The sequence below is a fragment of the Monomorium pharaonis genome, chromosome 8 (assembly GCF_013373865.1).
Source record: "Monomorium pharaonis isolate MP-MQ-018 chromosome 8, ASM1337386v2, whole genome shotgun sequence".
In the NCBI taxonomy this organism is placed as follows: Eukaryota; Metazoa; Arthropoda; class Insecta; order Hymenoptera; family Formicidae; genus Monomorium; species Monomorium pharaonis.
The window spans coordinates 16,811,931-16,956,109 of NC_050474.1; the positions used below are offsets into that span (position 1 = coordinate 16,811,931).

At 32.3% G+C, this 144,179-nt stretch overlaps 5 protein-coding genes and 1 long non-coding RNA gene across 6 annotated transcripts in view; 5 read left to right on the forward strand and 1 right to left on the reverse strand.

Moving 5' to 3' along the window:
• The first annotated feature begins 3,647 nt into the window (after window positions 1–3,647).
• On the forward strand, window positions 3,648–36,570 carry LOC105832056 (synaptotagmin-6). The gene is made up of 8 exons (XM_036291252.1): window positions 3,648–3,882; window positions 8,962–9,114; window positions 15,987–16,168; window positions 18,329–18,519; window positions 25,599–25,706; window positions 28,118–28,238; window positions 33,322–33,665; window positions 35,110–36,570. Exons 2-8 carry the CDS (start codon window positions 8,975–8,977, stop codon window positions 35,410–35,412), a joined length of 1,389 nt encoding a protein of 462 aa, XP_036147145.1. The 5' UTR covers window positions 3,648–3,882; window positions 8,962–8,974; the 3' UTR covers window positions 35,413–36,570.
• Window positions 19,827–22,984, forward strand: LOC118647067. Its single transcript, XR_004964377.1, has 2 exons — window positions 19,827–21,603; window positions 21,712–22,984. It is a non-coding gene; the product is annotated as an uncharacterized LOC118647067 (long non-coding RNA).
• Window positions 36,571–51,705: 15,135 nt separating the features above from the next.
• Window positions 51,706–63,965, reverse strand: LOC105839158 (synaptotagmin-4). Its single transcript, XM_012685259.3, has 6 exons — window positions 63,754–63,965; window positions 59,926–60,240; window positions 56,864–57,234; window positions 56,596–56,754; window positions 55,532–55,849; window positions 51,706–52,718 (listed from the first exon to the last, which is right to left on the reverse strand). The coding sequence occupies exons 1-6, from the start codon at window positions 63,803–63,805 to the stop codon at window positions 52,599–52,601; spliced, it is 1,335 nt and encodes a 444-aa protein (XP_012540713.1). The 5' UTR covers window positions 63,806–63,965; the 3' UTR covers window positions 51,706–52,598.
• A 21,673-nt stretch (window positions 63,966–85,638) lies between these two features.
• On the forward strand, window positions 85,639–93,208 carry LOC118646941. Its single transcript, XM_036290893.1, has 3 exons — window positions 85,639–86,093; window positions 87,073–92,065; window positions 92,582–93,208. The coding sequence occupies exons 1-3, from the start codon at window positions 85,639–85,641 to the stop codon at window positions 93,206–93,208; spliced, it is 6,075 nt and encodes a 2,024-aa protein (XP_036146786.1).
• A 24,528-nt stretch (window positions 93,209–117,736) lies between these two features.
• On the forward strand, window positions 117,737–125,421 carry LOC105833307 (arrestin domain-containing protein 17). Its single transcript, XM_012674950.3, has 7 exons — window positions 117,737–118,021; window positions 118,675–118,830; window positions 119,304–119,515; window positions 120,439–120,621; window positions 122,147–122,358; window positions 122,652–122,848; window positions 125,079–125,421. Exons 1-7 carry the CDS (start codon window positions 117,907–117,909, stop codon window positions 125,210–125,212), a joined length of 1,209 nt encoding a protein of 402 aa, XP_012530404.1. The 5' UTR covers window positions 117,737–117,906; the 3' UTR covers window positions 125,213–125,421.
• Window positions 125,422–132,727: 7,306 nt separating this feature from the next.
• Window positions 132,728–144,179, forward strand: part of LOC105833306 (potassium voltage-gated channel subfamily KQT member 1) — a 41,595-nt gene continuing 30,143 nt past the window's right edge. Inside the window, exon 1 of the mRNA XM_036291263.1 lies at window positions 132,728–133,862. The gene's annotated coding sequence lies outside the window, so the exon portion shown is untranslated. The remainder of the gene's footprint in view (window positions 133,863–144,179) is intronic.

Genomic DNA, 144,179 nt, shown 5'->3' on the forward strand with positions numbered 1-144,179 from the left:
AGGAAATGATAGCAGCGCCCCTGCTAAACTCGTGGGTTTAAAAATCTAAAAAATTCAGGTTGTTTTAACTCATATTGACAAATGTTTTTTTGCAGTTTAAATGGAATCGGTGACTATGGTCCCAGATTTAATATGCGGATTCTATAAAATGACTCATATACATATATATAGATCCAAAAGTGCTAAATATATATGCAGAGTTGGGTGGTAACTTAGTTCAAATTTAAATAATAACTTAATTAATTTTAAATTATTTTATTTTTAATTTGAACTATTCTAGATATTTTTTAAACAAGCATGAATTACTAACTTTCTTTTTATCATAAGTTAAAAATTTATACCTAAGTAAAAAAATTACAAAAAGAGTACATTTCTACATAAAAAACGATTTTTTTGTTATTTCAAATAAATTTATTAATTTATAAACAAAATATTAAATTTGTCTAATGATTCATATTATAATTATTTGGAGTATTCAACTTTAAAAATTTACGAATTTCTAATTTAATATGAATAATATTTGTAAAAATAAACTTTAAATTTAGTTTAAATTAATTCAATCTTTGTATAACTTTTAACTTGTTAGTTTTTTATTCATGTAACTTTTTGTTTGAGATTCGACCGTTAACAATAATGTGTTCTGATAAACATAAATATTTCTTGTTTCCCGTCGTGAGATGTTGTCGGGAATTCATCATCTCATCTCGCCGAGCCGGAGCGTGGACCCGTGGACGTCACCCGTACACGCCGTGATCGCGTGAAGTACCGGGCCGATCAGCTGCTTGCTCTTCCCCGATATTCTCCTCCTAACAACGAATATCGGGGGAGAGTAAGGCGCGTTACCAATTTTCGGCGCGAAGTTGAGTCAGTCTTGCGCCTGCTCTTGCCCGCCAAGCCACTCTCAATTCTCTCTAGGTTTTTTCGCATTTTTCGAAAAACCTAACGTTCACTACTCGGGGTATCCCTCGGCTCAATTATCAAACGACATCGTTCTATTGTACTGTGGAAGTGTCGCGACTCGCGAGTGCGCGGTGTTCATTGCGACTTTGCGGGAACCGACGGTGATCTCGCGTTCGCGATCGAACGTCTGCCTCGCGATCAGTCCTGCGGTCTCGTTCGCGCTCAAGACAAGGCTGCCAGTTTTGATGCTCTGCCACCTAGTCGGTATGACGCAAAGCTGTAGTGGTGGCAACACACACGGAAGAAGCCGTGTACATGTGAGCGCCGAGCAGCACACGTACACAGTTTCTTCCGTGTGTGTTGCCACCACTACAGCTTTGCGTCACACCGACTAGGTGGCAGAGCATCAAAACTGGCAGCCTTGGCTCAAGATATCCGTCCCGTTGGGGCGTCCTGACACGCGCCCGGCAAGATATCCGTCGCGCAATTTAAAGGCAGAAAAGACGACCGTTCGAAACGAAGATTTCCGTTCGTTTGGGATTGGCCCGTCGCTCCCGCATGTTCGCGGTCTCCGTGATTCGCGAGAAATTTATAGTTAAGTGTATTTGAAAAATAAATGGTGCTTATAAGTGTGAAACAGAAAAATCCTGCCTTCTTTCATTTGTGTTTGTGCATCCTCCAGCGAGTCCGCGGATTCGCGCAACACGTTCTCCGCGCTCAATTCTGAGCGGTTCCGGCCTCTAGCGCACACGGTTGCCGTCGGCAAACGATTTCGCGCGCACACTTTTAACGTAACAAAATTAATTTTACAAACTATTAACTTTATAAGTTGTTTTAACTTAAAAAATATATTCTATCCAATTCTGTATATTGTAGATTATGTAAAATTTATATGTATTATATTTATAATAATAATACTTTTATTTTTTAAGGAGAAAGAGAATTTAAAACCAAAAAAACTTAAAATCGACTGTATCTGGTAATTTTTCAATTAAAGAAATCTCAAATACAAATTTATTGCGGTTCATTCATGTGAGTATTAAAAAAAAATAGTCCGCGAACTATTACGCATTTATTATATAAACATAATATATATAATCTAATTATAATACACATTCTTTTGCAGACATCGGAAGATTTATTGTCTTATAATATAGACAAGATAGAATTAAAAAAAATAAAAAAACATACAGCCCTTCTTATTATGCAACATGATTGCCCAAAAGAAAAAGGGAATTTTTTTTATTTAGACGGATGGACACTTAATTTCAGTGAGCGATGATCCCATGATAGCATTTGATATTCTTGTCAAACTTCATTATTATTTTGCATCTGATTTAATTATTTTTTATGATTTTATAACCGGGTGCATTATGAATTTAAATAAACCGCGTGTTTGTTGCACAGCGTCACACACGAGTTTGATTAATATTGATTTTTTAACACCAACGCAATCTGTTGATAGCGACGAGGATATAAGATATTTTATATATAATAACCAATCTAAACTGTACACACATATACACACACACAATACTTGTATATTAAATTAAGATAATTTTTTCAGTTATATACTTCAGTTATATATATCTTTCATAGGAACAGTGACGAAAAAGGCTCGTCATCAGACGATTAAATTAAAAATATATAAAAAGAAATTTAAAGATTCGTATATATATGTTTGTTCTCTTATATATGTTCTTTTATATATTGTTTATGTATCAGTTGAAAATTAAAAAATGTTTAAATGTAAAAAGTTAAAATATATAAAAAATGTTTATTATTTATACTCCATATTATATGTACACAATCATACAATTTAATAAAGTTTATAATAAAAAATTTAACTGCATAACTTTTTTTTCTTCTAAGAAAAATTCATTCCGCACATAATATATAAGGTTGAATAATTGAATAGATAAATGCGTCATTTTTTTACATAAAAATACTGTTTCAATGAAAAATTTATACAAAAAAGTAAAAAAGTGCAAAATTAGATTTAACCACTTTTAGCATTCATGTCTTCAATTATTCACTTCTTTCGAGAGAGTGAACATATTTACTCCTCGTTAGATTGAAAAACAACTCTCAATTGGAGTGATTTTTCACTCTCTGAGAATGAAAATTTCACTCTAATTACGAAGTGAATGCTTCACTCTCTCCTTGGACTGAAAAGTCACTCTTGTTGGACTGGCACAATTTTCACTTTTACTAGGAGTGATATTCTTTAAAGTGACATTTTATTTCAAAGAATTTAGTTAATAAACAAAATTTATTAAGATTGTAATAAATTATTAAAATTTTAACAAAAATAATGGATACTTGTAAAGACAAATCAACATTTTACTGAAGTAGTAATTAAATTTTAATAAAATTGCAATAAAATATTAGATATTTTGTAATTAAACATTTTATTTATCAAAAAATTGTAATAAAACTTTAATATAATTTTAATAAAATTTAAAATAAATTTTAAAGAAATTGTAACGAAAAATTGTAAATACTTTGTAATAAATGAACAACATTTTTAAAAATTAATATTAATGTTTTATAAAATTTTAATTAAGAAATCGATCAAAATAAATATAAAATTTAACAAAATGTCATTCAAATTTTGTCAAAATTTCCTTCAAATTTCTTAATACTTTTTAAATTATTACTTTTTATTTCTAATAATTCAAGGTCGTTCGATGATCCTTTATTATCTTTAACAAGGGTATCTATACGCTGACGCATGCGTATCGGATGTGCTCCTCCAGAGGATGAATGTATGGGGTGGAAAATGTACGCAGGTATGCTGTAGACGGCCGCGAGATAGACGTAACTTTAACATGCTCGTTGACAAATTAGTTGTTTGCTGATTCAACATTCTGTGTTGTGATTTGTTCTTCCGAGAAGCTGAGAAGTAGACCTCGTAGCCCTCGACCGTATCCCAACTAAGCAAGAACATAATGTAATATCGCGCAAATGATAGCAGCAAGCGTAAGTATTTCTCATGTTCTGCCGTATGTCTAACGACATGCGTCTTTCCAGAAAAGCGCATTTCGTGATGCCTCATATTCTAAAGAGTATACTTTAGTATACATGTATATAATAACACCAAAATGCAATTCATTCTTATTGATCTAGTCACACCATCTGGATTCAGTGATTATGAACTTAATAATTAGTTATCCTTTCTCCAATCGTAGCTTTACTTATCTTAAAAGAATGCGCATGTGCACAGAAAGAGAGAGAGAGAGAGAGAAGATAGAGAGAGAGAGAGAGAGAGAGAGAGAGAGAGAGAGAGAGAGAGAGAGAGAGAGAGAGAGGAGAGAGAGAGAGAGAGAGAGAGAGAGAGAGAGAGAGAGAGAGAGAGAGAGAGAGAGAGAGAGAGACGGAGCGAGAGAGAGAGAAGAGAGAGAGAGAGAGCGATAGAGAGAGAGATGCTATCGAGCTCGTCGTTCCTCTGCTCTCTCCATCTCTTACGACTATCTCTGAGAGAGAGAGAGAGAGATGCATATAGATGTATACATACATACTCGTAGGTATATCCGTACATACATACACAGAAAAAAAATGTAATACAGCCAATAACATATGTGATTGCGGGCTGCCAACTACATAAAATACTCAATACAATAATATTTGCTATTAATGCAAGTACAATGTTGATACTGCAATAGCATATATTATTGTATTGAGTATATTTTTAATTGGCAGCCCGCAATAACATATCTTATTGAATATATTGCATTTTTTTTTCAGTGTATGTGTATAGACATTACTGGTCCCGAATTTTTGATTTAATATTTAACTCGTGTTATTCAATTGAAGGTGGCGGTGCTGACGCGCTTACAAGAGTAAAGTACCTTAAAAAATTAATTGTTACATCGATTTTGATATCAAAATAATTGTATATTTATCTGCTTTTAAAATATCCCGATCCCGAATTTTGTTCTTAATATTTAACTTGTGTAACTTAATTGTTAAGGTGGATGTGCGAAAAATTAATTGCTGCATCAACTTTGGTACGAAAATAATCGTCTATTTATCTGTTCTTAAAATATTTTTGTCATGAATTTTTTGTTTAATATTTAACTTGCAACTCAATTGTTAAGTGGGGGGTGCTGATGCGTAAACAAAAAATTTGGGACCAGGATATTTTAAGAGAAAGTAAATAGACAATTATTTTGATATTAAAGTCGATGCAACAATTAATTTTTTTAAGATACTTTACTCTTGTGAGTTCGTCAGCACCACCACGCCGCTACCGCGTCGCTTGATAAACCAATTATATTTATGTACAAATTATATAATTTTTTGCACAAAAAATTTTGTTTTTTTTTCAAAAATTAAAATTTTTTTAAATAAAATTTTAAAACAAACAACTTTTGTTTTAAATATTTTGTATTTACATTTGTTATCAAGAAATTCAATAAAAAGTTTCTTTAAGGGAGTTTCTCTGCTCAGGCCTGGCACAACAAGTGGCACAGGGGTTCAAGTAAAGAAAAATATTCAAATGACTATTTTGTTGCCTTCTTTTTTTTTGCTGTAGATGTCCCAATTACTGCCACCTTAAGGGGATGCTGGAGTTGTCTGTTTTACCAACAAAAAGATAGTAATTTTTGTTTAACAATATCTTTTTATTTCTTTTATAGATTTGGAAATCCTTCTCCAGAATAAAAGAATACGCATTGCTATCAGTCTGTGGAGTGAAATTTCCTCCAAAAACGAGAAAAAATTGTTAATTTGCTGTCACATCATAACAATGTTTTCTTAATATAAAAGATCTACAGTTTGTACCTACGAAATTTGTATTCACAGACTAGTAGACGACGAAAACAAACAGTGTCGAGTTTCGAAAATTAGATTTTAGTGCCTAATTAAGACGAAATTGTTAAACGAAAATTTAGGTTATATACGCGTAAAAAGTCGATAAGTAGAGCAATAAAAAAATATATTTTTTGTCCTCGATATAAAGTCCAATTCACAGATGGATATTAATATGTGTACTTTAATTCTGGAAAAGAATTTCCAAATTTATAAAAGAGATATATACGAAATCTCATTAATGATGTGCATGAATGACTCTACCCACATAGAAATTGGCATCCAGTGGATGTCCAATGGACGTCCATTAAACCTCCATAGATCCATGGGACGTCTATGTCCATGGTGGAAGTCAGATGGACGTCCATTAGAGGTCTAGTAAACTTCCTTAACTCCATTGGAGATTTACCTCCATGGCGGAAGTTAGGTAGACATCCATTAGGGATTCATTAAACATCCATAGCTCCATTGGATGTTTTCTTGCACAGTGGAAGTTAGATGGACGTCTATTATAAGTTGACTCAGAAATCAGACAACACTATAGCATCCTGAATGAGAGATCCGTTTGATATTAAAAAAAATTATCATAAAGATAATGTTTTCAAAAATAACGGTTTGTCTACAATTACTGCGCACAAAAAAATGCACAAAATCTAAATTTATCATGTACTAAATACAAAAACAGAATAATAAATGTACTATTCAATTTTTCTTAGAATATATGATCTATATAGTTAAAATTATCTAATTAACCATTTGAACGCTTCAAAGTATTAATGCTAAATAGATCGCAATTTCCATCAAATTATTAAAGTTATGGAAAAAGATAAATTTGACAATGAAATTAATAAGTAAATAAATTAATGCTATTTATTTTTAATATGTTTTGCAAAATTTAATTGCTTTTATAAAAAATAATATAATTGCGTCAGTTTATAACATATATGTATATGTAGACAATAACAAGTACCCATATCGATGAGTCAAATTGGCATAGCAGATAGAGTACAAGGTTTGTAATCCTAAGGTCCCGGGCTCAAAACCAGAGGCAAGTAAGAATAAACTAAAATAATATAATTTAAATTTAATTAATTAATAAAAATTTGTCCTAAATTTAATATGTACTGTTGATAAAAATAATTTAAAAGAAATAAAATTTTTATTTTAAATTTTTATTTTGTCAAACATTCATCGAGGCTCCGTGAAGCCTCTATTAATGATCCACGAAACGTCCGTAAGTCATCCATCGAGGCTCCGTGAAGCCTCTGTTAATGATCCACACAACGTCTAATAGACCTCTTTGACGACCTCTATTGAAGGTCTAATAGACGTCCACAGTGCGGAACTGTGGATTTCTAATGGCTCTATATTGGACGTCTAATGGACGTCCACTGGAAGTTTAAACTTTCATGGCAGACGTCCATTAGACGTCTACTGGAGGTTTCATTTCTATGTGGGTACATTATCGACCTCGATCAAGTTTGAGAGGCAGTCCAGCATCGCCTTAAGCTTATAGTTGAACTTTATTAAACTATTTTGGGCATTACTGAAGCTAAAAGATGTTTTACTTTTAATCATAATATTACTTACTAACTCTATTATTATAAAAAAAATTATTATGCATTAAATATAAATACTCAATTAATAATAAATAAAAATATACAGAAATCTGCGATGTCCCTATGATTGACAGCCGATTTCGTATTACTGACACCCAATAACTGCCAATCTCTTTGACTGTGACTAGATATACTATAACTGCCAGTCCCTTTCATAGAGTCTCGTAGATATTAGTTATACGTACTTGTAACACATTTCTTGTCCCGAACATTGACGGCAGTTTAATGGACAAACCCAAAAATATTGTCCCTATTGCTGTCAGCATTAATTATAATAATTTGACATAAAATATCACCTATTTCATATATTATTTCATTACAATGATTCTTATATATCTCATTAATTCATTTTACATGTGTGTGTGATCAATGTAGATTATATAATAAAATTATTGCCCTTTTTTTAATATGACTTTTGCATCGCCTCTTACTTACGTAATCACACTTTTGACATAAAACCGAATTAACATTAATTTTTAAATATTAAGTATAAACAAATATGTTTCGTTTGTTTGTTTTTATATAAATTAATTTAATAATAAATTTTTTGTTTAACATGTTTGTTTATAAATTTATTTTTTATCAAGTACGATAAATAAAATGGCAGTTATTGGGACACTGGCAGTAATTGGGACATCTATCTTATATGGTCTAAAGTTAATAATGGTGAATATAAGAAAAAAATTAGCTATAAAGTACTACCTTCATTACTGAAATAATTTTTTTAAAAACTGAGAATAAACATTTTTCACTATTATACCACCCCAGCAAACACAGAACATAGCAGCAACATTGCGGCAATGTTATAACATTGTAGCAACATCACAGCAATATTACAACATTGCCGCAATGTTGCTGCAATGTTCTGTGTTTGCTGGGACCCTTAGATAACTAAATACAACAATTTGAAATTCATGTTATATTACTAGCACACATTTACCACACTTACGTGCTGTATTACTTCGATTATCATAAACTTTTTTTATCTTATCAATTATTTCACTCAAACGAGCAAGTGCATCGTTTCAAAAATTTAACAGTACTTTTCTGGACAGCTAAGATGTATTATTGTAAAATTTCACTAATATCTGTTCATTACTTTTATGTTTAATACGACAATAAAAACTGAAAAAGCTTGAAAATTCGATTTCCATAAGAGCCCATGTTAATAAAATATTTAATATTTAAATAACTAACTAGTTCAGCTTTCTAAAATTTTGAAAGTCAATTTATATCACTAATTTGAATTTCTCTACAAAGTTTCATAAAAATCTGTTCATTTTGATTTAGCAGCGGAAAAAAGTTTTATCCTTTAAAGAAATTTAAAAACCAACAAAGGTGAAAGAATTTGATTTTAGAATGGTAGTTAAAAAACCATGAATTAATTTTAGTCAAAATTCCATTGTTATTAAAAGTTTCAATTTTCTTTTTGAGTCTAATATACTTAGGTAATATTGAAAATTTGGCTATCTTGACTCGTCGTTACTTGAAAACTATCCCTACTCAATTTTTTTTTTAAATTAATGTCATTAGCATTATTTGGCATATATAATTCGGTTTGAATTTTGGTGACCATAAAATGAGCGAAATTTGCACTAACTTTTTGATTGTAATGTAATGAAAATTACAGGTTCCCAATTAAGATGGATGTCCACGGTGCTGGGGTGATCGCAATTCTGGGCACAGTTGGAGCTGCTACCGGGGCACTCTCAGCGGTGATTGTTTATACTATTTGCGCACGTCGTCGACGATTACTTACTTCGATCGGGGGACCACTCAACTGGTATGTATCATCCGTATACTCTTCTTTCTAATAGAATAATATATTTAACAATTTTAGCACAATTGAGATTTTGTCGCCTTTTACGAAAAATTAAGTATCTCACTGAGCAAAAAATAGTAGAGAAGTTTTGAAAAAGTATTTCAAAAAGAAAAGATAGTGTTTTGAATCTACGTATTTTTTAGCAAATTCGGACACTTGTACTAGTGTACACTGAGTGCGAACTTTTCTGGTTCACGTATTCGAATTGTCCCAGTGCAATCAGATTGGTGTGTAATATAGCAAAAGATATATACTGTAATTTATTATAACGTCCCCATTGAAAAGATGAGATGAAATTCCAGATTGTTATCCACATGTATGTGGTTTCCCATGGATTTTAGATGGTTTTGTATGGATTCCATATAGATAACCATATAAAATCATCTAAAATCCATGGGAATCCACATACATATGGATAACCATCTGGATTTCCATCTCATCTTTTCAACGGGGAAACATAACATTTACTACTATTTTGCTCCAGTGCTTTGCTGCACTAACTTAATGTTATACCAAAATTGATCTGGTTTATGCTACATGGAAATAATTCTGCAACGTGTCGGCAGCATTAAAGTAGAGACACTGCAGCATGATGTAAAGAAGATAAGGTGTGCTATTGCGCACGACCAATCATGTATACTTTCAAGATGACGTTATATTGAGGAAACAACCAATTGCATTTATGCGCGAAATTTCGTACATTTAAAAAATAATTTATTATAAATTGGATAAAATACTAAGCAAAAAAAATTTTTTTTAATGAATTTAACTATAAATTTCAAAGAAACAAATAAATTTAATACCAATTTTAAATAAACAAATGAATGTAGTAATTAAAAAATGTTTATAATTGCAAATTATTAAATAATAAGATTTCTTAAGGATAGATTACTTAATGAAATGTACAAGAAATTATTTTTAAACAATTTTTATTTAAAAAAGTATTCTTAAATAATTATATAAAAAAACTAGGTATAAAATTTTTGATTTTTGGCTGACTAGCAGCAATTCTAATTTGCGCATAAGATTGTTTTCTACTTTTATTTAATTCTTTAAGTCTAATATATGTTCTGGTCCTGACAAGACATAATAAAACTTCCCATGGAATTTGACGATCTAAAAGTTTTTCTTTTACTTTAAGAGCTACTTTTGTAAAAATTAACTCTGTATCAGATAAGAAATCTGTATGAAATTCATTAAAAACCTTCTCTAAAATATTTGCTGTGTTTAATAAATTTTCAGAAGGATATATTAATTGGCCGTTAGAAATATGACCAATTCAAGTAGGAAGATCTTGAGGCATATCTTTAGTAGGTGTACCACGGTACTTGGATCGGAATCTCTAGGCGATGTAACCTGTTACGTATATAAGAGCTTCTTCAAAATTTGATCAAAATTTAAGGAGAAAATATCTTTTAAAAGTAAAAAATTCAATTAAATGTTATTATCAGAAAAATTATATATATGTAACTTATTAGAACGGTTTCATTCACAGAGAATTGAAATAAATCAAGTTACAATGTACATACTTGATTTGACATGATAAAAATTGTTTCTTTTCTACTAAGCATAACAAATCAATTGTTATTTAAAATATATTTAGTAATTTTAGTAAAGCATCAATTTATCTAGTTGATAAATATTACGGCTTATACTATCATTCACACTGTCTTCCATAGTTCCATACCAATTTCTATTTCTTGATAATAAAGAGAACCCATAACATTATTCATAACTTTATTAATTGTAGGATAAAAATTTTGTTGCGCATCTTCAGTATCGATTAGAGATGTATCTTCATCATCTCCTACGTTGCAATGATCATGTCTGCTTGCCAAGAATATATCATTTTAATCGATATTTAAATTGCAAGGCGTATGGCTTGTCATGACCTGCTCCCATAACTCTAATATAAGAAAAAAGTCTTCAAGAACGTCCTGATTGAGTCTTCTAGTCATTATAAATAATGTTTCAAAATCTTGGTTGTACTTTTCATTTAAATAATTGTATAACTGCTGAAGAGAGACGTGTTCGTGAGTATAATACCTTTTTGAAAAGGTAATAAAGTGCGATGATTTCCGATTCTTAAGTTTTTCATTAAATTTGTCATTTTATCCAAAACTGAATTCTGATATTGTAAATCAAGACCATAAATGTGGAATTTCTTCGTATGTCCATACTTGCGATTAGTATTTAAAATATCAAATCAGTCATTACCTCTAGCTTTAATAAATCTGTACACTCTTTGTAATTTTCGCATTTATCATTTTCTTTATCCAAATAACCATTTATTCCATAAAATCTAATAGCCTCAGCTGTGGTATTGGAAAAAATTCGAATTGCAAAAAAGACTTTTTGTTACTCTGGTCCTTTAGCATCTAAATGTTTCCGTTCCAACTTATAAGCTATTTTTAAATTTTTCATGTTGATGGCTAGTAGTCTTTCCAATCATTCTTTAAGTAATATGCTTATTATTTATAATAAATTCATTATCAATGAAATTATTTCTTATTAATTTCAGTAAATGAGGAGCATCGGCAAAAGTAAAAATTTTTAAAGATTCGTCTTGTGGATATACAAAGAAACAGTTTTCATAATCTTCTATGCCTACATTAAATGATCTCCATATGCCAGTGTTAGTTGAATCTAAATCAGTCGTTAATGCAACTACAGCATTGTATAGTTAAATACGGTATTTTAAAACTTGAGTACGATGACTTAGCGTTGCTGGTTGCTAGGCATAAGATGCGCGCATGGATCGCATTTGAACGGTCGGACCACTAGCTGAGGAAAAGTTCGATTGGAGATCGAGCTTGGATGAATTAACACATTTTACGATCTCATTATATATAGACCCACACAATTTGCATAATAATTAAATAAATAATAAAAATAAAAATAATATAAATAATAAAATAACAATTACAATAAAAATGTTATAGTCAAAGCCCGTAGTGCGGGCGTTCCTAGGATTGACTGGTCAATGCGCGGAATAACCAAGCGTTTTGGTCAAAGTCCGAAATAGTTTTGTATTTCGGTCTTTGACTGATACGTTTTTTTAGTCCATCCTAGGAGTGACTAACATGGCTGGTCAAAGTTAAAAACTGAAAAAAATCACTTCGGACTTTGACTAGCCAATCCTAGGTGTGGCTTAATTCAGACTTTAAAAAATAAAGCCAATATTTTTAAATAATATTTTTGTTGTTAACATAAGGTAGGTTTTACTTTAGGCTTGTAGTTGTGTAATTTGAAATATAGTATAAAGTAGACAAACCTTTGGTAACTTTGCCCTAGTTTACACCGAGCACTTGGTACGCGTATCAAGTAGTGAATTTAAGCTAATCAGCCAATGATTAAACACATTCACTAGTTATTTATTATTTGATACACGTACCAAGTGCTCGGTGTAAATTAGGTCTTTGATTAGCCATGTTAGTCACTCCCACGATTACGTTTTGCGTAGAAAGTCGCAAACCCATGTGGTGCAGAGATTGCTTCGTACACACACACACACGCACGCACGCACGCACGCACGCACGCACGCACGCACACACGGGGGGGGGGGTGCAAGGAAAGAGGTATCCATGTACATTGTATTGAAAATCTGTAAACACATATGAACTTTATTTTGTTTGCAATGTACAACATGAGTACGGATGCACTTGGACGGATGGGTGCAGGCGGGGGGCCAAAGGCCCTCCTTGCACTCCCTCTGTGTGTGTGTGTGTGTGTGTGTGTGTGTGTGTGTGTGCGTGCGCGCTCGCGCGCGCGAAGCATTCTCTGCACCACATGAGTTTGCGACTTTCCACGTAACTGCTGCTTGCTAGACGTAATAACTTGCAACGCATTCATGCCGTGAATCGCTCACGGATAGCAGACAGATTAAAACACGCACAAGGCGCATAGCTGACTTAAACGGCGTTATTGTAATTACACCTAGGATTGACTGGTCAATGCGCGGAACAACTAAGCGTTTTGGTCAAAGTCCGAAGTAATTTTTTCAGTTTCTAACTTTGACCAGCCATGTTAGTCACTAGGAATCCTAGGAATGCTCGCGCAACGGGGTTTGATCATAACATATGTACCTAATATCTAAAATTTTTCCGTTTTTTTAAAAGAACTAATACTTTTTTCTTCTATAAAATTTTTAATCTTAGGTAATGTTAAATATTGTGTGTTTACTATGCCATCACGTGTGTGTAATTACTGTACCATTACCCCACACAGCACACTTTATCCTAGGGATGTCCCTAGGATGTCATTTTAGGATATCGCAATATCGTTGGATATCCGTGGACCGTCTGTGATATCCGAGGGATATCCAAGGGATGCACAAATGTCCACCGATTTGACATCCTGTAGATATCTCAAACGATATCCAGAGGATGTCCAAGGGATTTCCTGAGATATCGTAATACACCCTAGTGAAAAAATTTGTCAGAATTAAAAAAATTTTTTTCAGGATTTCTGATAAATATTTCGATTTTTTATAATTGAAACGTTTCTCGGAAAAACTTAAAAAATAAAAAATTTTGATTAATTTAAAAATTTTTTGAATATTTCTAAGTATTTTTAAGAGTTTCTAAGAATTGAAAAAAACTTGAACAAAAAATAAAAAATTCTAATTATTTTTACGGCAATTTTGTAAGAGAAAGAAGACTATAATATAACATGTTTTAGCCAAGCCACAGTCGTACCTGTTAAAGCATGTTTAATAGTTTAATATCTCTATACCTGAAAAAACGGTCACCCATCCAAGTGTCAACCCTCGCCGATGTCGCTTGACTTCGAAGACCGTATACGCATTCTAACGCTTCGTGGTGATCCATAAACACTTCTTGTTTATGGATTCATATTTGTTATAGATCATTACAATAGACGTTGTCAGAAGGATAAAACATGTATAGTTAACTTATATTTTTATAAATAAATATAAAGTTTTACAATTTTTTTTACTTTTTTTACTATTTTTATATATGCGCGCAAAATAGTATGTAGACTAATTTATTAAAAAATCTGTTTTTGCTCTGTTTGTATAAAATAAAAAAATTTTTTTAATGTCATTTTTTATAATTTTTTAGTATATGTGGCATATTATTAATATGCCACATTGTTTCCATAAGTGTATTTTCTTTATGTTCTGACGTTTTAATCTACGTTTCTTAAAGATTTAATTTACACTTCTGTCACTCTTTTGTTACATTATAATTAACTTTCCCTTTACACTTGATTTATGCTCCATTAATTGTAGAGATAAAAAAGATATGATGGGATATTATTTGGATGTAATAGGATATCGTAAGATATTAATGAATATCTTACAAAATCTTATAATATTTTAAGATATTTTTTGGGGATATCGAAATATATTAATAAGATATCATATGATATCTTAAGATATTTTACGATATTTTAAGATATTTTTGTAGGATATCCCGGGAGCTACTCATTGAGATATCCGTGTGATCGCCTTCGTCTGTCTGGGATAATTTGGGATATCCTCAGGATAAAGTGTGCTGTGTGGGACACGTGTAATCACATGTGATGGCATAGTGCGACTTTCTATGTGCGCACGTATATCAAAATCACTTTGTGAAGCGAGTATGATGCGTTCGTGCATGCACGGTGTGATAATCACGCCGTGAAGGTAACATGACTCCGCACGAATTGTTATTTGGGTTCATATGACCGGATATCCCTGTCTGCGTGTGTCCAATTGTAACATGTCAACTTCGCGCTGTAGGAAGAAGAACTACGACTGAACACAATTAAACTCTGAACTAAAAAGATGTGCAGTATAGCCAAGGTCCGTAGACGGATGAGAGGGCATTAAATACTTAGGGCCTTCTTATCAATTTTGACACAAACAATAGTCAAACAACAACTGAGCGTTCAAAATGGCTGAAATTTGAATAGCTATCTTTCAAAGCATGTATGTACAAACATAGTACCAGAATAATTTTGATGAGTAACGATCTTCATGTTGAGGCTCAAAACTTTTCAGGCTACCTACGTATATACACTTGATGTAAGGTACCTGTATCCAAAGGAAAAAAAAGATAACACTTGCTGAGAACACATGCCGAAAACATGATTACATATATATTCAAAGTGGCCCAGTTATGTATTTTCCTCTTCTTTGTAAACATTTTTGAAAAAATGCCAAATAAAAAAATCAACATGTTTAATTAAACATTTATTAACATACTTATGGAAAAAATTACACATGTAGTTATTTATTAAATAATGATACTGTGTTTATTTATTACAAAGGGTGTTATCTTAATTTTTACCTGTCAAAAGCGCCAACTTACTAGAGAAAGACAAGAAATATTAATCAAAGGTTAAACACTTTTGTATATTAATAAAATATCTTGTATTTCTAGTAGTGTCCCTCGCCATAATAGTTTTGCAATACAAAAAGTTTTCTTTCACTAATTATAAACAAGACGTTTTAATAAAAATGTAAAGTAAATGTATTGAAAAGCATAAATAAAGAACTATAATAATATGAATTGCAGATATTTATAATTGTTACATGATAGTTATACCAAGCAAAAACTTACCTCTGAAATTTTAGGTTTGGAAGAACACGATTTGAATAAAGTGCGATTACAAGCCATAGAAAGTAGATATTGACCAGTTAACTGATATAAATATATTGTATTGACTTCTTAAGCGATATATTAGCGTTTTCTGTGAAATTTGTTGTGTGACTATTTGAAAATGAGGAGTGAGTCATATTGGGTACATAGCCATATTGGGTACAGGTACCTTACATTAAATTCAAGTGTATCAAAAAATGAATAAAGTACAAATTATTGCTTTTTCAGGTTTGAAAAGGATTTATTGGACAGAGCTGAAGAAGCAGCAAAGTCATCAAAAGACGTTTTGGTCGGTGTCGCGCTTTCGCGTGATAATAAGGGTATCAGACAGAATGACAGTCATTCAGACGATGATGAATGGCAGTCTGATCACGTCTTTGATAGCATCGCCAGTGATTCTCCCAAAAGAGGTAGATACATATATGCTTTAAACATATTATTAATCCGTTAGTACCTAATCAACAAAATGTTAGTAAGATGTCAAAAAACTGACAACAGACTGCTGTTAGCAGATTGAGCTCATCGGAATGCGCCTTTTGTAAATGTTGAACAGAATCTATTTCCAGAGAGCACAGAGAGTTCAAAAAGAACTCAATTGTATGTCACCAATTATGTCACCAATTATGAATTCTTTTTGAATATTTTTTTATAAAAATAATTTTTTTTTCATCTTAAAAAGAATTCATAATTGGTGACATAAAATTGAATTCTTTTTGAATCTCTGTGCTGTCTGGGTTGACATTCTATGACTGCGTTTCTTTTACGAAATACAGTCAACACTTTTGTCACATTTTTTTCGTACGAATTCGAGAATCAGGCCTCAGATTGTATAGTTACAGACCTGTTCCCACAGAAAAGAGACAGAATATATCCACCTCTCTGTCGACTCTCCCCGCGCGTGTCACAACACACCAAGGCCCCTCCATTATATAGTATAAGCTCTATGCTTCTCGTACAACACACACTCACACATATTTCGTGACTCCAAAATGGCGCCCATGTGAAGACCTTCCTTCCCCTTCCGTCGTTCATCCACAGACCTTGGTGTATCAGAAAAATTTAGTAACATATTAAGAAATATGAAATTGAAGCTGAGTTTTTCAGTAAAAATAAATTTCAAAAATATATCAAAGTACAGAAAGATCCTTTACCGACAATGTATAAGAAAAATGTGGTATATGAATTGTAAGGATCGATTATGATGCATCATATGTGAGCCAGACATGCAGACAATTAAAAACGAGAATCAAAGAGCATGAAAAAAATATCAGATAGAATAATGCTATTAGCTCTGTAATTACTGACCACAGGATGCATCACAACCATGAATTTGATTGGGAAGGACTTAAGATTCTGGATACTCTTTTTCTTTCATCTATTTCGTTGAATTAGAGAGAGATTTCTCGTTACGATTTTTCGGCCAGCACATACTTTATTTCCTTTTTCTTTCACGCACACTTCCGATCTCTCCTCTCACATACACTCAGTTCTACCAACTTGACTCCTTGCAATCCTGCCAATCTTATACCAACCTAACGCTCGCATTAGCAACATAACACTCACATATAATTTTTAATAATATTTGGGAGGGAAATTAGAGAACAAAGAAGAAAGAAAATAGTAAAGAAATAGAAGTAGTAGAGAGTAGGAAGAGAGGTTTAATTTGAAGAGATAAGAGATATGATAGAAAAACAGAGCGATAGGTATAAGACTTATGTGATAAGAAAGAAGACTATAAACAGAGAAAAAACGATGATATTAAGAACATTATATGTAGTATGGTTTATAGTGTTTATATTGTACCACTTGTAGTTATTTATATTATTTGTATTAGATACATTTAATGTTAAAATTGTATTATAGATTAGTCTGATGCGTGTATATTAATGCAACGAGCTCGGGAGATTATGTGATAATAAAATAAAAACAGTGTTGAGGCAATAGAATCATCCCTATCCTATTGCTTCAACGCTATTTTTATTCTATTATCACATAATCTCCCTAGCTCATTGCATTAATGTACACACATCAGACTAATCTATAATAAGTTCGCGAATTTTTTGTGGGCAAATAAATAGCTTTATTTTAAAAAAACAAATATAAACCATTTTATTATACACATATTAAATTAATAAAAAAAAATTTTATTTATTTATAATTGTTTAAAATGGCGGCGCCACACTTCCGTAAACACGCATTTTCTAATTTGCATGCAACACTACTTACAATTTTATCTCACTGACTTAAAATGTTAATATAATTTTCTTTTGTACATTACACAACAAAGTACGTAGAATTTCTTTGGTAAATATGCACAATAAGGGCCTATACGAGAAATCAATTAAAAGGTAGTAGATTTTGTGTATTTTTGCTCCCTGAATCCAAAACTATTGTTAGAATTAGGGGGTCGCTTGTATTTTCTAAGATATCGTCATGAAAATAACAAAAAACGGTAAATATTACGTTTAACAAAGTACAACACACACACACACACACACACACACACACACAGGGCTATTTATTAAAGTTTTCTTCTATTATATATATATATCTAAGTGTTTCTTTTACAGTTATACAGCATCTCTCGGAATCAGATGGTACATCTCCATCTCCTGTAAGTCCACTTGCACCACTTATTCCGGAAGGCACACTGATCGCATCTGAGAAACGGATGATAATCGTTAGACCACCACCGCGCAGTATAGATGAGTGTTATTCTAAATTGTGTAGCGTTGAAGTTGAGTCGACTCCACGGCATAAGGTATCTCATATAATACAGAATATTAAATAAACGTTACTGAAAAGATAGCAATGTTGAATGTTAAAATGTATTTTTTTTTATTGGCTCCATTGATATATTAGCTCCATTGGGTTCTATTGATTTTCCTTCATTAATTTATTAATATGTAATTTATATATAGTCAAGAAAAATTAAAAGCCAATGAGAGCCGGCACAGGATATTTTTGTGCAATATGAACTATTTTTATTAATCGATCCGCTTTAAGGCGTTGCAACGCGAACGACATTAAGTACAATAATATAAAGCGCAAACATTTAGTACAATATTATAATTCGCAGACGTTTCAACTTCGTGTTTGAGTCCTCTTCAGTGCTAAAATCTATGTTACTGTCTCTAATTATGATAGTGTCATTTCAGTTAATTTTAGTTGTCATTGTGGTGACAGCAACCTCCTCTCCTTCTCATCTTTCTCATCTCCATTCCGTCCATTCCGGCCTTTCTTTTTACTCCTTTCTCCTCCAACATTTCTATTCTCTCCGTCCCTTCTACTCCTCTTCTACTTTCTTTTAAACTATTCTCATCCATCTCTTCTCCCTCCTCCTTTTTCTCACTCATTACTTGCCTCCTCCTGCCACTCTCTTCTTTGTCGTCAGCTTCCCCTTCTCCTGCCTTTGTTCTCCTTCTGTTCTTCTGCTCGTCCACGCTCTTCCTTCTTTTGTATCCTCTTGCCACCTTTTTCTCTTCCTTGTGTTCTACCTTCCTCTTCCACTTCTTTCTCCTTCACCGCATCACTCTCTTTCCTCGTTCTTCCGTCTCTAGCTTTTCCTCTGCCTCTTTCCTCTTCCAGCTAGCCAGGCCTGTTAAAATCACATATCATGAAAGCTTTACAGCAAGGATTGTTTCAATTTTGACAACAATTTTATGACAAGTAATTGTTTGTTACTTTGTCTTCTAAAAGTTTCGAGCAAATTTAGGGCAAAAGTTTTCATCACACGATGCTGCAAATAACAAAAAAAAACTTGTACATAAATATTACGTAGAAAAATTTGCTCCAACAAGGTTTGCTCCGATAAAATTCAAAATTTAAGCAAATAACAGAGCAAACCTTGCCACACGTCATGACAATAAATTTATGGCAGAAACAGGAAATCTTGTTAAGCACGGAATAACGGCAAATTAGTAGCAAGAACAAAATAAAAACTTGCCGAGCACACTTTTGCAACAAAATTGCGACAAGGTGTGTCTTTGTAAACAGCTTAGTTTTTGTTGGCAAGGCTTGTCGCAAATAGTATGACGCATATTTTATGCAAATAACAGGGTTGCATTATCGGGTTTTAAACTTTATTTCTGGGTGACTTTATTATCCATCTCGAGATGGCGCATTTCTCGTGAAAAAGATTCATCTATTAGATTAATAAAAGGGGCTCATTGAGAACAGAAAACCGAGTACGATTGCACCATTCACATATGATTGAACCATCAGTCCAATATTTTATTTTTGTTGATCTTAATTTCGACAAGATTTGTCCTGTTTTTACCACAAATTTGCTATCATGCTATGTACAACAAGGTTTGCTCTATTCTTGCCACAAATTTGCTACCATATTGTATACAGCAAGGTTTGCCTTGTTCTTGCAAATTTGTTATGCTTTAATAGCAAGTTTTACCCTGTTATTTGCATAAAATATGCGTCATACTATTTACAACAAGCTTTGCCAGCAAAAGCTAAGCTTAATGCGGACACACCTTGTCGTAATTTTACTGCAAAGGTTTGCTCGAATTTGTAGCAAACTTCACGCAAAGTTTGCGTCATTTTGCTAACTGGGTATATTTTCAATTTGAAAACAATAATGTTATTATTTAAAAAAATAAGTTTTAAAATAAAAAATACTTATTTATTTCTAGTGTCCGGACAATGTATTCTATTTCAATTACAAATATTATCATAGTATTATACTACTTGGAATCTGTAATGCTAATTATATGTTTATGTTTGTCGATACTGGAGGTTATGGTCTGCGTAGCGATGGCGGAATATTTAAAGATTCAATAATTGGCTAAAAGTTTAATAATAAGAAGAGAAATGAATTTACCGGATGTAAATCTTTGACAGTAGATGGACCACCTGTACTATATGTATTGGTAGGCGATGAAGCATTTTCACTAACGGAATACTTATTATGACTAATAAGGCTGGTTTAACTTAAGATCGAACAATTTATAATTATCGACTTAGCCGAGCGAGACGACTATTAAAAATATCTTTGGAATTTTGGTTAGTCAATGGCAAATTTTTAAAAGACCTATAATTTGTACTTGATAAAGAGCAATGAAAATTGTTCAAGCTATTACGTCTTCATAAGTGGACTCGACATTTAGAAGAAAATCAGTATATAACCAACAATGTTAGATCAAAATGATCCAGATGGGCTTGTTTTTGATTCTTGGAGACAAGAGATATAAAATAGTGCTGAAAGTTGAAAGATATAACTCGATGTAGTACAAATAATAGTTCTCAACAAGCGGGAAAAATTTGTGAAAAATTTTGCAAATTTTTTAATAACATAGGAGCCATACTTTGGCAATTTGCTCATAGTTAATTATTATTAATTTGAAATTTTTATTTTTAAATAATTACATACTTTAATATATTTTGTAATTTTATAATCTTATATCTTGTAATCTTATAGACACCAAAAATAAAATTGTATTCTTTTCTTAATATAACAATTTTTACAAAACAATAACGCATAATAATTTTTAATATACAGTAATTTTACTGGGGTGTTGGATGTGTGCTGCAGAGGTAGCACCCTTTGCCACAACGGTCGCATCAACAAGAGATGATTGTTGGTAACCGGTCTTCGTAGCGCACCAGCTCTCATTTATGGCTCTTAGTGTTACATCCCGGTGCACTGCATCGGTCTGCAGGTGAAACTAAGTGAGGGTAGCCATATCAAAAATCATAACCTAGAATAGACATCAGCTCAGACCACAATCCACTTGTGTTGGACGTGACGCTGAAGCTGAAAGCGGTTAGGAAAAAGCGTACCAACGGGAAGATTGACACCTCCAAATTACATGATGCCGATGTAAAAGAGAAGGTAAGAAATGACCTCAATGGCATGCTAAAACAGCTACCTAAGGAAGCCAACAATAAAAAATTAATGTCAACACCCTTGGAGTGTGAACTAAAACAGAACACCTTCAAGATTTGTGTGCAGCACCTGGGAGCACCGTTGCGTGCAAGGAAAAAGGCATCGATGACATCCTGATCCTGATGGAGAGACGCTGATTGCTCAAGAACAACAAAGAAGAGTACAGAGAGCTGCAACGCATAATAAAGAGGGAAATCAGGGCAGTAAAACAACGCTGGATGACCGAAAAGTGCGTGGAAATGGAAGATCTCATTTTGAAGCACGATCTGATGAACATTCACAACAAGGTAAAAAAGGTGACCGGCCTTTATAACAATCGAAAGCCCATGGCATTATTAGATGACACAAACAAAATGGTGGAAGAGGCAAAGGCAATGACCGCGTGGCAGGAATACGTGGCTAAGTTATTTGGAGACACCAAAATGAACGTAGAGATTATGGATCGACAGGGTTTCCAACACTGAGGTGCTGGAAAGAGCTCGAGCGCAGCGGGAATTACTAACTACCATCAAATGCAGGAAAATAGACTATCTTGGGCCCATCCTAAGAGGGGAGAAGTATCGACTCTTCCAGTTAATTATGAAGGGGAGAATAGAAGGTCGTCGCGGTATAGGAAGAAAGCAGCTATCATGGATGAGGAACATTAGAACGTGGACAGGTATCGAGGAGCGGAGGAGCTCTTCCGCGCGATGGACAGAGAGGTTGCCGCCAGAGTGATCGCCGACGGGGAACCGGGCATGGCATGTGAAGAAGAAGTAATTTTACTACTACTGACAGTGGGTTAAAATTAGTAGTAGTAGAATTATTAAAAACAAAAAATAGTCATTATATTAATTAGTATTATATATTAATTGAAAGTAGCGTAAATTTAAAGTAAGTTTTAAAGTTTTGACAATGCATCATAAGTTATTTTTAAGAATTGTTGTATTATTTCTCTCAAGTATCGGTAGTTTTTTTAAAATATGTCCTATCCCTTAGAAAGAAATCCATGTCATCCAATTCTGGAGGAAGAGGCAATGTTTTATCTTTGAGTTGACAAATTGCATCAGCAATTCTATTAATTGCTGTATCATTATTAATCCGTTTTCTTTTTCTTCCAGAAAAATCTAAAATTATCATATCAATTTTATTTTGTAATTATTGTTTCATACACATTAATTCTCTAACAATTTTATTAACAATACCTGTTTGAATACAAGATAAATCATCATTGATGTCCATTGAGAAATTAGGAGTGCTACATGAGTCTCTCTCATTTCCTTTCTATGTTTGATACAGTACTATAAGTTATAAATTAATCCATGTAAATTAAATTTTTTAAAAATTATATCTTGTTATTATTACTTATTTTATTATCTACATAATATTAAAATAAAAACTTACTTTTTATATAAACAGGAATCATTAAGATATTGCACTGATTCGTAATGTGACCATTTTTTTATACTATCTTTTCGAGCAGACTCACTCATATGATGTTCGGATTGAATAATTTTTCTGAAGATGTCATACCCTTATGGAAAAAACACTCTAATTTTGAGAGTTTACTCCCAAATTTAGGTATATACGCTCAAATCTTGAGTATTTACACTAAAGATTGAGTGTTTATACTCGAACATTGAGTGTGTACACCCAATGATTGAGTGTTCATACTAAAGTTTGGATTTAAATACTGAATATTTAAAAGGATAATCTCAACATTTGGATATAACACACAATAAATGAGTGTATACTTTCAACATAAAGTGTAAACACTGAAACGTTGGGAGCGTTCCAGATGCGCACAGGAACAAACGAACACCACCAATCAGATTGCTGGGTTGGTTAGGGTTAGGATGAATTTATATAATTTGATTGGTGGTGTCCGTTTGTTACTGTGCGCATCTGGGACTCACTCGAAACGTTGGGGATGTACACTCAATTTCTATCGGTTGAAGGTATACACTTAATATTGAATGTGCACTCTCAAACATTGGATTAGAAAATGTTAAATAAAAACAAAAGAAAAGCAAGTTCAACCGAAATATTCAACTATAGAGTGTTCAGCTGGCTTTGAGTATTAATTTGAGTATTACTTTCAACTTGGATGTTTGCCATCTAATTGAGTGTTAATTTCAGTGTTATTCTTAAATTTAGGATTAACATTGAAATTAACACTCAACTAGATGGCGAACATTCAAGTTGAGAGTAATAACACTCTAATTAAAAGTAAATTAAAAAGCGAACACTCAAGTTGAGTGTTTACACTGAATTGAGTATTTACCCTTTGTCCCAAATTATACTTAACTTGAGTATTTTTTAAGTGTTATTTTTAGTGTTTTTTCCGTAAGAGTAGAGACTTAAATTTTGATTTCAGTACTTCTGTACTAAATTTTCCTATAACAAAAATTATATTTACTAATATCAGTTTTTAATCCGTAGTTTTTAAGAAATGTCTTAATAATTTTTTCTTATTATTAAATATTTGCGCAATTGCTTCCTACAATTGCTTTTTAATTTTTGCATTTCGATCTTTCAATGACAATATAATTCCATAATGCAGGCCTATTTTGTACTTTCAATATCAAAATTTCTTCTTCATCAAAATTTAATTTTGATATGGGTGTTCTTTTTTTAGATGTAGTTGCTAAAATAATTATTTATATGAAATATTTGAATAACCAAAGCAAAAGAACTAAGCAATACATTTTAATAAAACGGTTACATACAGTAATACAAATATATAAATAAAGTTATTTAAAAATATCAAACCAAAATAATTCTAATCACACATTCAAGAACAACCTTAAGAACAAACCAAACATAAATATTGCGGTCCAAAAATTGAAAACTTTGATCAAATGCCGCGTCTATAAAAAAGAGCTCATATAGGCGCTGATTTTTTTACGTATTCTCGGGAACCTCCTAAACAATAAAACATTAAAAATGTTCCATTTTTTTAGTTTTACCCCCTCTCTCTTTAGAATTTTTTGAAAATTTTGAGCTTATGAACGAATAGAATTTCTTCGAGGATTTTGATCGGAGAAAAATGTTTTTTTTTCACATTAATAGTGTTGGAAAGCCCGGTTAATTTGAGCTCAATCAGTTTAAAATATCTTGATTAGGTTCGGAGATATTAAAGGTCAAATTTAGTCGCTGTTTGCGGCTAAACTATATAATATGTCGACATTAACTAAAAACGTGCTGTAGATCTATTCTGTAATTCGTTAAGAGGTGTCGGTATCGTTATACTGTCGTTGCGCAGCTTTTTTACCATATAAAATATCTGCGCAACTGTCGTTATAACACATAACAACGAGATAACGAGTTACAGAATTCCACTACTGGCAGCTTATTTCATGCAGTTTTTAAACATGTATTGCACATTGACGTTAGCATTGTTCTGCGTCTTTGCGGAAAAACAGTTGGAAGAGTACCGCGAACGCGCGAATTTCGTCGCTGCGACTGAAATGGAGGGGAGGGGATAGCCTCGAGTGCGAGGAGCAAAAGTGAATCCGCGCGCTTCAAATTCGCTCGCGCTGCAAAAAAGTAAAATTTTTTTATGCTAATTTTGTTACCCATATACATTTGTTGTAAGAAAATATAAAAAATTATATTTTTTAAATCTTATTAGTTATGTGTTTACAATTAAAAAATCTAATTTGTGTGTATGTGTGTGTATACACATAGATATATATATTTATATTTTGTTGTAACAAAATATAAAAATTTATATTTTTTTGAACGTCATTAGTATGTTTACAATTTAAAAATATATTATAAAATTTAATATAAAATAATACAAATTTAATTTGTGTTAATAAAAGCAATTACATAAAAATAAAAAATTCTTAATAATGTGGATCTTTTTAAACTACAATTACTTTTACATTTTACAATTTTGTTATGTTTTTGATTTGCTGATAATTGTATTACTATATAACTATATTTTTATATTGCAGCTCTCATCCTCCTCCTCGACTTCTTCGTGCGATGAAATCAGAGGTGAATTAAAATTAGGATTGCTATATGATGCTAACGCTGGAATCCTTACTGTGAGACTTATCGAGGTATTATTTATATGATTTTATATGTACACTGTTATACTCAACAAAAAACACTGTGTAATTGTTTCAAAACTAGTTCTTGTTAAAATTTTTTGTGTTAAATTTTTAAGACACTCAGGTGTCATAAATTAATTAAGTTAATTTAATATACATATAATGTGATTATGTTATTTAAATATTGTGTTAAATTGATATTTTACTGTTTTCTTAACATTAAGGTAACAGTTTATAAATAAGTAAATAAATAACGTAAAAATGTTTTAAATTTTAAAATAAATAAAATAGTTTCATAATTTGACAAATTTTGAAGTGTAAATGTTACTGCTATTTTATTTGAATATAACTAATAATACCAAAGCAACTTATTGATGCCATTTATATAATTGAATTATGGAACGAATTATGGAAAGATAATAACAATAAATAGCTTAATGCTTTATTAACTTTACATTACTTTAATTTTGAAAAAATTTATTTTGAGTTTTAAAAAAAATAAAAATTAATAAATGTTCGAATATGAACTTCAACTTTTTATTTTATGTAATAAGATACAAATATAAGAATACACATAAAAAAAATTATTGTCTCTTATGTACCCATACAGCACAAAGCTCCGATTAAGCTCCCAGGGAGTTCATTTTGCTGAGCTCCCGAGAAGCTTACAAAATTTGACAGAACAAGCTCCCAGGGAGTTCATTTTGCTGAGCTCCCGGGGAGCTTACAAAATTCGACAAAACAAGCTCCCAAGGAGTTCATTTTGCTGAGCTCCTGGGAAGCTTACAAAATTCGACAAAACAAGTTCCCAGGGAGTTCGTTTTATTGAGTTTCCGAGAAGCTTACAAAATTCGACAAAACAAGCTCCCAAGGAGTTCATTTTGCTGAGCTCCCGAGAAGCTTACAAAATTTGACAGAACAAGCTCCCAGGGAGTTCATTTTGCTGAGCTCCCGGGGAGCTTACAAAATTCGACAAAACAAGCTCCCAAGAAGTTCATTTTGCTGAGCTCCCGAGAAGCTTACAAAATTTGACAGAACAAGCTCCCAGGGAGTTCATTTTGCTGAGCTCCCGGGGAGCTTACAAAATTCGACAAAACAAGCTCCCAAGGAGTTCATTTTGCTGAGCTCCCGAGAAGCTTACAAAATTTGACAGAACAAGCTCCCAGGGAGTTCGTTTTCCTGAGTTTCCGAGAAGCTTACAAAATTCGACAAAACAAGCTCCCAGGGAGTTTGTTTTGCTGAGTTTCCGAGAACCTTACAAAATTTGACAAAACAAGCTCCCAGGGAGTTTGTTTTGCTGAGTTTTTAAGAAGTTTACAAAATTTGACAAAACAAACTCCCAGAGATTGAACATATCGGGTAAATTAATGTACTGCATGTATAGTCATAAGCCGCGAGTAGTTCGCAAGATCGCCACTAGGCGATGGCACGGCGCTCTTCCTTCTCGTGAGAAAATTTACTCCAAAAGGCTTATAAAAGAAAACCATCACTCACGGCTTACCTAGCAGTTAGTACTTCACTAGCAGCAAAGTGTAATATATATTGTTTTTGTTACACGAAGAGAGTTCGTGGGCCTTCGCAACTCAGAGAGAGCTTCCAAAAATTGAGAAAATATAAAAATAAAATTTTTTCCGGCAGCTCCAATGTCCGCTTTTAAGAACTCCCTGAGAGCTTTATTTAAGCTCGCAGGGAGTTCAGAAATAATGTTTTAAGAACTCCCTGCGAGCTTCAAAATAATTCCCGTGAAGCTTTTATATAAGCTCCCTGATAATTTCATCTAAGCTCTCAGGGAGCTCCCAAAAGCGGACATAAGAGCTTCCGGAAAGCTTATATAGAAATTTCCCGGGAATTACTTTGAAGCTCGCAGGGAACTCTTAAAACATGATTTATAAACTCCCTGCGAGCTCAAGTGAAGCTCTCAAGGAGCTCTCAAAAGCGGACATAGCAGCTGCGTGCGAATCTTTTGGAAGCTTAAATGAAGCTTATGAAAAATTTTGTGAGCTCCTCGGGAGCTCCCCGGGAGCTTCTCGTGCTGTATGGGTACACATGTGTGCGTGCGTGCGTGCATGTGTGTATGCGACATGCGTGCGCGTACGCGCGCGCGCGTGTGTGTGTGTGTGTAATGGACTTTTTTATTAAACGTATTTTATATATTAATGGATATTAAATGCTACATAAATAAAAATATACAATAAAAACACTAACAGTAAATATATTTTATAGCTTTTATCATAAACTTTGTAGTTTTTGTCATTTTTCGTAATTCAAATATTAAGTAATTTAATTATAGAATATTTTCTTTTTTTTATAAGTCTAAAATACTTAAAAAATATAAGAATACTTTTTTCCTAGTAGTTTCAAATCCTGATCGTTACTAAATATAGATCAAGCTAATTCTTTTTTTTTCATATTTTATAAAGGCACATGATCTTCGTGCTCGTGAATTGAGCGACATCGCAGATCCTTATGCCAAGATACGTTTGTTACCTGATCGTAATAATATATGGCAAACTAGAATACACAGGCGCACTTTAAATCCTGGTAAGTATCTATACTTAATACTTTTACAAAATTATTCTAGTGAAGATTTTTCTCAAAATTTATTATTTATTTTTTAAAATTTAGAACACACACACACATGTATACATATATATCAAGCGATGTCCTAAAGCTTTATCTGGAATTTAGCTGTCAAATAGTCAAATTTAATTTTAGTTAAAATATCTCAGAAACAAAAGTCATAATCAAAAATTTAGTGACAATTTTATTATATAATTATTATTTATGCGAGCTTTCGATTGCAACCTGTCGAATTCGGTATAATCTTAAGATATCGAAATCTTTAGAGTGAAAAAGCTCACTTGTCTTATTTCCCACACATCAGACTCATATATACACACACATGCAAAGCCAGTTTGTCATTCAAGGAATTTCACCATAAAGCACAAAGGAATAAACGCAGAAAAAAAGTTATGCAATTGCCAGTAAATAATTAACTCAATAAGCAGAGGATTGTAAGACGACACAACTGGCAGGATGATTTATTAAAATTTAAAACGACGTTTCGATCATCCGGATTGTGGTCCTTCTCAAGTATAATACATAAGTCAGTGAACATACATAGCGTTAATGGAATACCTATTACAAATTACGTCCGTACAAAGCGATGGCTAACAAAACGAAATTTGTGACATGTATTCCACTGACAAATAATTTAATGTGTAATAATTTCTATAACTTATAAGTTGACGCTCAAACTTTTTGACGCTATATATTGTTGCACTTTCCCTCACAGCACAAGCATTCGCGTTTCCGGTCTGGAAAGAAAAGACTTTATTTCTCTTAAGCGTTTATTAATGAACGAATACAACGGAAGCTCTTGAATCATGTCCAAACACAAAGACGTGTGTCAAGAACAACAACAACCCTCGCTGTTCAAATTTCCACGATAACCGACTTTGTTTGTCACAGCTGACCGAGACGATCGATAGTATTAATTTTCTACGACAGCTGATTACAGCTGCCGTATGCAATGAGTGCGAAAACGCGAAGTGCGCTTTTAATGTAAAAATTACATTAAACTTCTAATTTGAAGGATGATTTATCAAAATCAATTGTTTTAAAAAATATTTTTTAATTAGACGGATATTAGGGTCATATTTATGCCGAGTGCGTGGGCTCACGCGGCGTTCCTCACTTGCCGCCACTCTAGGTCACTAACAAAATGACAAGACTTTAAAAAAATTCTAGCTTTTTAAATTATGGTTTTGATTAAAAAACTTATGAACAATGTGAAATTTTTTGCTCTTTCGATTGGCAGCATTCACTTTTTAAAGAAATGTTTAGTTACAAAGTTATTTACCAAAAACCTTAATTTTGCATTTATTTTGTGAAATAAAAAAAGAAGCTTATTATTTAAAGAAGTAGACTTTTTTTACATTTTTGATATATTAAAGAAGAGATTCCCGTTGAGTTTACCCTGTTGCAAATTTTTGTCAGCAGTCAAAGTCTAAGGGCATTCCACTAAGAGTAAAACAAAGTCAACGCTTGTACTGTATACATATATCACATGGGTTTTCGACTTTAGTTTTTTGGAGTAGTTTAAGTAAGCATTAAAATTAATCAGTTAGTTTTTGCAAAATTGAGTGCACTTACAAGGGAACGGACAGCTTGCTAATAATTGAGAATGATGGAACCCATATGTTATTATATATGGGTGGATTCGGCTTTTAATGCTCTTTAATTTTTGTCCTTACAAAATTTTTAAAATGTTGAAAAAAAGGGATGGGGGGTGGGTTAAATTAAAAAATTTGAAATTTTTAAAAAATATAAATATACTGTTGTAAAGAGTATAAAATGCCATAAAACTTTCGTATAGAACATTTTTTCATAAACCTTATATTTTCAAAGATATTCGCAAAAAACGAAAAAATGCGTTATTTTCGAGGGGTGGTTTCAACCCCTAAATGTCGAGATACGCAGATAAAAAAAAATATGGGTCTAATATTTTCTTATGTTCTATAACATATCCGAAGCTCATTAAAATCGGTGAGGGACAGTTCTGTCCGTTCCCTTGTTAGTGTTGTAATTAATAAGTAACAACAATTAATAATGATTTTTTTAATATACATGGACTAGTAAAGATCAAGAAAACTGTTTTTTACAATCAGCATATAACTTTTGATGAGAAGCTCATCTACACGTCAAAGAAAGACGTCATGTTGGGAGATAAGGCCAAAACTTAGTGGGAGAACAGTAACTTACATTAATTGTATTCCCATGTGATTACAACTAACGTGAATCTACAGTCGTTGAAGCAAAAGGAACTAAAGAACGAAACTGTAATAAGCTGACATTCAGAATACATTGTAATTCTCGCAATGAAGATGACCAAATTCCTGCTCGAAACGTATATGTGTACTGTGTACATTAGATAATGTCGATTAATTAGTTTTCATATTAACCTTTTGCGGTCCAGCGGAAGTCCACTACGAATCTTACATCAGTCTTCAACTTATTAAGATATACTGTTATGAAACAGGATGTCAAAAAAGGATTGATTTCTGTACTTTTTTAACCACATTTAACCTAAACGAATTTTAATTTTTTTATTTTATGGATCACATGTATTATAAAAACAGTGCAGTGGTTATAAATGCCCCATACAGCACAAAGCTCCGATTAAGCTCCCAGGGAGTTCATTTTGCTGAGCTCCCGAGGAGCTTACAAAATTCGACAAAACAAGCTCCCAGGGAGTTCGTTTTGCTGAGTTTCCGAGAACCTTACAAAATTCGACAAAACAAGCTCCCAGGGAGTTCGTTTTATTGAGTTTCCGAGAAGCTTACAAAATTCGACAAAACAACCTCCCAAAGAGTTCATTTTGCTGAGCTCCTGGGAAGCTTACAAAATTCGACAAAACAAGTTCCCAGGGAGTTCGTTTTATTGAGTTTCCGAGAAGCTTACAAAATTCGACAAAACAAGCTCCCAGGGAGTTCATTTTGCTGAGCTCCCGAGAAGCTTACAAAATTCGACAAAACAAGTTCCCAGGGAGTTCGTTTTATTGAGTTTCCGAGAAGCTTACAAATTTCGACAAAACAAGCTCCCAGGGAGTTCATTTTGCTGAGCTCCCGAGGAGCTTACAAAATTCGACAAAACTAGCTCCCAGGGAGTTCGTTTTGCTGAGTTTTCAAGAAGTTTACAAAATTTGACAAAACAAACTCCCAGAGATTGAACATATCGGGTAAATTAATGTACTGTATGTATAATCATATAGCCACGAGTAGTTCGCAAGATCGCCACTAGGCGAAGGCACGGCGCTTCTTCTCGTGAGAAAATTTACTCCAAAAGGCTTATAAAAGAAAACCATCACTCACGGCTTACCTAGCAGTTAGTACTTCACTAGCAGCAAAGTGTAGTATATATTGTTTTTGTTACACGAAGAGAGTTCGTGGGCCTTCGCAACTCAGAGAGAGCAAAAGGGGGAAATTATAAAAATAAAATTTTTTACGGCAGCTCCTATGTCCGCTTTTAAGAGCTCCCTGAGAGCTTTATTTAAGCTGGCAGGGAATTCAGAAATAATGTTTTAAGAACTCCCTGCGAGCTTCAAAATAATTCCCGTGAGGCTTCTATATAAGCTCCCCGATAGCTTCATCTAAGCTCTCAGGTAGCTCCCAAAAACGGACATAAAAGCTCCTGGGAAGCTTGTATAGAAATTTCCCGAGAATTATTTTGAAGCTCGCAGGGAGCTCTTAAAACATAATTTCTGAATTCCTTGCGAGCTTAAATGAAACTCTCAGGAAGCTTGTATAAAAGCTTCCCGGGAATTACTTTGAAGCTCGCAGGGAGCTCTTAAAACATGATTTATAAACTCTCTGCGAGCTCAAATGAAGCTCTCAAGGAGCTCTCAAAAGCGGACATAGCAGCTCCCAGGGAGCTCCGTGCGAATTTTTTGGAAGCTTAAATGAAGCTTATGAAAAATTTTGTGAGCTCCTCGGGAGCTCCCCGGGAGCTCCCCTGCTGTGTGGGTGTTCATCATTGTGAAAACAGTTTAGAATCCACTCAGATTTAAAGCAAAGTGGCTCGTATTGAAATAGATATTCTAGTGTGTTGTGTGAAGAACACTGCAGTTCGTCACATCTGCATTAATTTAAGACTCCAAACTGCCTCTTTACGTATATACGAGTGTTTAGGTGTTATTGGGAGAGTCCCATTAGCATACATCCCGATACTATCGGGCCGATAACACACATCTACTTATATTGGCTGATGAACAGAGATTTACTGTTAGATTATCAATTGGAAGATTTCATATTTAATCGGCCAATTGAGTCATTGTGGGCTATCGGATCTCTTTTGGTGTTATCTAGGCTTTATCTCGAAAACTTATCCCGAAAACTAATATTTATTGACCATAAAGAACTTATAAAACCATTTAGTGTACTATATTAGATTTGCCATTTTTAATTTTGAAAATTTTTATCAGATTCGGATTTAGGAAACCAAAAAATCCCTATGCACCAAATTACGACAAAAGCAATAAACTTGAAAATTTTATGATTCGTTATGTTGAATCTGCAATTTTAAATTAAAAAATATTGATGTCAGATTTGTAATCAGTGACTCCAAAAACCTACATATGTGATGTTTGTATTTCATGAATGTATTTGTAAAAATTCTGGCCTCAAAGAGTTAAAATTGTCTTTGCATTAAAAATCGTGCGTGGCTTGTTGGCCCTGTGTTTTTCAAATTCTATTTTAGTTTTATTATTCAGAGGACCTTGTACTATATTTGACTTTTGTTAACATTATGAAGTTTAATTTATGTTTATATTGTTGATTTTTTTATTGGTAACTTTTTAATATATCAGTAATGGCTAAACTCTTTTGAAGGTCACTCAAAAGAGTATCCTTAATAAAATGTATTAAAGTCAAAGTTATCGGAGATGACTCCTTTAAAGTAAATGATTACTTATATATAATTTGATACATTTTTTTTTATAATTTCTGAAGAAAACTTTAAAATTTATCAAATTTATAATATGAAAAGTTCTTGAAAGTGATATAAATAACAATTCTTGCTAAGAACTATGTTCCAAGAATTAAACTATATATATTACTTTTTTCAGTATTCGATGAAGATTTTGTATTTGAAGTAACGCCTACATCATCATTGGCTGAAAGAACATTAGAAATCCTGCTGTATGATTTCGATGCGTTTACAAGACATCGTGGTTTAGGCTATGTACAACTTCCTCTTTCCTCCGTGCCAAATCTCAATACTAACTTGGTCACCATTATAAAACCAATTCTGCGATATGGAACGGAAGGTGGATTTAAGGCGCCACCTCTGGGCGAATTAATGGTCTCTCTTTCATATCAGTTGTCTATCGAGAAACTAACAGTTATTGTTGTTAGAGCAAGAAATTTATCAATTTTCAACGATCCTGCAAACGCTAATCCATACGTGAAGGTACGTATGTATACAAAAAAAAAAAAATTATTTTTATGCAAGAAAAGCACTTATTACAAAATTACTTATTAAAAAAAAATTTTTTAACATTAGATATTTTTGCAAAAAATATGTTTTAAATGAATAGTCTTAAAATACATTTGTTATTAACTTGATACAAGTAAGATTTAAAATAAACTTTTGTAAAATAAACATTTAGTTTAAATAAATATCATTTATTAAAATTATTTTGAAAGAGCATAGCGTGATAAGCATGTAAAAACTGTCCCCGCACGTAACAAGTCTAAATTGGTACAATATATTGACATCTATATAACTAAAAAATTCTGCAAATATCACTCTTACAATTACATTTTTTTAAGAATTGTAGAGGAAGAAAGTAAAATAAAAAAGTCGTTTTTCTTGGAAACGGCTGAACCAATTTGATGAAAAAAATGTTATAAACAGCAATAAGACTATTTATTTAATTTAAAAAGTCTGATAAAAAATACTGATAAAAAATTTTGTAAATTTTTAGAAAAATTTTTTCAAAATTATGTTATACAGTACGCCTCCAATTTTTTTCAAAAAAAAAACCCCTGAAATGCCTACTTCAATATATTGTTACTTGGTCATGAAAAAGTTTAGAAATAAGAGTGAAAAATGAAAAAGAGTAAAAATTTTCATATAAAATTACATGATTGATGCCCTGCAAAATCATTTTTAATACACAAATTTGGTTGAAAAAATTTTCCCCATGGTTTCCCATCTTCTAAACTGTATTTTCGTATTGTATAGGATATTGTATATTGTCTAAGAATCATATAGAACAGGTTTAATCTGTTTGCATTTGGGGCCGAAAATTGGGAGGGCTAGCACACATCCCAATAGCATACATTCACTCATATCGGTCGATGCCTAAAAATTTACTGCTAGACTATCAATTAGAAAATTTTATATTTAATTGGCCAATTGGCATTGTGGGCTTTCTGATTCCTTTTCAAAAATCGACGATTTTTAACATTGTTCTTTATTATATTCAATTCAAAATTAGTCAGAATTTCAAAAAACTTTCAACCATTTCAATAATTCTTTGGTAATATTACAAAAAAGTTATTAATTTTTTTCAATCATTATTAACAATTTTTCTACAAAATTTCAAGTACAAAAATTGTAGACATTTTGCTACTCTAGAGCGATCTCAGAAATGTTGTAAGCATATTTTGTAATTTTTATGAAATATATGTTTCATTTTTCAGTTGAAATCTTTCTAAAATAGCAATAATTTTGGAACATTTCTGCAATATTGTTGAAATATTGTAATACTGCAACATTGATAAAATGTTGCAAAATTACTGCAATACTGAAATGTTGCAATGTTGCTGAAATTACATATTCTATACCGTATATATTATATATAATGAATTCTTCTTAAATTTTCTTACTTAAGATAAAACATGTTTAGGTGTCGCTCATTCAGGATGGTAAAAGTATCAAGAAGAAGAAATCCAGTATACAACGCGAAGCCACCAGTCCCGTATGGAACGATATTCTTACCTTCGATATCAGCAACGATGTATTACCGAATTGTGTCTTACAATTCTCTGTGCTGCGAGCCAATGGCGATCTCTTAGCCAGGTGCGAAGTATCTGGTTCATGTCAAAAAGAGTTGTTTCAGCGCGTATTATCCGGAAAAGGTGCTTCGGCACAATGGTTACCATTGTCAGAACCAGAAGTGCAATATAATAACAGCGAATTAAAAAATTAAGCAACACGGTAATATTTCTTATTTCTTACATTAAATATTCTTATAGCGAATAATATTTTTAATAAAAATTGTTTTAAAGCTTCCGTGTATTTTTATTTTAAGGCGCAACATATTGCTATTGAAAAAAGTTGCCAAATATATTTTGACAAAAGTTACACATAATTGCCATGTATTTATTTTTTCCTGTTTAATGTTATTTATAAATAATTTTAAGATAATATTTCTGGTTTTACTTTTGTGTTACATCGATTAATTTCCATATTCCTACATCAAATTTGTATTTAGCACATTCTTTAAGTTTTCGTCGACAATTGTGTTTTCCGCATATGTTTATTGCAATTAACAGGAAAAGTATAGGTCAATTGAATATATGTTTGTTTTTTTATGTATATCACAATAAACAATTATTTTCGCTACAAATACACATCAAGAAGGAAGAATTCAAAATAAAAAGCATATAATATGTTTTTTGTTTAAATAAGTTTCTATAATTTATAAGGATTATAGATATAAATTTTTGAATTTTTATTAATAATTAAAATAATAAATAAAATACTGCTATATTTTTAATTTTTACGTGACTCATAAACGCTCAACGATTGGCTGTTGCTGTCGTGACGTCATATTGTTACTTATGAGAAAATGGCACCAGAATGCTCACGTCCATCAATTGAATAATTTAAAATACAATGTTCTAATTGGTGGATACAAGAGGAAAACTATAGCAGCAATCACTTGTGAATGGCTATAATCAATCCGAACGTGGCTATTCTGGACGCTCCTCTTATGAGAAAATGAATATATCATTATTTTTATAAATAATTATTTATTAATACAAAATGTGGCGGAAACAGGATTTGCCAAAGCAAATTCAAAAAATTTGCCAAAAATTGACATATTTATAGATAGTGGTTGAATTTATTAATAACTGACGATAGATTTAACACAGCAGAAATAAAACTAGTTAAAGCATCTTTGTAAATACAACATATGTGTATATGTATACTAATAATTTTAAATAATATATATTCTTCTATTTCAATAATCATTGGACATTAAAATTTTAATATAAGTTATCTCAAGAAACCTGCAGCGATACTGCTATAAGTTATGTTTGTTTACGTACAGAATATTCACATTGTACTATTAAAGGAAAAATATATCCAGAATACCAAATAAGAAATAAAAATTATACAGTTTTTGTAATAACAAACGCTAGAAAATGAAATCACTGAAAATGTTACCTGTGAAGATTGTGTAACATCCTTAGGTAAAAATTTCTTATATTAATGTAGAGAATGTTGAAATGAAATATTTTAAAACTTATTATATGATTTATGTAAGAAATTCAATATGTAGTATAAAATTCTAATATAAAATTATTTGAACACTCTCAGATTATAAATAAAAAGAATTTTATAGGTTAGAAAAACCGTATGTTTATTTTATAAGTATAAATTTAAAAAGCAATCAGTACAAAAATTATTTACTTACGTTAAAATGATCTCTACAACAATAATTTGAATTTAATTGTTTGAATAGTTTAAATCATCTGCTCATGTGCTACTTTGAACTATAGCTTACGTCTCTTTTTATTTTCTTAAAGATTTTTTTTTGAATTTTTTATTTGTGTATTTGAATACAGGAGCAGAAAACACCGACGATATAATTTTTTCTCACTCATAATGTTGTTTCTCTTTATACTAAATAATAAACTTCTAATAAATACCTATCTTTCCCGTGTTATTATAAATTAGTTATTAAATTTAGATCTATTTGAAAGTCATAATTTTTAATTTTTTTAGTAAATTTTGCCATAAAGAATCTGAGAAAAAAATTACTTTAAAAAACAGGGAAACTTTCAAATAAAAATATTTTTTAAAAATTGTATTTTTCTCTATTAATTAATATTAAAAACATTACTAATCAATCATTTATATAACGTAAAAGCGACAAAACCAGTGTTGGGCAAAATGTAATCAACATACCGGCGTTCGATAATCTAGATCCTCTAGACCAGCACGAATAGGCACCTCAATGGGCGACACGTGCAACATGGGTAACACTGCCTCCCTTCTTCGAAATTGTCGTCCCGACAACTTAAAGAGGGCTTTTTCGAGAATGACTTTCTGAGCCTGGCACCTCAACGCCTCCTGCTCTATCCCTGCGTCGCTGCAGGTTACTGGTGTCTTCTTTGGTTCCTCCTTTCCGCCAGTCGTACTCCTCATCCACTCTCTACACGGAAGTGGTCAGCTCCCTGACCAATGGACCTGACAGGACCTTGATTTCTTGCGGCGAAGTTTTTCAACGCCCTCCTTCTTTTCTTCTCGCTGCATTTTTTTGAGTCTTGTGCCCTTCTTTCTTGTTCTTCGGACAAGGAAGGTAACTTCCCGTGGACTCCTTTCGCCCTGCAAGGGCACCCTTGTCCCTCTCTCGGCATTTGTCTATAGTCTCACGGAAAACCACAGTTGGAAACAATAAGCGACAGTCTTCGTTTAACATTCTTTTCTTTTCCTTCCACCTCTAATGTCAGTTTCCAGCCTTAACATAATCAAATTAACCGCAACAAACTCTGAAATATTTCAAAACAAACAACAGCAACTTCCTTAAAAAAGAAACAAAATGTATTCCCTCTTTCTAAAATATGAGTTGGTCCCTCCTTGCTGAGATCAATTAAGTTGTGCATTCCCGGGATTTCATATTTATTTTGAAAATTTCCCATCTCCCCGCAGGACCAGCATTTTTTTCCGTTTTTAATTTTTTTTTCATCCCTCTTCCTTCTCTTTTTCCCTTTTATTTTATTTTTTTACGCCCGAACGGCAAGTTTTATTTCCGCCCCCATGTCCCTCCCATTTCCGCGTAAAACTGTTTTCATTAATAAATTTTAAAGTTCTCGCTCGCTCAATTGCTATTCTAAACAAGGATATCCTTTTCATTTGGAGAATCCGTTTTACGAAGCCGTCACTACCAAACAAAAAAACGAAGATTGAAAGAAAAGACTTGAAGAAAAGAGGAAGAAAGCTGAAGAAGAACGTGAAAAAAGGAAAAATTCTGCATAATTTGCAATGAGAAGTATATTGTTTCAACAATGCACCAACAATGTGCATTGGATAATGTGTATTAAATGCTGAAAATTAGCACAAGAGTACTGCATTGATGGCAGTTTTTCAAGCAGTTGCGTTTGTGACATTTGTTTTTTGTGACAAGTAAACTTATTTCTTATGCATGTATTAATTTAATAACGTTCGTAATTACGCCCGTTCATAATTACCCATATCATATAGTAGGGGCACTTCTTATCGGTACTTTGATCTTTTTGTCTTTGATCATGTGGTATTTCGCCATGTTTTTGGACTAATATCCAGTAACGTATTTATCAAATGTTTAAGAAATCTGTATTATATTAGTACGGCAAGAAAATGGACCACAGGGATGTTCGAGAAATGAATGTTCAAACCCAGTGAACACAGTAATATAGTAGCAATGTTACAGCAATGTAACCGAATATAACAGGTTATCTAACCGTCACATTACAGTTACATGCGTTTCGTTTCACGCATGATAAGCATATCCTGTTTCTGAAAATGATAACATAAAGAGACTTCTAAAAGATAACATAATGGTGTCAGAATGTTAACTAATGCGCCGTTTTTTGAGAACAGAAAGATACCATGCATGAAACTCCCAGTGAACACAGTAATATAGTAGCAGTGTAACAGCAATGTAACCAAATATAACAGGTTACGTTACTCTGAAATTACACGTAACTTACATGTAAGTTACAATTTCCGACTCAGCAATATAACAAGTTATAATTACATGTTATCTAACCGTCACACAACAGTTACAAAGAAAAATAAAATAAAATAAAAATTTTATTTTTTTAAAATTATTTTTATCAACAGCACATACTAAATTTAGAATAAATTTTTATTAATTAATTAAATTTAAATTATGTTATTTTTTATTTTATTCTTACTTGCCGCTGCTAGGTTTAAACCCGGGACCTTAGGATGACGAACCTTGTACTCTACTTGCTACACCAATTTGACTCATCGATATGGGTACTTGTTATTGTCTACATATACCTATATGTTATAAACTGACGCAACTATATTATTTTTTATAAAAGCAATTTAATTTTGCAAAACATATTAAAAATAAATAGCATTAATTTATTTACTTAATAATTTCATTGTTAAATTTATCTTTTTCCATAACCTTAATAATTTGTTGGAAATTGCGATCTATTTAGCACTAATCTTTGAAGCGTTCAAATGATTAATTAGATGGTTAACTATATATTCATAATTCTAAGAAAAATTGAATAGTATACATTTATTATTCTGTTTTTGTTCAGCACATGATGAATTTAGATTTTGTACATTTTTTGTGCGCAGTAATTGTAGACAAACCGTTATTTTTGAAAACATTATCTTTATAATAATTTTTTTTATTATCAAATAGATCTGTCATTCAGGATGTTATAATGTTTGATTTCTGAGTCAACTACGACGCATCGTTCCGTAATAACATTGATACGAACGTGTTATGTTACGATTATACAATTTTTGTTGAATAACTGTAACGCCAAAACGATGTATAACAGCTATATCACTTGCGTATAACAAATATTACGTAATAGGTTATTTCCATGTCATATAGCACCTACATATCACAAGAATAACAATGTTAAATTACATGTAACTTCCATGTTACATTGCCGCTATAAAATGTGTTCACTGGGTCATATCTATAATTATATTATATCCATAACAGTAAGATTTCGACCAATCACGTACTTGATTTAGCCGATTATGGCAGGTTACGGTTACGGTCGCACAATCCAACGCGTCGAAACCTTATGTTATGGTTATGTCAATTCGTGTGTGAAGGCCTTAAGGGACTACATACACTTAGAGACGTAAAAAATAGACCTTTTTTTCGATTAATTTGTTTTGAAACGTAATGTATGTAATTAATTCTAGTTTTCTTTATTTTAAAATACATTCTTAAAACATGTTTCAGAATAAATTTGAACTAAAAATATTTAAAAATGGCAGAGATATTGTCCTCGTCGCAAGACTTTGTTGAAAAAAGATGCTCCGCGGTACTAATTGCAACTCGTACAGGACTTATCTAAAACAGACCAGCCTAGAATTTTCTTAAACTGTATGAAATTATCTAGTCTTTATCGTGGCCAATTTTTAAAAGATTGATTTTTGGCAAAATGGCGACCGTTTAAAGAAAAAAAGCGATTTTTTAGGATAAAAATCGGTCGTTTTCTTAACTGTAAAAAATAAAGCTTCTAAAAAAAACCGCCACGATAAAGACTGCCCTTTTTTGTGTAGATTAAGTCTCTCCAAATTTCAAGTAAATCGGTCTAGCCATTTCCGAGATATTTTTGGTACGCATTTTGAAAACATAGTTTCAAGAAAAACGCGTTTAAAGTTTAACATTCGGTTAAAACGTAGATAATTTTTTTTCAAACTTACATGGAGTCATCCACTCCAGGGCCATACAGTGAACCCTTTCCAGATGTAGCGGCATCAAAGGCTTCGATCCTAGCTTGTTGGCGTAATATTCTTGCGTAAACTACCTGCTGCGAAGGCGTACCCATCGCGCCCCAGCGTCGTCGAATGCGCTTAGATCTTTCTCGCTATATCTCCGACAATTTCCAAGGAATTACTTTGAAACTTGCAGGGAATATTCTCAAGACTTTATATTTTACAAATATGCAAAAAACAAAAAATGCATTTTTTCTAAATTTCTAGATATATGTAGCCCCTTAAGTGTCCATATTTCCATCCACCCTCTCTTATATACACACGTACACGCACGTACGCATGCACGTACGCATACACACATAACTGTTTGTCACGTAAACTGTCATTTTTCACTTTCAGCCTCTCAAACTTGATCGGGGTCGATAATGTAGTCATTTGTGCACATCATTAATGAGATTTCGTATACATTTCTTATATAGATTTGGAAATTCTTTTCTAGAATTAAAGTACACATATTAATATCAATCTGTAAATGGATTTTATATTGAGAACGAAACTTTTTTTATATTACTTTACTTATCGACTTTTCTGCACTCACACATACATATAAAATATTCAGATACATTACCCGTAGGAAAAAATTATACAAAAATTACTGCACAAAAAATTGCATATTTTTGTACATGATTTTCTGCAGTTTTTACAGATTTTTATACAAAATTTTTGTCTTCGGAATTTTTCTGTAGAATATTTTACAGAATTTTATGTAATTTTTTCTGAAGACAAAAAACTTTACAAAACATTACATAAAATTTTGCAAAATATTCTGCAAAAAAATTCTGAAGGCGAAAACTTTGTACAAAAATCTGTAAAAACTGCAGAAATTCATGCACAAAAATATGCAATTTTTTGTGCAGTAATTTTTGCATAATTTTTTCCTACGGGTATTTTCTTATACCAAAAGCTTTTAGCTCATTTCTGAAAGCACATTATTATTCTTTCCTGTAATAACAATTGGGTGCATAACAGTTATTTTGTATGTCTCACATAGCACGGAATATTACGATAACATCACAGAAATATTGTTTTCCCGTTACATTACAGTGAAATATAGTATATATAAATATTGCAGAAATATTATAAAAATATTACTACAGTATTAAAATGTCCGCCGAAATGGATCACAGTAATATAATGGTAATATATCACAAATGTATTACTGTGATATTTACATAGTATTTTTGTAATTTTTTTATTTTTTATTTTTTAAAATATATTTTTTTATATACATTGAGCAACAAAATTAACGCAACAAAATTAACGCAACAAAAATTTTCACCAAAATTTCACTCAACTTCAAATAATCGTAACTTTGCGAAACCTTATCGTATTGGAAAGTTCTTTCTTTTATTTTAAAGCTTGAAGAGTCTACTTTAAAGAGCATTTGTCAGATTTTGATCCTCTCCTTTTCCCTTTTCGGCATCTCTTTAAAAGTAAAAATGTGCTTTGTCTTTAAAAATTTTCATACTTTGACGCGCTCCACGGGGTGCAGTAAATTTTCCTGGTAAGTTTTATAAAAATTATCGTAAAATATGAACTTTTCTTTATAAATTGAAAAAAAAATTGAAGTCTGTACGATTTTTTTGGCGGAGTTATTAAGATTTTATAAAAAAATGGTTATTTTGACTTTTATCGCTTTTGTTACTCGTGAACAGATCAACGTACAGCGCTCAGCAAAAAAGCATTGGAAAGCTGAAAGTTTGAAGTTTATTAAATAGAATAAATTAAATTAAGGAATTAGGCAAATTTTAGATTCACCTGTTTAATAAAAACATGGTTTTTTGATTATAATATAAAATTGGTCCTGCTCAATGAAGTTTTTTAAATAGCTGCAGTATCTATGACTGTGCAAAGGTAGCATAATCATTTGTTTTTTAATTGGGAACTGGAATGAAAGGGTTGATGAGATCTATTCTTTCTAAATTTAAAAATTTTAAATTTATTATTAAGTTAAACTTTTGAATGCTATTATTTTTTTCGTAGATTTATTTTTTCTGGCAACAAATTGCGTTCAAAGATTACGTAAAAAATTGCATATTTTACGGTTTTCATTTAGTTCAATGTACTGTCGTCAAGAAAGATCCAATCACATCGCTAAAGCAAAGTTTTATAGTATTTACTCCCCAGTAAAAAAGATTACTCCCCAGTAATAAACACTAACGTTCTTTGATCAATTACTGCTTGTAAACGTTGTCATATGTTTATACACCTCTCAATAATTTCCTGCAACATTTTGTGACAAATTTGCCAAGCTTTTCCTAACTTATCAATTAACATTTAAAAGTGCAAATTTTTAGTTTTTCATTGTTTTTTTGCGGAGCGCTGTACGCTGATCTATTCACGAGTAATAAGCGATAAAAATCAAAATAACCATTTTTTCTTAAAATCTTAATAACTCCGCCAAAAAAAATCGTACAGACTTTAATTTTTTTAAATTTGTTGGCAAAAGTTCATATTTTACGATAATTTTTATAAAATTTACAAGAACAATTTGCTGCATTCCGTGGAGCGCGTCAAAAAATGAAAATTTTTGAAGACAAATCACATTTTTACTTTTGAAGAGATGCCGAAAAGGGAAAGGGAGAAAATCAAAATCTAATAAATGCTCTTTAAAGTAGAGACTTCAAGCTTTAAAATGAAAAAAAAGAACTTTTCAATACGAACTTTCCGATAAATTCTCGCAAAGTTACAATTATTTGAAGTTGAGTGAAATTTTGGTAAAAATTTTTGTTGCGTTAATTTTGTTGCTCAGTGTATTTATAATTCTTTAAAAATATTTTATTACAAATTATAAAATAATACGTATTTATAAAATAATAAAGTAATAACGTCTTAATGTTAATGATTACGTTTACACATTATCCTTAATCGGATTTAGTAATATCAATTGTTAGCCTGGCCATCACCGCCATTTCATTTTTTTGAAAAATGTAATTTGAAATCTAAGCACTATCGATGTCATTAAACCTGATTAAGGCCAGTATTCATAGTCGGATCTTATATTTAAGATTACCTTAAATACTGTCTTAAGATGCCATCAGCCAATCACAGAGTTGTATTAGCATCTTAAGACATTGCTTGAGACGATCTTTAAATAAGATTTCACTATGAATACCAGCTAAAGGTAACGTGTAAACGTACTCATTAATGACATTTTAACATTAAGTTTAAAAATAAGCTTTAAGACGTAAAAAATTAATCAATCATAATCAATTATTTTTCTCATTTTTGTCTGTGATTTATCAGTTTCTTACGGCTTAAAGCATACTAGCACTTATTATAAACCCTTACTTAATTTAATGTAAATGATATCAATTCTAACGTATTGCTATTTAAAAATGTAATATCCATACAATATAACCTAATATTTTAATATTATTTATAATATGTGCATGTAATATGTCAATAATGTTTCTGTAATATTTTACTGTAATATATAATATTGCAATTTTGCTGCGATATTACTATAATATTTCGTGCTATGACCGGTATTCGTAGTCAAATCTTATTTTAAGATCGTCTCAAGCAATGTCTTAATACGGCTTTGTGATTCGTTGATGGCATTTTAAGACAATACTTAAGATGATCTTAAATATAAGACCCGACTATGAATACCGGCCTATGTGGAGTATAGAGTATTTAAAACTTAGATTAAAGCTGCAGATTAAAGTCATTAGACGACTGCACAAAAGTATAATTTCCTAATTTTCTTCGTTTTTCACATAAAATTGTAAAATATTCACCCACCCTTTGTTATTGTCCATACTTTAATTCTGGAGAAGAATTTATAATTCTATGAAATTAATTAAAAGCAAAGTGTATCCAAACATAATTAACGTTCAATTGGTAAAACAGACAACTGTAGCATTCCCTTAAATAAATAAGATTTGATTTTACAAATAACTTTTTTTTACAGCTTGTAATCGTGATTTGACGAATATATTCTTATTCCTCAACCTATTCCGAACTGCGGGATACCGTTTATTTGTACGTATAAGCTTCATAACTTGTATTTTGAAACAAATATTTTTATAAACAACGATAAACAAATGAATCTACGTTATCGATCTTGATCAATTTTGAGAGTGACCTTTACTTGGACACAATGCAGATGGACATGTTGCAAATGAACACAAAATAATGTACACTGTACATTTTTGCACCTTAAAGTTGTACACCGCAAAGTTGTATACACAGTTCATTTCTACACCGTAACCGTGCCTTCCCCCCCACATATATACTGCCGGTAGGTGTGCCCTAAACAAAAGGGTATAGAAATGTACGGTGTACAACTTTACGATGTACAACTTTGCGGTGTACAAAATTTCTGTGTCCAAATAAACCGTGTCTATTTGAACCATGTACATTATTTTGTGTCCATTTGCAACGTGTCCATCTGCACTATGTCCAAATAAGCCACTCTCAATTTTGACGGGCAATTTAGCATCCTCTTAACGGTAATCTTTTTTTTTTTAAACATACTCTTTAACGAACTGCCACGCATCCATACTGAAATTCACATACATGTGGATACAAAATCACCTAAAATCCATGGGAATCCACATACATGTGGATAACCATCTGGATTTTCATCTCATTTTTTCAACGGGGCTGTCAAAATTAAGCTTTACAACTGTTAAAATTCAATCGCATCGACAGCTACTCTCGCAACGAGAAGCAAGGTAAGCAAGAGAACCAATCAGTGTTGCGGAATAGACGCGCGCAAAGCGCGCCCTATTTGACTTTTTGTTTTTTATCTTTTAAAAATAAATTGTAATAATAATTGTAACTATTAAATTGATAGTTTGACAACTGGAAATGACACGAAGTGAAGCAAGTCATAACGCACTTGATAACGAGATAGCGAGACAGCCAATTAGCATTTTGAAAAAGCTACAATAATATCAATAATATCTCCTTTTTACAAAGTGGATGGATACTAGCACGTAGCGCCGGTTTGGCATGCGCCTGTATTGACTATACTGTCAAATTGCAACTCTCGCAATATAAAGTGAGTCAAGCGAGAGAACCAATCAGCATTGCGGAAAAGTGAATACCGTTCGACCACGAGTGAACTTCTCGCATTCCCACGGCCTTTTTTTATTATGGATATAACTTTATGCAGGTAGGAACATAAAATAAGATAGATACATTAAACACAAAAATAATATATTTATATTTATATTTTTATAAATTTTATTTCTTAAAAACATCATTGTGATCGACTTGTGATATACGACTGCATTCTAGATACTGAAATATATTAGATATACTAGAAGCGTTACTGGCATGCATATGTCATAAGCGGAACGCGAGGAAAGAATAGATTGCTGTCGAAAGGATATTTCTCTCTTTTTAACCTTCTGCGCATGCGCACAATAGTCAAAACTACATACTGTACAGTCCTATGATAAAATGTGAATCATTATATGACGTGATTAAATATATCATGCAAAATTTTGAACATTTTTTTAAGCTTTTTAACTTGACTGTACGACAAGGAGAAATGTACCCTTTTGATCGTCTAGTTTTCTTTCACATTTTGACCATCAGCGCTGTTTCCAGTATACCTATATTTCAGTGATCCCATGTAGATCCCACAAAATTGGTAACTTAGATTTAGATAATTTGAAATAGATAATACTTTTTAAATCTAAGATAAAGATGCAAATGATATATGTATATTCTACATAATAATCTAGATAAAGATAAGATAAAGCACTTTTTTCATTTGTATGATTATCTAGATAATTGTATCAAGATAACGGCAAACAGTGGTAATAAGTCTTTTAAGAAGTTACATGCATTATGTTTATTATATGAAAATAATTTGTTTAAAAAATAAACAATTTATATAAAATAATATTATGTTATTGAAAGAAATAGACTATATCTTTGTTTTTTTCTTATTAGTAGCCAGTCTTATTTATATAATGCTCCTTTATAGTCTCTACAATTTAAAATTAAAATTACATGGCAATAATTCAGGTAATATATATTAAGGTAATAAATTACATGGAAAATTTAAAAAAAAAGAAAATATAAACGTGTTATTTTCCTGATGAAAAAAATTTTACTATTTTAAACAGATAATATAAATAATAGAATTATCTCGGTATAATTAAAATTCTTAAAATCTAATTTTAATTTGACATTTATCATGTTTAAAAAATATTTAAGAGACCATTTATTTCTTTTGTGATAAACGTAGAATCGTAGATTCACGAAAGAAATAAAGTGTGGAATTAAGATTGTCTATATTCACACATATTAAATTTGAATTTTCATTCGTATATGTATATTTGGTAAGGATCATAAAAAAATTAATTCAGTTTTTTATATTTTATATTTATAAAAAGAAGCAAAAAAATCAGAACTATACAATAACTATAATGTAATATAATAATAAAATAGTTACATGAATTAATTACATAGAATATGTGTTATGTCTATATTTACATTAAATAAAATAAAATACTTTTTAGATTGGGCAAATTTGCACTGTGGAATGATAAATTGTAGTAACAAAATAAACATTCGTAATAATTATGCGTTGCTGATTATTATTGACTTTTACGTTCGCAAACAAATATCACGCTGTCTTGTGAGATCTTGTTTGATCTACGAGCATCTATTTAGATTATAAACGTAAAGAGATAGACTCAATATTGATTGTGTGGATGTGTGTGTGTGTGTGTGTGTGTGTGTGTGTGTGTGTGTGTGTGTGTGTGTGTGTGTGTGTGTGTGTGTGTGTATACACACTTATAATAAAAAAGTGTTTAATTTACAGGTATTAAAATGTTTTATTTCTGTTTCTCTTTTTAAATATCAAAAAATAGTTAATTTTAGTTTTAAATGACTGTTAAAGACTTCAGTTTTACACAGCACAGAAATTATAAAACATAAATTATAAAATTTAATATCTTAGATAAAATAAAATACTTTTTTTAGTACATATATAATACTAAGTCTATCTTTTTATGTCTACAAATTAGACATTAATCGATCTTACCCACAGTCTTATCACTAGCAAAATAATGAGCATAATACACAGCATGCTGACGGTAGAATAAAAAATCATTTTTAACGTTACGATGTGCAATTAAATTCTATCGAATTGAGAGAAGCGGAAAGTGTATATCCCTCAATCATTCTACTTTTAATATACGAGGTCGACTGTAAAAGCGATAAGATTGATCTTTTGAAGTGCCACATGTCAACATCGAAAACCTTTATAACTATTTCCAATCTTACGATAAAAATACAATCAAATACTCCACATTCTTATATCTTGATTTGCAATATTGATTAGATAAGTTGATATTTTCTAAAATTAAGTTAAAATTAACTTAACAGTATAAAATTAATTGCGTTAAAAATTACGTGGATACAAAACCAACTCAATTAAAATTTGCGTCAATTAATTAACTTTATTAAAATTAAGATTAAATTAAAATTAATTAAAAAAGTGTTATTTATATTAAATTAGAATGTCACAATTTTTTTAAATTAGATTACTCGAAATAGCAGAACAATTACAATATGGATTACTTAAAAAATTTAATATTTCATTTATAAATTAAATTTGTAATAAAATCAAATATATTGTTCCTTTATATAGAAATATAGTTTCTTCTTTACAATATTTTTCAACATAAATAAATTTCTAATTTGGGAAAAACATTAATAAGTTAAAGAAACTTATGTATTTTAAAATAACTAGGAAGTTAAAAATTAATTTATTTGTAATAATTAAATCAAATTAAAAGTTAATTAGTAATTATTATTAACTTTTTACTCTACTACTTAAAATTTTAATTAGTTATTACTACTCCTTATTGATTTGTCAATTAGCGATGCATGTACAGAATAAAAATGTCATTGTGCACGTCATCAATGATACTCTCATTTTGCACGTGTGAAATGGAAAGGATTGGGAAGAAGCATCGAGAATAGGAAATACATTGGACTGTATTTGCAACATTCCAATTAGAAAAGTTAGACTGTGGTTTTAATGCCTGGCTTTGTCACGTTGCATAAAAAAAATCAATCTTATCGTGACAGATATAACATACATTAAATTTTCCCTTACTGATTATGTAAGGGTGAAATAAATTCGCCAGTTCGCGTTTTTCGTCAGTTACATATGTACAATCGCGATGCGGACCGGGACTATTCGTAGTCCAGCTACTCTTAAAAGCAACAAGTTCTTAAGCGGCTTCTAGGCGCTCAATATTTGAAAGTTGTACAATGTTATTGATCGTTTGGAGACTATATTGAGTTTGTTTTAAATTGTCTCGTGAAATATTGTACAATATTATTGATTGTCTAGGGGCCGCTTTACAATTCTTCGTTTATCAATGGTAATCGCGAGAATATAAAGGCGACAGTGAATGAAACAATTTGAGGTTGCTCTCGGTATATTTGCCGATACGATTCGCAATAATGTCGTATTTATTCGATTCTATAATTTTTCAAGTCTTGTGACAGTACGCGCAGTCACTCGTTTATCTTTGCTTCATTGAGACTAGAAAGACGAAAGATGAACGGAATCAAACTTGAAATATATTTGTAGGTCCGTGACGGTATATTATACGCTATGTGAAAGGAAATTTGTGATCAGATAGTAGTATTTAACGCTAGACAGACTTGGCGAAGACACGAGATGTTGAACCTTTGCCGAATCTCTCCAAAATAATGATGTACATTGTACACTCGTTCGCAGTTTCGTATTCAGGAGGTTCTTCAGCCTTTTTACATTATATAAAAGCTTGACTAAATTTTGAAAATAAGTTTATGATTAATATATAAGTGTTCCTAAATTTTTTCAAATTTTTTCGTATAGTTTTCTTTAAACTTACTGTGTAACTTTTCAAAGCAACATTAAATCATAGAAAGGAGAGTTTTTAATAATTTAATTTGGAAAAAAAGAGATTTTGAAAAACTATATTTGTAAGCAAGAAAGGAGTTTAAAAGAATTTTTTTTTAATTAAAAAAATAAAGTTTTAATATAATTTTTATGTATGAGTATAGAATGTTTATGAATTGCACAATTCTCTTTAAATATGACGTCATGCTGTGAAAATGTGAAAATAACTTGTGATTGTGTATTTAAATTATTATTATAAATAATTCTTTTTCATTTTTTCATATCAATATTTTATAATATCATTATTGAAGGAGATATTTTTTAATTATCATTTTTATTGCTCAAATTTTGTTCAGTGTTATTTTGAAAATAATGCCAAAATGTTCTTTGTTAAGAAATACATATGAATAAAAATTCATATGATTCCACTTCATTTTTTTTTGAATTGGAAAATCCTTAACAAAACACATTCGTGGATTTTTACCGCAATATCTTATCAAAATTAACGATGAGATTGTTATCAGATGCAGGTGAGTGGTATTTGAGGTTTATGACTTAATGAAAAAAAAGAACAAGATTTTAATATAAAATGAGCATGGTTTCTTGCGTCGAATACGTATAATAAATCATATAAACAAAATAGAGTAAATTTTTTTTTCACTCAGAAAAAAAAAATTCTTGATGAGAATATCTTTATTTTTTAAATGCTAAATATCGAAATAAGTTTATATAATGTTAAAGACATAACTTATATGTTTATGTGAAGAAAAAAATTTATCAAGAAGAACATGTTTTCATTATTTAATCATAATTTTCGATAAGATATCGGATAGAAAATAATGTTTTTAAATAAAAAAATTAGAATTTTTTAACATTATTATAAAAACAATCATATTGTGATTATTATTATTGTGATATTGAAATTAAAAGCTAATACTGTGCTAAAATATAAGATCATTAAATTCTTTAAAGAAAATTATATAATCTAAAATTATCATTGTCTCGTATGTAAGGAATATAATTTCTTGCTTATGTATAAAGGAGAGAAGGCGGTTATAGACTAGTCACTAGATGTATGGAATTCATAACATATTGTATATTTTGAGTTGAATTTTAAGAACTATTTAAATTACTTTTTTACGTATTGTTTAGACGTTATAACATGGCCACTGGCAATGAATGCTTATCGTGTTGCCATAAAAGCTGCATTTCAGTATTGCAGGTAGCCGAAAGTTTTATAGGTGTCTATTCTTTACGTCATTTTGAGAAACATGTAGGATATTAATTTTTTGACTTTAGTGTAATTTGAAGGGCTTGGATATAACTTTCAAATGATGTAATTAATTTAATGTTTCACGTAATGCCCACATTTCATGTTATATGTAATAAAGTTATATTGCCTGCGTTCAGAGAATGTTGTGAATCTGAGTTCCATAATCTTTTCGAATGTAATTCGGTTATACTTTTATTTTAGTTATTGACTAATATACTGTTTGTTATAATACTTTTATAATATTTTTACAGAGTGCGCAGAGTTGCATGAGCCAAAGATATTTTTACATATATTTTTGTTACTGTTCTATAATAATGTGTGACAACATACTGTTACTTTTGTGATACTGATGTGCAAAATTCGCCTAAAATTGTTAATTTTTTATCTTTTAAAAATAAAAATAATTTTGACAATATATATATTTGTTGGCAAACTGTACCGACAAGAATTATATCACATAAATATTTACTAAGTTATTTAAATAAAATAAAATGCTGATGCATAATCCCCTTCTCTCCTCTACATGTAAACTAATGCTTGTTAAAAAGAATATATTAGTTTTAATTTAACATTATACTTTATACTTTTTTGTATATTTTTTCTTCTTCTTTCTGAACTAAATTAGCGAAATTGGTTGTACATAAAATTGATGAACATGCATAAGCTGCATTCAGCAGAGACATTCGTGCAATTGCTAAACAATCGTACGTGATCCAGCAAATTAGTTTGAAGAAAAGGATTATTATTTGTTAAAATATTTAGTAAACCAATTATGTTTTACGCGTGTATGCTGTTTTCACCTGATGTAAGACTGCCTCCAACGTACCAGTGTACTAATGCATTCCGTCCAATTCGCTCTAAGAGATAAGAATATTTGTTTTATTTTCATCTACATGTATCTAGTAATTGATAGGTCGCTTTGCACACACCGACATTCCTTAGTCTTTTCCATAGTCTCATTACCAACTGGTCGATAAGAATCTTAATATCTATGTATATATCCGTGAAGCATCCTGCAAGCTGCTTATTCCGTAATCGCATGTTATCACGTGTATCCGCGACGATTTATGAGTAATCGTCCACCAATAAATAATTTTCAAAAAATAATTTAAGGAAAAAAATTCAATTATAAAGAAATAAATAATAAAAGATTGATGTAATAAGACAGAGCGAAATAATTTAAATTCTGTTTATCTTGAGATTAAGAAGATGTTATAAATTACCATTCATGGTTGTGAATTGTAAATAACGAATTTGTGAATATTTATGAATTCAAGAATCTTTTTTTGTGATGACAGCGATTACAGGTGGAATCGTTCATTTCAAGCCTAATATACATCGACTATTAGATTTACAAAACAGACGCCCTACCTCATAGGGTTTCAAGGATCAAATTGGTTTCACAGTGGAGGGGGATATGGGAATCCAGAGAAATTGGAGATGGGAACTTGGGCTGATACGTAGGGCCAGAGACCGGTTACTCCCGCAGTTTATGCCAATCGGCTATCTGTCGTCGCGGTGAGCTACATACTTCTTTCCAATGGTTCACAGCGGAGCCTTGACATTTTGGTCCACCAAATTCTAGCCGGCCGATTACCTAAATTATTAAATTTTGTTACAATTCGTTTATCGTGATTCTAAGTGAAATAAACACCGCGGTAGAACAATGTTTATTAAATCATAATATATGACGAAGTCTTGCATAAAAGTTACAATCTATAATTAAATATATTTTTACAAAAATAGATTTAAAAGTATTGATCTCGTAAAATTTTGATAACTGCGTAATTAATTTCGAAATAATAGTATTTTGCCAAACATTAAAACAATATAGAGAATTATCTTTTGTATAATTAAATTTATAAAAAATTATCCCAGCAAACACAAAGTTACAAGTAACGTGCTTGTTAGATGTAATTTCCCACTCAATAATATAATTGCAATATAACACACGTGTTATATTACAATTACATTGTTGAGTGGGAAATTACAACCAACAGGTACGTTACATGTAACTTGGTGTTTGGTGGGTATTTAATAATTGAAAAAGGCATTTTTAGCTATTCATGTATAAAATATTTAGAAATGTAATTAATTTATATACATGTTTGCAAAAAATAATTATATCAGAATTATAAAATGTAGAATTATAATATATGTAGAAATATTGTAATTTGAAATATTGCATATTCAGCACGGCAACATTTTAAAGAGTGACCACAAAAGTAACCAAATAATAGCCCATTTTTTCACCCTTGAATTTAGACTTCTACCTGATACTAAATGATTATTTATGATAATGCATTAATCCTCAGAAAGTTTTAAATAGAGTTGGCTTTTTATTTCCGAGATATGGAAAGTCAAAGTTGCTAATTTTACCAACCTGCGTATTCGCAGTTTTAAGACATTGGAATAAAAAGTTAAGCCTTCGGCACACAATACGATTTTTGATGCTAGATCGCATACGAAGCATCTTAATACGTGTTCTGATTGGCTCGGATAATTATGTCACTAATCGTAAGCCAATGACGATACGTAGTAAGACGCCTCGTATGCGATCTAGCATGAAAAGTCGTATATCGTGTGCCGAAGGCTTTACATAATAATAGATTAAATAAACGTATTTGTTCACTGTTATGCGATTCTTTCCAGGTAAATATATACAGTTATAGAATTTTATTTTTTAAGACATTTTTTATTATCTTTTTCAGGACATTTTTTCAACTAGGCCTTCTTAGGGCTACAATATATATATTCTATATATATATATTATAACTATTACTTTTTTCTTTTTCCAGGTCAACTTTACAATCATTCTTTTGGAGAACTTCGTTATCATTACCGTTTTTCCAGATAATTTTTAAATGAAAAACTATTTAACAAAATAGAGTTAAAACTTGTTGTCGCTAGTGATAAATAATCAAAAAGTGATATCTCCGATTTGGTGGATTCGACCCAAATATTATGAATTAAATTGTACTTAACAATTTAATTTATAATAAAATTGCTAGTTGGGTTAAACCCATGAAATCGGATCAAGAACTATTTAATAGTCTCCCGATTACAATAGTCCACTTATATATGTGTGTGTGTGTGTGTGTGTGTGTGTGTGTGTGTGTGTGTGTGTGTGTGTGTGTGTGTGTGTGTGTGTGTGTGTGTGTGTACAATATAACCATGTATCTTTTTAATATTTATATATACATATAATCGTGTATAGAAATATATTATATATCAACAAATGAATACGTTTGTTGATTGTTTGTTGATACGAATCTATTATTACGTAATTTTTCATTCCAATGTTTTAAAACGTAATATGCAAGTTGATAAAATTAGCAACTTTGATCCTTCATATCTCGAGAATAAAAACCCGGCCCCATTTGAAACTTTCCGAGGATAAATGCCTTATCATAAACAATCATTTAGTATCAGGTAGAAGTCTAAATTCAAAGATGAAAAAGTGGACTATTTTTGCGGTCACTCTTTACATTTGATAAAGAATTAAATGGTTTTTAAAATTCTTGTAAAACATTAATATCTGAAATTCAGATTTGTCAAATTGATAAATCATATCTATTAAAAAGTTGTAATTTGACAAAACTGCTACATAATGGCATATCATCTTAACGCAATTCTTTAGCGAAATTTTTGTCAATTTATATAATTATTATGTAGTATTTACACAATATGCCTATCAATTCATTTCATTTCATTTTTAAACATTTTGCCTCGAAAAAAAATAATTTATATACATATAGATGCACACACGTAGAGTTGGAGTTTTCAAAAGTATCAAATATTCTTCTAATTACAGATTTTTTAGTTAGAAACAGTTTAGCTCATCGAAAATATTGATGTTATTTTCTGATTTATTAATGTGTATATTTTTACTTAGTACATTAATAAGTTTTAAATAAAAATTCTATTAAAATAATATCTACTTGAAATAACTATTTGCTGTGTATGTTTAATTAGTTGTCAAATTAATTTGCAAAACTTTAATACACAGCCACAAAAAAAGTGGAATTGATAGATTATTGGTTCGTTGTTTCGAGAAAAACACCAGCGAAAGTGTTCGTTTTGTGGATTTTCGAGCTTTTTTTGAGGTTTCCTTGAAACTCGAACCAATATACTAATTCTGACATCAAATTTGGATTCAGCAGACCAAAATCCATAGGAATACATGAATCTGGTAAGGCAAGACCACTTTTTTGTGTGGCTGTGTAATTAATTAATCAAAAATATTTCTTTAAAAGAATCGATTAAAATAAATTTATCATAAAAATCACAATTTCCTATAAATATGATTTATAATAGTGTATTTATAAGTCATATAATAATATAATATAGATATTATAATAGAATAAATAAAATATCGCGTTTTAGATGATAATATAGTATAAAATTTACCTCGTTTTTCGTTACTCTATCCCAATCCAATAACATGAATTCAAGGCTGACATTGTTGAGTCCATCTGCACCATTTGGTATATCGAAGACAAAGGACTCATTAAATACCGGACTGAGCGTACGTTTCTTTACGTGTGTTTTCTTCTTAGCGATACGTTGCTGGTTGTACAGAAGATAAATCTTTACATATGGGTCAGCGAGCCCAGTTACGTCCATTTTTGGTAGGTTTCGTGCTTTTAATACTACTACTGTCAGTCGACTAGTAACAGGTTGCCAGCAAAGAGAGACTAACAGTTCTCCTCTCCCTTGCGACTGTATCTAAAAAAAAACCAAGAGAGTAAGTTTGTCATATTAAATTTTCAAGAGCTTATTTGGAAAGAACTTCGTATATTTTTTTATGGAAAATGGCCAGTTGTTTGTTGAAAATAAGGCCTGGTCTACAATACATGAATAAGCAAGGAGTAAGACGTAAGAGTAAGGTAATTTCCTTCTGCGCTGTGATTGACCGAGCGTTAAGAAAAGCAGGAGTAAGACGAAATGAAAATAATTTATTTTGCTTACGCCTTTACGCCAGCTTTCTTACACTGTATTAACCCTTTTACCTATAGTCTTACTTCTTACTCCATGCTTATTCCAGTTATTGTAGACCAGGCTTAAGGGAGAATGTCATGTTAATTACCCAGATAATCAAACCTGCAAAAGCAGAATCTCACAGCAAATCCATAGCCTACTGTGTCCGCATTAAATTTGTGTTCTGTGGACAGAGACTGCATTCGACTGATCTGCTCCTTGCATATTGGCGGCAGAAAAGGAGCAGATCAGTCGAATGCAGTCTCTGTCCACAGAATACAAATTTAATGCGGACACAGTAGGCTATGGATTTGCTGTGGAATTCTGCTTTTGTAAGTTTGGTTATCTGGGTAAAAGCTCTCATGGGCACAAAACCATGTAGGACCCATTGTTTTCGAGTTACGAGACTTAGAAGTTCCAAATTTTAAAGGTCAGTGAGATATATATCTAATAATTATATCTTTAGAATGCGCGCGTGCATACAAAACATTTACCTTTAAACTCCTAGGATATATTTTTCGACAGAGAGATATTTCCTGATTGTCCGCGTCCTCTAAACCGGGCACTGATGATAAAGCACACGTCAATTCTCCAATGATGTCGTCACGCGAGTATCTGTCGAAACTCAGCACGATGAAGTGTAAACTAATTTTCTGAAATTATAATTTTTAAATAGATCAATCTATTCTTAATTAATTATAATAATTTTAATTAGAGATTCGCCCAAATAATTTGAATAATAGGATATAGTTTAATTTTCACCTGAAGCTGACTCTGCGATATACCGAAGAATGTAAAATCCTCATCGTACACTGGATCCCTAGTATTTCTGAGGACTCTAGTTTTTACATGATGTTGTTTATCAGGCAACAATTGCAACTTTACGTAAGGATCACAAGTGGCGTTCTGTTGACCTCTGGCTGGTAGCCCTTTGCATTTCACTACGGTGACTGCGAGTGCGTTTTGTTCACTTCGGTATCGCAATTTAAAAACCAGCTGACCTAAATTATCCTTGTCATTTTCAACTGTTTGGCTCTTTTCGCGCTCAACTTTCTCATTATTCTCCAACTCAGCCTTGTCGCGCTCGTTTTCTATACTCACAGCGACTTCAACGGGCGTTTGTACTGGCGTACCTGCAAAGTATTGATAAAAATTTAAATATTAAAAATAATTGTTGTCAGAAAGAGAAAGCGGAGTAATTTTTTAAATGTTTTTTTATCTTTGGTAAAAATTCTTACTGTTCTTACTGTATTCTTACTGTTGTTAATATAATTTTCCAGAATTTTTATATAACTTTAAATAAAAATTTAAACAAAAAATAGATTGTTCTAAAATTTTATATATATCTTATTGTTAGTTAAATACAGCTGCATCAAGTAACATTAATATTCGAAGTGTCGGGCAATGCATATTGTTACAATAAAGGTACGCCGCATTACCCGCTGCACCGCGTTGCCCCCGTCATCTCTACTTACAATATTTATTATGTCAGATTGGATTGAGTGCGTTAATCATACACTGTATTAAACTCAACGCAGTGTTTTATTTTTCCTTTGGAATCAAATCGGATCATGTCTTTCACACTTATTATGCGGAACACTGATCTGGTCGCTCTCTTACTCGTTGGTTTGCGCCAAATTTATCGGAGCACCAGTTGCGCGGTTGCTATCGGATATAATTGATTACGGAAATTTGTACGATCTTAATGGCCAATTGTATTCTAACATCGTTAACTAAGGCAAGATTGATAGTGAATCCAGTCGATTAAAACATGATCAGTAACTGTCCAAAAAAAAAACAATAAATTTGTGAGATGTTTTCGGTTTCACCATACCGCAGTAATGTCGCCGAACGTTCACCCAGGCATAAGCTTTTAATTAAAAATTGTACATAATTAAGGGTTATTTAAGAAAACTCGTCTATAACAAGATTAATATTACCATGAAAAACTTGATAACTTCAAACCGCCTTAAAGTAGATTATAATTAGCCAAAATTGTTTTGAAAAGGTTTTGGGAGGGGCTATAAGAATTCGCAATAAAAAAAACAGCAGGTGTGATTAAAAAGATTTAAGATAATTTTGTCTTGAGATTGGCGACACATCAAATTAATGAGATCAATAAATATATCTTTTTAAATTTTATAACTTTTATCTGTAAAACTTATATTTTTTGAGATTTTTCCTAACTTTTTGGAATATTCATATATTAGTAATATTTGTGAAGATTTCTGGTAGTGCATTCTTACAGTACTTAAGAGGATGCTAAACTGCCCATCAAACTTGATTGAGATCGATAATGCAGAGTCATTATTTATCCTTGTTCATGAAAAATTTTGCTTTAAAATACAAGTTATATAGCTTATACTTACAAATAAATGGTGTCTCGCAGTTTGGAATAGAAGGAATAAGACTATATTTGTCAAATTACAAGCCGTAAAAAAACATATTTATGTGATCAAAAATTTTATTCATTTAAGCGCTTCTATTTTTAAAATATCTTTTTTGTACGGCTTGTAATCGTAATTTGACGATTATAATCTTATTCCTCAATTTATTCCGAACCCGGGAACACCATTCATTTGTACGTATAAGCTACATAACTTGTATTTTGAAGCAAATATTTTTATGAACAAATAAAATTAAAAAAATTTTTTGCATTTTTGGTCTTTATCTAATCGTCCCTCGGTTCATTTGTGTACGTACTTTAAAAGTGTAAAAGGATTATCAATTCTGTAAATTCAATTCGAAATTAAGTGATAAATACAGAATGTCGGTAAAACACACGGCTTTAGCATCTTAATTGTTTAACATGTGCTAGAAGTAAACATACATTAGTTTTGAAATCATTATTCATTAGAAACAAAATAATTCTTTTTAAAGTATTCAATCAGTTATTTTATTATTTTTAGAAAATTTCTCTCCCTAAACAAGCTTTCTTTTAGGAATGTATGGACTTCCAAAATCAATACTTAGGTTTTGGAAAGTGTCCGGCGCGTTTGCGACTAGAATTGGAAAACTCATTTTTCTTAGATTTTTTAAACAAATTTTTCAGAATTAATTTGGAACACTTTAAATATTTTTCAGACCTTTTCAGATTAACATAATATATCTAAAATGTTCTAAATAAGAATATTTAAACTTTGACATTAGACATAGATATTTTTGTTGTATAGCATTTAATATACTGTGTGTGTGTGTATATACTATTAAAATATTTATCTATTTACTTTTATTTTAAAGCTCAATTTTGAGAATCACTTTTAATACCATTTTATTATTTTTTATTATTTTATTATTTTTATTTCTTTGTGAGTCAGACACATAGTTGAGGAATTAGACTGCTGTGTCTTTTATTCTGCCCAATGCAATTTTTTAATCATAAGAAATATAATTTTGCCGCCTATCGACGACACTTCGTATTGTTTGATCTCATTACAACAACAACAGAAAAAAACACTTCTTACAATTAGAGCAATTATGAAGAAATATAAAAAAGTCAATATTTTTTTCTTTATACATGTGAAATCTTTACATACGTGAATTCTGACAATTTCTGTAAATTTCTAAGCATTTTTAATTTATAATTTCTATAAACAACACTTACAAAGTCTGAAAAATATGAAAAAATATTTACAAAATCTATATCTTTTCCAAAAGTCTTCATATATGTATAAAGTCTGATATATTCTAAGATTTCTTTTTTATAATTTCTAAAAAACCTTAAAAAATCTACAAAAATTCAAAGTATGTTTTTAAATTTTCATAAATTTATAATATAACAAATTTTAAGAAAAATTTTTATCAGAAACATGACGTTACATTACCTGCACCTTGCGGTGTTCTGGCTTGAGACGCAGGGTTTGAAGACTGTGATCCTGTTGGGCTAGGTGTTTGTCCACCAGAACCAGGCGGGCTTTTAGCCGGTCCCGTCGGCGATGGACTCTTCTTTAAATAGTGGCTCGTGCTGCCGGGGCTCTTAACTGCTGTTGGCTTCCGATGCGGCGGCCTGAATGCCAGAGACTTGTCGGAACTTAGCTTGGTGTGTTCGCGACGCCGTCGGCAGAGCCACCAGGTCATCGCAACAACGCATAACAGGAAAGCGGCACCAATGCATAGCGTCACTAACGTTGCCGTCGAGACTAAAATCATACATGCATTCAATTGTGATCGAATTCAATTGATCAGATTGATCGGTCTCCCATTCAGTAGATGTTGCAAACTACGTTGGGACAACTACTGAATGGGAGACCGATCAATCCGCTCAATTTACAAGATTGCAACAATATCGCAGTCTTGTATATGTTTCAGAATGTTTCAGAAATATTGTTAAAATTTCGATATGCAATATGATTTTAATAATGTTGCGTTAAACATATTGTGAGAATAATTTTGCTAATTTTAAGATTATATGTATAAGTACTTGTGTACACGTGCACATTTTCTGATTTGTACAAGCAATTTTGTACAAGCTTTGCATTTAAGCTTGAGTCTGTTATGATTACAGAGCTATTTTTGAAAACGTTTGATAGTAGAGGAAAATTAATAATATTGATATGATTTGCTTTTTAATAATATTTCTTAAACAAAAGCTAAAAATAAAACTTTAAAGATATAATTATAAATTAGAAAATGCCTTCTATTAGATGCTGTAACAGTTGTTATAATACTGTCTTATATTCTGTAATAATTAATATTTTCATAACGTAATAAAAAATAACCCAGCAAATATCAACTAACAGTTATAAATAATAACTATTAGTTAGTGGTTACTGAGAAACGTCTGAGAAAGTGATTTCTAAAAACTAGCATAATAGGTTACGTTTTTCTTTTCTTTTTCTTTAACATTAGTAATTTGTATAAAATATTTAAAAATTAATGTATATGAGAATTTCTAAAAGCCTTGCGATATAAAACAATTTTTTGTTAATTACACAAATATCTTATGCTATTTCGCAAGATGTGGCAACATATAGCGCGACTATATATAGATTAGATTCATTTTTAGTAGATTTTATATAGGTCGAAAAAAGGCATAAATGTATGAACTATAAGTTTCGTTTCTTTAATTAATCAAGCAGATTATGTTTTTATTAGTATTAATGCAATTAATACAGTACAATATTTAGTTTCCGAGAAATAAAGGGATGCCGCTTTAAAAGGCCGATGTCAGTACTGGTGATCTTCCTTTAATATTATTAAAAAATGTACGCGTATGATCTCTAAGATATGTGTGAAAGTTTTTGGTTTTTCGGCCAAAATTGATATAATTTAGTATGCGTTTTCAATTTCGTTAAAAAAAATATTTTGATTGTTATATTATACTATAATTATAATACCCAGCAAACACAAAGTTACATGTAACGTGCTTGTTAGTTGTAATTTCCCACTCAATAACATAATTGCAATATAACACACGTGTTATATTACAATTACATTGTTGAGTGGGAAATTACAACTAACAGGTACGTTACATGTAACTTGGTGTTTGGTGGGTATACTATAAGTATAATACGTGCATGCATGTATATTTTATATTTTCTAACAAAATTATTTTTAAATCTTATATCTAGCTAAATCTTTAGATACTTTAACAAAACCGTTGTTTCCGTGTAAAATCACATTGCATTTTTATATTTTAACATGCTTCTGAAACATTATAATGCGATACGAAAAATTGCAATGTTCCTGTGTAAAGTCTTGTGTCGGATGGGACAGTACTTATATATCTATATATAATACGTATCACATATATTGTTAATATCGCATTGCAAATTTGCTGATATAATTATTTTATTAATTTTTAATACATATTACAGATATCTAAGTTAAATTAAATATCTTAATTATCATAATGCATTACAAAGTATTATTAAACATACATTATATTGTAATATAATTGCAACATTGTATTATAATATTTCTAAAAATGAACATTTTATTGCTGTTGCATTATTCCAACTTACAATTAGACTTGGACGAACTTGATCTGGTCAGATTTGATAAAACTTAAGGAGATGCTGGAGATATCTATTTTACCGATAAAAAGACAGTAATTTTTGTATCGCAAAATTTTTTAATTTCTTTTATAGATTTGGAAATCTTTTTCGGAATAAAAGTATACTTATTACTATTAGTCTGTATTATAGAGTTTATAGCAAAAATGAAGATAAATAATTAATCTTAGTCGAGTGTAGTGTCTAGAGCTATCACATCGGAACAATATTTGCTTCATATAAAAAATCTACAGATTGTGCTTACGAAATTGGAATTCATAGACTGATAGGCGATATAGGAGCAAACAATGTCGAGTTTTGAAAATGAGATTTTGCACTACAAAAATTTAATAGCAAATTCGATCGCCTGCACTAGTGTATACTGAGTGCAAATTTTTGTAATGCAATGCGTTCAACATCCTCTGTTCCTTTATTTTGGACTTAATGTTGCACTCTTACGGTTTATAGTGCAACACGTGTTCAGTACCAATGTAAAGCGACCGAATTTATAAGTTACGTTTCCGTGAAAAGTGATCAATAAGTAGAACAATATAAAAAACATATTTTCATTTTTGGTATAAAGTCCGATTCACAGACTTATATTAATACGTGTACTTTAATTCTGGAAAAGAATTTCCAAACCTATAAAAGAAATATAATACATACGAAATCTTGTTAATAATGTACACAAATGATTCTACATTATCAATCCCGATCAAATTTGCGAAGAACTCCAGCATTCCTTTAATCGGAAAATTTAACGAGGGATACATGGATGTTTATTCCATAAATAGGGCATGTAGGTTGTATTGGGATCAAATTCCGCGCATGCGCGAAAAACCCGGCCCATCTGGGATCACTGATCGTACGCATGTGTACGCTTTTCGATTTCGATTCTGTCGTAATTGCGTGTCTATTTATCGCGACATCTCATGTAATTTGACATAGGGACAATGAGAAAACGAACAACTGCTGCGTATAAATATTTTAAAAAGGGAAACCACTTACGTGCAATCTATGTTTACAAAAATATTAAGGGAGCAGTCGGTATTGCTCTTTATACTTTTAATGTCTCCTCGATTAATATGAAATATAAACACGCAAAGCATAAAGTAAAGCAATCAATTATGGAAATCAAGCCTCCCAAGCACGTCTCGCGTGACAGCGCTTTCTTCGTGCGCCGATTATTTCGATATCTTAATTGTAGATTCACTCCCGCAATCGGGCTGGTCAATATCGATATGCGTGACTGCTTTAAACCCTCCAACGCTTTCCACAGTGAAATTACGCGTTAAAGCCGTCCCCGACAATCTCATTTCGGTGAGCAAACGAAATTCGGTACAGTAAATTCGACTTTACGCTACGTAAGACAGATTCGTGATTGCCCGTTTGATTCCCTGAGGAACTGACGACCTAGCGCGGCCGTTCCGGATCGAACCAAGAGGCTAACAGCTGTGTCAGCGTATTGTATTTCGCACGTCATTATTGAGAAGGCATCATCGTTATCGCGAATGATGGACAACGAATCGATCTATCCCGATAACGACGATCGTACGCTGGAATAGCGGCAGGGAGTTATCGGTGAGGTACGTTCCGGCGGGTGATTCTAGAAGATACCAGAGGTATGTGTCGCGCGAGACTCGTCGTCGCAGCACTCACCGGACTCGACAGGTCGAATGAGAGGTCCACCCTCTGTCACACCGCCGACCATCTTCGGGCACACTGCTACCCCCGAACGTTAAAAGGACGTCCCTTTACTCCTCGTCGGCGTCTTAAATCCGTTCGCCACGGCACACCGATTATTTACGGGCGGCGTACGGCCCGACGACGTTCGTGGCACTCTACCGACGTACGTCCGATCGTCGGCCGAGACGTCGGCGCGGATCAATAGCCTTCCCCGAGGAGCGGAGTTTGCGCGGAGAGCAGCGGAGAGGATGGATACGCCACCGGCACTACCGACAGCGTCATCGGAGGGATACGCTTACGGATGACTCGTTTCACTTACGACACATTTCGATTCACATGAATCAAATCAAAGATAACTTACAAATTATCTTTCATAGAGGCATACATGCCAATTCATGTTCAATAAGGTTTTGAGTAAAAGATCTATTAATTATATATTTTTTTAACTATTTATAACAGTTTTTTTTAACTGAGTTTCGAAAACTGTTTTAATAAAAATTATTTTATTTTTTAAAACTTTGTTCTCCCTCTCTAAAAGTATAATTTTTTTAAATAAAATAAAATGGGGCTTATATTTAGATTAGATGATATCACGAGAATCTCGAATTATTAACGGATATTAATCAAAATTGAAAAATTTTTTGGTTGCGAAGAATTTTAAATATCTAAAAGGTTTGAATGTTTCGAAAATACAATTTTTTTTAAACATTACATTTGCCTAATATAGTCTTAATTTTTTAGAGAAATAAAATTATGGAAAAAAGTTTTTTTCAATTAATAAAATAGAAAAAGGACTGTAATAATGACAATGAACTTTACTGCCCAGACAGCACATAGATGTTTCAAAAACGTATTCAAAATGTTTGTAATGAACGTTTTGTACATATTTAAAACATCCAAATTTAAATCCTTATATATCTTTAGAATATTTTAAAGACGTTCCGCGCGTTACTTTTCATAGGCATCTGAGAAATGTCCATTTTTTGTACTAAATGGACCAAAATTGGACTTATTTCGATCATTAAAAAATCTTTTTTTAAAGATAGATATAAGTGGAGTGTTTGTTTTTAATGCAAATTGTAGTTAATTTGTTAGCAATTTATTAATTGCACAAAACATACTAACAAATTAATAGAGCTATTCTATAACTTTTAATAATATTAAATTTTTGTATTGCTATAATAGTATCATTGCAATGTTATATTTTGTGCAATTAATAAATTGCTAATTATTTGTTTTAATAAATTAATTTTAAGTTGCATTAAAAACAAATATTTCAACTATCTATTAACACCTATTAAAAAAAAATTTTAATGATGCTAATAGATTCCTAATTTTGGTTTGTATAGTTTTTAAATATATAACATATATTTAAAAAGCAATTTTTGATTATTAAACAACTATATTAATAAAGTAAATAATTAATAAAGAACTGCCATTATTGTTATAATGTTTCAATGTCGACTACAAAAGTGCGCAATAAAAATTAGGGAGTCTATTTCAAATAATTTTAATACGGTTTTATATTATTATTCAAAGTTAAAAGTTTTATAAAATTTATAATATAGACGTTACAATCGGTCCGATGTAATTATTTTTAGTTTATAATAGTTTTTTGTTTTTTGCCCGGTTCTTAATATACCATTTATTATTTTTATTATTATAATATTTTATTTGTTCACACATATTATTCCATTTACAGGTTTATAGGATTATAGGATAAGCTTTTCATTATATGAGTACGAACATAAATTGCGTGTGATAGCCGCATACGAGGTGCGCCATTAGCACTTGAATCATTGTAGCCGTTTTACACCTAACGAACGATTAAGATATAAAAACGTAATAACGTTTTATATCTGCGATATCGCGTTTTCCTAAAGTATTCTAATTCAAAAAATATCAAAAGTAGAATAAAAAATAAATGTTTAACCCGTGAAAAAAAATTTTATATAGATTTAATATAGATTTAATATAAATTTTATTAAAATTAAATAAGATACTAATAAGATTTTAATGAAAACTTTATAAGAATTTATAGGATTTTAATAAGAATTTTATATAGTTTAATATACATATTTATTTTGTTTAATTCTTATGAAGACATTTAATAAGACTGTATAATACTTAATATAGATCTGTACATAATCAAAATTAAATGTTTATAAAGTCTTAGTTAAAAACAGAGTTTTTATTAAAATTTTATTAGTATCTTATTTAATTTTAATAGAATTTATATTAATCTATATTAAATTTATATAAAATTTTTTTACGGGTATTATCAAGTATTTAAAAATAAATGAAAAGATTAATATGAAAGAGATTAATATGAAAAGATTAATAATATTATTTCATATATATTATTTCAGATTAGTATAAAAAGATTAATATTATTATGTTTTATATATTTTATATTATTGATTTTATTTAATCTTTATATATATGTACATATATTTAGTATATTTATTTTATTTTATATTTTTTGTTGTTTTCTGGTTTATATAATATTACTTTTATTTGTTTATTTTTTTCATATAGGTACAGACAGAGTAGAATATAAAGATGACTGTATAATAAAAGAACAAAAAATGTAGAGAAGAATAATTGTAGAAAAATCGAAATTATGACTAAAAAATTTAGAATTTGAACTAGTTCTAGTTTTTATTTATTGGTTAAGAAATAAAAACCAAAACCACAACAGTTGTTTCTCAAACCATAACCGTAACTGAACCGGAATATTCCTTTGCTCCGGTCCCTGGTTTCAAATTACATTGGTAAATCGATATATGGGAAAAAGGTCTACTTGCGTCTATATGTGCATGTATCTTGAATGAAAAACCCCGCAGAAACGTTAGATGAATATTGAACTAGTGCGCTTACTCGTCACATGCTAAGCTATTGTTTTGAATTATCGATCAACGAACACTAAAGCAGAAATTAAAGCAGAATAGATAGAGAAGGCATTCGCCTATGTTTCACTCACAACAAGGACACTTTGCAACAATATCAATTTTTGACTCTGTCTTTAAAAACTACGTAGCTTGGAGGACATATATAATAAATAAATAAATCAATGTGTTATTATAGAAAAGATAAAAAAATAAAGTAATAAGAATAATAGGCAAAAAATAATAGAAGAATTTCTTAAAACTCGTGTAAGAAATGTTTTCATTTATGTAAACTTACAAATTAAAATATATTAATATACGTTTTTATTTTCTTGTATAAATTTTTTTTGTACATTAGTTTGAATAAAAAATTTTCTTTGAAATAAAAAATGATTAAAATAATAATTCTAGTATTATTTCATAAAAAGTAAAATAATTTAGAAAAAATAAGATCTAAAAAAACCTTTTTTTTTTAAGAGAAAAATATTTATGCCAAGTATATCAAAAGATATTAATCTTGTATTATAAAAAACCTTTTTAAAAATGTACAATAAGATTAAAAACAAATATTAGATTATACAACTAGCCAAGTATTTACATATATAAAATACAAAAATTATTTTATACGTTATACAAATTTTGCATAAAAATATAAAGTACATGCAATAAATATTTAACTTTCTGTGATCACACTTTGGATTTGTCACAAGTGGCAAACCGTGGGGCGTGTCACACCTCACTGACATTTTTGGTTTTATTAGAAATACTTTGCATTTTTTAACTTTTGACTGGTATTAATATTTTATTAAAGAGTTTAAAAATGTCCCGATAATTAAAATAGTGAGAATAAGCAAATATAATAGTCAAATTTAGCGTTGAATCTAGAGTTTTAGAGCACGTAGATTAGAATTAAAAATTGCTTGGGATGCTGTATACCCCATTGTGACCACAAAGGGTTAACCATAAAAACGTATATGCTGTAATAGTTCAAATGTACAAAAATACATGCAGAAAGAATTTAATATTATTTTTATATAATTTTTAATTTCATGAAACAAATTTAAGGCTACTGTTTTTTGGATAAAAAAATCGATTTTCTTATATTTTTGATTGACAAAACTATATGGCAAATTAATTTTCAGCTTAATTTGTACATGTTTTTATTAAGTATTGAAATAAAAAAGCTTTTTTACATTATTTTTATTAAAAATTTTTTGTTATATTTTTTCTCATTGTCGCGGTTAATTCCTTGGTCACTAGTTGACATGATGTCTATCTCCCTGATCATTTAAAAAATTAAATAAAAAAACGACGTTTTATATATATATATATATATATATATATACTGTCAGGACTTTTTTCTCCGCGCGGGGAAAAGCCGCGAGCAAAAAAGAAGACAGACACGACGATAAAATACCGAGGACCGGAACGGCCGGCGTGTCTAATATCTCGCGCGCGAATCTCGGCTGCGCACGAACGACCGAACTGAACGCCAGACGGCACGTCAATTCGCGAGATTCGCCAAAAACAGCCTTAATCCACGCGCAAAAAAACGACCAGCTCACCTAACGGCAGAGGGGCAGGATCTACGATATGGGCGCGCACTACATGATAACACGGAACGCGGCAGAAAGTCAAATAATCACACGACAGATAAAATAATAAATAACAACGTTTATTGTTTGAAACAGGAAAAATGAATAAAGAACTACAAAATATAGGACACCGAAAGAGAATGGTACGCGCTAGACAATTTTCGCGCGCGTGAACACCGGCTCGACGATTCTGATAGTCCCGCGGCGCGCGAGCACGACCTTTACCATGCGTAATACATTTAATTTGCTTCGGGCGGGCGAGGCGTGCCAACAATTTCGGCAACGATGGACCGTGAAAGCGATACCCGGTCCGCAACGCTCGCTTTTCCCGAAACCGAACGCTTTTCTCAACACTAAAGATTCTCGCGCGACGCGATACCCACGAACGATATCCGCGGGGACTATTTTCCCTACGCGGCGATACACGACTCGCACAAGCGAGGCTTTGCGGCGCACGCGGTCGCTAACTTCCCGGGGAAACCGCCAACGAGATCCGTTCTCCTTCTTGGCCATGATATTCGATGTGATACCGCCCCTCTCGCTTGAATCCGACTATGCACCAAAATCGCGACGCCGCCCCGTGACTTACGCAACACGAACACTAATTTAAGTCAGATGCAGAACGAGCACGGGGTGGCTTGCCGGCCAATGGCTTTATACACGATCGCGGATAAACGGCCCTAATAGCACAGAAAAGTTTCTGCAATGTTGCAGAGACATAACACTGAAATGTTGAAACTATTAGCCCGGATCTACAATTATAGTGTAGTAAGCCTTATGCCATAAGGAATTAACCAATTATATTCGATTATTCTTCTCAAATTCGATTATAATTGGTCAATTTCTTATGGCATAAGGCTTACTACACCTATTGTAGATCCGGCCTTACAGTTACGTTACGTTATGTCTCTGCAATGTTTCTGTAAGATTGCAGCAATGTCAAAATGTCCGCTTTGATCCAAGAACATTTCTGAAATATTACGGGAATATGACTATCCCAGGACAAACGTAAGAACCCACCAAACACCAAGTTACATGTAACGTACCTGTTAGTTGTAATTTCCCACTCAACAATGTAATTGTAATATAACACACGTGTTATATTGCAATTACATTGTTGAGTGGGAAATTACAACTAACAAGCACGTTACATGTAACTTTGTGTTTGCTGGGAATTTACGCAAGACGCAACTAAAATTCTTGAATATTTAGCACAATAAAAGGAAAATGGGAAGACTAATAAGTACCAGCGCCATTGCGATATATTTTATAACATTCATACAAAAATAATAATTTAACATTAACAATCTTTTTTAGGTTGATTAGATTTTAGATTTTTTTAGATATTGTAATTATAATTTATCTACATGTAAATAACTTACTTTACCCTTCTTATTTTTGTCTGTACTATTTTTAACTTTCTCTCTCTCTCTCTCTCTCTCTCTTTTTTTCTTTTTTTCTTTCTTTTTAATTTTCTTTTTCTCTCTTTCCTTCTTCGCTGTTTCTTCTTTTTTATACCATCTAGACACTTCTTAATAATAAATTATAATGATAATTGTATAGATAATCATCTATACCCACACAGCACACTTTATCCTAGGGATGTCCCTGGGATGTCATTTTGGGATATCGCAATATCGTTGGATATCCGTGGACCGTCTGCGATATCCGAGGGATATCCAAGGGATGCACAAATGTCCACTGATTTGACATCCTGTAGATATCTCAAACGATATCCAGAGGATGTCCAAGGGATTTCCTAAGATATCGTAATATACCCTAGTGAAAAAATTTGTCAGAATTAAAAAAATTTTTTTCAGGATTTCTGATAAATGTTTCGATTTTTTATAATTGAAACGTTTCTCGGAAAAACTTTAAAAATAAAAAATTTTGATTAATTTAAAAAATTTTTGAATATTTCTAAGTATTTTTGAGAGTTTCTAAGAATTGAAAAAAACTTGAATAAAAAATAAAAAATTCTAATTATTTTTACGGCAATTTTGTAAGAGAAAGAAGACTATAATATAACATGTTTTAGCCAAGCCGTCGTACCTGTTAAAGCATGTTTAATAGTTTAATATCTCTATACCTGAAAAAACGGTCACCCATCCAAGTGTCAACCCTCGCCGATGTCGCTTGACTTCGAAGACCGTACGCATTCTAACGCTTCGTGGTGATCCATAAACACTTCTTGTTTATGGATTCATATTTGTTATAGATCATTACAATAGATGTTGTCAGAAGGATAAAACATGTATAGTTAACTTATATTTTTATAAATAAATATGAAGTTTTACCATTTTTTTTACTTTTTTTACTATTTTTATATATGCGCGCAAAATAGTATGTAGACTAACTTATTAAAAAATCTGTTTTTGCTCTGTTTGTATAAAATAAAAAAAATTTTTTAATGTCATTTTTTATAATTTTTTAGTATATGTGGCATATTATTAATATGCCACATTGTTTCCATAAGTGTATTTTCTTTATGTTCTGACGTTTTAATCTACGTTTCTTAAAGATTTAATTTACACTTCTGTCACTCTTTTGTTACATTATAATTAACTTTCCCTTTACACTTGATTTATGCTCCATTAATTGTAGAGATAAAAAAGATATCATGGGATATTATTTGGATGTAATAGGATATCGTAAGATATTAATGAATATCTTACAATATCTTTTAATATTTTAAGATATTTTTTGGGATATCGAAATATATTAATAAGATATCATATGATATCTTAAGATATTTTACGATATTTTAAGATATTTTTGTAGGATATCCCAGGAGCTACTCATTGAGATATCCGTGGAATCGCCTTCGTCTGTCTGGGATAATTTGGGATATCCTCAGGATAAAGTGTGCTGTGTGGGTATGAATTTGACAGCTGTTCAATCGCAATGACAGCTACTCTTGCAACACGAAGTAAGCGCAGCGAAAGAACCAATCAACATCACGGAAAAGCGGCAACAATAAACTCGATTCGATTTAACGTCTCCTTTTTCAGATAGGAGGACTAGATCAAGCGCGCGCTTCGCGCGCGCCAACTGTTGTTTTTTATTTGTTATTATACCCTGCATAAAATTACTATTACATATAATATATGCACAACTCGTATATTTTTTAAACCTTTCGGCCTTTGAAAGGAGATTATATAGCTTAATTACATAATAACATAAGATTCTTAATAATTATTTATGCCTTTTTTGTCATTTCTTGTTTTTAGTACAATTTTACATCCATTTTGTACCTATATCTATCTCTCATAACATTTTCCTAATGCCTCGTTTCCGCACTTGAATCTCGCTATCATTGTCTGATCTCTACTTTTATATTCCGTTAAAATATACAAAGGCTTTTTATCTATTTTTATTTCTTTGTACACTGTCTATTATATTTTGCCCACATTATCTTTTCATATCTTTCTTGTTTTTGTTTGTCTCTGTTTATCTTTTAGTTCTAGCCTTTTTGCATACTCCTTCTCTTCTAGTCTTATCTATTTCCTGAACGTTTACTAACTTTAACCTATAATTATCTTATTTCATTCTTTTCTTCGATTCTTTTTCTTCCTTCTTTCCTTCAATTTCTCTTCAACATTCCAGAATTATCTTATTTTTGTTTATTCTTTTTTTCTTTTCTTTTGTTTTATCACTCCTTTTCTAGCTCTATCCTTACTTTATTTGTCTTTGTCTTTTCTAGTACTATATTCCGGAGGATTAAAATCTAAACCTAAAGTTGATTTCATATGTATACTTCTTTTGAATTCTCTTAACTTTTATTTCTTTTCAGCTCAAATTTTATCTGCATACAGTAAAATATTTTTTATTAAACTGTAAAACATTCTTAGCCTTCTTTCAAAATAGTTTTTAAATTTTTATTGTCCTATTCTCCATGTCTATTTCATTAGATCCTTTCTTTTTTAACTGTCTTTTTTATGTGTGTCTTTTTGTTTTTTGAAAATAATTCACCAAATATTTGAATCCTGTAACTTCTTTGATTCTTTTATGTCACCACTTTCAATTTTTTTATTCTTCTGTCCTTACCTTGTGAACACTAAAACTTTCAACCTTTCTATATTTAAATTTAGCTCTTCTTTTTTCAAAATATGATTTGAGAAATCTATTTATAATTTCTTTTAATTCTTTAGGGCCTTTTGCTATTAATATTCATCATCCGCATAAGCTAGTGATCAAATTTCTCTGCTTGTCCTTTTTTTATATGTTCTTCTAAGTTCGCCATGTATAACGTAAATAACGTTGGACTCAGTGAGCACAAAGGTGTCTACTTTCGTGATTTAAAATTCTTCTGATATCTTTTCATCTATTCTAACTACATTTTTCGTTTTCCTGTAAAGTAATTCTGTTTCTTGAGTGTGTGTTATACCGTATTCTTTTTTATCTTTTTTTAATTAATTTTTTAATTTTATTATCTTCTTCAATTTAACTTTGTTTATCGTATTGAAAGCCGCGCTCAAATCTGCAACAAAGGCACATAATTGTCTTCCTTTCTTCTTTATCTATCGGTTTAGTAATGTAATTCATAATAAAAACGTTATCTATTGTACTTCTTCTATTTCTAAATCCTACTTGTGTTTTTAGTATTATCTTTTTACTCTCTATTTCGTCCTCAAGTCTTTTCTCTATACAGTATCATATACATATCATTGCATATATTTTATATAGTGCGTTTTATTCCTCTGTAGTTTTTGATATTTTCCCTTTTTGGGGCTATCACTCTTTCTTTCCATCACTCTGGTAGTCCGTCTCCACGTCACATTTTGTTAATTATTTCTGCTAATCTTCTGACGAACTTTAGGTATATATCGAGCTTTATTTTCGACTTTATTTTTTCTTGCTGCTTTACTTTTCTTTAACCTGTCAATTTGCTTCTTTACTTTACTTTGTTTATTTGATTATCTTCCGGTTCCGTTTCTTACTCTTCCTTTCACGCTTTTTTTTTAGAAGACGCGTCTTCTCCATCCAATAGATCCTTAAAATATTTTCTTCATTGTTCTATATTTATTTCTGTTGTAATTCCTATTTTCTTCTTTCTTTCTCTATTAATATAAGCTCATGCTTGACTTTTCTCTTTTATTCATATAATCTTTTCTTCTACTTTTTCTTGTAGTATTCTTTTCTTCTCTTCACAGACATTTCTATATTCTTCTTTTCTTTGTAAACATTTTTTTTGTCCTTTTTCCATCTTCTTAACGCTTTTCTTGCTTCCACTTTTTTATTTGTACAATCTTTGTCCCATTACCTACTGTATCCTATTTTGCACTTTTTAATCAAAATTTTCTTCTTTGTGATTGCGCCGTTTATTTTTTGTTCCCTTTTATTATATCATTAACTTCTTCTTTGTCAAAATTTATGTTTTCAATTTCTATATATTGGGTCTTTCCATCTTCCGTCCATATTCTTCTCTCCTTCCATCTCTCTTCTTCTATTTTCTTTTCTCCTATTTTCTTTTGATATAGTTCGACGATCAGAGGGAGGTCGTCTGATTCCATTCTTTTTCCTACCTTGAAATTTCTGGTTTTATTTCTCGTTTTTAAAATCACCATATAATCAATTATCAAATTACCTCTTGATCTTACGTATATAAATTCTCCACATTTGTTCCCTTCTACATTTTCATTAAGAATGTCCCATTCTTTTGTTCCACCATTTCCAAGAAAATCTTGTCTTCTTTATTAACTGTATTGTCTTTTGAGATTTTTTACTCTTTATCTGTTTTTTCTTTTTCACACAAGTTGTCCCAGAAGCCAATTTTTGTGTTGAAGTTCCCTCCTATTATTAATTTCGTCCTTTCTGGTTTTTCTATTATTTCTTCTAATTTCTGTCTTAATTCTTGCATGTTTCCATTACGTACAGTAAAACTCTTTATGTTTTCTTGTCTATCTTCAATCTTCTTTCTTGAATATTATCTATTATTTCTTCTTTCTCTATTTTTTTCATTATTTCTGTTAGTTGTAGACTTATCACTTTAACTTTCTAGATAGTCTTTAAAATTATAATTACAAGAGATGTAATAAGTAATATAGAAAAAGATGTAAAATTAGATATAAAAATACACTGGCGCAAAAAAAAACGAAACAAAATTTTTGACCGATTTTTAGGCAATTTTCAAAGTGATGCAACTTTGCGAAAAATCATCCAAATTATATGTACTTTTTTTTAATTTAAAGGGCAAAGACTCTATTTTCAGAATCCCTACGCGAAAGTTTGATTTGTTAAGTGCGAACCTTTTGTATCGCATGAAAACCAAACATGTGTTTTTTAATTGAAAAAAGTAAAAGTTTGTTATCATTTTGCACAAGTTTCTCGTTAAAATCTTGCTAATATTAATTCAAATTCTGAAAGTTCATTCTTTTCTAAGCAATTAAAAAAAAATACATGTTGATACGATGTTTTTTGTTGATTTCACACGAATTTGAAATTTGCACTGCATTTTAGGGTATTTTAGCAAGTATACGGTATTTTTGAATATCATGAATTTTGAGTATCAATATGATATTGCACATTGATTTTATTCGTTTTGAACTCAATCATACCGCTGTCATCAAAGTGACCCGATCTGTACCACGTGGAGAATCATAGAATTATTTACTTACACATTAATTATAATCTATGCACATGTCTAACTTTATTTTATTCTTTTTCCTTCTTATTTTTTTCTAACTACTTCTAATTTTTTTTCTTTCTTTTTCTGTTTATCTTTTTCTTTCTCTTTCTTTTTTTCTCTTCCTTTTTTGCTTTTTATATAATTTAATTAAAATTATATAATATTTAAAATAATACAAAATGAAGTAAATCACAAAGCGCAAATTTGACAACCCAAAATCAATTAGTATTGTAAAAAAATAATGACAAATTATTAACATGCCTTTTTTGAAAATTGAATTAATGACCTTCTAAAATTTTTATAATTTTCTTCTAATAATTTAATCTCATATAAATTAGACAATGCAAGCATGTATTTTGCGCTATTTATTAAACTTTTGTTCTCCATTTCTTGTATATATCTTATTTTTACAATTTATATTTTAGAATGATTAAGTTATTAATAATATGGTATAATATAAATTTTATATGTATAAAATTTTTTAATTAGCTTATTAAAAAAAAATTTGCATTTTTAATATAAATATTGTATACAAATATCACAAGCACATAAAAAAATTGTCTGAACAAAACTTTTTTTAATAAAAAAAGGGCCTAAAAGACTTTGAAAATTGTAATAATTTTGCTGCACGCGGGAAATGGTGGATAATGGAGCAATTCTGACTCTGGATTCATGTTCAACACATTAAAATACAGGGGGAGGCTTATTTGCCTACATTCTCAGTTGCCTACAGTTTCGTTTGCATACAAATTTTGCAAAGGTGCCCGATTGCCTACGTGCCCAATTGTATACATCTCAATTTGCCTACAGCTTTGTTTGCACACACGAAAATAATTAAGGTACAAAAGTACGATTGCACACATGATATTATTTTGCTCATACACATTGCACACATGACATTATTGCGCTCATACACATTGCACACATGATATTAATACGTTCATACACATATTGCACACATGACATTGCACACATAAGTTAAAGAAACAATATTAACACATTGCACACATGATATTGAAATGTTCATACATATTGCACATATGATATTAATACGTTTACACACATTGCACATATAACATTATTGCGCATATGCACATTGCGCACATGATATCATTGCGCTCATACACTCTAACAAGAGCAAGGGAGTGAATCCCAAATGCGCACAGTGTAAAATAGACATCACCAATCAAATTCTATAAATTTATCCTAATATTAACTAAAGCAGTAATTTGATTGAAACGACGTCCACGCTTGTACTGTACCACATGGGTTTGCGACTTTCCAGGGCATCCCTACCGACGGGGTGGGTGTGGGAGGGGGGACAAAGCCGTGCGCGCGCGCGCGCGCGCGCGTGTGTGTGTGTGTGTGTGTGTGTGTGTGTGTGCGTGGGTGCGTGCGTATGTGTATGTGTGTCCACGTTTTGTACTGTTCCACATAGGTTTGCGTGCAAAGCGAGGTCTACCTACTTTTCTTTTTATTTTTAACATACATTTAGAGAGAAAAGAAAAAAAAGTATAAAATTATCAGGTAACATTAAAATATAATATAATTTATAATTTAATTAAATATTTTTCTTATGAAAAAACACTATTGGATTATTGGACTATTCGCCAAAATACTGCTGAAAACTATTGGAACTAATAATAAAACTATTGGACACAGTATTAGTTCCAATAGTTTTCAGTAATTTTTTCGCAAATAGTCTAATAGTCCAATAGTATTTTTTCATAAAGGTTAATTTAAAATAATACACAAAATATATAATATGCTAAGTAACAAAATTAACGCAACAAAAATTTATACCAAAATTTCACTCAATTTCAAATAATCGTAACGTCGTGAAAACTTATTGGAATCATCTTCTTTTAATTTAAAAGCTTGAACTCTCTACTTTAAAGAGCATTTGTCAAATTTTGATCCTCTTCTTTTCCCTTGTCGGCATCTCTTTAAAAGGAAAAACATGTTTGGTCTTAAAAATTTTGCACAATTTGATGCGCTACACGGGGTGCAATAAATTTTTCTTGTAAACTTTATAAGAATTATCTTAAATTATAAACTTTTTCCTACAAATTGAAAAAAAAATTGAGGCCTGTACAATTTTTTTTGGCGGAGTTATGACGTACCAAGTTACCTATGTATTTTAGTCTATTTATATATCTGCTACCGCCAGCATTAGCTTTACCCAATGCGCACCACGAGAAGGTTGCTGGTCGGATTTTACGCATTGTGTGTGTGTGTGTGTGTGTGTTTGTGTGTGTATACGTGTACGTATGCGTGCGTGCGTGCGTGCGCAAAAATCATTATAACCAAATTAAAAATTATGTAATTTTAATTCTACGTTATCTCCTACATTTAAACTTTCTGAGATTGAAGGTATATTTAGAAAAGTATTTCCTTTTTTTTATCTGAATATCTTTATTTTGTTCTTCATTTTGACAATTAAATTTTTTATTTACAGATATCACATTAATGTTATTAGAAACGTTATATTATTTTTGCTTAATTTAATATAAAATATCCAATCGTTAGATTCAATAGAAAAACTATAAAACACCGATTGCTATAATTAATAGCAACGGGATTAAACGAAACGCTCTCGAAATAATTTAATTTAGTACAATAATACTGAATATGGATATTATATTAGATGATAAAATCGAAAACTACCATACATGTAACGTTAGGTACATGTAATTTGATCGAAAATACCTATTATTTTATTATTTTATTCTACATTATTTAAAACCGCAAATTTCTGTATGCTTTTGATGACTTGCCTCTGCTACTTTTAATGTTGTCAATGCGATAGGATCGATGAGGCCGACGCGGATTTTTCAGGAGAATGTTTCCATTTTTTTCGTTTAATTTTAATGTCGAAACTCTACTTGCATTGCTTTCATCAGGGGGACATCGTTTTATGTTTTCCCTTCTCGACTGTCTGCGTCTCCCTTCGTACGACGATAGTATTCTCCACGTCTCAGACACTCGGGAAACCGTTCGAATTGATCTATTGTCTAACATTCTAAATATTACATCCGACATTTCTCTCGGCAACATTCCTATAATGTCTAATTTTCTTTCTATTACAAAAACATTAAAGAATGTTATCATTTTTCTAAATACTTCCATCGCTTACGATGTTTTCTGTAAGACTGTTTAAAACAATGTGACACTCTCGGCAGATCTGACGCGTATTTATTGCCTATCCCCATCTCCCATCCGCGCCTGAGCGCCCTCTACCATTTTCTCAACATCCAATCAGCGATGCCAGTTCAGATGCTTTTTGCCTGCACCACCTGCACGCAGCGCCCGTGGAGGGGACTCCCACTCCTCGGACAGCGTCAAGCGGCGGGAGCATCTGCCATCTCCTTTGCGACTAGCTCCGTCTCTTTCTCACTCGAACCCTCTTTTTTTATTTTAAGCTGTTCTCGACTCTCCTTTCTCTCAGCTACAGTCGTATGATTTCGGATCTTAGGATTGTCTTGGCGATACGACGCGTAATAAATGGAATATTTTCCGACAAGCTTTTTATAAATTTGTACAATTATTACATACACGGTGATTTTTTACAAGTACGTAGTAAATACAAAATTAAAATTTGTAAATGTATTAATTGTATGTTAATTAAATAATTATAATGTAACTTAACAAAAATTTTAATTTGTAAATTATATTAAATTTTTTTTTCGTTTTTTGTATAAAATTCTTACGTGCGTATTATGTTACCGTCTGTACTTTAATTATAGATATCTTATTTATTACATTTGTTTTTACAGACGAGAAGATATTTCTATAATTCAATAATATCAATTTTTTGATAGAGAAAACGATGATTATAAATAAAATTCAAAATAGCAAAAAATACAAAAGAGAAATAAACACAAAAAAAGAATTGATAAAAAAAAATAGAAAGAGGGAGAAGCTTCTGATGAAGAAGAATTCCAGAATAGTCAAAAGAAAGAAAGAGGGAGAAAGAGAGATACACATAAACATGTATATAAATTTGTGTGCGTAATTTATTCCTTTCTCTTTCTCTCTTTTTTTACTTTATGAAAGTAATGCTTTCCGCTTTTTGTTTTTATTTAATTTTGTTTCTATTTAATACATAGTTCTTGTTTAGAGCTACAATATTTAAAAAAATGTAATGTTAATATTACTAATTTTAAAGCTAAAGTGTCGCAGAATAATTAAATGTCAGAGAAAGAAAAAAGAAAGAGAAAGAGAGAGAGAGAGAGAGAGAGAGAGAGAGAGAGAGAGAGAGAAAGAGAGAGAATAGAAATAAGAAGGAAAATTATCAGGTAATATGTCTGTTGCTGTGTAATTAATAATCAAACTTTTGACAGTTCGTATACTTTACATATTTGACATATACGCAATAAGAAAAGAAAACAGAATAGAGAGAAAAGAAAAAAAAATTATCAGGTAACATTAAAATGATATAATTTATAATTTAATTAAATATTTTCCTTATTGTCAAAAAATATTATTGAATTATTGGACTATTTGCCAAAAAACTACTAAAAACTATTGGAACTAATAATAATACTATTGGACAATCTATTAGTTCCAATAGTTTTCAGTAATTTTTTCGCAAATAGTCTAATAGTTCAATAGTATTTTTTTATAAAAGTTAATTTAAAATAATACACAAAATATATAATATGCTAAGCAACAAAATTAACGCAACAAAAATTTATACCAAAATTTCACTTAATTTCAAATAATCGTAACGTCGTAAAAACTTATTATATTGGAATCTTTTTTTTTTATTTTAAAGCTTAAAATCTCTACTTTAAAGAGCATTTGTCAAATTTTGTTCCTCTTCTTTTCCCTTGTCGGCATCTCTTCAAAAGAAAGAACGCGTTTGGTCTTAAAAATTTTGCACAATTTGATGCGCAACACGGGGTGCAATAAATTTTTCTTGTAAACTTTATAAGAATTACCTTAAATTATGAACTTTTTCCTACAAATTGAAAAAAAATTGAGGCCGGTACGATTTATTTAGGGCGGAGTTATGACGTACCAAGTTACCTATGTAATTTAGTCTGTTTATGTCTGCAGCCAGCATTAGCATTACCCGATGCGCACCACGAGAAAGTTGCTGGTCGGATTTTACGCATTGTGTGTGTGTCTGTGTGTGTGTGTGTGTGTGTATGTGTGCGCGCGAGCGCGTGCGTGTTCGTGTACGTATGCGTGCATGCGTGCGTGCGCAAAAATCATTATAACCAAATTAAAAATTATGTATTTTTAATTCTACGTTATCTTTTACATTTAAACTTTCTGAGATTGAAGGTATATTTGGAGAAATATTTCCTTTTTTTCTATCTGAATATCTTTATTTTGTTCTTTATTTTGACAATTAAATTTTTTATTTACAGATATCACATTAATGTTATTAGAAACGTTATATTATTTTTGCTTAATTTAATATAAAATATCCAATCGTTAGATTCAATAGAAAAACTATAAAACACCGATTGCTATAATTAATAGCAACGGGATTAAACGAAACGCTCTCGAAATAATTTAATTTAGTACAATAATACTGAATATGGATATTATATTAGATGATAAAATCGAAAACTACCATACATGTAACGTTAGGTACATGTAATTTGATCGAAAATACCTATTATTTTATTATTTTATTCTACATTATTTAAAACCGCAAATTTCTGTATGCTTTTGATGACTTGCCTCTGCTACTTTTAATGTTGTCAATGCGATAGGATCGATGAGGCCGACGCGGATTTTTCAGGAGAATGTTTCCATTTTTTTCGTTTAATTTTAATGTCGAAACTCTACTTGCATTGCTTTCATCAGGGGGACATCGTTTTATGTTTTCCCTTCTCGACTGTCTGCGTCTCCCTTCGTACGACGATAGTATTCTCCACGTCTCAGACACTCGGGAAACCGTTCGAATTGATCTATTGTCTAACATTCTAAATATTACATCCGACATTTCTCTCGGCAACATTCCTATAATGTCTAATTTTCTTTCTATTACAAAAACATTAAAGAATGTTATCATTTTTCTAAATACTTCCATCGCTTACGATGTTTTCTGTAAGACTGTTTAAAACAATGTGACACTCTCGGCAGATCTGACGCGTATTTATTGCCTATCCCCATCTCCCATCCGCGCCTGAGCGCCCTCTACCATTTTCTCAACATCCAATCAGCGATGCCAGTTCAGATGCTTTTTGCCTGCACCACCTGCACGCAGCGCCCGTGGAGGGGACTCCCACTCCTCGGACAGCGTCAAGCGGCGGGAGCATCTGCCATCTCCTTTGCGACTAGCTCCGTCTCTTTCTCACTCGAACCCTCTTTTTTTATTTTAAGCTGTTCTCGACTCTCCTTTCTCTCAGCTACAGTCGTATGATTTCGGATCTTAGGATTGTCTTGGCGATACGACGCGTAATAAATGGAATATTTTCCGACAAGCTTTTTATAAATTTGTACAATTATTACATACACGGTGATTTTTTACAAGTACGTAGTAAATACAAAATTAAAATTTGTAAATGTATTAATTGTATGTTAATTAAATAATTATAATGTAACTTAACAAAAATTTTAATTTGTAAATTATATTAAATTTTTTTTTCGTTTTTTGTATAAAATTCTTACGTGCGTATTATGTTACCGTCTGTACTTTAATTATAGATATCTTATTTATTACATTTGTTTTTACAGACGAGAAGATATTTCTATAATTCAATAATATCAATTTTTTGATAGAGAAAACGATGATTATAAATAAAATTCAAAATAGCAAAAAATACAAAAGAGAAATAAACACAAAAAAAGAATTGATAAAAAAAAATAGAAAGAGGGAGAAGCTTCTGATGAAGAAGAATTCCAGAATAGTCAAAAGAAAGAAAGAGGGAGAAAGAGAGATACACATAAACATGTATATAAATTTGTGTGCGTAATTTATTCCTTTCTCTTTCTCTCTTTTTTTACTTTATGAAAGTAATGCTTTCCGCTTTTTGTTTTTATTTAATTTTGTTTCTATTTAATACATAGTTCTTGTTTAGAGCTACAATATTTAAAAAAATGTAATGTTAATATTACTAATTTTAAAGCTAAAGTGTCGCAGAATAATTAAATGTCAGAGAAAGAAAAAAGAAAGAGAAAGAGAGAGAGAGAGAGAGAGAGAGAGAGAGAGAGAGAGAGAGAAAGAGAGAGAATAGAAATAAGAAGGAAAATTATCAGGTAATATGTCTGTTGCTGTGTAATTAATAATCAAACTTTTGACAGTTCGTATACTTTACATATTTGACATATACGCAATAAGAAAAGAAAACAGAATAGAGAGAAAAGAAAAAAAAATTATCAGGTAACATTAAAATGATATAATTTATAATTTAATTAAATATTTTCCTTATTGTCAAAAAATATTATTGAATTATTGGACTATTTGCCAAAAAACTACTAAAAACTATTGGAACTAATAATAATACTATTGGACAATCTATTAGTTCCAATAGTTTTCAGTAATTTTTTCGCAAATAGTCTAATAGTTCAATAGTATTTTTTTATAAAAGTTAATTTAAAATAATACACAAAATATATAATATGCTAAGCAACAAAATTAACGCAACAAAAATTTATACCAAAATTTCACTTAATTTCAAATAATCGTAACGTCGTAAAAACTTATTATATTGGAATCTTTTTTTTTTATTTTAAAGCTTAAAATCTCTACTTTAAAGAGCATTTGTCAAATTTTGTTCCTCTTCTTTTCCCTTGTCGGCATCTCTTCAAAAGAAAGAACGCGTTTGGTCTTAAAAATTTTGCACAATTTGATGCGCAACACGGGGTGCAATAAATTTTTCTTGTAAACTTTATAAGAATTACCTTAAATTATGAACTTTTTCCTACAAATTGAAAAAAAATTGAGGCCGGTACGATTTATTTAGGGCGGAGTTATGACGTACCAAGTTACCTATGTAATTTAGTCTGTTTATGTCTGCAGCCAGCATTAGCATTACCCGATGCGCACCACGAGAAAGTTGCTGGTCGGATTTTACGCATTGTGTGTGTGTGTTTGTGTGTGTATACGTGTACGTATGCGTGCGTGCGTGCGTGCGCAAAAATCATTATAACCAAATTAAAAATTATGTAATTTTAATTCTACGTTATCTCCTACATTTAAACTTTCTGAGATTGAAGGTATATTTAGAAAAGTATTTCCTTTTTTTTATCTGAATATCTTTATTTTGTTCTTCATTTTGACAATTAAATTTTTTATTTACAGATATCACATTAATGTTATTAGAAACGTTATATTATTTTTGCTTAATTTAATATAAAATATCCAATCGTTAGATTCAATAGAAAAACTATAAAACACCGATTGCTATAATTAATAGCAACGGGATTAAACGAAACGCTCTCGAAATAATTTAATTTAGTACAATAATACTGAATATGGATATTATATTAGATGATAAAATCGAAAACTACCATACATGTAACGTTAGGTACATGTAATTTGATCGAAAATACCTATTATTTTATTATTTTATTCTACATTATTTAAAACCGCAAATTTCTGTATGCTTTTGATGACTTGCCTCTGCTACTTTTAATGTTGTCAATGCAATAGGATCGATGAGGCCGACGCGGATTTTTCAGGAGAATGTTTCCATTTTTTTCGTTTAATTTTAATGTCGAAACTCTACTTGCATTGCTTTCATCAGGGGGACATCGTTTTATGTTTTCCCTTCTCGACTGTCTGCGTCTCCCTTCGTACGACGATAGTATTCTCCACGTCTCAGACACTCGGGAAACCGTTCGAATTGATCTATTGTCTAACATTCTAAATATTACATCCGACATTTCTCTCGGCAACATTCCTATAATGTCTAATTTTCTTTCTATTACAAAAACATTAAAGAATGTTATCATTTTTCTAAATACTTCCATCGCTTACGATGTTTTCTGTAAGACTGTTTAAAACAATGTGACACTCTCGGCAGATCTGACGCGTATTTATTGCCTATCCCCACCTCCCATCCGCGCCTGAGCGCCCTCTACCATTTTCTCAACATCCAATCAGCGATGCCAGTTCAGATGCTTTCTGCCTGCACCACCTGCACGCAGCGCCCGTGGAGGGGACTCCCACTCCTCGGACAGCGTCAAGCGGCGGGAGCATCTGCCATCTCCTTTGCGGCTAGCTCCGTCTCTTTCTCACTCAAACCTTCTTTTTTTATCTCAAGCTGTTCTTGACTCTCTTTTCTCTCAGCTACAGTCGTATAATTTTGGATCTTAGGATTGTCTTGGCGACGCGCCATGTAATAATAAGTGGAATATTTTCCGGCAAGCTTTTTATGAATTTGTACAATTATTACATACACGATGATTTTTTACAAGTAAGAAGTAAATATAAAAATTAAATTTTGTAAATGTACATTAAAAAAAAGTAATATATTCACTAAGATATGTTATTGCGAGCTGCTAATTACAGATGTACTCAATACAATAGTATATGCTGTTGCAGTATCAACATTGTACTTGCATTAATAGCAAATATTATTGTATTGAGTATTTTATGTAGTTGGCAGCTCGCAATCACATATGTTATTGACTATATTTTTTTTTCTGTGCATTAATTGTATGTTAATTAAATAATTATAATTAAAAATTAAATAAAATAATTTTAAGATGTTCTTAATATATTTTACACATTTTAATACTCCACCTATTACATTAAAACAAAATTTTTAATAATTTATGTAGGTCTAATTTTAATCTCTTTAGTTCTTAAAATATGTAACACATATTTTAAAAACAATTTCGGATTGTCAAATGTCATTATTATTTCAATGTCAACTACAAGAATGTTATAAAAATTAGAGATTCTATTAAATTAAAAAAAATTTTTAGATGATTTTGATCTTTATATTATTATTCAAAGTTGAGCGCGTCCGTTTTTTGGGGGTTATTCTTTATCTGATTTTATCGAGGCAACGAAGAAATGGTACAATTAAAGTTTATAAGCTCATGACAATTTTGGACCTAATCTAATCCAATTTTCAAGAAAATGTTTCTTTCATGCATGCTATCATTTCTATTACCTGTTGAAGAAAAATTATTTGAACAAAATAAAGATCAAATTCGGATGTTGTATGCTGCATGGGTACAAATGCTTAATGTTGTTTAAAAGCGTATTTACTCTGAAAAGAAGTTTTTACAAGTTTTCTTATTTATGTGGAGCCGGGCGCGGGACAAGCCCGATCGTAAAAAGTTTTTCCGACGCTAACACGACGCGTCAGTACGGCGATCGCGAGGTCAAATGCATTTTTTTTTTATGCGTCTCTTTTTTTTCTTTGCCTGCGAGTGGACATGCGATAGCGCCCGCGGAGCTGGACTCGCGAACCTGGTGACAAGAAAAAAAAAGAACAGTCAGTCTTTGCGAGCGATCCATGCGAATAGCATCGAACGGTCAGTCCTTGCGAGAAAGCCCTGCAGGTCACATCCTTCCGAGTGTAATAAAGGAAACTTACATTTTAACTGAGTGTGTGCGTATTTGATTTCCTACAAATTGGGGGCTCGTCCGGGATTGAGCGAACGAGAAACTGAGTAAGAGAGACGGAGTGAAAGTGACCGCAGGAGCAGAGTGAGAACAACGAGGCAATAAGCGAATTTTGTTTGAGCGAAGATATAGTGAGGCATACTTTGCAAATCTATCACTAGTTGTGGGTAGTTGTGAGAGCGAATAAACTTATTGTGTGTGAAGATGAGTACCAGGAATCTATCAGATTTTACAGTGAATCAGTTGAAAGAAAAATTGCGAGAATTGAATCTTCCCTTGACCGGAAATAAAAACGACTTAGTTGCGCGATTAGCCGAGGCAGATCCTTCGGGTCCGTGGACAGAGGAAGCTTCTGATACATTGGAGGATGGTGAAGCGATTCGAGGAGGCCCGAACGAAGCTAGCGCGGGGGCATTGTCCCGTCACGAGCGAGAGATCGAGTTATACCGTCGCAAGAAAGAGTTAGCGGAACTAGAGTTGCAGTTGTTGCGGAGGGAGCTAGAGTTAGCCAGAGGGATGCGGCAATTAAACATCGGAGAGCATAGTCAGGCGGCGGATCGAGAGAATGTTTCACGTGATTATCCGAGACCCAGTGTCCGAACTCGTAGTTCGCGATTTAGGGCCGATAGCGCTCATGGATGTGATAATATAACTAGCTTGTAAGTCAATGCAATAGATGTCATTCTTATAGCTGGCGGGGCGAAAAGGGGAGAGAGGAGAAACGAGTCAGTCGCCTGTAACCACTCGTGCGAGACGCTTGCACAAATAAAGTAAAATATATTTAGTAGTGTTTCTTATACATTTTGAGCGTTGTTTTTCAACCGCATCCTTAAACATTCAGAGACAGCACGATCAATTCGGATCACTGAACGAAACATTGGTCCTTCGAGCCGGATATTCAGAAGTAATAAGGAACAAGTTTGTGCAAGCAACAATCGGAAGTACGGCGTGGCATAGAAACGTCGAGAAATCCACACGAGTGAGCTCTCAAAGCAGAATCAGGCAGGCGGATCTGCAATTCAGCACATTCGTTGATGCAAACATACGCAAGACAATAATCGTACGCACGGAATCGTAAGTCCACAACAAAGATTTGCGATTCTACGCAGCGTAACGATAACGCAAAACGATAGAAGGCATCGTAATCGAAGGCCGGCTGAACAAGACTGTTCAACGCAGTAATCATAAGGCGTCGTGCAAGCCAAGGGCACGTGCGCCGGCATCAAACTACCAGCAAGGGCGAGTAGCCATATCAACCGCGTGAGAAGCGGAAGACACACGGCGGCGGCCATAGCAGCCACAAGGGACGCGGGTGCGACACGTCGGCAGCCATAGTAGCATCAAAGGAATGGCGGGAACGACACACCAGCGGCCTTAGCAGCAAAGAATTCGAGTTCACGGCACGTCAGGACAGCGGGACCCGAGGTCATTTGCGATCGCGGCACGTAAGCAGAGTGGTTCACCTATATCATTTGTATCATTTACGCGCATAATTGCGTGATCACTGTCGAGTTAAGGCACATTGTATTCGCGTACAACACGAGTCGGTATGGCGGATGAGCGAACGATCAGTATGTTAAAAAAGAAACGCGGCATTATCAAAAGTCAATTATCGAAATTCACAACATATATTGACAGATTTAATGATTCGAGAAACTTGACGGAATTAACTGCGCGACTAGAGAAGGCTGAAGATTTATGGGCAGATTTTGACAAAATACAAACGGAAATCGAGTTAGAGGATGACACCGAAACGCAATCTGAGCATCGCGATGCGTTCGAAACAGCATATTTTAATGTAATAGGTAGGGCGAGACAGCTTAAACATGCGGGATCACAACAAGCGAGTTCAGATGTACAGCCACAAGCGAATCACACGTGCGCTAATCAAAACGTAAATTTGCCCATATTGAAATTGCCAGAGTTCAACGGAGAATACAGTAAATGGATACAGTTTAACGATACATTCAATGCAATAATTCATAACAACAATACGTTGAATATCACGCAAAAATTTTATTATTTAAAGTCATGCTTGAGTGGAGAGGCCGCTCAAGCATTAGATACATTAGAGGTATCGGACGCGAATTATGAGGTCGCTCGGGATATCTTAAGACAAAGGTTCGAAAACAAAAACATTATAATACATAGTCACGTAAGGGCTTTATTCGAATTATCACAGGTAATTAAAGATTCACACACATCTCTTAGAAGCCTCATTGATAGCATGTCACAACATTTGCGAGCTCTAAGGTCCTTGGGACAACCGGTCGATGAATGGGATTCGATGATCATTTTTCTTATTACGTCAAAGTTAGATACGATAACGCGTAGGGAATGGGAAAAGGCAACGGTCAAGCATAGCGAATTACCAACCACCAATAGTTTCAAGGCCTTTTTAAACGAACGTTGTCAATTTCTTGAAAAATTAGCAAGAGACGATAAACAGACGAACAAACAAATTGGAAATAAGGAAAATAAGGATAAAACAAGGTTAGGCACATTGACGTGTTTAGCATCAAACCTTGCAAAATGCTTATTTTGTAAGGGTTCGCATAACATATATTCATGCAAGGATTTATTAAACTTATCGGTAGATAAGCGATTAACACAAGTCAAGAAACTAAAATTATGTACGAATTGCTTGAGAAGTAACCATTTTAGTAGAGATTGCAAGGCAGGTGGTTGTAAAAAATGTAGCGGTAGGCACAACACGTTATTACATTTCAGTGACTCCAAAGGCGAAAATGAGAAAGACGATCATTCGACTGCTAATACGAACAGTGAAAACAGCGTAAAGGAATCGGCGGTGGCCACACATGCATTACAAATAAACAATAATTCATATATACTGTTAGCGACGGCCAGGATTGTCATATTCGACAACAATGGTAAGCCTCATCAATGCAGGGCTCTATTAGATAATGGATCGCAGTCAAATTTTATTACAAAACGTTTGTCTCAAAAATTAGGTGTCGCGGGGACGCCTATAAAGCTTCCGGTTTGCGGAATCAATCAAAGTGTAACGACCATTTCACATAAAATCAATGCCTCCGTTAAGTCGTTTTACAATGATTATAAGGCCGAATTGTCATTCTTGGTAGTTGAAAACATCACGCAAGAATTGCCAAACAAATTTTATAATATTTCAACATTAAACATACCGGATGATCTATCATTAGCGGATCCGCGTTTTAATTATCCCGATAGGATAGATCTACTGTTAGGCGCGGGTATTTTTTGGGAACTTCTTTGTGCAGGACAAATTCAATTAGGTAAGGGAAGGCCATTCCTTCAAAAAACGAGATTAGGGTGGGTCATATCGGGACCTATGGCACCTATGTGCAAGGAAACAGTATCCCTGTGTCAGGTCAGCACCATCCAAGAAGTGCGCGACAATTTAGAGCGTTTCTGGGAGATAGAGGAATGTTTCACAGCACCAAAATATACACGAGAGGAATCTGAATGCGAAGCATTATTCGTTAAAACCGCGGAACGCGATGAGCAAGGTCGATTCACAGTACAATTACCGTTTCGAACAAATGTAAATAAACTCGGGGATTCTTTAAATATGACAATTAAACGATTTTACGCATTAGAACGGCGGTTAGCTAAAGATCCGGATCTTAAAAAACAATATTTAAATTTTATGAACGAATATCAACAACTCGGTCACATGACAGAAATTACCCTTGAGGAGAAGGATCTTAACTCGGTCTATTATTTGCCTCACCATAGTGTGGTGAAGGAATCGAGCACAACTACAAGAGTACGCGTGGTATTCGATGCATCAGCAAGGACATCTTCTAATTTATCGTTGAATGACGTATTGATGACTGGCCCGATTATACAAGATAGTTTGTTCGCAATATTAGTTCGTTTTAGAGTGCACAAATATGTGTTTACAGCTGATGTAAGAAAGATGTACAGACAGGTCAATGTTTATGAACCGCATCGTAACTATCAGAGAATTATATGGCGCCCAAATGAAAGGGAACCTGTACGGCATTTTAAATTAAATACGCTAACATACGGTACAGCGTCGGCTTCATTTGAGGCTATACGAGCTCTTCATCAAACAGCAATAGACAAACGGGACGCGTACCCTGAGGCATGTAACATTATTCTAATGGACTTTTACGTAGATGATCTAATCTCAGGATCCGATACAATCAAGAGCGCGAAAGATCTGGTTCATAATATAAACACAGTACTAAGCAGCGGATGTTTTCAACTACATAAATGGAATAGCAACAATGAAAAAATAATTGAGTCATTACAAGCGGAACCGAGTACTAATCAGATACAACTGCCTCAGGAAGTCAATTCGAAGACACTTGGTCTGTCATGGAATACTAGTAGCGATACATTACATTATCAGGCAAGCAACATAAGTAATAAATCGATTAAGGTTACTAAGAGAAAAATATTATCATTTATAGCGCAGTTGTTTGATCCGTTAGGATTAATTAGTCCGACGATCGTCATAGGGAAAATTATCATGCAAAAAATTTGGAAGGCAGGAATCGGTTGGGACGAGTCGTTGCCCCTTGAGATATTCACGATATGGAATCAATTTTTCGAGGGTATGAAAAACATCAACGAAATTTCGATACCCAGATGCGCATGGGGTCAACGGTATCATAGTGTACAATTACACGGATTTAGCGACGCCTCGGAAGTAGCCTACGGCGCATGCATATATGTTAGATCAGAAGACGAAGCTGGTAATATCACGTCTAAAATCTTATGCGCTAAATCACGCGTGGCCCCGTTAAAAACGGTAAGTTTACCGCGGCTCGAGTTGTGTGGTGCGTTACTTTTAGCGCGATTGTATCAACAAGTAGTAGAGGCTTTAAGTCGTCTTGATAGTCTACATTGTGATAGCTTCTATTGGTGCGATTCCACCATTGTTTTATCATGGGTTACCACTGAACCCAGCCGGTTAAAAACATTCGTAGCAAATCGAACTGCTGAAATACAGCGACTTACTGACGTCAATCGTTGGTCTCATGTGGTGAGTGACGAAAATCCCGCGGATATCATAACAAGGGGGATGAGTCTAGGCAAGCTAGCGACAACTCGGTTGTGGTGGCACGGGCCACCGTGGTTGAAACTCAAATCTGAGGCCTGGCCTATCGTAAATGCTGTTCCTCAAACTACAGTCCTTCCCGAGTTAAAGGATAATGAGGTGGTATGCACTACGGTTAAATTCAGTTGTGATTTATTTCATCGGTTCTCATCATACACAAAATTACTTCGCGTTACAGCCTATTGCTTGCGATTTATTAAAAACGTAAGGGGGAGGCAGAAATGTACCGGACTGTTATCGGTCAATGAATTGAACGAATCATTATTCACGCTGGTTAGAATGATGCAATCCATGCATTTTGCGCCTGAAATCAATGACTTAGAACGCAAGGAAACAATACGTGCAAATAGCAGAATATTGTCACTAAATCCATTCTTAGATGAGCATCGTATATTAAGAGTAGGGGGTCGTTTAAGATATTCCGAGCTACCATATGAGCGGAGGCATCCGATATTGCTACCGAGCAATCATTCGTTCACGCGCATGATTATAATTCACGAACATGAAAAACAAATGCACGCAGGATTGGCTAGTACATTAGCGGCAATTAGAATGCGTTTTTGGCCTCTAAATAGCCGTAGTACAGTAAGAAAGGTAATTTCGCGATGCGTAATTTGCTTTCGCGTGAATCCGAAGAACACGAAATATCAAATGGGAAATCTGCCAGAATCCCGTTTTAACTCTGACAAGCCATTTGCAGTGATCGGTATAGATTTTGCAGGACCCTTAGTAATTAAAGACGGTAAGCTTAGAAATAAAAAGATTATCAAATGTTACTTATGCGTATTCGTCTGTTTCTCGACCAAGGCTGTACATCTGGAGATCGTTGGCGATTTAACGAGCGATTCGTTTTTAAACGCGTTAAAACGATTTGTATCGCGACGCGGATTGTGCCGTCATATATATTCTGACAACGCCACTAATTTTGTTGGTGCGAACAAAGAATTGAACGAAATCGCTAAATGGTTAAAATGCATGGACAAGAATGACAAATTTATAAACTTTTGTACCCAAAATTTAATAACGTGGCATTTTACTCCACCACATGCTCCAAATTTTGGAGGTATATGGGAGGCGGCGGTAAAGAGCGCGAAATATCATATTAAGAGAATAGTGGGCCAGGCCCATCTAACATTCGAAGAATTGTACACAGTGATCACGCAAATTGAAGCGATTATGAATTCTCGACCATTAATGCCGATATCAAACGATCCAAATGACATGGAAATATTAACGCCGGGACATTTTTTAATTGGTGAGCCACTCACAGCGTTACCACAAAACTCCGTCACAGAATTATCTACTAATCGATTGAACCAGTATCAGCGTCTGCAGCAGCTCGTTCAACACTTTTGGTCCCGATGGAATAAGGAATATGTGTCGAGTCTGCAGCATCGTAGCAAATGGAAAATTGACACGCCGTCAAAGATTAAACTAGGTACCATGGTAATATTAAAGGAGGATCATACACCGCCACAGCAATGGCGTTTTGGTCGCGTAATGGAAATTCATCCTGGTAAGGATGGAGTAGTACGTGTGGTAAGCGTAAAGACAGTCAGTGGAATATTGAAACGATCGCTGGGAAAAATTTGCGTATTACCCTTGAACGAAACCATGTAAAACTCAACCAAATTTTAAAGACTATATGATTGTAACTCATTTTACGCGAGACTGATTAGTATTAAGACGCGTATTATTATTCTTTTTATTATTATTTTATTTTATATGTATATAAAGGAAATACTTATTTAGTATAATACTCATTATAAGATTATTCATTGAAAGCGGCCTTTCAAGGGGCGCGGGATGTCCGAACTCGTAGTTCGCGATTTAGGGCCGATAGCGCTCATGGATGTGATAATATAACTAGCTTGTAAGTCAATGCAATAGATGTCATTCTTATAGCTGGCGGGGCGAAAAGGGGAGAGAGGAGAAACGAGTCAGTCGCCTGTAACCACTCGTGCGAGACGCTTGCACAAATAAAGTAAAATATATTTAGTAGTGTTTCTTATACATTTTGAGCGTTGTTTTTCAACCGCATCCTTAAACATTCAGAGACAGCACGATCAATTCGGATCACTGAACGAAACACCCAGTATAACGGCCATCGCCGACCTCCTCAGTTTTTTCGACGGCAGCGGTGACTACGAGACGTGGGAGAAGCAATTCAGGTTGCTGAGAGCAACGTATCGCTTGAACGACGAGTACGCGAGACTTTTGGTGGGCATGCGGCTAAAGGGAAAAGCGTCAGAATGGCTGCATTCCAAGCCCCAACACATTGAACTGCCAGTAGAAACTTTAGTGAGCGAGATGCGAGAAATGTACGATCATCGCCCAAGTAAAATGACGCTACGAAAGCAATTTGAGGAACGCGTGTGGAAAAAGGAAGAAACGTTCCAGCAGTACGTTCACGATAAAATAATTTTAGCCAATCGTGTGCCAATTAGCGAAGAGGAAATTATAGACTATCTTATCGACGGAATACCAGCGGCAAACTTGAGAGACCAAGCACGAATGAGCAGATTCTCCTCGAAAGCAGAGCTAATACAAGCTTTTGAGAAAGTGATGCTTCGTGATCGAACACGGACAAATAGCGTGAAGAAGAACGAGCAGCAGAAAGGCGACGGAGAAGCGGCAACACGGAGGAGGAAGAGCGGAGAGGAGGAACGCGTCGAAGGATGAAACAGTGAGACGCTGCTACAACTGCGGACTGCGTGACCACATGAGTGCAGACTGCCCGACGAAATCGAAAGGGCCGAAATGTTTTCAGTGCGGCGAACGCGGACATGTTGCATCAAAGTGTGAGGAGCAAAAGAAAGCGGTGAGAGCTATCCATGCTAACGCGCGTGCGAAGAGATATACTAAAGAAGTAGAACTTAACGGTAATAGAGTTCTGGCTCTTATCGATACAGGGAGCGATTTTTGTCTATTGCGATCCGATAAATATATACAATTAGATTTTCCAAAATTAGAATCGAAAGAAATTCGCTTCCGCGGCATCGGGTCAAGCGATAATACGACTTTAGGTGAATTCAATGCGAACTTAACGGTAGACGGAAGTACATATTCCATTCTCGTGCGCGTAGTGTCGGATGCTCTTTTGAAACACGAGCTAATTATCGGTGCGGACTTTCTAAACACGATCGAGATGACGGCGCGAGCGGGTGAGATTGTCATTCGGCAGGTATCAGAATCTTCGTGCGTCGATGAGGAGATACCTGAAATTTTTCAAATCGATATAGATTCTGTGGAGAATGGCGAGACAGACGTGTCACATATACCGGAAGTAGAATATAGAAATAGAATTCAGAAAGCAGTCGCTAATTACACTCCGAATAAATCGCGAGATGTAGATCTGAAAATGTCCATAGTTCTTAAAGACGAAGTACCCGTGTATCAGCGAGCTAGGCGATTATCGGCGTCGGAGAGAGAATTAGTTAACGCACAAATAAGCGAGTGGATACGCGATGGTATCGCGCAGCCTTCATTATCAGAGTACGCGAGTCCGGTAGTGCTGGTAAAAAAGAAAGATAATTCAGTTAGGCTATGCGTTGACTACCGTCTCTTAAATAAAAAGATTATTAAAGATCGATATCCTTTACCACTCATAGAAGATCAGCTAGATTCTTTACAAAACGCAAGGGTTTTTAGTACTCTTGATTTAAAAAACGGATTTTTCCACGTTCCGATTGATGTACAGAGCCGAAAGTACACAGCCTTTATAGTGCCGGACGGCCACTATGAGTTTTTGCGCGTTCCGTTCGGTCTATGCAACTCACCGGCAGTATTTCAGCGTTTCATTAATATTGTATTTCGAGATTTAATTCAAACCAAAGTAGTATTAACATACTTGGATGATTTAATAATTCCATCTGTAGATTATGAGAGTGGCGCGACTAATCTCGAAATTGTATTAAAAGTTGCGAGTGAAGCCGGGCTGATAATAAACTGGCGAAAATCTAGCTTCCTAAAGCGTCGTGTCGAATTTTTAGGCCATGTTATTGAGAACGGTAAAGTATATCCTTCCGGGCAAAAAGTAGAAGCGGTGCGAAAATTTCCTGTACCGTCTAATGTAAAACAAATGCAGAGCTTCCTAGGATTAAGCGGATATTTTAGGAAATTTATACCACGATACTCCACCATTGCGCGACCTTTGAGTGACTTATTAAAAACAAATGTTAAATATGTATTTGGCGAAAAGGAGAATGCAGCGTTTATACAACTAAAAGAAATGTTAGTTAGTAAGCCGGTGTTGAATCTGTACGTGACAGGCGCAGAAACCGAGCTGCATACGGACGCGTCGATGTTCGGATACGGTGCGATACTTTTACAGAAAAGCGCAGATGATAATATGTTTCATCCGGTTTACTATAGTAGCGGCAAAACTACACCAGCCGAACAAAATTATTCAAGTTACGAGTTAGAGGTACTAGCAATAATTAAAGCCCTTAAGAAATTCCGAGTTTATTTGATAGGCGCTCGTTTTACAATTGTAACGGATTGTCGCGCGTTTGTTGCAACTATGAATAAGAAGGACTTGTGTGTGCGTGTTGCGCGTTGGGCGTTATTACTCGAAGAGTATAATTATAAAGTAGAGCATCGTCCAGGCAAGAATATGAGTCATGTGGATGCGTTAAGTCGCAATCCAATCGCGGAGTGTCATGTCGTCGTGGAACAGGAGAATGGAATTACGGCGCGATTAATAAAAGCACAGGCAAACGACAGCGACGTAAAAAAAGTATTTGACCAAGCGAAATCGGGACGCTCGAGTGACTATGTTGTTAGAGGCGACTTACTCTTTAAAGAAATTAACGGTAATCTGTGTGTAGTAGTGCCGAAAGCGATGCAGATGCAAATCATACGGCAAGCACATGAGAGAGGACACTTTTCCGTAGCAAAGACAAAAGCGCTTTTACGTAACGATTACTGGATTCCGAATATAGAAACTAAGATAGAGAAGGTTATTAAAAATTGTATTGCGTGTATCCTTGCTGAAAGGAAGCAGGGCAAGCAGGAGGGATTTCTTAATCCAATAGCGAAGGGGGAGGTCCCGTTGGATACATACCATATCGATCATTTAGGCCCGCTTCCTTCCACCAAGAAAAACTATAAATATATATTTGTAATTATAGACGCGTTTTCGAAATTTGTGTGGCTCTACTCGACAAAGACTACTAACACGAGCGAAGTTTTAGACAAACTAATTAAACAGTCGTTTATCTTTGGTAATCCGCGAAGAATAATTTCCGATCGTGGAACAGCCTTCACTTCCAAAGAGTTTTCTGAATATTGTAAAAAAGAGGATATCGAACACGTGTTGATTACGGTTGGAATACCTAGATCTAATGGTCAGGCCGAGCGTGTAAACCGTATACTGATACCGCTGTTAACTAAACTTGCGAATCCGAGGCGTGAAGAATGGCATAAATACCTAGCGTTTGCACAACAATGTATTAATACTACACTAAGTAGAAGCATAGGTACCGATCCATTTCATTTGTTATTTGGCGTACATGCGCGGCTGCGAGGCGATCTCGAAATTCGAGAATTATTAGAAAAAGAATACATCGAAGCATATCGGGATGAACGCGATCAACTAAGGGAATCAGCAAAAGAAAACATTGCCAAAATCCAGCGTGATAACAAGCGTACCTTTAATAAAAATAGAGTAGCTGCGACGAAATACCGAGAGGGCGATTTAGTGGCGATTAAACGCACACAACAGGGACCGGGTTTGAAATTCGCAAATAAATATTTCGGACCCTATCGAATTATTCAAGTCCTGCGTAACAACCGCTATGTAGTACAACGCGAGGGGGAACATGAGGGACCCCTTAAAACTTCGACCGCAGCAGATTATATGAAACCATGGATATCTAATGAAACTGATTATAATAGCGATGAAGACAGCTCAGAAGACTGATATCCGGGGCGGATATCCAGAGCAGGATGGCCGAGTGTGGAGCCGGGCGCGGGACAAGCCCGATCGTAAAAAGTTTTTCCGACGCTAACACGACGGGTCAGTACGGCGATCGCGAGGTCAGATGCATTTTTTTTTTATGCGTCTCTTTTTTTTCTTTGCCTGCGAGTGGACATGCGATAGCGCCCGCGGAGCTGGACTCGCGAACCTGGTGACAAGAAAAAAAAAGGACAGTCAGTCTTTGCGAGCGATCCATGCGAATAGCATCGAACGGTCAGTCCTTGCGAGAAAGCCCTGCAGGTCACATCCTTCCGAGTGTAATAAAGGAAACTTACATTTTAACTGAGTGTGTGCGTATTTGATTTCCTACATTTATACATTTGAGAATTATATTCTTACTTTAATTTTCTTGACAAAGTCTTTAAAGTTATAATTACAAGAGATGTAATGATACAATTACATATGAAAATATATAAAATATTAAATATTTGATAAAAAAAAGCATATTCTTCATATTATTATATAAAAAATTCATGCGTATATCATGTACATACACATATAAGAATACATATACCCGTAGGAAAAAATTATGCAACTATTACTGCACAAAAAATTGCATATTTTTGTGCATAAATTTCTGCAGTTTTTACAGATTTTTGTATAAAGTTTTCGTCTTCAAAATTTTTCTGCAGAAAATTTTACAGAATTTCATGTAATTTTTTCTGAAGGCAAAAAAACTTCAGAAAACATTATATAAAATTTTACAAAATATTCTGCAGAAAAATTCTGAAGGCAAAAATTTTGTACAAAAATCTGTAAAAACTGCAGAAATTTATGCACAAGAATATGCTTTTTTTTGTAGTAATTTTTGAATATTTTCCTATAAAATATATAGAAAATAATTAACAAAAAAAATAATTTACACAAAATTGAATGTTTTGATTACAAATAAAATTAAATTTTGAAATTATCGCTATTTTTAAATAAAATTACATGATTTATTTTACAAATTATATTTTTAACTATTCTGTATATTATCTTGTTCAAAGATCAGATGGAAATCCAGATAATTATCCATATGTGTATAAATTTCCATGGATTTTATATGGTTTTGTATATATTTCGTATGGTTATCCATATGGAATCCATACAAAACCATCTAAAATTCATGGGAATCCACATAAATGTAGATAACCATCTGGATTTCCATCTGACCTTTTCAATTTTCAAAAAATATTTTACAAAACATTTCACACTTTATTTTGACATAATATATAAAATATTTCATAAAATATTTAATTTTCTGCAATTGTCTTAATACTACTTTTATGCACAGGATAAGATAATAAACATACAGTATGAGCTTTCATCTCCAATTTTTTTCTGACTTTGTACATTTATTTTTATGAGTAAGATCTTTCCCGAGAAGAAAAATTGTTGTACAAATCTTTTTTTTTTAAATTTATTAATTTCGGAATATTAGAAGCTTGTGGCTCTCGTGAAGATTCCATTATTTTTGCGTAATAAAAAAACTGAGTTTATTTTAAAAGGTAAGTTTACACTATTTTTTTTGTTATGGAATACATTTTGTATTATTTTTTACATTTTAATACAAAATACACACATGGTTATTTGTATTGAATATAGTATTCATCTTATCTGTCATAATTACTAATGTATAACAAAGAATTAACGTCAATGATTAATATAACACTAAATAATTAATTATAAATTTGTAAAAAAAAATTCGATTGGTTAGTTAACATAATTTATAACCTTAATTTTGATAATTTTTTTGATACATACTATATTATATATATATCTTTGATTTAATTATAAATATATGTACATATGTGTACATTACGTACATTTTTATTGTTTATGATATTATCATATTGATTTATTAAACATATGTAGGAATTATGTGATAGGATGGTCAGAATCACCACTTGTTATATAAAAAGAGTAACTTTAATTTATATAATATTCCAAAGAGTTCGTTATAAAGGTTCACTATCACGGAGAGATCATAAGAGAAACTTGGTCATGCTTCTAACGCGTGTTGACTGTTCGACGTACATCACGAGAGAGCCTTGCTCTCCGCTTTGAAAATTCGGCTAGTCCTTCTTTTCCCCCTCTTTCTACCACGCATGTTGTTATCTCGGATCTTGAACTCTCCGTCAGTCAACGTACATTTTGAACGAGTCGAAATTAATGCCTAATTTAAAAGATTCAATATCTTTATCCTACACTCTCGGCCATCCGACGACATCTGTCCTCAGATTTTCGCCTCGTCCGTCGGGATATCTTCGTTGGAAGTATTCCACGGCTTCATGTATTCCGCTGCTGTAGATGTTTCAAGGGGTCCTTCCCCTTGGCCGACCTTCCGTACTATAAACCGATCGTTTCGGAGTACTCTGCGTATACGATATGGTTTGAAGTATTTTGCTGCTAATTTCAGTCCTGGGCCACTCTGCGTACGCCTGATAGCAACCAGATCTCCCTCCTTGTACATAGCTGGAGCCTTTCTGTTTTTGTTATAATTCCGCTTATTTTCCTCTTGTATTCTGTCGATACTTTTCTTTGCACATTGACGGAGTTCGTCTCTTTTCTCATCGAAAGCCAGGGCGTCTTCAGCCTCCAGTAGATCCCGGATTAATGGATCTTCTTTCGTTTTCATGTGTGTTCCAAACAATAGCCGGAACGGCGACATACCTGTACTTCGTGAGGGCGCATTATTTAGACATTGTTGAGCTTGTTGGACATATTTATGCCAATGAGCCGGATTTGGCGCTGACAGCTTCGTCAACACTGGGATTAAGATACGGTTTATGCGCTCGACTTGTCTGTTCCCTCGTGGCATTCCTGTGACAATAGTTGAGTGTTCAATGTCTTCGTCCTTACAGTACGTCTGGAAATTATGCGATGTAAAGGCTGTTCCTCGATCTGAAATGATTCTTCGGGGGTTCCCGAAAATCGCGCTCTGCTGCATCAGTCTGTCTAAGACTTCTGCTGTATCCGTCGACTTCGTAGGGTACAGCCACACATACTTTGAGAAAGCGTCGACAACCACGAATAAGTGACGATAATTCTTCTTGGTGGAAGGCAAGGGACCCAAGTGGTCGACGTGATAGGTGTCAAGCGGCGTCTCCCCCTTCGGGATTGGCCAGCCTTCCCTCTTCCCAGACTTTCTCTTAGCTAAAATGCAACTAATGCAATTCTGGATGACGTTTTCAATCTTCTTGCGCATTCCACTAAACCAATAATCCTCCTTTAACAGTTTTTCGGTTTTATCAGGGCCGAAATGGCCTCGTTCATGCGCTCGCCGGATAATACTGTTCTGCATTAGTGATGGGACAACCAGTAATGTATTCCCGTTTAATTTTCTACACACTAGTCCGTTCTTCATAATGTAGTTTTCGTTCGAATTATTTTCCAACTGCTCTCGAATACGCAACGACTCAGCGTCGCTTTCCTGACTCCTGCGTAGCTTTGCAAGCACGCCGTCTTCGCATTCGGTTATCACCATGGCCGTGGGTAGCGCATTTCTACTCAGGGCGTCGACGTGTTTCATGTTTTTCCCTGGGCGGTGTTCGACCTCGAACTGAAAATCTTGAAGAAAAAGTGCCCATCTCGCGATCCTCGGACTGATGTCTGTTTTCTTCATCGTCTGTGTAAAAGCTTGGCAGTCCGTTACTACCTTAAATGCTATACCTATCAAATACACTCTAAATCTTTTCAACGCTTTAACAATTGCAAGAACTTCCAACTCATAGCTAGGAAACTTTGATTCGCCGTCAGTAGTCTTACCGCTCGCATAATACACTGGATGGAACATACGGTCCTCACTATCTCGCTGTAACAATATCGCGCCATAGCCTCGCGACGACGCGTCCGTGTGTAATTCAGTTTCGGCTTTCGGACAATAAATTCGCAAAATCGGTCCTCGACTAAGAGCCTCTTTTAACTGTGTAAACGCGTACCTTTCTTTATCGCCAAAGCTGAATGCAACGTTATCTTTTAATAAATTAGTCAACGGGTATGCAAGAGAAGCGTATCCCTGCACGAACTTCCGAAAATAACCGGTTAAGCCCAAAAAACTTTGTACCGCTTTTTTGTTCATCGGCGTCGGAAATTTTTTTACTGCACTCGTCTTTTCGTCTGACGGAGTGACGTCACCGTCTTCTATAATAAAACCTAAATAATTTACTCTCGTCTTTAAAAATTGACATTTTTCCCAGTTTATTTCTAAACCGTGAATGCTCGCCGCATGAAATACCCTTTCCAAATTCCGAAGCCCCTCCTCGACATTACGAGACGGTATAATCAAGTCATCCATGTACAATGAAACTATATTTTCCGCGACTAGATCTGCGAAAACGGCATTAACGTATCTTTGAAAGTACGCGGGTGATGTACTTAGCCCGAATGGCATGCGCAAAAACTCAAAGTGCCCACTAGGAACTATAAAGGCGGTGTACCTACGACTATCCTTGGCAACTGGAACGTGAAAAAATCCATTCTTTAAATCAATGGTACTAAATATTTTCGCACCTCGCAAACGATCAATCTGGTCCTCCATTAGGGGCAATGGATACCTTGTCTTGACTATTTTTTCATTTAGTTTTCGAAAATCGATACATACTCGCGTGTCACCATTCTTCTTCTTAACCAACACGACCGGACTCGCGTATTCGGAAACCGATGGTTGTATAATGCTTTCGTCTAATCATTTCCGTATTCGTCGAGCGTCTTTCGCTCCGCTTCCGATACCCTATTCGCGCGTCGGTATACGGGCGTCTCGTCCTTCAAAATAATGTTTAATTTGATTCCGACATCTCGAATTTTCTCGGGGTACATATTCCGTTATTAGTTTAGTAAGTTTACTTTTACTTTCCGAATCTAGAACGTGCTCCATGTCTGTTGCAATCACTTTGTCACGGTTAATTGTATGTATAGCGGGTAGCTCGGAAAACCGTTTCGCCACTTCCGAAATATTAACCCGTCCGTCTTTTACTCTCAACTCGACATTCTTTCGGAACAAAACATCTGTACCTATAAGAAGTTCGCATTGCAAAAGTGCTTCGGAAACTACCTGAAACCTTGCATTGAAAATACAATTGTCTATAGAAATGTCAACATGTGTTTCACCCAGCGTGGTTATTTCATCCGATCCTATTCCATGAAATTTCATCTGCCGCTTTATTAACTTTGGTGCGCCTATTTTTATATACGTATCCGCTCGCATTAAACTAATATCGCTGCCTGTATCGATCAGAGCCGGTAGACTAATTTCCCCTACTTTAACGTCCTTATAACATTTATCTGCTTGACTATGCGTTGCGTTACAGTTTTTACTCGTACTCGTCTTTTTATTTTCCGCCGCCGGACAGTTCGCCGCAATGTGTCCGTATGCCTCGCACCGAAAGCATTTAACGCCTTTACTCTTATTCGGGCATGCTGCGCTCAAATGATTTTTATCTCCGCAATTATAACAACGCTTAACGTCTCGTTTTTCGACTTCGAACCGCGCGGGTTTCTTTTTCCTATCGTCTGTTTTATACTTTGATTTACTTTTCATAGTCTCGTAAATTTCTAGCTTATGTTTTAACTCGGAAATATTTTTCGCGCCATACAAAACAATTTTGTTTACCTCATCGTCGTTAATACCGTCTATTACATATTGGATTACCGCCGTGACCTCGACTTTTGCTGCGGACGCGATCTCCATCATTTTGTAGCAGTATTCCTGGTAAGTCTCGTCCGCTTTCTTCTTTCTTCTTCGCAGCTCGGCATGCACGTCGTGGCTATTGACCTTCCGGGCGAATTCGCGCCTCAGCGCGGCCTTTACGCCTTTCCACGTCTTTCCTCTCGTCTCGTACTTTGCGAATAATTTTGCTGACCCTCGAAGGAGTTTCTTCACATAAATCGTTTTCTGTACGTCGTTCCACTGGCACAGAGTCGCTATCTCGTCGAAGTCCGTGATCCATTGTTTTATGCTCTTGCCGTCGTCACCGCTAAACGTGTCTATGGAATCCTCTACGTCTTTGAAAGTCAGAAGGCATCTTTTCCGTCGGCTGGTCACCTCGTGGGATGGTCGTCGTTGTTCGTCGTCCTCAGCTCCGTCGCTCGACTCACTATCGTCTTCGTGGTCCGTCTGACCGTGCTCATCGTCGTCGTCAACGTCTTCGTCTTCGCTTCTTTGATTTTCGAGAAGCCTCGCTGCTCGAAACCGCTCAACAAGGTCCGCCTTGTTTCCCGTCGTCCTCAACTTACGTCTTTTTAATTCAGCCTTCAACTGGATCATCGTCATCGATTCAACCTCCTGTTCGTCGTTTCTCTGCGGTTGGTCTTCATTTTCTGCCATTTTCCAAATTCGTCTTTCTTTCTCTCTGACACTCTCGTAATAATCTCGGCTGAGCCCCCAAAAGTTGTAGGAATTATGTGATAGGATGGTCAGAATCACCACTTGTTATATAAAAAGAGTAACTTTAATTTATATAATATTCCAAAGAATTCGTTATAAAGGTTCACTATCACGGAGAAATCATAAGAGAAACTTGGTCATGCTTCTAACGCGTGTTGACTGTTCGACGTACATCACGAGAGAGCCTTGCTCTCCGCTTCGAAAATTCGGCTAGTCCTTCTTTCCCCCCTCTTTCTATCACGCATGTTGTTATCTCGGATCTTGAACTCTCCGTCAGTCAACGTACATTTTGAACGAGTCGAAATTGATGCCTAATTTAAAAGATTCAATATCTTTATCCTACACATATTATAGTGAAAATATATACTTATTAATAATAACAACCAATTTATTAGGGGTTCAATTCATCGAAGAAGATGGAAAGAGCAATATTGCTATAATAAGCAGCAATTGGGTAACACCAAAGAAAAAACGAACTTTTTGGCCTCCGTATAAGCAGCAATATCGATACGAACAATCATTAAAAAAAGGCGAAACATCTACTGATAAATGAGTTCTTTACAAGATTGAAAAAATTTTGTTTGTTGGAAAAGGTTAATAAAAATTATTTTAAGATTGTAAAATATTATTTGAAACTTACATGTTTATATTTTATGCAGATAATGATTATCATAAAGCGAAGAAACAATTACAATTTTGTGAAGAGAATTTTGACATACCATCTGATTTTGATATGGCATTAGAAAAATTAAATACCATTAATATGCAACGAACTAGGAAACCACCTAGTCGTTATTGTGACAGTAATAGCAGCGACAATAGAGATAGTGATTTGGAAAACCCAAATAATCCAAAAAGAAGCCATAAAAAAAATCATTTGTCAAGGTCGCCTATGATTTCAGGTAAATATTGATAAAGGATTTTATTTTTTGTAATTATAATTTTTAAAAATTAAAAAAAATAATACAAAATAATACAAAATATATTTTGTATTTATTTAATTATATAATTCTTATTTGCATTTATTTCCAAATATTGAAATTTTATTAATATTTATTTTATATACATTATGTTTTATATTTATTTTAATTATTTTTAATAGATAATGAATCTGAAAACGAAAATTCATCTAATAGTATAACAATAATAACACCACAAATTCCGAAAGCATTTACTAGTACGTCAAATTCTTTATCTATAACTGGATCAAATAATATTACAAACATATTTTCAAAAAAACCTCAATCAACTGAGTTATCTAGTGAATTATGTAAGAAAAAAGATTTAATTTTTATATAAAAAGGAAAGTAAAATAATATCTGTAAAATTAAATAGCATTTCAGAAGCAATTACTAATTTTGTTGGTTGAAATAAAAGACCTAAATATACAAATACTATCTTTAATAAAAGAGGAGTTAAATAAAGTGCCAGGAATTTTGCCAGCTGATATACCGGTAAAATTTCCTATAGATACTATAGAACATTTCGAAATTCTGGAGAATTATTTGAAAGAAGATGAAAAATTGGATAATTTGGTACAGAAATTATGTCTTTTTAAGCATTTTACACAATTCATGTTTTAAAATTAATTAATTTAATAATTATTTTTCAGACATCCTATTTGGCAAGTTTGGGCGGTAAAAACATAACTGCTTTAACAAATAAAATAATGAAATTCTTGTATACTGATAATTTGGCTAAAAGATTTTCTTTCTTGGGAAAACGTGACAATAAGAAACCATTTTCTAATTATTTATTAAAACAGGCAGTTGTTAGTAAGTTTTTATTTTCATTACGTTACATTAATAGTCTGATTCCAAATTTTGTAACTAATTTTAATAAACTTTGTGTAATATTGTTAAAGATGCTGTGAAAAGCTGTCATTCAGATGCAACTGAATGTAATGTAGAGGACGTATTGAAAATATGGTTAAAACGTGCACCGCAACGTTGTAGAGTAAGTTTACAAAAAAATAATTGCCAATAATGGGTTACTATTTTTTTTAATAAAAGCAGTACCTAACAAAACACTTTAATATAATATTCAAAGAAATAATATTTATGTTTAGAAGGATATATAATTTTATATAAAATAAGTTGTATTACTTTTGTGGAAGAATGTGTGATAACTTCCGTGATATTTTATACTTTTGTTATATATATCATTTAAGCGTATTAAAATTAATATGTCTTGTAAAAAACAAAAATTAGTTTATAAGAGAAATCCATGTGTAGGAAAACGTCAATTCCGTAGAAGAGTTGTGGCAACGGTAAATAACTTGCTGTATATAATTAACAATGAAAGCATTTAAACAAAATTCAAAAATAATTTTTTTATTGTTAATAAAACTATTAATACATATAACATAGATGATTCTAGTAATGTCGTAAATATATCTTGTAATAACAGTTTGTCTATATACTTATGATAACTTTAATACGCTTGATGATACTAACGATTTATGTAATAATAATTATAATCAGTTGTTGAAAATTATTAATTGTAATAAAAGATTATCTGTATACACTGGAAATAATAATAACCTTTCTAATAGTGTTAATAATTTTTCTGATAGTGAGAATGGTTTTTCTAATAATAATAATGATTTTTCTGATAAAAATATAACGGATAAGTTACAAGAGTGGGCCGTAAATGAAAATGTACCACATGTTCGCGTAACAGAACTGTTACACTTGTTACGGCCTTTTCATCCGGAATTACCGCAGTAAAACTTTATTAAATACTCCCTTAATTACAAAAACAAAAAAGTTAAATAATGGAGAATATTACCATTTTGGATTGGCAACAAGTTTGAAAAGAGTATTAGTTAAATATGATTTATCTGATTGTAAAAATGTTCAGTTACAAGTAAACATTGATAGTTTACCACTTTTTAAGAGCTGCAACACACAATTGTGGCTAATTTTGTGACAATTCGTCACTGAGTCCCGGGCCGACCATCCGCCCCACCACGGGACTCGGCGTCTACGGACGCCCCTCCCGAAAGTCTAGTATCCCCGTCGGGAACCGATCCCACCACGCTGCTGGGAGCACGTGGGGATCGCCCCGACGGGTATAAAAGCCGAGCTCGATCCGGATCGAGCACCAGTCCCGTCCTGTCGACTGAGTAGGTCTTCGGACCACTCCGACGCCCGGTTCTCGCCGGCATTCGACTATTCTTGTGTCCGCCGACGGAGCAGGCCACCTGGCCGCTCTGTCGCCCGGTTCTTGCCGGCATTCGGCTATCCTTGTGTCCGCCGACGGAGCAGGCCACCTGGCCGCCCTGCCCGCCGGTTCTTGCCGGCGACCACGGATCGCGACCGCGTTTAAGGTGCTGCGCACTAGCGCGCTCCCGTCCGACTGACGTCACTAGGTTAAGCTGTACATTGCTGTATATACCCGCATAGACTAAGGCCGAAATCACATGGTGCGGAATAGAGCTGCGGAATAGAACGTGCGTCATAGAAGCAGCCAATCAGAGCTTTGCCGCATCAACACATTCTAATGCGGCAAAGCTCTGATTGGCTGCTTCTATGACGCACGTTCTATTCCGCAGCTCTATTCCGCACCATGTGACTTCGGCCTAAGTAGTACATAAGGGGTGCGTTCCGAAATCTACTGCCAGTACTGACAGTACTGTTTTTTCGTTCCGAAATCGTTTTCAGCGTGCTGTCAGCAACTGTAAATTACTATCTATTCTACAAAAATAGACCCTAGGGAATTACTGACTTCCGGCTAATTTTACACATTGTCCGGGAGGTAGTGCAAATTCAGTAAAGCATATGGCCGCCGTCCGCCGTACATTAATGTGTATAATTAAAATTGACGAGATTGTTAAAAAATTAATTGTAACAATGGAAACTGTTCGATACGAACTTATTGATGGCGACAATAACATTTATGAAGTGTTTCTGAAAATCACGCGATGATTATATCACACAATATTTTGTTCAATAATGAAATAATAGAGAAATTCTATTTTTTTATTATAATTCCTACCTAAAATGTGCTTTGAATCCTTTATCCGAAAGTAAAGCAATAACATTTTCAATATAATTTTTTATGCGTGGCCTTAATTCCAATGGTCTACGCTTAGTAATCATGTTTAAGACATTTAGAATTTCTTCCTCATCGTCTGATGAACTGTCACTGTCACTATTAATAACATTCACAATACCTTGCACTGCAATTATAATTGCATTGACATTTGCCATAATTAGATTGTATAAAGTTAGGTTTTTATGATGGCATCAACAGTTGCTGGTTTGACTGTAAACGCATTCCGTTTTTTAGTGTTGCCAGTATTCACTGGCGTTTCGGAACAGCTCAAACCCAGTAACTTCAGTAGCAGTACTGTCAGTACTGTCAGTAGATTTCGGAACGCACCCAAGGTAGCATAAGAAATATGTAAGCTAGGCTAAGGTTTCGAATAAAGAACTGTTGATTTAATATCGGTATACGCAAGTTGGTTTCCCCCCTTCTCCCGAATCCTGGAATCTGACGAGCCTGTCCGAGGCGATCGGGAAAGGTGAAATGTTACAATTTTATGCTTAATAAAAAATGTGAACATTGGTCCGTTTCCAATAGGAATTTTTTGCGGTACTTTAAAGCCAGATTCTTTAGATATTTTTTTAGAAAGTTTTGTTAATAAACTTAATTATTTAATACAAAATGGCTTAAAAGTTAATTCAAAAATGTATAATGTCGTTCTACATAATTTTGTCTGCGATGCTCCTGCACGTGCATATTTAAAATGTGTAAAGTCACATACAGATTATTCACAGATTAATCACAGGTTATTCAGCATGTGACAAATGTACCGTATATGGCGAATATGTAAATGGTCGCATAATTTTTCGAGATTTCAAAGCCGTTAAAAGAACAGATTCTTCATTTCGTTTACAAATAGATAAAGATTATCACTTAGGTATTTCTCCATTAGCTAAGTTACCAATAGATCTTATAAAATGTTTTCCTATTGATTATTTACATATATAATGTATATGTTTAGGTATTGTGCGGAAAATATTAAATATATTTGTTGGCAATCAACTATTACCGGTAAAATTAAATAGTTATTCAGTTAAACAAATATTCAAACATTTACAACAATTAAAAGATTATGTTCCTGTAGAAATTCATAGAAAACCACGTGGATTAGAAGAATTATCTCGATGGAAACAGACTGAATTTAGAACTTTCATATTATATTTAGGACTAATTGTACTAAAAAATAACATCGATATAGCTGTTTATAAACATTTTTTATTTTTTCATACTGCAATTTCTATATTGATATTTCATAAATATATTTCGGAATTTTCTTTAAAATATAATAAAACGCTTTTAACATCATTTATTCAACATTCTGAACAAATTTATGGTAAACAATTTTTAATATACAATGTTCATTTATTAAGTCATTTGACTGATGATATCAATAATTTTGGTCCTTTGGATGAATTTTCTACATTTCCTTTTGAAAGTTATCTTGACAAATTAAATACGTATGTAAAAAGTTCTACTAATCCATTACAGCAAATCTGTAGGCGTTTAATAGAAAATTTCAGTTTTTCAGTAAATAAAAGTAAACATAAGTCATCAATAGAGTTAAATTATAGTCATAATTTTGGTCCGTTACATACATCTATGTTACATTATACATATTGTGAACAGTATAAAAAGCTAAATTTCTATGACGTAGCTTTTTCTATTGATTCAAATGCTGACTGTTATTGTTTAATTGAAAGAAACATTGTCATAAAAATTTTAAACATAATTAAAATTAATAATAACATATTTTTTATCGGTAATAAATTTATAGGTTGTGAATCATTATATAAATATCCTTTTGATTCTAAAAAATTACAAATTTTTATTAGCTACGTAATTTCGAATGAAAATGAGATTTGGCCAATAGATGTAATAAAAGCAAAATGTATGGTATTTCCATATTATAAGAATAAATTTAAATGGGTTTCATTTTCATTAATCCATTCAATTTTTTAGTTTTTCAGTTTCTACTGCTCTTCATTATTTTCTTGAATGTTAATGTACATTGAAAAAAAGTAATATATCCAATAAGATATGTAATTGCGGGCTGCCAACTACATATCTTATTGGATATATTACTTTTTTTTCAATGCCAACTACGGGTATACTCAATACAATAATATATGCTATTACAGTATCAACATTGTACTTGCACTAACAGTAAATATTATTGTATTGAGTATTCTATGTAGTTGGCAGCCCGCAATTACATATGTTATTGGCTATATTACTTTTTTTGTGTATTATTTTATTTTACGTCATCTTGTTTGTTTTAGTGTTTAACCAGACCAACCAGACAACTACAGAGTTTCGTGGGACTCGTCAGTTATTTCCGCAAATTTGTACCACAGTTTGCATTGATAGCAAGACCGTTGACACAGCTCTTAAGAGGAGACAACAAGTTTGAATTCGGACCCGCACAAGAGATGGCGTTTGAATAGTTAAAACATGCCTTAACCGAAAAACCTATTCTAAATGTATACGGAACGGAGACTGAGCTCCACACAGATGCCTGCGCAAAAGGATTAGGAGCCATCCTAATGCAGAAGCACTCAGAAGATGGATTGTTCCACCCAATATATTACGCGAGCTAGAAGACGTCGACGACAGAAGAAAAATATACCAGTTATGAGCTGGAAACACTGGCAGTCATCAAAGCTCTAAAGAAGTTTTGAGTTTACCTTTTGGGAATTCCATTCAAGATCGTGACAGATTGCAAAAAAGATACTTGCCTACACGTGGCCCATTGGGCACTACAAATTGAAGAATTCCAATACATTATTGAGCATTGAGCTGGAGCGTCAATGCGACACGTTGACGCCCTAAGCAAAAATCCGGTCGAAGTATTAGCTAATTGTGAAGGACAAGACGGGCTAACTGAGAGAATCTACAAAGCTCAACAAGACGACCCAGAGATCAAGGAGATTATCAAATATTTGTCCAGTAAAGATAAAGGAAAATTTTCGCTGTCTACTCAAAACATCCTATACCGAGTGAATGCCGGAGTCGAACAGTTGGTGGTGCCTACAAGCATGCAGAATCAAGTAATCCAACAAGCACACGAAAAAGGCCATTTTGGATGGAAAAAGACCGAATACACCGTTTACCAAGAATTCTGGTTTCCTCACATGCGATTCAGAATACAGAAATTTATCAGCAACTGTATTAAATACATATTAGCTAAAAAGAAGCAATGGTGTGGTGGGTCACCATGCTTGTTGAGAAACAACGTAAATTTTTTTTACATTATAATTATGTTATTTCGATATTTTCATAATGCAAGTACTGCATATATAGGACATGTACCCGAAATATTTTCTAAAACATCAAAATAACGGCTTTTACTATCTGGGATAGTCATAAAAATGACGTTAAAATGTCTTGTTTATTAGATGTAATCTAAAAACCTATGTTTTGTCATAAAAATAACAATAAAATACCGTCAAATGTACGATACTAGCTTCTTGAAAATGACGTGAATAATATGAAAATAATGACGTATTTTTGACGTCAATATATGACGTCGTTAAGATGAGACAAATGTACGTCAGTTTTACGACATTTAGACGTCATTTTATCTCGACATTATAACGTCTAATTCGTCATAAAATGACCAAAAAATGCCGTGAATTAGACGACATCTTGCTACTTAGGTGTGGATATATCCCACCAGATCGACCACCACAGAAGGAGTTGTAACACGACTGCGACGACAAGCCGTAACTTTCGGAAACCCGACCAGAATAATCTGCGACAGAGGAACCGCCTTCACATCCACAGCATTTGAAAACTATTGCAAAGAAAAGGGGATAATACGTGTTTATGCGAAATATCAGCGTGAATGTTTTACCATCCACACCACGTTTTAGGATTGTAAATAAATTAGTCTCGTAATTATATTGCAGTCACTTTTATGATGAGTTTATTGAAACACTCCGCGATATCGATCGTTTTTATTTGAGTTTTATTTTATATTATAGAAGCTTTCGATCGCGCACGCACTATTTCACAGCGACAACGCCTAGGAACACGTATGCCCTGAGTCGCCGGATTGTGATTGTGATTAGGCGGCGACAACGCTTAGGAGCACACGCGAACTGAGTCGCTGCAAATATCGATATGATGCGTAACGACCGTGCTAATAATTCGTCAAAGATCCGTAGATCTCACAATCACTAATGGTAGTGCGTCGCGACTTCGAAATCGTAGCGATAACTGCGTGACCGGGAGAGAGAGAGAATCCGTGTTTATTATTCGGGGGCCGAACCAAAAGTGAATGTCCTCTGCCCAAAAGACATGCTATTTTTTCGACTTTCAATTCCCTTTTTTTATAATTCTCATTTGCGTTATTTATAGACAAAAGAATGATCGTTGACGACGGCCTTTAAACAACTCCAAATATGGTCATGTATGTATGCCAACGTCACGCCACGATCTCGAGCACGAACACAATGCCAAATGCATCTATAATGCTTTGATATTATTGATTTTATATGCACGATTTCTATACGCAACAGTACGTGTGTCGATCACGACAGGTCTACCTCAAGCAAACGGTCAAGTCGAACGTATGAATCGGACTATCATCCCAATGCTGACAAAGTTATCCATACCAAAGCCGTTTGAAAGATAAAATTGTAGTAAATACTCGCGTCTGGTAGATGTCGTGGTATATGCATTACTGTGGGGTATAGGTAATTAAAGTTCTTAGGAGAAAAAGTCTCTAGACTGGTACTTGCCGGTTGGCAATTGGCGAGAGTTAGTTAGGCCCGGTTCCACAACTCACGGTTAACTGCTAAGAGGAGATTAATCGACTACATATCTTTCTCTATATTATTATCTAAGGAGAGACAGAAAATCTATTAACCTCCCGTTAGCAGTTAACCGTGAGTTGTGGAACCGGGCCTAAAGCTGGTCACACACACTTTCCGTAGAACGTAACAGTAAGATTTCGACATGTTGGATTGGGCGACCGTAACAGTAAGCGACTAAATCAAGTACGTGATTGGTCAAAACCTTACTGTTACGTTCTACGGAAAGTGTGTGTGACCCGCTTTAGTCTGCGTTCGCCCTGCTCACTGCTAAGTCTTGGGGCTCGATTCTTGAATTCATTCGCAAGAAAACGTATGCGCAAATACCCGCTCTAACAGAAAAGTTGCAAGTTTATTGGTTGAAAGCCATACGATAGCCAATAAATTTTCAACTTTTCTGTAAGAACAGAATTTGCGAATACGTTTCTCTTGCGAATGAATTCAAGAATCGGGGCCCTGTTGTACAGTACAGGAAATATTCATACGTAAGTGAACCTGGTTGTAACAATTAATCTCCTGGTATCACCTCCTGGTTCCGGCAAGCTCAGTGGTGCTGCCAAACCACTACATTACGGCACGGCGCTGCAGGCGTATCGGCATTGGTGTGCATGCTTCCGGCGCGGCGGGTGGCTTCCGGAAACGGGATTCGCGTATCGGCACGCGCGACCGGCGAATCACTCTCCTTTGTGACGGGAATGTGCACAGACTTCTATAATATACTAGACTGCTAGGCTCGTTATATATTCTCCATTTAGTGTGTACCCGAAAAGTATGTACAAATAGGAGCTCATAGGCGGCAGACTGAATTACCGATTGGAATGTGGCTAATATTTTATAGTCCTACGACTATGGATTATTAGAGGAGTGAGTGAGATGTATGATACAATATATACATATATTATGAAAGCGTTCTCCTTGGACGCTTATGCGTACTTATGCGTTAAACGTATCATTCTTTTGCTCTTGTAATATAAAAGAAAAAGATAAAATGACAATAACCAAGGTATGTGATAAAAGGCTGCCCAAATATATATAAGAAAGCGGTATACATTTCTTTTCGTTTAAGTATTAAAACTAAAGGACAAATAATATAATCTCGTTTTAAGAGCATTTTTGTATAAAATAACCTAATATTAATGATATTTATTAGTATTATTAAGTATCATTTTTTAAATATATATATATATATATAAACATTTTAAAAATGTCAACAAATTACTCGTAGCAACTATATGTGACATTTATTGGCATATATATATGTACATATACATTCCACTTGACGAACAATGTACAACATACATAGTAGATGACACATTCCGATCGGTTATTCAATCATGTACAACATGTACATTATATACTGGTACGCCTAGGGAATCAAGGTTAGCAGTCTAGTATATTATAGAAGTCTGTGGGAATGTGTCAACTCGAAACACGGTTCTCGGGAGTCATTTGTGTAATCGTTAAGTTTTTAAGTTTTGGAATAAACGTTTCTATCATTGTTTCTAGAATAAGCTTAGAGTCTAGTGAATCATTTCGTAATCCACCGTCCCCTTTAAAGTCCTATCAGCCCAAAAGTATCGTTCGTGTGCCGTTAGTATACGCAGCAGTTTCCTCTAGTACGCGGTGTCGGTCTTAATCATCCTCTCAGAGTCAAGCCTGTTCCTACCGCCCTTTTCCTGGCAACATCTTATATCGTTCCTGACGATACCATAAACCAATACCTTTGAAGAGAAGTGTCATTTCACGTTGGAATGATATAAACATGTCAAGACCGTCCAACAACACATCAATTCGACATTCAATCAAAGCATTGGGAGAACTAATGATTGGGGAACCTATGAAGCTGAAGACAGATATTCGATTACGAGAATTAATAGAAGTCGAACACATCATATCATTCGAAAACCAACGAGCAGAATTATGAAAAAAAGCTAAACAGAACCTACTAAAGATCCAACAAGAGAATAAAAGAATTTTCGACAAAAAACGGAAGAAAGCGACTTCCTACCGCATCGGCGATCTTGTAGCTATCAAACGAACACAGTTTGGCCCTAGCCTAAAGGTCTATACACCATTTCTTGGACCCTAAGAGGTGACGAAATCACTACGAAATGATCGATACATTGTACGAAAGGTTGGAGAACACAAAGGAAATAACACAAGCACTGGAGTAAGCCACATGAAACCTTGGTCTACCGAGAAAGATGTCGAACTAGACGCTTACAGCAACAAACCATCAGACGATGACGATCCCCCCAGCGCTGAAAAGAGTATCGAGGACGATACTCATTGCAGGATGGCCGAGTGTGGGACCGAACCAACCGCGTATCTTGAACCAGGAAAATCGCGCTCGAGACCGGCGAGAGAGCGCCCTCAGAGGTCCGACAGCGGCGGAAACCACGGAGGAATAAGGAGATTAAACTCCGGGAGGAAAAGTGGGCCGGAAAAGCGGTCCCGATAAACCGAGATAATGTGATTTGAGCGCCAGATTGCAGGAAAAATTGAAAGTATTATAGAAATATTCGTTATCATATTTACTGTCGGTAACTGTATGCGAATGCTTATGCGAAAATTATACGTTACGCACGTTTTATTATTATAGGCGACATATAATCACAATACTCCATAAATGGCTGATTATATGCCTGTTCCCTCGAACAAAGTGAACCAAAACTTCCAAAAAAACGTTTTGTTATTAGTGTGAAATTAGAATAAAATAAAATAGTATTTAAAATAGTATTAAAAGTGAATGCATCAATGAATTCAAGCGGTGTGTAATTTGAAGTAAATTAATATATAGTTTGCAATAAATTTATGTATACATGATACTTATAACAATGACATTCAACAATAATAAATTTATTTTATATCACCAGCTATTGTAAATTTTTAGAACTAAATAATAAACGAAAGTTGTTACAAATAATATGTTAATTGTAGCAACTTTTGTTTATTTATGTCATATAAATATTATAAATAAATGTATTTTAATACCATGAATTAACTTCTTGACCTTTTTTCTTAACCTGCTTATCTTTTCGTCACAGCACTTATGTATTATATCACAGTAGTATTTATGGTGATGAGCTATTATCAGCTGTTGAAATAACCTCTAGTTCCTTGTTTCCTCCGACAAACGCGCTCAGATCGCAACATGTAAAGCGATTTTAGCTGACCCCGAAATAGAGTCCAGTTTTTCCGGGGAAAACCGCCTGAGTTTATAAGCTCCTCTTATTCCTCCGTGGTTTGTGCTTTATAGGTTACCTACGGAATTCACAAACATACTACGTAGTTCAATGTTCACATTTATGGTCATAGAGGCACTTCGAAAGAAAATCGCTCCTTTGTCGCTGTGGTCGTTTATTTTACGCATGTGCAATAGATATAAGCAGAGTGGTAATTAGCGTCCCATATGCCCTAGTCAAAGTCTTATTTTTAGACTTTTTAATTTTTTAAGGAGAGAAATGAAAATAAAATGTAAATATAATATAATAAATATAATATTTAAATTGTCTATTAATATTTTTTGTGTACATAAGAAACATAAAAGATTTATATTTGTATTATATATTAATGCATTTAAATAAAAACTTATTTTAATTGTATTTTTAAAAATTATATTCTAACAAATTTATTTATATTATTGTTATACTTAATACTTTTAATGTGTAATTAAAATTAGAGGAACGTAAAATAATAATTTTTGTCTTAATCTTATTGATGTTCAATAATTTTTAATTAATTTTAATTTGCTAAATTTTTTTTATATGAATTAATAGAAAAATTTGAAGAAATTTTAAAGAGAAATATTGGTATTTATGATAGATATAATAAAATTATTAAAGTTATGAACAGCCTGTAAGATACACACTCCCCATACAGCACAAAGCTCCGATTAAGCTCCCAGGGAGTTCATTTTGCTGAGCACCCGAGAAGCTTACAAAATTTGACAGAACAAGCTCCCAGGGAGTTCGTTTTCCTGAGTTTCCGAGAAGCTTACAAAATTCGACAAAACAAGCTCCCAGGGAGTTTGTTTTGCTGAGTTTCCGAGAATCTTACAAAATTTGACAAAACAAGCTCCCAGGGAGTTCGTTTTGCTGAGTTTTCAAGAAGTTTACAAAATTTGACAAAACAAACTCCCAGAGATTGAACATATCGGGTAAATTAATGTACTGCATGTATAGTCATAAGCCGCGAGTAGTTCGCAAGATCGCCACTAGGCGAAGGCACGGCGCTCTTCCTTCTCGTGAGAAAATTTACTCCAAAAGGCTTATAAAAGAAAACCATCACTCACGGCTTACCTAGCAGTTAGTACTTCACTAGCAGCAAAGTGTAATATATATTGTTTTTGTTACACGAAGAGAGTTCGTGGGCCTTCGCAACTCAGAGAGAGCTTCCGAAAATTGAGAAAATATAAAAATAAAATTTTTTCCGGCAGCTCCAATGTCCGCTTTTAAGAACTCCCTGAGAGCTTTATTTAAGCTCGCAGGGAGTTCAGAAATAATGTTTTAAGAACTCCCTGCAAGCTTCAAAATAATTCCCGTGAAGCTTTTATATAAGCTCCCTGATAGTTTCATCTAAGCTCTCAGGGAGCTCCCAAAAGCGGACATAAGAGCTCCCGGAAAGCTTATATAGAAATTTCCCGGGAATTACTTTGAAGCTCGCAGGGAACTCTTAAAACATGATTTATAAACTCCCTGCGAGCTCAAATGAAGCTCTCAAGGAGCTCTCAAAAGCGGACATAGCAGCTGCGTGCGAATCTTTTGGAAGCTTAAATGAAGCTTATGAAAAATTTTGTGAGCTCCTCGGGAGCTCCCCGGGAGCTCCCCGTGCTGTATGGGTCTCTCACACACACACACACACACACACACACACACACACACACACACACACACACACACACACACACACACACACACACACACACACACACACACACACACACACACACACACACACACACACACACACACACACACACACACACACACACACACACACCACCCAAGTGAAATTATTGTTTTAATATTTTAAATAAAATTATTGAAATAAAAATTGAAAGGATCAATGAACAAGCATATGTATAAGGATGATAGTAATTAATTTAATCCTTAATATTAAATATATATGTATATATAATTTAATTATATACATTAATGTTTTGGCTTTTACTTGTTTTTTTAACATATAAAAAATAACTTTATAGATTTAATTATTATTTATAATTAATTTTTCGATTGTAATTTGGATTTGGTAGTTATTTATTCACATTTAATTAAACAAATTAAAAAAATTTTTTACAAAATTAAAAATTTTCAAGACTTATTAGAATTAAAAATAGTATTCAAAGAGCATATAAGCCAACGCTAAATATCTAAAATGTTTGTGTGAATTAAATATATTTAACATTTAAATTGAAAATTAAATTAATTACTATCTTTACATATTATGCCGGTTTATTGATTTTTTTTGCTTCATAATTCTGTTTTAAATATATTAAAAATGTAATTTTACGTACGTACGTACGCGCGCGCGCGTGTGTGTGTGTGTGTGAATATTTAGAGATTATTCATATATAAGTTTGGATTAATTTTGTTATATTTAAATATCAATGTTTTTCTTTAAATAGTTTTTATTTTTCTACTGCTTTGTATAAAAGAAAATTGTAGCAAATTAAAATTAATTAAATATTATTATTTATAAATAATTGACAAATGATCGCAAACGTTGGATAATGGAAGATTCAAATTCTTAATATGTTAAAAAATAATTATTTACAATGATTAAATCTAAATTCTATTAGTGAACGTTTTTTTAAGTTTATATCTGACTATATTTAATATTTTATATCGAGGCTTCAAATTTACGTGTAATTTAATGATTAAAAATTTAATATTTGACAATTTTTTGATCAGTTCCACTTCAGGGCTCTTCTGCTTCTGCGTCCTTCTTTCTGGATTTAGGCCCCTATTGCTTCTGTCTAGTTACGGCCCTGGGAATCAGCATGAGGACTGAGCAGCAATGGTTTAGAATAGAGGATTTATATAGTATCAGCTGTTTGCGTCATCAGTGCGTGTCCTGCAGAAGCTTGAATGTCGACTATTAAATAAACGTGAATGAAATAATCGGAGTGTTGTTGTAAAAATTGGTGCAGCTAAAACGATCTAGCATGGGCCTTAAAGACTTCCGAATAGAGTTCGATAATCAATGGAGCACGTATTATCCTGGACAAACGGTAATGGGTAACATTATTGTCGTCTTGGACAGCACAAAGAAGATTCGCGGTAAGTTTGATTATTAAAGATTTTATTGTATCTTTTGAGATATTTTTTCAAGATGGCTTTTCCGTAAATTTGTATTATTTGTGGGATTATTTTCAAATACTTTTTAACAAAGTTATGTAAAAAGGCGTTCACAAAGTTTTAACTGCCTGATAAATAAACTTCAATAATTTAATATTTATTTATTTTCAATTTTGTCAATATGACTTATATGTACGCAGGCCTTATATATAACAAATTCTACATTTCTATGTCCACTGCATTCTACAAGTAATCTTTCTTTATTCTTATTTCTTTGCCCCTCTCGACCATACCAATATATGAGAGTTAATTATAGAACTGCCACATGTAATAACTCCCCCACACAAATACTCCATCGTTGCAAGGCTTTGTTTCCTTCGAGTTTTGCATTACTATGTTATATCACATATAAATAGAATTCTATTAATTAATTAAAATGAAAATAGAGGGATGTACTTGATATATAATTTAATATTTTATTGTAAAAATTAATTAACTGGAGAAAGGCGAAATTAATCAATAATTTGAAATTAAATTAATAATTAATAAGTATAACAATTAACAATGAAAATGAGTATTAGTTGATGTTGAGCTATTCTTTAAATATATTTAACATTTATAATCTTTTCTGGCAGGCATATGTCTGAAAGTAAAAGGTGAAGCAAACACTTGTTGGGCAACTGAAGAAGGGGAAATGGATGAAAAGGGACAGTATCGGGATGACAGTCAGACTGTCACGGCACATGAAGAATATTTTGAAACAAAATATTACTTAGTTGGATCATCCTCAGGTAATTCTCGATTGTTTACTAATTAAATACAGTGATAAATAAGATGTTTAAGGATAAAAAGTATCGAGCAATAGAAACCTCATATTATCACATAATCGAGAGAGGCATTTTCCTGTAAATATGGAGAAATAACAACTTTAACATTAATATTAATTTTAAGTAAATTTATTAAAATGTTTACTTGTGAAATTTACTTAATTTACGTAAAAAAGTTTAAATTAAAAATTTTGATTTTTTTCTGACTTTTGAAACATTTTATATTCAAGTGTTTCAAACATATTTGTAATGGACTATATGCCTAATGAAGGATGAATTAAACAGAAGAAATCTATTAAAAATAAATAAATTTGATGTAAAAAATTTGTTAGTTAGGATAAATCTGATTTATGAATTTTTTAATTCAACTTCATTTCAATTTATTATGACAAATGTTATGATTAGCTTTATTAGTTTTACTTATACTATTTTGTTAGGTGGAGAAATCGAAATACAATCAGGAGAACACAAGTTTCCATTCACTTGTTCCTTGCCAGCAAACCTGCCAAGTAGTTTTGAATCAGACTTTGGACACGTTCGTTACACTATCAAAGCCACGCTGGATCGGCCTTGGAAGTTTGATCAAGAAGTTAAGAGTCCTTTCACAGTTATTGCTCCTTTGGATTTGAATCAGGAACCTAGAGCGACTGTATGTATAAAGTGGTTCATGTTATAAATTTACTTTTAATTTTATTCAATTTAAACATTCTATTTTTGAAATTTACCTTTGATTTAATTCTATTTAATTTAAATTCTACATCATAAAATTTAAAATAAATATATTGATTAATTTAAATTATTTTTAAAAGTACATATAATCTTTAACACTTTGATGTAGTCAAATTATTATAAATTTTACAAAACTTAATATTATATAACCAGAGAAAAAGGTAATATTATGGCCCTACATTTATACATTTCTCAACGTTTACTTTTATTTATTAGTATGTTACTATGTTGTTCAATTAATTTTAGATCAAAGTTATAAAATAGTTATTATTTAGAATGTTGTTATATTTAGATTTTTGTTTTACGACGCTGTATAAAAAATCATAGAAAGAAGAATGATAAAGGTGTGGTCTTTTCACTCTAGAATAGATTTAAAATATGGGTTTTATTTAAAAAATAATGTATGAGGTTTCTCTAAAATTTCCATTAGTTGTGGAAAGTTAGGAAATTGGGAGTCGATGTTGTAAGAAGCAAGATTTTTCTTTTATAATGTTTTGTTTTTGTGCAATGCTTTACTTAAACACGTCTAATTCACAGACGTTTCAGGTCAATTTTTCACTTTTATAAGTATTATTAAAATGTATGACTTAATAACGGAGATATACATGTTCATTATATTTACAAGAATATAATACTACTATTCTGTATTATTTTAATCATTAAAAAATTTATTGAAATTAGAGAATCATGTGGAAAGAGGAAGATAGTTTTAATCGTGTTGCACATAAGATTTTATTTTTATATTTTACTGTTTGTTACAATAATATTTATTGTGTATTGAATTAAAATATTATTTTGTAGCAATAATACGAATAACGATACATTTTAGAATTATATTTTTAGGAGCTCGTGCAGCAAGAAATGAGTAAAACATTTTGTTGCTTATGTTGCGGCACGCCACCTTTGACCGTAAACTTTTCATTACCAACTCGAGGATACGTGCCTGGACAATCGATACCAATAAAGATAAATGTCGAGAACTTATCTAGTGTTGTTGTGAACACTATTAAGCTCAAGCTGTGTAAGGTATGCAATATTGCTTCATGATTAAATTTTCTTTCGTTGAAACCATTTAAAGAGCATTTCTCTCTTTTGTTTTGTAATTCTTTTATGCTTGATGGAATATATACATATGTCAAGATCCCTAAAAAAATATATATTTTTCATAAAAATAAGGATAACAATTTCTAAGTTTATTTTAAAAATAAAGAATAAAATTCTTTGCAAAAGAACTAACACTCTTGTCAGTTTCACTTTTTAATCTATCCTTGTCAAATATTCGTAAAAGTAAAAAATGTGTGTTTACAAAAATTAAAATAGGGAGTTTTTTTTAAAATTATTTTGGAGATTAACGTGCGTAAAAGTTATGAGAAAAAATTACTATTTAATTTTAAAATAACAGATTTAATGCGACCGACCCAAAAGTTTAATTGTATTGTTTTTATGTAAGTTGGTATACAAAGATTCCCATGTAGCTAATAATGAATTTGCAGTAAAAATTTCAAAATTTTAAATGGATCAAAATGTTAATTTTGATGGATTTGAGTGAAACTGATTTTCTAAGAATTTTACGAGTCGCTGAATCTAAAATCAAAAATTACAAATTCAAGATTATAGATTTAATGTTGTCAAAATGTAAATAAATTCATTGATCTAAAAAATCCCTGGAATATCATACTTGAAGTTTTACTTAAATTCAAGAAAATTTTACATTTTGCTCCGCCATATTGGACTCTAAATTTTGATATTTTGAATACAGATTTACAGAAATACAGATTTACAATCAGCGAAAAAATCTTTAACATGTAAATTAGATGCTAATTATTCCTAAATAAAAATCAGGCATGAAAGAAAAAAGACATTTATTTTAAAAGAAGTTGTAGAGTCTCACATGACTTTTCCTTTATAAATAATTTTTAATAAAGAAGTTTTTGGCATTGCCGTCTTCAAAATATAATAAATAATGAACAAAATTTAAGCAACAATAAAAGTAATAATTTTTAATATATAAATATTTTTTTATAATATTGTTATTTATTGGTGTAAAAAAAATTTGTTACATTGTTGGAAAAAATTATTTAATTATAATGATTTAAATATAGTAACAAAATGAGAACAGTGTGACATTATATAATTAAAGAAAATAATATAATTTATGAATATATTGTATTCTCACGCAAAAATAATATACAATTTTATTTTATTTTTTAATTCTAAAATGTTTTTTATAAACTCTATTTTTTATTATGTATATATAGCTTCTTAAAATTTTTATATTCTATTTACAAAATTATCTAAAAGTTTGTTTTTCCATAAGACTAATTAAAGCTCTTTTAATTAATTATATTTTAAGTATAAAATTATATAATAAAAGTTTGGAAAAAATGTTAAGAATGTTTATATATTATAATTATAAGCTTTTTAATCATGAATCTTTTTTAGAAATTATATCAAGTTTTTATATTATGTGAAAAGAGATCTTTCTTAAAACTATATATAGTCTTCATATTGAATTTTTTCTCAATAAGTAATAACGTATCATGAAGTTCAGGTTGTAACTTACCGTGCTACTACGCCACGCGTGGCCACTAAAACGGAGGAAATTGTTGTAAGGGAAGTTAGCAAAGGACCAGTTGAGGCCGGTGGAACCGCTGATTATGAGCAACATCTAGACGTTCCGCCTCTTCCACCCTCAAATCTAACTAATTGTCACATTATCAATCTCGAATACAATTTGAATGTGGAAGCATGCGTTGAAGGATGGTTAATGTCTTTTTCTTACATTTTGACATATAATTTAGATTATTTTAATTTATTTATAAAATTATTTTTAATTAGCGATTAAGTATTACCAATTAGAAATTAACAATTATAACCAATTATAATTGGAGATTATCATTATCAATTATAATGTTTGAATGCGAATCAAATTTTGCGTAAATCAAGTATAATTTATCAAATATTTCAAATTATTTAACTTGTAAAATGATTGATTTGTCATAATTCTTTATTTTCTTGTCTCCTTTAAATAGATTTTAATTTGTATTATTTTGTAGGTATCATCAGAATCTGTCTGCTAATACACTTATCTTCGTGGGAACGGTTCCGCTCGCGGCTTACCATGCTCCGAGTGCTCCGCCGGCGGGAATAGTCGGCGATAATTCAATGAAGTCACCGCAAGTCGGTTTCGTTATACCTTCGACAAATACTGCGTTGCCTCCATTGCCGGAATCTAATTTGTATCCAAACTTACGTAAGATCTGCACGACCATTAATTCTGTTTTTCTAAAAGATAGAAATATCGAAATATACAGGAATGGGAAAGTTACTTTTTAAAAGTAACTCGTTACCGTTACTCGTTACCAAATCAAAAAAGTAACTCGTTACCGTTACTCGTTATTGATTCTCAAAAGTAACTCGTTATCGTTACTGTTACTTAAGAAGTTACTTAAAAAAATAACGGAAAAAGTAACGATTTGTTACTTTGTTCGTTACTTTTTTAGTGCTAAAATGAGATTAAATAAAAAATTTGTAAAATATTTTTTTACTTAATATATTAACGTAACCAACATATTTTTAAACTTGTAAAACTAATGCAAAATAAAAAAATTTTAAACAAAGTTTTAAATTGTTTAAAATGTAAAAAAGGATTATTCGGATTAGGACATAGAATTATCAATTATTCTACAAAATATAAACATGTTAAATTTTATTGATAATTTTTATTAATTTTTAATAAAAGTTGATATTTCATTATATCATTGTTTAGATTATCTCTACAAGGTGATAAAACAGTATTACCAGTACTAAACATTCGCTTAACAGCTGCGGTGGTCGTATTGAATTTAATAAATAGTTGTTTAATATTGAATTTAATAAATTAGTTTTGGACAGTCTTGCAATAAACTTAAAGGCCGATATTTATAAAATTTGTTTATAAGAGCTACGGCTATGTAATTGGGCGCGTTGAGCAGATGAACCGGATCAGTGAGCGCTCAGTGATTCTCTAATATGATTGGTTCTTGACTTTAGTTCTTCGTTGGATTTAGAAGCAGAAACCAATCATAGTAAAGAATTACTAAGGGCTCACTGATCCGTTCTGTCCTCTGAACGCGCCCATTGATTTATGATATTTTAAAACTTTTTATAAGATGATTTTAACTGTGAATATCGAATTGAATGAAAATTAAAAATGTAAAAATTATGATATGTCATAAGTAGAAAATTCAAACTATAAAAAGTAACTGTTAACGGTGAAAGTAACAGTTAAATTACCGTTACTAAAAAAATGTAACTACGTTATCGTTACAGTTACAAAAAAAAGTAACACCGTTACCAATCCGTTACAAAAAAATAACTGTAACAGTAACGGCATTATAAATAACGTGTTACTTCCCAGCCCTGGAAATATATACAAAATAATAGGATTTGTGATAAAATAAAATCTATTTACAAGATATCTTTGCATCGTGTAGCTCTAAAAAAATTATGGTTTTGTATTGAAATAATTATTTTATTCCTTAGTAAATTTTTTCTCAGAATTTTTTTCATATTTTTTTATAAAATTTTTCAAATTCTTAAACGTAATATTTTGAACATTTTTAGAAATTATTTAAAAAACTTGAATATATTTTTTAGAAAATATATGTTATTAGTCTGGTATACCATACTAAAATCTTCTCTTACACATTTGCTTGTTGTAGAGCGCGATTCGGAATTATGTAACATATGGACCTAATAATGAGATTAATCTTAAAATATAAAATTCAGTAGTGATATTGTTTTTTTGCCATTGTATGTCAAGGATTTTCTTTTCGGAGAACATTAACTGTTGCAAGAAATAAACTTACAAACACCATAATTTCGTGTGAAACATACTTTCTTTCCAATATAAATTGCCAGAATAGAACTTGTAGAAACGGTAATAATAAACGTTATTACACGGTTGCTTCATATAATATAATAAATACTGATATTTTGAGATTTTTTTATTCTACAGGATGTCTTGCGCTTGGAAAGATAGATGGGATCAAGGTGAATATAAAAGTCCACTATAGTTTTTGGATATCTCCAATGATAGCCGAGATATTAATTTTTCAAATTGTACAAATGAGAGCACACCGAGGGAAGCGCTGAGCCGCTCGAGCTGCCACTGACAGCCAATGCTTGACACGGTGGACCGTGCTATGCTATAGCTCGAGGGGCTCAGCTCTTTCCTCGGCGCGCTCTCATTTGTCCAATTTGAAAAATTAATATCTCGGCTATCATTGGGAATATTAAAAAACTGTAGTGGATTTTTATGTTCACCTTGATCCCGTTTATCTTTTCATGAAGTATTTCATACCTTATGCAAGACACCTTGTATAATAAAAAAAACTTAAAATGTATTTTTAAAAAATCTTTAAACATTTGAAGTATAAAAAAGTCTAAGAAAAATTTTCACCAAGGTAAAGATAATAATTATTTTTAATTTTTCTTTTTAGCTCCGCCGTCCTACGAGGAATCATCAAATGGCGCCAGAAATCTTCGTGAGCGTGGAGAATCGGAACAGATTTATGGCCTGGCTAATCGTTTTGCGCCAAGATATCCGGTATATAACTTTGCATCCGCGCAGTAATGAGAAAACGAGAGATATTAACGCCGTTTTGACATTAGCTTTTACCAAAGTTTCTGGAACGTGTACTTTGCTTTTCTAAGAATATGAATTTTGATGTATATACATAAATTGCAAAGTATTCGTACTCAGCTTTAAATAATCGCTGCAGCTCGGCCTTCTGAATACGTGAAAACGCACAATTTTTTACGTATGTAATGAATCGAACAAAATGTTTTTAGCATTTAATTTTTGTACATTAATACTCGCAGAGAAGCTACGACAAATGTTGTGATACATATGTTGTGAAATAGTACAGGATATATATTTATGCCAATTAAGCACATTTGTAAAAATATATTATATCGTAAGAATTATGGATCGATATGCTTTTTATATTTAATTTTGGAAGCATATTTTTCAAAGTTAAAATTATTTATAAGATATTCTGTACATTATATATTTACTTATGTGATGTGTTAATCCATTGAAAAATTGAATACATTGTATGCATTATAATATATACATATAAGCAAAATAAAAATATATATACATTTTTAATATGTTAATGTAGAGAGGCAAACACTTTATTAACAATTACCTTGTAACACAGATTCTTTACTTTACTTCTTATTAAATAAGAACAACATTTGCAAGGTTTTTTTTGACTTGATAATATAAGAATTAATAAATTCTTATAAATAGTAATTTATAATTATAAACTTTTTTATTATATTTTATTATGTTTCTCAATTTTGAAGATATTTTGTAACAAAACATTGGCTACAATTTTATAGAAGCGACATTTTTAGCTTTATTTCTATTCTTTCTATTCTTATAAAAGAGAAAGAATAGAATTTTATTCTTACATCTCTATAATTTTTATTTCTTTAAATAAAATTGTGTAAAAATTTTTTTTATTAATTTAAGAAAAAGCTAACAACGATTATAGCACAATCCCAGTGTTTAAATATACTTTTCGATAAATTGATCCAGAATAGTAATATCACAGTATTAAATTAATAATAAATTTAAGAATTGCGTTTCTTTCTCTATCAAACCGAAAGTAATGTGCGCAGTTTGAAGGATTCAAAAATATTTGTAAAATTGCATAAAAAATATTATTTGAACACTATGATTGTCAATATTATATGTCTATACGGTTTTATTCTAGTTAATGTTAATTTTTTTATTGTTTTTGTAAAAATATACTATGACGGAATGATTGCAAAAATTGATTTTGTGAGATATTTTATATTTTTCTCTAATTTATTCAACTATAAACTATAAAATAAAATATCTTAGTATAACATATAAAGCATTTTTGTGATAATTATATCTTAATACTGTAATATGCATAATAATAAAGAAAATCATTGGTTTATGCGACTTTGATAAAATTGGTATAATCATAGTATCTATCTCTGCATTGTAACAGCTACAACTGGAAAATTAACGCATGCATGCTGCTTTTGTTTTTTTCCGTGGAAAATTTGCAGAGTTAACAACTGTGCCGTTATCGAGTCTAGATACAATGGATAGATAGTTTAAAATGTCGTATTTATCTTTTTTGTATCTTTTTTCTCGACGAGGCATGTTTCGAATTCGTGCCACATTTCCCTAGTTTTCCGTCGTCACGTATGGCGCTATTTTAATCGAAACATCGATCTAGGCATTGTTTGTACCTGGTACAATAAAGTTTTAAGCTTTAAACGGCGTTGTTATCGTAAATTTTCTCACACGTAGAAAGATGCACTTAAATTATGAATTTTGAATTATAAATATATAATATAAACATCGAAGAATTTCCTACAACAATCAAACAAATCAAAAGAGTTAAATTTTTAGAAAACAAACAAGAACTTATTTTTGAGCTATTTATTACGTAATGCGGATTAAACATTTTCCTTTGAATATTATAAGTGTATAATTAAATAAAAGATTTTAATTAATATTTTAAGGCTTTATTTAAAAAAATTAAAAATCTCTGGTTATTTTGTTTTTGCAAAAATTTTGTATTTACTATCTATTTTTATCTGGTTATTTTTATTTGATTCTTGCCGACAAGAAATTGTTTATGACGCTATACTATTGATGGAATTTGGCGCCATGAGTCTAAAAAAAGGACTTGTTTTTTAAAGAAACTCTTCAATTGAATCGACATGATATAAAAAATTAATAGATTTTCTTCTGATAACTATGGAACTCATACTTGACTCAAAATTGATCACTTGATTTTCAAAAAATTTTAATACATACAAATTTTATATAAAGTTAAACAGCAAAGAAATTTTGACCATTTTACCCTACTTTATAAATAAAAAATTATTATATAGACACATGTATTTAATTCGCATATAAAAATTCGGTGCTGGCTCTTATTGGCATTATTATTTAATGTATTTAATTTAATTCGTAGAGTCTTTAATCGATTTACTAAATTAGAAAACGTATTACTTTTTAAAATTAAGCATGAGAATATTTTTCAAAATTATTTTTTATTTTTGGAACAACAAAAACTGGTTAAAGAAATGCAGCCCATTAAATCATTTTTTTCCTTGACAATGGAAAATATATCAAGCATGTCCGTGTAATAGCCTGATCGATGATGTAGCGGACAATATCACCGGACAAACTTGTGGCCTTGAAAGCTTGAAATGAAATATTAGTGAAACATGGTCTAACTTTTCCGGATGCTTAATCGGTGAGGTGAATCCGTGCGACGGATTCCGAGGATGTATGTACGTCGCGACCGATTCACAGTACTGTATTAAAACACGAGTTGAGTGGACTTAGAGCGACAAATTTTTAATGGAAGCAAATTTTAGAATCATTTTTCAGTTGAGCTTTTACACATTTGGAAAACTAAAAAATTATATCCCCCAAAATTAAAAGCTTAATGTAAATAAAGGATTTCTTAAGATAAGATTTTGAGAAAATTAATTTCTAAACTTATAAATTTTGGTAAATTTTGATGAACACTTAATAAAAAGTTAAAGTTAAAAAATATGTAAATAATAAAAATAATAACTTTAACAATTTTTATTATCCCCTCTAATATAGGTCCTGAAAATTTTATCCAAGTTATATTTTATAAAAGAGCGCTGAAAATATGGTATTTCAGTTTACAGGCGTAAAACATGGCACTGCCGATCTATATCGCGATCAAAGAAAATCGTCATGCACAAGCCCGCAGGATATTATGGCATAACGATTTTTTCGCAATGTTAGTCATGATGAGCATGTGCATGCTTAACGATTTTTTTTGCATTTTTGATGACCTTGCCGATAGAGTTCATCCGATGGACAGATTGATCGTATTTGCAATCGCGCAACGTAATAACATCGCGTTATTGGCGGCGATATTTAAGTGAATTATTAATGTATTGTATACATTAGCTACTATATGTTGCCTTTGCGGGAGAGTATACTTATGCTGTCAATTACGTAACCATCGACATAGATGCAGCCTTCCTGTGACAAATCATAGCTCGTATAGTTTAGAGATCTTATTAAGCTGTGAAGTATTTGTTGCAATTTCGACTTTGCGCGGTGCAAGGGCAATTAAGTGGCGCAACCAATCGAGAGAATTTAAAGAGCTTGATTTTAAAAGTTATTTTTTCAAAATATGAATTTTAAAAAAGTAGTCTTCTCAAAAAAAAAACGCAAAAACGTTTTAATTTTAAAATACTTTAAAAAATTGTAAATATAGTTTCTACACGTTTTTTTATTAAAAGAATTAAATCAATTTGAATTTGATTTTGTTTTGAAAACAATTAAATTGAATTAATCCTTTGAATGTATTTATGGGTTTGAGACATCTAAGCCAAAATAATACAATATTTGCTCGTAACTCAGTACTAACAAGTTATATAACTTTATAGGCCCGGACACTGACTTTTACATAATGCATAAGAAAATTAATTAATCAAAGGTCTTTATTCCTGTCCTGAAGAGAGAACGGATTTCTGGTTGATTAATTTTATTATGCATTATGTATTTTGCAAAAGTCAGTGTCCGGATTTCAAAACCGATAAACTTGCATATTTGCTTTCTACTTCAAAAAAGTGGACTAGGGCTGCGTTCCGATATTCACTGCCAGTACTGAAAACCTATAGTTTACGTCACGTACACTGTAGAATTTCAGTACTGGTAGTGAATATCAGAATGCAGCCTAGGTAGGCAGGAAATGACTATAATCCTGATAGATATTTAATAATTTTTTTCAAATTTTTTTCTTTACTTTAAAATAAAGAAAATAGACACGCGACAGATCCAATTGCAGTTTGAAAGAAAAAAAGACTGGTGAGTTAGAGTTAATTAATTTTATTTAATTACAATTTCTTGAAAAACGATCTAGTCATCTATCGTTAATTCAATTTTACTAGGTAGCCAATTTGATCAATCTCAAATATAATATAGAGGTAATGTTATATAACACAGACATAACACGTATACTGTTATTATGTGATATTACATTTATATTTAATGTTTGCTAAAAATCTACGCCTCTTCAATATTTCCATATAAACGACAATAGATTTGTACGTGTACAGGATTAAGCCTTGCGCATAATGGACCCAGCAAACACAAAGTTACATGTAACGTGCTTGTTAGTTGTAATTTCCCACTCAATAATATAATTGTAATATAACACACGTGTTATATTACAATTACATTGTTGAGTGAGAAATTACAACTAACAGGAACGTTACATGTAACTTGGTGTTTGGTGAGGAGAAATATTAGATAGAGCAAAGCTGTCTAATATAAGATATGTGACATTCAATTATTTTACAAATGCGACCATTTTTTAAATGAATGTTACTATTTCATTTTAATAATTGATAACTGTAAAATTTTATATAAGTGACAGTTACGTAGCGCACGTGTACGGCCTTTATACAAATATTTTGTTTATAAAGTTTTCAATGTACTACTTAATAGATTTATAAATAATGTAATTTAATAGCAACGGCTTTAATTAATATTCATTTTTAATATGATACTGACATTAAGTAATAATAATATTTATTCTCTTCAGCAGTACAAAATTGCCAAGAAGGGGATACTAACATTAAGTATAATTATTGTATTTTAGTATTTGGTCATTACTTTGAATATTTTAAACATAATTTTATACATTTGTACGATTTGTAGTTCTTAATATAAAAAACTTATCGAAAGTATTAGCTACGAAACTATGTAAAAATTTTTAGTTAAAAATTAATATTTAAGAAAACAACTTTTAAAAAGTATTTCATATCATAGACATTTATTTTTTACTTTTTAGGAATAGGAATTAGAATTTTGGAATTAGCTTTCTTATTAAATATAGATAAATAATAAGTTATATATAGTTATATATAAGATAAATAAAACTATAGATAAATAATAAGTTTTATATACTTATATCTTCCATATTTTTGTATTGATTATGTTACGTTTAATGTTTATTGTAAATTGATTATAAAATTTTAATTTTGATCTATTCCTAATATTCTCTTACACTGACAAAAAAATGTGTGATATTTGCTCTTATAATTGCAAATAGTAACAATTATATTTAAAACTGTATAATTTATAATTCAAATTTTACATAGTATTACTATAATCGTATAGTTATTATTACTAATATTATAGTACAAATTACTAAAAAATAGTATTCTAACTATAATTATTTTCCTATTTTTATTTATTGTAGTTAGAAAAATATAACACATTTTTTTATCTGTACGATTTAAAAAAAGCTTTCTCTGTTTGACAAGAAAAAAATTTCGACTTTAAAGTTTTACGCACAATATATCGAGAAAAAAATATTGTTACGGTAACCAAAATATTACTATAATTTATAGTTATTATTGGACTCAAATTTTTATAGTTGTTTGACAATATAAATTATAGTTTGTTTAAACTTATATTAACGTTCTCATAATAACAATATTGGTTTTATATGGTTACTATAATTAAAGCGGAAATTTTTATATAGTAAGTTGTACCATAAAACAATTACTATTAGCATCCACTGTAAACATATGGTAATTGTTATCAATATTATGGTCACAAGCATTTTTCTATCATGCAACACTTGGAATTTGAGGTAGCTGAACAGCGTTTCTTTCTCGCCGTCGCGAATCAAGGCTGAGGCATAGAGTGGACTTTAGTTCCGAAGAAGTTGCGAGGTCGCGGTTGGCTGTGTCTGTCGTTTTGACCTCGTCGAGGATCGATAATTTAAACCCGTATCGATAAGCGGAAGTCGTCGCGCGCGCGCTTGAATGTAGCGTTGCGCGCGAGTGACGTCACGGTCTTGTGGCCGTGGTGTCCGTCCTCGTAGTACGGGATGGGCGCAGCCCGCGGTGTGACTGTAAAACGGACGAGCGCGATCTATAATCGCCGCGTCGCGTTCGCGACCAGTTCGTAATTGGAATTTCACCGGCGAGGAAGGCACGTGCAGCGTCGCGAGCGAATCCCCTCACCCCGTAACGATTGGTATCGCCACGCGGATGATCCTAAGAGTAGGAACTCATCGAGAAGTTGGCAGGACTGCTCGTCATGTAGATTCAACCTCCTACAGCGTGATCCTTCTTTGGGGTCGAAAGTGCTATACATATTGCTAGTAGTATATGTATGCGGTTTTCCCTGTCTCTTTTTCTGTTGCAATTATTACCTCTTTTTTTCTTCGAAGAAATGAATTACACGTTTGTCATTATTCGCGAACAAATATCCTGCGTTGACGAATATTACCTGGCCTTGTTTTAATTCCGAAAATAAAATCGGTTTTACAGAGGCGGTCGTGATTTACGGTGCTGTAGATTAATTTTTTTTTTTTTTATATATCTCTATCCAAGATTTTCATTTTTATATACACATCTCTCTGTGTCACGTTATTAAACTTTTTTTTTAATAAAAAGGTACGTTATTCGAAAACATGTCTTGAATGTCCAGTGCGGTGGATGAAAGCAAAAGAATATCGTGTTCCAATAAAATTGGTTTACAGGAATAATCGCGATTTATATACGTCATAAAATAGATTAGGTCTTTATTATTTGCGTGTTGCAAAAAATAAAAAGGAGGACTCTAGTAGTACAAAACATTGGTATAATATTGGGAAATAGTGTAAAGACAATATTTTCAACATTAGTCAAAACGCTTCACCTTGTTTAGTCAATTTGTCTAAGCAGCAACATTGGTTTAGTATTGGTTTAACATTGGGCCAATGTTGAACTAATCAATTTTTTATATTGGACATTAATTGGATTCTAATTTGGAACCAACATTTTATGATTAATATTGGCGTTACATTGGAAAAACATTGGTCAATGCACTTCCAATATAACCAAAGTCAATATTAAGCAATGTACTGCTAATGCATTGTACTACTAGGGTAGTAGTACAAAACATTGGTGCAATATTGGGAAATAATAACTACCTAGCAAACACAAAGTTACATGTAACGTGCCTGTTAGTTGTAATTTCCCATTTAATAATACAATTGTAATATAACACGTGTTATATTACAATTACATTGTTGAGTGGGAAATTACAACTAACTGGCACGTTACGTGTAACTTGGTGTTTGGTGGGTAAAGACAATATTTCCGACATTGGTCGAATATTGTAAAGTAGATGCTTAATTCATATTATTTAGCCAATTTGTTTAAGCAGCAATATTGGTTCAACATTAGACCAATATTGAACCAATTAATTTTTCATATTAGACATTAATTACATTTTAATTTGGAACCAATATTTTATGATCAATATTGGCGTTACATTAAATAAACATTGGCCCAATGCACTTCCAATATTAGCCTAATGTATTGTCACTGTATTGTGCCACTAGGGGAGGATCACAAAGTTATTTGTTGAAATTTCGGGATTCACCGGAAGCTCAGGTTAAATTGAGTTACGAATGACAATTAGGCGCGAAGTGGGACATGGGAGGACGAGTTGACGGCGGCGTGGCGCGGCGGTACGACGAGGGTCAGTAGTCGAGCCCCGTCGTTGCGCCGCCCTTGCGCGCGGACTACGTGCCGGCACGTGCGCGTTACGCCGCGGCGCGCGTGCTACCCTTCCGCTCCTACCACAGATCCGCTGGCCGCGTCGCAGGACGAGGCCCGCCTCGCTGCTCTGTCGCGGAGTCAATGCCGCCGCCGTCGGCTCCGTCTCGCCCCGTGACCGGCTGTCAGCAGTGAACGAACGACGAGCAACGCGACGCCGATTCGCCTCTTACGCCGTCGCCTTACGTATACGCGAGAGGGTAGAGAGGACCGGGCGCGCGTTGCGTTACGCGCCTGGAACGAAAGCGCGGAGATCGGAGCGAAATCAATCCACACGGACGCGGCGCCGCGCGCGATAACGGCCGGGAAGGCCACGTGTCGTTTGCATGCGCAACGTAACGTACGTTATCGCGTTGCCGTTATCGCGCGACGAGTGAGCGTGCGGCACGGTCCCGTCCGCTCGCTCGCTCGCTCGCTCGCTCGAGGCTCGAGCGAGCCGCGAATCGATGCCGCCGCGCCGCGAGTCGGAGCCTCGAGCGCCGAGCGGCTAACACGCGACCGCATCGTCCGCTTCAACGGAGCGACGACGGACGGCCGAGTGCACCACGAGGATCTTGGACGTGTTCCTGGAGCGCCCGCCGCCGCGGAACCATTTTTCATTCCTCTTGCAACAGGTACGCTTAAAAATCTCGACTCGAAACTCGAGCAGTGGGACCCGCTTGCAGGGATTTCCGCAGGGATTTCCCCCAAAATTTTCCCACTGTTTAATTGTCACGGGAAATCTTGGGGGGATAATAAAAATACCGTGGATATCTTCCGACATACTTTCTCTCCCCTCCCCCACACAAAATCCCCTATGACGATAAGAAAGCTCAAATTTAGGGATACATCCGTCACCCGACAACTCTTTGGTCACGATTGACTGACTTGCTAATTGTCACTATGCACTCTGAATTGCAATCAGTGTATTATCACTGATTTGCAGTGGTATATTTATGGTTGTGATAATCAGTGAGTGTTTACTGTCTTTTAGTGACTTGTACTACAGAATTTATAGTATATAATCATAGAAAGATCGGTATGTTTATTTCACAGATTGACAAGTGATAAGTATATCACTGAAAGTCAGTGTATTTCCATCTTCGCTGATTTCACTGATTTTTCATAAATAGTAATTTAGAGAGTAAATTATGAAAAAAGTGTTTAAAAATGCTTTACTTTTACGCTTGTTTTCTTTTATCACTTACTTTCTGAACGACAACCAGTGTATATTCACTCATTTGCGATACTTATAACTGTGATTATAACCAGTAAATATTCATTGTCTTTCATTAGTTTTGTCTTCAGAATTAGTGTATCACTGAAAGATTAGTTAAATAAAGTATTATAAATATGTCACTGAAAGTCAATGTATTTTCACGCTCAAAGTTTTAGTCGGTTTTTTACTTTGACTGTATTTTAAAGAGTAAAAACGCTTTAAACATCAAAACGTTTAAATTAAAAGATTTTAACCTCTCAAATTGCAATCAGTGGATGTTTATTGATTCGCAGTGGCATACTTATAATTGTGATAACCAGTGAATATTCATTGTCTCTCAGTGATTTTACAGAATTAGTGTATTGTCACTGAAAGATCAGTGTATTATCACTAATTTCGTCGAGTTTCACTGATTGTGATTTGAAGAGATTTTAAATATATTAGTGTTTTAAATTTAAACGTTTAAGAATTAAAACGTTTCTAGGTATTTGTAAAATGGAGAGAGAAGTAAAGCATTTTAATATTAAAAAATTAAACACTTAAAAAATGTTGCTATCAATTGATCTATATTGATGTAAAATCTTGATGCTCGCAGTATATCTTGATTTCTTAATAACTCGCCTTAAAATTGCATACCGAGAGAGTTGGCGTTCGAGTTCACATCAACCTAAATGTAAATGTCGCGATGATGATATTAAACCGCTCGACGGTCGAGCGTAAGATTGTGAAATTCATTCAGTTCGTTTCCAAGTCTGTTAAACGTCCTTTTAAGGAAGTTGGTATAAAAGAGAAAACATTCAATTACGTGAAGTAATTCTTAGAATTGTTGTCCGTGAGGGGTTGGGCCCTTAGGGTGAAGATGACATCATTTTTTTAAGTGCCGAACGTCTTAAATTGATGAGGGAACGTTATTATTTTCTCAGGAATTTATGGCTTGTCAATTTTGCTCGCGAGAGGAGAAACGTTATGGAAAAGTTTTTCGTATGACTACACGCGACATCGTGCATGTGCATGTCGAAGCGTGAAGATCGCAGGGCTCAGATAGCTAGATATACATCTGAGAGCCTTATCGGTCGTCCCGTAATCTTTAATATATGTATGTATATATATTATATGCGCCACCACGTGGATCACAAGATTGCGCCGAAACGTTTTTCATCGTGACTCATGACACGCAACGCGCGTGAATAAGCTGCCCATGAAAAAACCGTGAGAGAAGAATGGTCTCTTATCACATTAACGTCACAAAGAATAATTAACGCTAAGTAACTCCGTTGAGAAAAAGCGACTGTTTTTTGACTCTAGTATAGTCATTTCTCATAATTGTGTGTGTGTGTGTGTGTGTGTGTATCGCCGAGTGATTCATGTTTTATGACATAGAAGAAACGGTATCAAACATGAAATTAAAACTAAAATATTCTATTTAACAATATCATTGCTTCATATAAGCAAGAAATCGTATTCTTATTTAATGATATTCTTGCTAACACAATTCAATTTTTTTTTAAGAATTTGATCTTGATAACCTGAAATTTCAGTATCATACATTTTTATTTTCGTATAATATAATTTTAAGTAGTCATTTAAAAAGAGCGATCGATGTTTAGCCAGAAATTGTGCATTTCAGAAATTCAAGGCTGACAAATATGTTTTATAAAGGTTACGAAAGCTTTGCATTGTAATTATATTTGCATCTTGAATTGTTAATGAATTTTTATTGAAGAGTGCAAAAGTTTTGCAAAGAAGAAAAATGTAAAATTGACAATTAGAATATAACTGATTGCTCTATGGATAATTTCTTTGTTCTAACTTGGTAGTTTCATGTTGTTTGATTATTTACCCCTTCAAACGCTCACATCACCTTCGCTCTATTTGTTAGTGATATTCGCTAATTACATATCGATCCGTAGCCAGATATTTGCATTATTCTCGCCTCGATAGTGATAGAATAATGGATGCTCCATTTCCGTTAGTATCAACTTCACCGGACGTTCCCTTTTTGCACCGCCTCGAATTTGTTAGCATGCATTATTGTTGCAAAAAAAAAAAGAGAGGAAAATAGGTGGATTTTCTCTGCGCTTGTTCGAAATAACGAGACGGTCGCTTTTATCTCTTGCGCGGCGATCTTTTCTTTGTAGTCTAAAATATCAAGCCGCAGATTAGCCTACTTTCCCAATTATTCTGAAGCTTTGCTTCTGTACAAAGGAGAATACGAGATGGACGTAATTACATGTTATTCTCCTCGACGTGTGATACACTCTCGGGAAATAGAGCAACGAGTATCGTGAATGAGCTTTTCATTAGGAACTAACAATGATCTTGCACTGCAGATGAGAATTAGCGCAGAAATCTTTAAAATTATTTTTATGTTGAACAAATTTGTCAGTGTTGTCAATTTGTCGAAAATGCAGTATCATGTTACGGAATATGTTAATTCTTTGCAAGGTAATCAATAACAAGATATAGGAGCTTCTCAGAACTATCAATTTTCCTTTCTAGTTCTTGTTCCTATGAATAAAGGAAGAGCCAACATTGACATCTTTGTTTTTGGATAGTTTTTTAAAAAAGCAAAGAATAAAACTTTGAAAATATAAACTAGAAAGCGTCTTCTATTAAATATGGTATAGCAGTTTTATAATGCTGCTTTACCTTCTGTAATAATTAATATTTTTACAGAAAACAAAGTGAATGTTTGCAAACCTGACATAGTAAGTTATATTTTCTTTTTTTTTTAACAGTGCATTAGTGGTACAAAGTATTTATAAATTAATATATTCAAACATTTTTAGAAACCATTAATTTGATATAAATATTTTTTTTAATTATACTTTTTTATTTTTTATTATATATAAAGCTTAGAATAGGTTAGTTAATTTGTTTTTAATAGTACATTTTATATAAAGAAAAGGCTGAATGTATGAACTATAGGTTTTAAGTTTTTAATTATCCAAGCAGATCATATTTTTATTAATATTAATATTAGTGCAACTTGAGTTTCCGAGGAATAAGGAGGTATTGTTTTAAGAGAAAATGCCAATATTAGCGAGTTTTTATTAAAAAACTGAATCTATTTTAATGCAATATTTTTTTCTTTTATTTTTTAATATCTTTTGTTATCTGTCTCAAATAATGAAAACGTGATTAACTTTATTTTTTCTCTTTTTTTGAAATAATTTTTAAAAAAGATAAGGAGAGATTTGAAAATAGCTTTTCACATCTAATTAAGAATTAAATATTATTCTAACAAGAACCGTGACTCATTAAATGTCCGTTGTTTCACACGTGGACAATGCAAGCTGGGACATTAGCAAAATTGCTCGTCAAACATCGACGTAATTAAGTCGACGTGAGCCATGGGTCACTGAAAAATGCTATGTGCACGCGATAAAGGGAGTGAGAAAGGGCACAATGTCACGCGATATCGCAAAAGTATGAATATACATGCATGTTCGACGATGATTCTTAAATATCAATTTTTAATGCTCAATTTCAAGGCATCTTACCGCGACCACACCTTTTCACTATAACTCATTGTCAGTGTAATTCAGTGTAAAAAAAGTGAGTGTTTTAAATAATGTTGCAATAACATCTCAAGTTTCTTGCAATTTTAGCTATTTTTATGGGCGTATCCAGGATTTTTGGGGGGAGAATTTTTATCAATAACGTTAACTCATGATGCAATAATTTTTTGTGTTAACGCATTGCTTTTTTGGATGTTTTAGAGCTTAGAATATCTAATTCTTATTTTCAATGAGAACAATTAGAGTTTACCATAACTTTTAAAATCATAACTTTTAAATCATAACTTCCACATTTTCCTGAAGAAAACAATATTTTACATAATACGAAGAACTTTATTTATGGTTAAAAGTAAAATCATATTCCATAATTAACAATGAAAAATGAATAATAAATTTCAGGGAGCGAGGGTTAAAGCTCTCAAATCTATCCCCTAGGGGTACACCTATAACTATTTTAATTACTATCATGCACATGGATCCAATATACACATAACTAAAACACATATACTCTTTGTTTAATTTATCTGTAAGAAAGTTAATATTCTTCAAAATAAAATATTTGATACCTTGAATAATGCGTTGAACACAATAAATTAAGAAGAATTAATAAGCAATGTTTAAAACAATATTTTACGTCTAAATAAAAAATATAATTATTTTACTTAAATAATGAGAAAATAATATAATTATTTTATCTAAATAACGAAGAAATAATAAAATAGATCAATTTGTTTTACGGATCTGATAGAAATGTTTATTTCTTATCGTAGAGAAATTTTGAGACTCACGTTTTTTTCGGGTATTGTTTATACAGTTTATAGGCTTAGCAGTATGGAGTTTTTTTCTCACTTAAGAGGAAACTCGAGACAGATCTGTTTTCTCGATTAAATACAATAATTTTTCTCACAAGAATTTGTCTTATTGTTTGGAAATTCTTTTCCTGGATGAAAGTACATGTGTTACCACTAATTTGGATTATAGAATTTATGTCAAAAACGGAAAACAATTTTGTAATTCACGATACTTTTACCACTTCTTAGTCAAATATAGCGTATGGAGCGTTACGTCGTAATAATATTTGCTTGATATAAAATGATCTACAATTTGTACTCACGAAATTCGAAGCTCCAGACACATAAATGACAGGAACAAACAGTGTCGAGTTCTTAAAGTTGATTTTGATGTCTAATTGAGATGAAAATGTTCGAAGATTTAGGCGTTCTTGTACGTAAAAAGTTGATAAGTAAAGCAACATGAAAGAAATTTTGTTTGTCCTCGACATAAAGTTTAATTCACAGGCTGATATTAATATGTATATCTTTCATTTAATATGTGTACTTTTCGTTGTAAGTTTGGAAAAGAATTTCCAATCTATAAAAGAAATCTTGTTAATGATGTGCACTAACCTATGTTATCGATCCCGGATCAAGTTTGGCTATCATTCCAGGATCCTCTTTATCTTATAGCGTGCTCTAATTTTAATATCATTATGCTCGATATATGAATAAAATCTATGCTTTGCCTAATCTATCTAACTCTAACAGTATTATATAATTTTTTTATTTTTTATCGTTTTTTCATATTTTTCATTGTTATTTCCGTATACATAAAAAAAAAAAAAAAAAAAAAAAAAAAAAGGATAGCTTGAAAAATATGACTAAATAATTAAAGAGAGTATAAAGTTTAAAACAGTATTTAATTGTCGATTATAAATTAAGAACATTATTTTATTTGAATAATGAAATAATAACAATCGACCATTTTGTTTATGCGGATCTAATAGAAACGTTTATTTCATTTCATAAAAATTTTGAAATTGACATTTTCTCTAGATGTCAAGTTTGGGCGTGTCGGTATTGAGTTTTTTTTCACTTATCCAACAGTAAAGCGCTCTCGAACTTTAATATCATCGTGCTCGACAAGTCGATTTAGGCTGTTTCTTAACACCTTATCTTCATCAAATTACGATGAAAAGCGAAATGATGTTCCATGTAATGCAATAATATGTTCTTTATACATATTGCGTCACTTGGATCGTAACAAATGATATCGATTAACGAATTGGTGTGGAAAGAACATATAGTTAGGCACTTCGAATGACTGTTTGACAAATTTAGCGCGCACAAGAGATGTTTTACTGAGTGCCAAGTGCTAAGTGAAAGCGCTGAAGTGAAGAAAATGTCAGTGGAACTTTTGGCTGTTGACTGAAGTAGTTAAATTCGATGTGTCATACGGCAGATAACCATGCCTCAATCTCCTTATTTCGTGAATAATATTTGGAACATTCCAGTAACTGAACAATTCAAACGCTTTGAATTTCGAGCTTGAACTTTGAACTTTCAAATCTTTCAGATCTATGTATAGGTACGAACATAGAACCTGAATTCAAGTAAAATGTTATGAAGTAGTCATAATAGAATTTAGTAGAAGATAAATAACAAAAATATTTCTATTTGCAACAAATACATACATTTTTATGAGCATTTTCTTTTAAATGTAATGAATTATTTATGTATAAATGTACAAAATTTTGTGTTAAATTTAACACATTTTACATGTCCCAGTTTAGCCACTTAATTTAACATAAAACAAACGTGTTAAAAAATAACACAAGTAATATGTAAAAGATTTTAACTTAAAAATATTTTTACTGACATGTGTTCAATGTTAAATTTAAGTAAAATAAAATATTATTTTAACCATTTGAAAAAAGTAGTTGTGTATGGTTTTGATGAAATTAAAATGTTAAATTGACATAATCTATGTAATAAAAACTTTGGCGGGAACCAAACAACAGAAGACAGCAAAATCTTTATAATTAATGACATAAGAAATATGTCCATTTAACACATGATAACTGTTATAAAAAAAAAGTAACATAATTTATTTGTTAACTTTAACATATAAAATATGTGACAAAAAAATTATGTATTTACATATAAATTGTATTATTGTAACTCTAGAAAATGATTAATTTAAGTTTAACTTACAAAAATCTAAGTAACAACGATATGTTAAATTAACATACATTTGTGTTAGAAATTTAACACAAAACTTTTTACATAGGAAAATTTTAACACAAATAGAAAATGTTTTTTACTGTGTGTATAATATGATATTTGGATATAATATTTTTATTTATTCCAATTATTGTGTTTTGAAATTGCAAGAATTGCGTTACACAGTTTGATTATTAATTCTAATTATTGAACAAATAACATGAAATTTAACTCTTGAATCATGTGGGATTACATTAATTCCAGCAAGTTTAAAACTGTTGTTTTTTCTTCTAAGTATGCAAATGTATAGCTGAAGTTTTGATTTTTAATTAGTCTGAAGTTAACAAATTTTTATGTTTATTTATGTTTTTATAATAAATCGTTTATTAAAAAAAGACAAATCTTTGTTTTATATTTTTTATACTCTGGTTCACGGAGGTTTAGTACAATATATTATTATTCTATAATATGCAAAATTGTAAAATTAAAAAAATGTTATTTTTTTATCTTAAATATTTATTATAATTTCCTGATTGATTAGTTTGAAAAATTAAATTTATTAAATTTTCTTTTAAAAATAATATTTAATTATTACTGCAAAAAGCACATACACATTATAATCGGAAAAACTTCTGTTATGGAGTTTACAAGGTAAATTCTCAAAACAAAAGTCAATTTTGCGAATTTTTAGTGGAAAAACTGAAGAAGATAGAGAATAGCGTTTTATTGTAAAAATTATATATATTTTTTTGTTTAATATTTGAATATTCTGAAAAAAATAATATAAAATGGCATTTCTAATAAAGTTTTCTTAAATTATGTATGTAAGAACGCGCAATTATTATATCTTGCTAATGACATGACCGATTAACTTGCAATTTTACATACTTTTTTTAGACATTAAAAACCAATGCTTTGTGAAAGATTCATTTTTCTTACAATACCTACTTTCTTATTATAACTAGAAGAAACGAGCCAAATATAAGTGGAAAATTACAATGTTAACTTTAGCCACACGAAAAAAAAATTTTGCTACCAAAAAGAATCATTTATTTAATTTACTTTTTTTCTAGTAAGTAATTGTTATCTTTAACAAAGACTATTTTTTGATAAGGTGTCTTAGAATATATTTATTATAAATTTCGAGAAAACTCGTTACCATATATTAAAAAAAAACATTTTGTATTTTTTCGAGAATTATGATAAAATTATAAAATGAAAAATCAAAATATAAATTATGAGAATATATAAATAAAGAAATAGAATTTTTATTTTAGCTTAATATTCTTGAAGTATTAAATTACTAGAGCTTACAATATATTTTGAATTGATTTGATGCTTATGATCAATTTATGATACACTTGTGGCTATATAAACTTATAAAATATGTGAAATAAATAATATTCGCTTACTTTTTTAAGCTGTATTTTCTAAATTAGAAATAACATATATATTATTATTAATACATTACTTCTAATCGACCGTAATATGTTAAACATATCAATGAGTTTTAAATCGCCTATAATGGTCGAACATCAGATCTTAGTGACGGATATGATTGTTTCTCTATTAAATTTAATTTTCTTTAGCTTTTATTTTAAACTGCGCGCCGACAGAATTCGTCAAATATATATATATATTTATTAGTATGTGGGTTTTTAACTATACCATATCATGATTTTATTTAAAAACCAAAAGTATTTACTATAATTACATCATTTCCTATAAACGAGCGTTAAAAAGTTATGCATGGATGTATTTAAACCATATTTCTTATTATATTATTCACTTTTGTAGACTGATTGAAACCAAACCACAACAAATAATCTACTATTATTTAAAGCCTTTAATGAGTTCAACATTGGATTGATATCTATTATTAGTTTAGAAAAATTATCGATTCATCATCTTACCCTCTTCGTCATATTATCCCCCTTTCTCCTACACCATTCTTAATCAGAATCATTGAAAGAGTGAATAGTCATTGATGATCACAGTTATATTAAAATTATATTGAAGTGTAACATTGCAAATTAATAAAAGTTTATTGGTTCAGACTCAAACAATATATTTTTCTGTGTGCACACATAGAACTTTATTTTAAGTAAATATTACTCATATATTAAATAAATAATGTGTGTGTATTTTAAGATTAGCAAGAAAATATTTTTTGGAAATATATTCATTATTTCCAAAAAGAAAATTAAAAATTGATTAATTTCTCGTCTTAGCACGGGAATGATTTTTCTGAAGACAGCTGATATTTTTTTCAAACGCAATATTTTGAACAATGATTACGTTAAGCATTAGATCTATGTTTTAACTGTAAAAAGCTTGTACCATTTTATTTCCTAATGAATTCTGTGGAAGAATCTGTGATCACCATAAATGTCGTTTTCGAAATATTATTCCAATCATGCATAGTGGTATTATTTTATATAATTTTTTAACAAAATTAAAATGTAGAGAAGAGTATGTTGTTTACAATGGAATAAAAATGACTGCTTAAAATTTTTCCGTTTTTTAATAAAAAGATAATCTTATTTTGACTTGTCTAAACGTGCTGCTTTGATTAGCTTGAATTTATATTTGAAAAGGGATGGTCCCGTTTGCTTACAATCCCGATTGCCTACAGCTTTGTTTGCACATACGAAAATAATTAAGGTACAAAAGTATGATTGCACACATGACATTATTGCGCACATACACATTGCACACAACAATATTACACACGTGCACATTGCACACATGACATTGCGCACTTGCACATTGCACACATGATACTATTGCACTGATATACATTACACATATGACATTATTGCACACATGCACCTTGCACACGTGTCTAGCAAGTACTCATTTCATTACCAAGTCTCATTACAATTAGGTTGTTCCACGATAGAAATTTTATATAATGAGTAGATTTTATAAAATATTGTAAAGTACTTCTTTAAAATGTTTTATAAAAGCTATTATTATATATAGAATAGACCGAGGCAAATTGGATCTTAGGATGAATCGGAATAAATAAAAATGGAAGTTATATTCATTATATTTTGGTTGAAATTTTTATTCTAAGGTGCGAATTACTTTGTCTCTGTCTCCTTATATCTAAAATCCTAAACCTTACAAAAAACCTTACCAATCAATTAATCTTATGTTGGACTGATTCGCCTCGATTTACTATGCACACGTAAAATTTTTATCGATGAT

What these genes read in the sequence shown, in the direction of transcription:
- LOC105832056 (XM_036291252.1), top strand. Translation starts at nt 8,975, where the DNA reads ATGGATGTCCACGGTGCTGGGGTGATCGCAATTCTGGGCACAGTTGGA. An exon ending in AGTCGACTCCACGGCATAAG is followed by an intron (nt 18,520 to 25,598) that starts GTATCTCATATA and finishes TTTATATTGCAG; the next exon opens with CTCTCATCCTCCTCCTCGAC. An exon ending in ACGCTAATCCATACGTGAAG is followed by an intron (nt 33,666 to 35,109) that starts GTACGTATGTAT and finishes AAACATGTTTAG; the next exon opens with GTGTCGCTCATTCAGGATGG.
- LOC105839158 (XM_012685259.3), bottom strand. Translation starts at nt 63,805, where the DNA reads ATGGTCGGCGGTGTGACAGAGGGTGGACCTCTCATTCGACCTGTCGAG. An exon ending in CATTCGACCTGTCGAGTCCG is followed by an intron (nt 60,241 to 63,753) that starts GTGAGTGCTGCG and finishes GTATGATTTTAG; the next exon opens with TCTCGACGGCAACGTTAGTG. An exon ending in TATATCCTAGGAGTTTAAAG is followed by an intron (nt 55,850 to 56,595) that starts GTAAATGTTTTG and finishes GTTTTTTTTTAG; the next exon opens with ATACAGTCGCAAGGGAGAGG.
- LOC118646941 (XM_036290893.1), top strand. Translation starts at nt 85,639, where the DNA reads ATGAGTACCAGGAATCTATCAGATTTTACAGTGAATCAGTTGAAAGAA. An exon ending in TGTGATAATATAACTAGCTT is followed by an intron (nt 86,094 to 87,072) that starts GTAAGTCAATGC and finishes ATATATTGACAG; the next exon opens with ATTTAATGATTCGAGAAACT. An exon ending in AGGATGGAGTAGTACGTGTG is followed by an intron (nt 92,066 to 92,581) that starts GTAAGCGTAAAG and finishes TTAAACATTCAG; the next exon opens with AGACAGCACGATCAATTCGG.
- LOC105833307 (XM_012674950.3), top strand. Translation starts at nt 117,907, where the DNA reads ATGGGCCTTAAAGACTTCCGAATAGAGTTCGATAATCAATGGAGCACG. An exon ending in GAAGCATGCGTTGAAGGATG is followed by an intron (nt 122,359 to 122,651) that starts GTTAATGTCTTT and finishes ATTATTTTGTAG; the next exon opens with GTATCATCAGAATCTGTCTG. An exon ending in TAATTTGTATCCAAACTTAC is followed by an intron (nt 122,849 to 125,078) that starts GTAAGATCTGCA and finishes TTTTCTTTTTAG; the next exon opens with CTCCGCCGTCCTACGAGGAA.